Raw genomic sequence first — 128,843 nt, 5'->3', positions numbered from 1 at the left:
GGGAGAAACTATTTTTGATTGGCAGCAGAATTTTCACTTTTTCAGCAGGCTCTTTGCTTGATTTGTATCTAGGATAGTTCAGAAACTCTCAAAAAACAATGTGGTTAAGTAGAAGGACCTTTGGGCCTCCCGGCTCAGAGGTCACATAGCCTTCAGAAACAGACTTCTGTTGGCTTTTGGTCTTTTTTGTCCAAGATTTAGGAATTTCTGACTTGGTCAGGAGAGATAGAAATTTCCTAGTCAGGAATCCAGAAATAGGAATCTAGGCTGGGTTTTGTGGCCTGAGAAGCTTCAATTCTCCGAGGAGCAAGAAGCAAAATTTTGGAGTGACCCTAGTGAACTCTAGTCCAATAATAGCCAAAATATCTGGCTGTGATACCATAGTTAGATGTATAGTGGTGGGATCAATGCTATCTAGGAAAAAAGATAAATTTTGAACATACTTCTCTAGAGCTTAGGATGGTATGAAGCAGGGCTTCTTAAATTTTTTTCATTCATAATCCCTTTTTTCCCCAAGAAATTTTTATGTGACCCCAGGTATATAGGTATATAAAATAGGTAATCAAATAAAGCATTTTCTGATAATAAATCATAATTTCATGACCCCTACATTGAGTTACAAGACCCCACATGTGGTCATGAACCACAATTTGAGAATCTGGGCTATAGGGGATAATGTTCTCCAGAAGTATTGGGGAAATAATTTTATATTTCATCTTTCTATATCTTTGGAGTAAATGTTCCTTTGTAAAAACTCTTTGATGTTAAGTGGTAAAATAGAAATGTGGTCCTAGTCATAAACTTCTAACAAATATGAAGAACATAACCAGTGGTGGCTTGAGCTGACAGCAAAGGAAACAGAAATATTCCAGTCCTTCTTAGTACTCTCGTATCTTGGGGGAAATGGGGATGATAGTAACAATACAGCTTCTCTGGACCCTGGAAAAGGGATCAGAAAATACATGCTATATTTAATTTTTAAAAATATGATACTCATTGAGGTAGAAAATTTCAAAAGCAAATGAAACTCCATTCTTTTGCATCCTTCCCTCCCTCCTTCTCTTCCTCCCTCCCTCTCTCCCATACTTTCTCTCTCTCTCTCTCAAACTTTATTGGATTTAACATGTATTTTAACATATTTAACATGTATTGGATTACCTGTCAGCTAGGGGAGGGGGTGGGGAGAAGGAGGGGAAAATTTGGAAGGGTCAGTGTTGGAAAAATAACCCATGCATATGCTTTGCAAATTAAAAAACAAACAAACTTTGTGACAACTCTAATTGAACAAGTCTATTCATGACATTTTTCCTTTTTTTTTAAATTTTTTTTATTTTTTTTATTTAATAGCCTTTTATTTACAGGATATATACATGGGTAACTTTACAGCATTAACAATTGCCAAACCTCTTGTTCCAATTTTTCACCTCTTACCCCCCCACCCCCTCCCCTAAATGTCAGGATGACCAGTAGATGTTAAATATATTAAAATATAACTTAGATACACAATAAGTATACATGACCAAAACATTATTTTGCTGTACAAAAAGAATCAGACTCTGAATTATTGTACAATTAGCTTGTGAAGGAAATCAAAAATGCAGGTGTGCATAAATATAGGGATTGGGAATTCAATGTAATGGTTTTTAGTCATCTCCCAGAGTTCTTTTTCTGGGTATAGCTAGTTCAGTTCATTACTGCTCCATTAGAAATGATTTGGTTGATCTCGTTGCTGAGGATGGCCTGATCCATCAGAACTGGCATGACATTTTTCCAACAGCATATGTTCACATAGGTATCTTTGTGTCTCATTTTGGTAATTCTTGAAATATTTCAAATATGGGGTAGCTAAGTGGCACAGTAGATAGAACACCAGCCCTGGAGTCAAGAGGAGCTAAGTTCAAATTTGATCTCAGACACTTAACACTTCCTAATTGTGTGACTCTGGGCAAGTCACTTAACCCCAATTGCCTCAGGAAAAAAAAAAAGAAATGTTTCAAATATTTTCATGATTATTACAACTTCTATAGTGATCTATGACTATTATAATTATTATTACTATTATAATTCTATTATTATACTATTACCATTATAATTTCTTTGGGACACCACACAATGCCACATTGTACCCATATATGATGATGAACTTAGCTGATAAATGTTGTATGTATTCTGACTCTGCAGACATTCCCATTCTATCTCCCTCTCCTCAAGCGGCTCTATTTTCTGAGACATAACAACATTGAAATTAGGTCATTTAATAGCCCTACAATGGTCTTTAAGTGTGCAAGTTAAAAAAAAAGAGTCAATCAATAGGGCAAAATTCATAGTTGTTTTATTTTTAGAAATTTTCACAGCCACTTCAACCTTCAGTAACCACCACCCTAACCAACTGGCAGCCATCAACATTGAGGCAAGACTTTTCACCAACAAAAAGATAATAATTTGTTGAAGACTTATATAATGCTTCACATATTTTAGCATTTTTTTAAATTAAGGTATATAGATTTTTTAAGACATAATATTGCATACTTAGTGGGCTACAGTATAGTGTGAACAAAACCTTGTTATGGACTGAGAAATCAAAAATATTCACATGATTTGCTTTTGTGATATCTGTTTTATTTCAGTGGTCTAGAATGGAACCTGTAATAACTCCAAGGTATACAAGATTCCTTGAAAAATACAACAGGATGAGATGGAGCCAAGGTGGTGGAATAAAGGCAGGGGACTCCTTGAACGCTAATAAATTCTTCTTCAAACAACTTTAAAATAATAGGTCAAAGAGAATTCTGGAATGGCAAAACCAACAAATGGATGGGGTGAAACAAATTTTCAACTCAAGACAATTTAGGTCATCAGGAAAGATCTTTCTCACTGAAGTGAGAGCACAATACAGTCTAGTAGCAGCCCTTCTCACCAAACAAGCAGCAGACAATGGAGATAACTAAATTGAAAGTTGCAGTTTCTGGAATTCTCAGCTTCCAATCAGACAACTGGACAGAATTACAGGAGATCCTTGCTGGCATTGGATGAAAGATTCTTGTAGGTTTTGGGTCAGTCCCACAGTGAGAAGGAACACTAGCACACTAGCCACTAGTGCGGCTGCAGGGAAGTAGAAACCCTGGTAATAGTTCCAAGGCAGAAAAGAGTGCTTATAGTTACTCAAATTAGAGGGCAAATTAGAAATTATATTGACTGCACTTCTCCTTAGGCCATACCACCTTGGAAGAACTGAACATTTACAGACCTTCAAACTATCTCTGAAAACAGCAGCATGAAAAACCTGAAGCTTTGAACAATGCTTCCTACACCCTGGGAACAGAGGCCAAATTTAACATGAAGTTAGGAGCCAAGAAAAAAGCTGGGGAAATGAGTAAACAACAACAAAATAATTTGACTATAGGAAGTGGTAACAAGGAAAATCAAAACACAAATTCAGAAAAAGGTGATAGAACCAAAACAATTTTAGGCAAAACCTCAAAGAAAAATGTGAATTGCTCCCAGCTTCTTCCTCCCTCCAGCAAAAAAAAAAAAAAAGACCTAAAAAAGGATTTTAAAAAATCATATTAGAGAGGTTGGGGAAAGAAGTGAGAGTGCCTCAAGAAAATCATGAAAAGAGATTCAACATCTTGTTAAAGTACAAAAAACTATTGAAGAAAATAAAACCTTCAAAAACCAAATTGTCCAAATGGTAAAAGTAGGCACGATAATCTACTGAAGAGAATTTCTTTAAAGCAGAGTTGGCCAAATGGAATAAAGAGTTATAAAAACACAATGAAGAGAGGAACTCTTCAGGTACAAAAGTTCACTGAATAAAATAATTAATTAAAAATTAGAATTGGACAAATGGAAACTGATTACTCCATAAGACATCAAGAAACAAAAAACAAAATCAAAAGAATGAAAAATAGAAGAAAATATGAAATAATTGTTACAATTAACCTGGAAAATAGATTGAGGAGAAAGAATTTAAGAATTATGTGACTACCTGAAAGCCATGATCAAAAAAAAGAGTCTAGCTAGATATCATATTTCAAGAAATTATTTAGGAGGATAAGGTAGATTAGAAGTTAAAAGAATACACTGACTACTTCATGGAAAAGATCCCAAAATGAAAACTCCCAGTAATATTACAGCCAAATTCCTTCCCAGATCAAGGAGAAAATATTGCAAGCAGACAAAAAAGATACAATTCAAATATTATGGAGCCATAGTCACGATAACATAAGATTTAGCAGCTTCTACATTAGATAAAAAGATTTGGAATATGCTATTATAGAAGGCAAAGGAGCTAGAATTACAACTAAGAATCACCTACACAACAAAACTAAGAGTATAATCTTTCAGGGGGAAATGAATATTTAATGAAATAGAGGGCTTTTGAGCATTCCTGATAATTTGAATAGAAAATATAACTTTCAAGTACAAGAATCAAGAGAAGCATAAAAAGGGAAATATGAAAGAGAAATAATAAGGGATTAAATAAGTTTAAACAGTTTATATTCCTCCACAGGAAGATATTTGTAATTCCTAAGAACTTTATCATTATTAGGGCATTATTGGAATCATGGGAGTAAGTTAATTATGGTGGAACACTATCTAAAAAAAATAAAATTAAAGTATGATAAAGAGGAATGAATGGCTAGAAGAGGAAATGGAGAGATAGAGTAGGGTAACTTATCTCACACCAAAAAGATATGAAAAAGCTTTTGTAGTAGAGGAGAAGATGGGGGTGGGATGAGTAAACCTAACTCTCACTGGAATTGGTCCAGAGGGAATAATCTACATACTTAAGATAGAAATCTGTCTTACCCAACTAGGAAATACTAGGGAAGGGAATAAGAAAAAAGGATAGGACTGGTAAAAGGGAAGGCAGATTGGGGAAGGGTGGGAGAGAGAGAGAGAGAGAGAGAGAGAGAGAGAGAGAGAGAGAAGGAAGGAGAGAGGGAGAGAGGGAAAGAGAGAGAAAGGGAAGGAGAGAGAGGGAAGGAGAGAGGAAAAAGGAGAAGGAGAAGGAAAGGAGAGGGAAAGGGAGAAGGAAGGATAAACAGGGCAAAAATAGGATGGAGAGAAATATTTTGTAATCATAACTATGAAAAAATGTTTACAGCACATTTCTTTGATATAGGCTTTATTTCTCCGCTATATAGAAAACTGAATCAATTTATAAGAAAATTATGTCATTCCCCAACTGATAAATGATCAAATGATATAACCAGGCACTTTTCAAATAAAGAAATCAAAGCTCTCTGTAGTCATATGAAAAAATGCTCTCAATCACTATTGATTAGAAAAATGCAAATTAAAACAATTTTGAGGTACCACCTTGTACCCATCATATTGGCTATTACAACAGAAAAGGAAAAAGACAAATGTTGGAGGGGATGTGGGAAAATTGGGAGACCAAATGCATTATTGATGAAGTTGTAAACCAATCCAACTATTCTGGAGAACAATTTGGAACTCTGCCCAAAGCCCTATAAAACTATGCATACTCTTTGGTCCAGCAATACCACTACTAGGTCTATATCCCAAAAAAGATCAAAGAAAAAGGGAAATGACCTATAACTACAAGAATATTTATAACAGCTTTTTTGTGATGTTGTGATGAAAATACTTAAAATAAAAAAGAAAGATACAACATAGAAATATTATGCAAGCAAACAACAACAGAGTAAGAATGCTATTTTGTGATCCAAACTCAGTTTCCACAGTCCTCTCTCTGGTTGTAGATGGCTCTCTTCACCACTGAAAAATTGGAACTGGTTTGAATCATCTCATTGTTGGAGACAGGTCCATCAGAATTGATCATCGTATAGTCTTGTTTCAATATCCACTTTTTTTGTTTACTCTTATTATTATTATAGCTTTTTATTTACAAAATACATGCATGGGTAATTTTTCAACACTGATCCTTGCAAAATCTTCTGTTCCCACTTTTCCCCTCCTTCCCCCCACCTTCTCCCCAAAATGGCAGGTAGTCCAATACATGTTAAATATGTTAAAGTATATGTTAAATACAATATATGTATACATATTTATACAGTTATCTTGATGCACAAGAGAAATCAGATCTAGAAAGAAGGTAAAAAAACCTGAGAAGAAAAACAAAAATGCAAGCAAACAACAGAAAGAGTGGAAATGCTATGTTGTGGTCCACACTCATTTCCCATATTTTTCTTTCTGGGGGTAGTTGATTTTCTTCATTACTGAACAATTGGAACTGGTTTGAATCATCTCATTTCAACATCCACTTTTATAAGACTTTTGAGTTACAAATTTTTTTTTCTCACTCTCTCAAGACAGCAAACAATTAGATCAAGGCTATACATGTATAATTACGTTAAACATATTTCCACATTAGTCATCTTGTAAAAGAAGAAATCAAAACAAAAGAGAAAAACCACAAGAAAGAAAAAACAATAAAAGTAAAAATAGTATGCTCTGATCTGCAATCATATTCCACGGTTCTTTCTCTAAATGTGAAGAACATTTTCCATCATGAGTCTTTTGGAATTGTCTTGGATCATTGTATTGCTGAGAAGAGCTGTCTCTCTCATAGTTGATCATCAAATAACGTTGCTGCTACTGTATATAATGGTCTCCTAGTTCTGCTCACTTCACTCAGCATCAGTTCATGTAACTTTTTCCAGGTTTTTCTGAAGTCTGCCTGTTCATCAGTTCTTATAGAAAGTAGTGTTCCATTACTTTCATAAACAGCTTATTCAACCATTCTCAGGGCCTTTCTCCTGACTGTCCTCCATGTCTTTAATTTTTTACCTTTTATTCCAAGTTGCCCTGACTTCCTTAAGACTGACCTTAAATTCCACTTCCTGTAATCAACAGTCAAATAACTTTAATTAAATGCTTATTATGTGCCAGGCACTATGTTAGGGGGTCATTCTCTGATTCCTATAATTGCTCATGCCCTTCCCATTTAGATTATCCTCTAGGTATTGTTTAGATCTTTTATGTATTAATTTGCATGTCTCCCCCATCAAAATATATGTGCTGTGCTCAAACAGGCTATTTTTATTGTTCTTTGTTTTTTTATTTTATTTTATTTTATTTTATTATTTAATAGCCTTTTATTTACAGGTTATATGCATGGGTAACTTTACAGCATTAACAATTGCTAAACCTCTTGTTCCATTTATTGTTCTTTGTATCCCTAAAACTCAGCACAATGGCTGGAACATAGTAAGTAGTTAATAAATGCTAGTCTCCTTTTCTACTAGCCTCTTGGGGGACTTGTGAAAGATTGCGTCTCATTAATGATGGAATTTTTTTTTCTTTTTGTTAACTTTACTGTTTAATTAAGTCAACAAGAAGAGTTTTGAGTAGGAGAGTACCACTTTAAAAAGTCAGCGTTAGAGGAATCTAATCAAGATGGACCATAGAACTTTCCCATTTTGATATCTTGTCCTTATTTCAAATGTAACATGCCCCAAACCAAATTCAACTTCCTTCAAAACAAATTTCCCTATTCCTGTAAATACCATCATTCTCCCAGTCTCAAAAGTTGAGTCACTATTGACTCATCCTCTCCTACTCTTTAACTCTCCTTTTCCAGGCAGCCACCAGCTCTTGACTAGTTTGCTTTTGAGATGTCTTAAGTTTTGTTCACAAATTCTCTGCAGCCATTCCCAAAGCCACCATCCTAGTTCTGGTTTTTCACTCCTAGATAAGAGTATACTGGTAAATGTTTAATAACCACCTCTTTGGGAAAAAATATACCAACAACACATAATTTTTTTCTTCACTATTAGGAAAGGTTTTCTATAGAAGGTGGAATTTTAGATGTGTCTTAAAGGAAGTCAGGGAGGTCCGAGGAGAAAGGAGAGCATTCTCAGGATAGAGGACTGTAAAAGAAAAAGTCCAGAGCCAAGAGATTAAGTGTCTGGTTTGTGGAACAGGTAAGAGGCCAATGTTGCTGTACCTAAGAATTCAAGGGAGAGAGAAAGATGTAAAAAGACTGGAAAAGTAGGAGGTGGCTAGATTATAAAAGGCTTTTAAAAATCAGAGTGTTTTATATTTGGTCTTGGACACAATAGGAAGCTAGTGGAGTTTATTAAGTAGGGGAATGATATGATCAGACCTTTGCTTTAGAAAAATTGTTTGACATGTACTGGTCAACCTGCCATCTGGGGGAGAGGGTGGAGGTGGGAGGGGAAAAATTGTAACAAAAGGTTTTGCAATTGTCAATGCTGAAAAATTACCCATGCATATATCTTGTAAATAAAAACCTATAATAAAAAAAAAAAAAAAGAAAAATTGTTTGAGGGGGTTGGAATGGGGAGAGACGAGATAGGTAAACTCACTAGCAGCTTTTGCAATAATCCAGATGTGAGATGATAAGAGTGAACCAGAGTAGTGGTTGTGACAGAAGAGAGGAGGTGCATTTGAGAGATTTTGTCCAGGTAAAATCAACAGGCCTTGGCAACAATATGAAGGGGGTGAGAGAGTGAAAAATGCAGGATGACTTCTGAGTTGTGAATCTGAGAGCCCCAAGAATTAAGAATAGTGTTGACCTCTTTAGTAATAGGAAAAGTAGGAAATGGGGAGGATTTAAGGCGAAAGATAATGAGTTGTGTTTTGGACATGTTGAGTTTAAGATATCTAGTGGACATCCAGCATAAGATGTCTGAAAGTAGTTTTCCATAAGAAATTAGAGGCCATTGGATTTGGCAACTAAGAGATCACTGGTAACTTTGGAGAGTGCATTTTTGTTAGAATAAGATTGCCAAAGAGATCTTAAAGAAGGGAAAGGGACCTACCTGTATGTGCAAGAATGTTTGTGGTGGCCCTCTTTGAAGTGGCCAGAAACTGGAAACTGAGTGGATGCCCATCAATTGGAGAATGGTTGGGTAAATTGTGGTATATGAATATTATGGAATATTATTCTTCTGTAAGAAATGACCAGCAGGATGATTTCAGAAAGGCCTGGAGAGACTTGCATGAACTGATACTGTGTGAAATGAGCAGGACTAGGAAATCATTATACATTTCAACAACAGTACTATATGATGATCAATTCTGATGGATGTGGCCCTATTCAACAATGAGATGAACCAAATTAGTTCCAATAGAGCAGTAATGAATTGAACCAGCTGCGCCCAGGGAAAGAACTCTGAGAGATGACGATGAACCACTACATGGAATTCCCAATCCCTCTATTTTTGTCCACTTGCATTTTTGATTTTCTTCACAGGTTAATTGCACACTATTTCAAAGTCCAATTCTTCTTGTGCAGCAAAATACCTGTATGGACATCTATACACATATTGTATTTAACATATACTTTAACATATTTAACATGTATTGGTCAACCTACCATCTGGGGGAGGCGGTGGGAGGAAGGAGGGGAAAAATTGGAACAAAAGATTTTGCAATTGTTAATGCTGAAAAATTACCCATGCATATAACTTGTAAATAAAAAGCTATAATAAAAAAATTTTTTTAAAGAATAATAAGATTGGAAGCTAGGCTGTAAGGAGTTAAGAAGGGAATAAGAGAAGAGAAAATGGAGGCACCTATTGCAAACAATCTTTTTGAGAAGTTTAGCTACAAAGTATATGGTTTAGAGAGAAGTGTTCCAGTCGAAGACATTTATCCAAATTTAGTACTCAAAGATCACTCATAGAAAGCAGAAAATTTATTAGAATCTCGAGAAGAGGATCATCCCATTTTGTGAGCCCAAAGGACAGTAAAGATGCTTACAGCAGGAGGGGCACTCCCTTGAGAGTGCTCACTGTTTTTATATATTTCAAAGAACCCCCAAAATCCCTCTCTATGTATTGTGATTGGTTACATAAGTCTCTATTCCCCTATTTGGTCAGTGGAATGCAGTAGGTAAGGTGATGCTACAGCTTCTCCAGCCATATATACTTTTTTAATCCCTTCTTTGGACAATGGAATATATAGTCAAGGCCTTTTCTAAAATCACGTGACTCCTGAGAAGTCAAAACTGAAGCCTTAAAGTTCAATTAATTTAGCTAACAGTCACTGATCAATAGGTGCTTGATCTGTAAGTTCTTCATTTTTTCCACACAGAAGGAAGGATCAAATGAGACTTTTTTCTAAGATAGTATGTTTGTAGGCATTAGGAAATAAGCCAGTAGAAAGGGAGAAATTAAAAATAAATATCATATTACTTGCCTTCTCAAGGGGTTAGAAGGGAGAAAATTTGGAACTCAAAGTTTTAAAAAATGAATGTTCAAAAATTTTAAAATATAATTAGAAAATATACAATGAAATAGAAATCTATTTAAAAAAAAAAAAGAATAAATACGACAGGGGGTAAAATATTGGAATCAAGATGGAACTAGATCACTTGAACAGGTAGGAGAGTCAGCCTTAGTAAAGAATTCAGCCATTTCATCATATGAGTTGGGCAAAAGAGAGGAAACTGGTAGTAATCACCAGAGTGATAGGATATGAGAAAGGAGTTCATGGTAAATGTACTTTTTTTTTTTTTTTTCTATAAAATATGGGCAAAGTTCTCTATTAAGAAAGATGGTAGAGGACAGCAATGGAGGGTCTGAGAGGAATGAATGGGTTTGGGAAACCTGCTGGGAAGAGTAGCAGAGTAAGTTGAGAGGGTATGCATAGTAAGATTACTTAGCAGCACTGAAGGCCCAGCTGAAATTGTGCAGCATAAATTTTCATTGGATTCAGTATTTAGAAACAATGGCAATAAATGCTGAGAATAATCTAGGGCTGCGTCTTGAATGGATATACTTAGTGATAAACACAACAGTTTACCTATCAAGTCCATTTTTTAGATACTACTGCCAGATTAGCTTTCCTAAAACACCTTCTTGGAAATCTCCAAACCCCATTTCTTTCTCTACCAGCCTTCCCAGACTGGATCCAGCCTCCAGAAATCTCTCTTTACTGAAATCTGTTAACACACTATCAGTATCTCTTGTTTAGGCACTTCCTTATCTACTCTTTCTCATCATTATTAATTTGTTGTTGTATAGTTGTTTTTCAGTTGTGTCTGTTTTTTTTTTTTTTTTAATGATTTCATTTGGGATTGTTGTTCAAGATGTTCCTGGCAAAGATACTGGAGTGGTTTGCCATTTTCTTTTCTGAGGTCAGAAAGATGAGTCTTCTTGACTATAGACTGAGCACTAAATCCTCTATTCTAACAATTTAGATTGTTTCCAATTTAGTTGTTTCCTTTGCTTATGAGTTTGAGGAAGGAACTATATTTTCTATTTATTTTAGACAATCCTTCATATCCCATCTAGCTGTCTGGATATAGCCATCTTTTTTTCTTTCTTTCTTTTTTTTATTGAAAAAAATATTTTTCAAAACATACGCAAGGAAAATTTTTCAATATTGATCCTTGAAAAACCTTGTGTTCCCATTTTCCTCCCCTTCCTTCCATCCCCTCACCTAGATGGCATGTAATCCAATATATGTTAAAAGTGGTAAAAATATATGTTAAATCCAATATAGGCATATATATTTATATAATTATCTTGCTGCACAAGAAAAATAAGATCAAAAATAAAAAAAATGAGAAAGAAATAAAATTCAAGCAAACTACAACAAAAAGAGTGAAATTGCTATCTTGTGCTCCACCTTCAGTTCCCACAGTCCTTTCTATGGATATAAATGGCTCTCTCCATCACAGGTCCATTGGAAATAGCCTGAATCATCTTATTGTTGAAAAGCCCCACGTCCATCAGAATTGATCTTCATATAATCTTGTTGTTGCTGTGTATAATGATCCCCTGGTTCTGCTCATTTCACTTAGCATCAGTTTATCTAAGTCTTTCCAATCCTCTCTGAGATCATCCTGCAGATCGTTTGTTATAGAACAATAATATTCCATAACATTCATATACTGTAATTTATTCAGCCATTCTCCAACTGATGGGCATCCACTAATTTTCCAATTTCTTGCCATTACAAAAAGGGCTGCCACAAACATTTTTGTGGGTCCCTTTGCCCCCTTACATCCATCTTTTTGTCATTATATTTGGCAATAAGCCTTTCTGAGCTCTTGTTTTGTCCTTTATTCTTGAAGAAATCCCAGCATCAAGAAAGCGATGTCATGACATGCATATGGATTGAATTTGAGTGAGGGAGGGCTGTGCAAAGTCACCTGCCTTCCTTTATCCTCCAGAACCATCTGGGTCCAGTAGCTAGATATAGATTAGGCTGGAGATGGCCCCGGGTACAGTGGGAAATTTTGGCCTTTTTAATCTAAACTCTTTAACAAGTATCAGTTAAGGTTATAGCCATATGGTGATAAGAGACCATATAGTGACTTCCGGGGGTGAGGGTAAAGCTTATACTTAGAGAAATTAATCCACTAAACTTTATAATCCCTATCCTAGAGTGGACCAGTCTTGATTATTGAATGATGAATATTGGCATGTGCTTCAGGCCAACCAAAACAGGTTTGCTTCCAATCTAGAAGTTTATTCCAGCAGTAATTTCCCCTCCTGGACTTCTCCCATTCCTCACCAATCAACAACATAATGGCTTTTGGAAAGGGTATGTCAATCAACTTTCCCAAGACTTCATTTAGATCAAAACACTATTGCCTGGCTACCATTTCCCTGTATGTGTTATTTCCCTTTATAAAATGTAAACTTTCTGAGGGCAGGTAGGTATTGTTTTGCTTTTGTAACATTATCTCTTCTCCTTTCCCCCACCCCCATTCAGATCAGTATTTGGCACCTGGTAATTAATAAATGTTTCTTTTCTGCTTTTTCTTTCTTCCTTTCTTCCTCTTTCTTTCCCTCTCTGTCCTATCCTTTTTTTCTTCTCTTCTTTTTTTCTTCCTTTCTCCCATTCTTCCTTTCTCTCTTTTTTCCTTCCTTCTTTTCTACTGTGTTTATAATCTTCCCAACACCTGGCCTAGAACTGACTTCACAAAAGGCATTGGACAAATATTTGACAGTGTTGAATTATTGCCACTACATCCTTATTTATGTTAAAAATGTATGGAATGCAACACCATTCAAAAAAAAAAAAAAAAAGGTAAGGTAGCTAGTATACGATCCAAGTGGGATAGTACCTAAAGATATATCTCTCTTTATAGAAAAGATGTGTGATGGGACACCAATGCATGCAATATAATTCTTCCTACTGTCTATCTATATGCAGGTTTGCAGAGCCTGCTTTCAGAAATGCATCATAGAAGGGTCTTTTTCCTCCCTGATTCAGAGTATGTGCAGATAGCTTGTTTTCTGTCAGCTTATTATTTGATTATGAAATGTCTTTTATTTGACTGCTGATCCAGAATTTAGCATATAATACAAAAGACTGGAATAATTTTGAGTTTTTTCTCTGTAGAAGAAATGCTTTGGGCCTCCAAGTCAGAGATATGGTATTTAATCAATCAAGCAAATGATCAACGAGCATTATTAATCTCCTTCTATATGCTAGTCTCAGTGCTAGATGTAGTGGAATGGATGCAAAAGTAAAACAATTCCTACTGTCAAGAAATGTACCTTCTAAATATTAGAATTTTAAATATGCTATTGAAAATTCCTTGTTTCGTAATCCTCCCCTTTTTTTGCACAAATTTATATTTTAATAGAAACTACCAGAGGTTTTCTTAAAGTGAGATACCCCTGTGCCAGTAAAACTATACCTCTAAAGTAAAAGTGCAGTCAATATGCATTTAAGCTACATTTTTCTAAGGGGGTGGGGAGGATGGGGAGAAGCCTCATGACTATTCATAATGATTAAAAACCCTTGACAATTCTGAAGGAAGGCACTTAAGTTGTAGGAGGAAAAGAGAGGAAAGCTAATTTGCTGTGAGAATTGCGTGTTTCTAAAAGAGTAGAGGCAGTGGAGTTGAAAGATGTGGATTCAGATCTCATCTCTGATACTACCTGTGTGATCTTGTGCAAATTTCATCATCTGCAGAATGTCTGGTTTGGACCAGATCGATGTGACAAGGGCCCTTTTAGCTTCAAATCTTTAAAAGAGCCTCTGACCTTGCATCCAGCAAAAGCTCTTTTCCACTGCCCTCTACTGTTTCATTAATGATAATAGCTGACCATCAAAGAGACCAAAATTGGGGAACTATCCTTTCCCAATTATGTTTGGCTCTGCAGTGATTAAATGTTGAGGCCCTATTCTGACAACGAATATTTTTTGATGACAGGTATTGGGAAATATTCTCCTTTTTACCAGTCAGTAATTAGTCATTATGACTTACCCCAGACCAAAGGGTATTATTATTAATACAGTTTGGGATTAGTCCCAAGAGACTGATTTCAAAATCATATTTCTTTGGCTTGTTTTTTTCTCAATTCAAGTTTTTCAGGAAACTTCTGAATGGAATTCTTGCCTAAGTCTACACAGGTGTAGTGTTCCCATGAAAAAACTCAAGCTTACAATGCATATTGGTTACAGGACAGCCTTTATTTCAATATACAGAATGGGTTGCAGGTGAGAACCCACAAAGAACTCACAGGAACTTGTAAAGCAATGAAAAAAATCTCTCCAATACAAACAAACATACAAACACAAAGAAGTTATAGAATTCCATAACAATCAAGATACTCTCCTTTCTCAACCTCAAGCCTTAAAAGGAAAAGAGGAATCTTATAGGTCTCTAGCTTTTTAGTCCTTTTTTAATGATTTGAATTTCTTTCACAGAAGAACTTGGATTTGCTGGAAGAGCAAGCTTTCACTTTATGGCTAGTCTGACTCTCTTACACCTACTAGTCTATACAAGCCTCCAGTCCTAAAATAACATCCTAAGGCAAAGTTTTCAAAGTAGGAGTCCAAAAAGGTCAAAACAATTTTCATAATACTAAAGATTCAATTTCTAATGTAGTAAATATCTAATGATATAATTACATAAAGAAAAGCTCTTTAGTTAATAAATAATTTTTGAAAGTGTAAGTGGGGTCCCTAAGTCTAAAAGTGTTGAGAACTACTGCTCTAAGAACTTGTAATCCTTGCAAACAAATTTTAGAGTTACTAAAAAAACAATCTTTTCCCCAGCAGATATGAACTAAATGATTATGTCATAGCTGCAGAAGGAAGAGTTCAGGTCTTGTGATTCTTGGCTTTTGGACTTCTAGGTCTGGAGTCACTTGCACAATTTTCAGTACTGGAACTCTTGATCTCTCTCCAGAAGGCAGGACCTCCTACCACTTGGCCATGTACTTCCCTTGTCTGCTGTCCACCATTATCTTTTGGACCTCTCCATTTGATCTAGAATTAACAATGACCTACATCAGAGGCATCAACTGGATGTCCACAGATAACAAGATAAAACTCCTAGAAATGTAATTGGGAAGTGTTTAAATAAATAAAACGACAGTACAATATATATAAAGTTAATCTGTAAGTTTCTAAGTCAATATGCCCAAATAGGGTTATGAAAACTCAGACAAGATTGAACCTACTGAACAAAAATAAAAATGTCAATAAACAGCTCCAACAAGGATAAGTTTCTATTTGAGTTTAGCACCACTATCCTGCATTTTTAATTTTATTAATCTTGTATCCCTTAACTTAAAATATAAAGGACTATGGGATCATGAGATTTAGACTCAAAAAAAAAAAAAAAAAAAAAAAAAACCTGAAACAAGGAAGGCCCACATCTCTTTCATAGATCTCTCTTGGGATGGAAATCTCAACTTAAGTCAACTTCTTCCTAAGTAGTTGACAACTCTTCAGCCTTTGAAAGGTGACATCTTCTATGGTGATGGCAAATTAAAACTGAATCTGAATCAGATTCCATTACTGGGTCTGTATCCCAAGGAAATCATAAAGGAGGGAAAAGGACTCACATATGCAAAAAAATGTGTGTGGCAGCTTTTTGTGGTAACAAAGAATTGGAAAATGAGTAGATGCCCATCAGTTGGGGAATGGCTGAATAAGTTGTAGTATATGAAGGTAAATGGAATATTATTTTTCTACAAAAAGTGATTGGCAGGGGGGGCAGCTAGGTGACACAATGGTTAAAGTACCAGCCCTGAAGTCAGGAAGACCTGAATTCAAATTTGATCTCAGACACTTAACACTTCCTAGCTATGTGACCCTGGGCAAGTCACTTAACCCCAATTGCTTAGCAAAAAAAAAATATATATATATATATATATATCAATCAGCAGGATGATTTCAGAAAAGCCTGAAAAGACTTACATGAACTGATGCTAAGAGAAGTAAGTAGAACCAAGGGAACATTGTGCACATCAACAAGATCTGATGATCAAATGTGAAGGCCTTTGTTCTTTCAACAATGAAGCAATTCAAGACAATTCCAATAGACTTGTGTTAGAAAGAGCCATCCACTTCCAGAGAGAACTATGGAGACTCAATGGGGATCAAAGCATAGTATTCTCACTTTTGATGTTATTTGTTTGCTTTTTTCCCTCATTTTTCTTTCACATTTTGATCTGATTTTTCTTGTGCAACATGACGAACAGAGAAATATGTTTAGAAGAATTACAGTGTTTAACCTGTATTGGACTACTTGCTCTTTATGGGAGGGAGAAAACTTGAAACACAAGGTTTTTCAAAGATGAATGTTAACTATCTTTGCATGTATTTGGAAAAATAAAAAGCTATTTAAAAATACACTCTCGAAAAAAAAATTTCATGTCAGGCAAAACCCCAACATACTTTATATAATTTTCTTACAGACCTAAAACAATTATTTGATTCATAGCTTGACTATTACCTTAAAAATATACAAATGTAAACGCGCTGATCAACCACAAAGCCATCTTTACATTTGGAAGTATTTTATTTTCAAACAGGTCTTTGTAGTACATTTATCTAAGAGATCCTTAGATCCTTATGACTGCTCTAGTATGTTTATTTGGTGCCTATGCTTTTTCTCAAATTAATTTTATCAGAGTTCCTTACATAAAATAATCATAAGATTAAGTTGAACATCAGAGGACTCTTGAAAGTTGAGCTCCCCTTTCTGAAAGTTGGAGGGTTGACTTCCAGCTTACTGAGTATAAGTTCCTCTTTTAGCCCTAGGGGTTAACTTCCCCTTTTCTTGAAGTAAGATCTATTTTTTAGTAGCTGAAAAACTGTTAGTCAATCTATTAGGTACCTTAAAGATACTTTTAATTGCAAATGCTACAGCTATAGGGCAAAATTTCTAAGGCAATCTCCCTTTATCAGTCAGGTTGAATAGATCAGACCTTACCCTAAAAGAATATCAGATTTAATAGTTGTCCTAACCTAAAAATGTCCCATTATGCTCCCAACATATCCATACTCTAAATGTTGGCAATAGCACTAATTTAGGTTAGGAAAGCCTTGAAAAAGTAAACTTAGATGACTTGTCCAATTGAAGTTTCCTAAGATTGTTGCAATTTTTTATTGCAATTTTAATTTATTTTATTAAATATTTACCAAATATATTTTTTCTGTTTTCAACATTTATCTTTGTAAGATTTTGAGTTCTAAATTTTTCTTCTTCCTCCCCTTCTCTATTCCTTCCTCAATACAGCAAGCAATCTAATGTAGGCTATACATGTACAATCATGTTAAAACATTTCCATATAAAAAATAAAATAAAATATTCCATATTATTCCATATTCCGCAATATTATCCATATTGTAAAAGAAGAATCAAAACAAAAAGAAAAAACCAGAAGAAGAAATAAACAACAATAAGAAATAAAAATACAATATTTTAAGAAATAAAACAACAAAATTTGTTCAGCCATTCTCCAATTGATAGGCATCCATTCAGTTTCCAGTTTCTAGCCACTACAAAAAGAGCTGCCACAAACATTTTTGCACAAAACATTTTCCTTTTTTTAGAATTAAAATCAACAGTGTTCATATGACTCAATTTTAAGTTCAATCTTCATTGTTACCATTTCTTTTTCAATTTCTCAAGTCTAGATCATCAACAATAAAATTCTTCAAAACTTTGTTCAAGCAACCCTTTCTACATAGTATTTTTTGATCTTCATCCCCCCAGCTAGTAGTTTCCTTCCCCAAAAAAATTTACATTGTATTCATTCTGGATATATTTGTATACATTATATGTGCACATATTGTCTCTCTGATGGAGAGAATGCAAGTCTCACGATAGAAGGTATGTTTTATATTCCTTTTTATTCTTAGGACCTAGTGTCCCAGAGCTACAAGATTTATCTAGGAGATAAAAGATGTTCAATAAATACTTGTTGATAGATGGATGGCCAACTTTTTTAGTATGTTGCTTGGATTTCTGGTCTACTTATCTTTGCTTATTCTATTTCTTATCCTAGCAAACCTTCTCTCTCTTCTCTCTTCCTATTTCCTCCTTTACCAGGTGAAATCCTACACATTAGGTCCTAATTTAAATATTACTCTTTTGAATTAATGAAAAAAATGCAAAGAAAACTGGACTAGCCATATTAGATCTAAAATTATATTATAGAGTATCAGTCATCAAAACGATTTGGTAGAGGCTAAGAAATAGAGTAGTGGATCAATGGAATAGGTTAGATACACAAGACACAATAATCTCCTATAATAATCTAGCATTTGATAAATCCAAAGACTCAGACTTCTGAGATAAGAACTATTTGACAAAAATTGCTGGGAAAATTAGAAAATAAGGCAGAAACTAGTCATTGACCAACATCTAATATTCTATACCAAGATAAAGTCGAAAGGGGTTCATGATTTAGATATAAAAGGTGCTACTATAAGCAAATTAGGAGAACAAGGGATAGTCTACCTATCAGATCTGTAGAGAAGGACAGAATTTATGGCCAAAGAAAAACTAGAGGACATTATGAAATACAAAACGGATTCTTTTGATTACATTAAATCAAAAAGTTTTTGCACTAACAAAATCAATGCAGCCAAGATAAAAAAGGAAGCAGAAAGCTGGCAAAAAAAAAAAAAAAAATCAGCTAGTGCTTCTGACAAAGGCCTTATTTCTGAAATATATAGAAAACTGACTCAAATTTATAATAACACAAACCATTCCCCAATTGATGAATGACAAAGGATATGGATAGACAATCTTCAGATGATGAACTAAACGCTATTTCTAATCATATGAAAAAATGCTCTAAATCATTATTGTTTAGAAAAATGCAAATTAAGATAACTCTGAAGTATTACTTCACACTTCTCAGATTGGCTGACAAGAAAAGATAATGATAAACGATGGAGGATATGTGGGAAAACTAGAATACTAATGCATCGTTGGTGGAGTTGTGAAATGATCCAACTATTCTGGAGAGCAATTTGGAACTATGCTTACAGGGCTATAAAACTGTGCATTCCTTTTTGATTCAACAGTGTCTCTACTGGGTCTGTATTCCAAAGAGATCATAAAAAAGGGAAAAGGACCTACATATGCAAAAATGTTTGTAGCAGTTTATAATTTACTAGATTAGCCTACAGGGGATGAGACTGTCAGAATGTTGAAAGTATCTCCCTGTGGATAGTGAGCACACTTTTGGAACCTTGAGAGAATTAATGACATTTCCTGATGCAAGACTTAGTATTACAATATTCCCCCCCACCTCCACACAGAATGAATGAGACATTGGTGTAACTTATCAATCTCATAGCATTTGAACATTTTGATATTCAGACTTTAATCTTGTCCTTGTGTGACTAATACTTTGGCAACCCTCTTCCAAAGCTAGGCCATCTCAATTTATCCTTAAGGGTCCTAGAGACACCTCTGAAGGGTTGGGGTATCTTTTTATAATACTATCAACTTCTCTCTTCTGGTGGATTTTGCCCCATCATTAATTACTAGTACCTGACATCTTAGTTCCATTTAACAATCAACATCAGTTAGCTATAAAAGAATATTAATACTTCAAAGATATAACCTAAATATAAATATTTATCTTGTCATTTTCCTTTATATCACTTCAAGAGGAGTGGGCTCAAACTTTGTTTCTACATAGCATTAGTTCCACCAAATCCATGACCCAGTGGGACATATTTCTCAATAAGCCATTGTTTTAGCTACCATTGAGCCAGATCCCAAAGGTCACTCTTAGGTGCCTCAAAGCTGGACCAACTAATTGACTATAAATTCTAGCATGAATTCCACCCCAGGACCTCTTGTTCTCCTGACTTTTTAAAATACACAAAGTTGTGGCCTCCAATCTCCTTCATCTTTAAGCAAAATAAAACAATCCAAAAAACACCCCAAAGATAGAGACCAAGAAGTGAGGCCCATATTCATAGGACTCATGTCAGTCTTGGATAGGAAGAGATTAAGATCTCTCCCCTTACAATACTTTCACTCACTGGAGTGCTACCAGAGTAGACGAGATGAAACCTAATAACTAGTACTTCTGGAATACATCCCTAATTCTGGCTACTTGGCCAAAGCTAATCAAAGAGACTTGTATTTGCTATTTTAATTAGATCAGTTATAGAATGTCTATGCGTTCTCCAAAATCCATTTGGCAACTGCAACATTGAGAATTCTGCATGGACATGTTTATAAAGACTGGCGCTTTGGCCAGTCCCCATCCTCACCATTTGCTCTTGGCTTCATTTCTTTCTTTTCTTTTTTTTTTAGTTTTTATTATAGGTTTTTATTTACAAGATATATGCATGGGTAATTTTTCAGCATTGACAATTGCAAAATTTTTTGTTCCAATTTTTCCCCTCCTTCCCCCTATTCCCCCAGATGGCAGGTAGACCAATACATGTTAAATAAGTTAAAGTATATGTTAAATAATATATATGTATGCATGTCTGTACAGTTATTTTGCTGCACAAAAAGAATCGGACTTTGAAATAATATACAATTAACCTGTGAAGGAAATCAAAAATGCAGGCGGACAAAAATAGAGGGATTGGGAATTCTACGTGGTGGTTCATACTCATTTCCCTGAGTTCTTTTGCTGGGTGTAGCTGGTTCAATTCATTACTGTTCAATTGGAACAGATGTGTTACATCTCATTGTTGAAGAGGGCCACGCCCATCAGAATTGATCATCATATAGTATTGTTGTTAAAGTATATATTGATCTCCTGGTCCTGCTCATTTCACTCAGCATCAGTTCGTGTAAGTCTCTCCAGGCCTTTCTGAAATCGTCCTGCTGGTCATTTCTTACAGAACAGTAATATTCCATAACATTCATATACCACAATTTATTCAGCCATTCTCCAATTGATGGGCATCCACTCTGTTTCCAGTTTCTGGCTACTACAAAGAGGGCTGTCTTGGCTTCATTTCAACTCAGAGTAAGAGGGGGCCAGTCCTGAAATACATATAAAAAGGAAATTTATCAAGTAGTATACCCTTTTGCAAGAGAACAAGATGTAGCCTTCAGTGCAGGGAGGAACAATAGCAAACGACTAAAGCCACAAAGTATGCGCTAAGAGATCTAGATTCTGCTTATCTGCTGGAAAGGAAATATATGAGTCTAACAATCCTAAATGTGTTTCCCCCTTCTTGGGGACTCTTAAGTCATAAAAGTTATATGATGTGGCTAAATGTATGGATTGGTTTCTGTGGGTAAAAGGACTTACATTGTTGGGGATGGCCAGTCTATTAGCACCAAATGCACTTCCTTTTCAGAACAGTCCAAAATTTCAAAGTATTACCATATAGTTAAATAGCCATGTGAATTTCTATGGAAAGATACTCAAAAATTATCAAGGTCTGGATTTCTTATCATCTCCAGGTATCTTTCCTTAGATGGGGTGTTTCTACAATTTTGTAGGACATTAGAGTCTTGGAGAAATGGGACTTACCAGTGACGGATCATACAGTCTTGGATTTAGAACTGCAAGTCTAAAAGCTTGGTTATCAAATCCAATTTCTCTTTACCCATAAAGTTGAAATATCAAATAACTTCACCAGGGTCTTATAGCTTGTAAATATCTAAGGCAGGCTCTTCCTGATTTCAAGTTCAGTCCTCTGACAGTCAATAAACATTTATTAAGCACCTGCACTGTGTATTAGGGAATATAAAAAGAGGCCAAAGACAGTTCCTGCCCTCAAGGAACTCATAATCCAATGGGGAAGAAAGAGAGAGAGAGAGAGACAGACAGACACATAGAGACAAGGGACAGAGAGAGACAAGAGACAGACACACAGATATGTACAAACAAACTAAATCCAGGATAAATAGGAAAAGGGCGGGGAAAGTATTAGGATAAAAAGAGTTGGAAAAACCTATTAAAAAATAGTATGTGGGACTTAAAAGAAGCCAGGGAAACCAGGAGGTGAAAATGAGAAGGAGGAGCATTCCAGGCATGATCTACAGCCAGAGAAAATACTTGGAAAGAAATATCTTGTTTGTCTGTCAATAAAAAGTTATTATAAAAAAAAAAAAAAAGAAATATCTTGTTTGTGAAACAGCAAGACCATTTCACTGGATCAAAGAGTACTGAGTGGGGAGTAAGATGTAAGAAGACTGAAAAGGTGAGGGAAGAGGTTCTAATAAAAAATATTTGACTGTTCTATAAAATTTTGTTTCCAGACTTCTCTTAAGTTGTTGAAGTGTTTTCTGAATATATTTATGAGCCCTATGAAATCTTTGTAGTTCTTGCGAAGAAAAAAGTTATTTAAAACCTGATCAATGCAATGTTACCTTAAATTCTTATACCAAAATTGGATGCACCCATTTGCCCACATCTGTGGAGACCTAAATGGAAACGATAGTAAGAGATTTCCCACAGTAAAGTAGAGAAAAGAGCAACGTGATCCTGATTTATTTTGGCGAGAACCTCCAAAACTAAATGAGACAGTACTTCAAGATAAATGTGTTTTCCCCTTCTCAACAGTATTTTATTTTTCCAAATACATGTAAAGACAGCTTTCAACATTAAATTTTTTAAGACTTTGTGTTCCAAATTTTTCTCCCTCTCCCCTCCCTAAGATAGCAAGCAATCTGAAATGTGCAGTCCTTTTAAAACATATTTTCATATTTGTCATATTATGCAAAAAAAAAAATCAGACCAAAGGAGGAAAAATCACGAGGAAGAAAACAACAACAAAAAGAGATGAAAATAGTATGCTTCCATCCAAATTCAGCCTCCATAGCTCTCTCTGAATTCAGATGGCCTTTTCCACTTGCAAGTCTGTTGGAATCATCTCGAGAAATAAATCTCGTTTAACTTTTTTAGTGTCTGACAGTCTGGGGAAGACTATGGATCTCTTCTCAGAATATTTTTAAATGTATAAAATACATAGGCTAGGGGCAGTGGTTAGAGCAAGCCGGGGTTCGGTTCAGATATGGCCTCACTTCCTTAACTTAACACTCCCCAGCTGTGTGACCCTGGGCAGGTCACTTAACCCCAATTGCCTCGGGAAAAAAATAAAATAAAGCGGATGGATGGTCCTGATTTTTTAAAGCTCACCAAAGAAGGGATTGGGAACGAAGGTCATCAGCTTCTGCCCACCCTCCCTCTTCTGGGAAAGTGAAGCTCCGGGACATTTTGCTCAGATTTTTAACTAGGGTAGGATGAGAGATCTTAGGGGGCCTGTCTCGCCCGCGTGTAGCACACAGTCCGGAAAAGAGCGTGGTCTGCTCTGCAGCTTGCTACCTATGTGACTTTGGGACATTTACAGCCTCCCTCCGGGCTCGGTTTCCCCGTTTACACACTCAAACGTTGGCCCGGAAGACCCGGAGGGTCCCTTCTGCCTCTAAGCTCTCTAACGTTCCGGGGCGAAGATTTTTAAGGACTGGAAGAGACTGGCCTCCAGGGCAGGAAGCAATCAGGGCGGTCTGCGGTCCGGTTTACAGCAGTGGGAACTAGGAAGGAGTCCGGCAGGAGCCCAAACAGCGCCGGCTTCTTTCCAACTCCGTTCCGGGGGTGGGGGTGGCCAAACACGGCCTCGAACTCTCGGCTGCGTAAGGTGGGGATCTCTGTCACCCTGACCCGGCCCGGAAGTGACGTAACGGCGACGGCCCATATCCGGCCCAGGCGTCGGCGACGTTTGCCGGAGGAAGGAGCCCGAGGGAGCCGCGTCGGTCTTGTCCCTTGCGCTGCCGGTCCCTTCCTCCTAGTCCCCCGTCCCGCCCCGGCCAGGCTTGGCCCGGCCCGGGGCACATCAGCCGCGGGGACCCCAGCGCCCGGGTGAGTGCGGGAGGAGGCGCGGGTGGGCGCGCGGGGCCTTGGCCTTGGCCTTGTTTACACCTGACGAGAACCAGAGCCAGAGCCGGACGGGAGCCAGAATGGGAGTCGGGGCGGCCTCACTGGTCCGGCCTTGAATCCGAGGACCCCCCCTTCCCCTCCGGTCTCTCCCAGGAGAGGCTGGAATCTCTCCTTGGCCCATCCCATGACGGCCAGCTCAGCATGATGCCCGCTCCCCATGCCCCTCGAGGGCCCCGGATCCGGCAGAGTTGCGAAAAGCAGTCTTCCCCGTCCGGGCCCCGCTCGTTCTCTCTTGGGGTAGTTAACTGCCGCCGCCTGGCCCTTCGTCCACGCTCAAAATCCTGGCCAGGCCTCGGAGGCTCTGGGGAGGGGGACCTGCGTGCGCTTGTGTGTGTTTCCCTTCTTCCCCGCTCCCTCTGCAACTCCTCTTTCTTTGATACAAAGTTTGCGGTTGTATGCTCTCCGTATTCCCTCTCGTTTCGGGAAGTTAGGCCCGTTCTCCTCTAACACCCCCTCCCTCTAACAACCACCACCCTTTTTGGGGGCTGGGAGAGAGTGTGCCTTGAACTGGCCTTTACTAGTCGGACTAGTAAGGAACTTAAACCCTAGGTATGAGACGTTTCTGTGTATTACACGGACTAAATTTCCAAGCCTGTAAATCAAACTTCAGTGAAAGTAACTAACTCCTAACAGGCTTGGCTCTCAGATTTTCCGGAAACCAAATGATACATTGTTAACTCCTTACGGTGAACTGTCATTTTAAACTATAGGTCGTATAAGCTATATAGGTCGTACAAGTTTCTTTCTATACTCATATTGGTGGGCTCTAATAAGTGATAATTTGTGCTTAGAAATGTATATTTGCTCTTCACTGCTCCTAACTCTCACCATTACCTTTATTACCATTTTGTATGTATGTATTCACGTCTCTCCATAGAATGTTTTATTGTTGACTTTTTATCTCCAGCGCATCGTAAGCACTTAAAATTCTTGTTAATTGACTAAATAAAATACCAAAAACCTTTGATGTTTTCAGTTCTGAAAAGTGAATAAAATAAGCTACTAAATGAACTAAAAAGCTAAAGATAATGGCTGAAGTGGTCACTGAGCAATTAGAGTATGAACTCTATTCCCAGTTGAGATTCATTTTTATCTAATTTGTATGTGTCAGGTGGGTCTGTTTTGGTCAAATGATAAGAAATGGCCTGGTTTTTCTATCAGTGCTAACTTGGGAAACTGTTGAATTATAAATTTTTTTTCTAAACGCTGGAAAATAGAAAAAAATAATCCTCCAGAAAACTGATCACTTTAGATATTGACGTTAGTAAACCTTTTTTAAAAAAAAACAACATACTTTTCTTAGGGTTGTGTTTTTTTTTGTTGTTGTTATTGTTGTTGTTTGTTTGTTGCCTTTTTTTGTGTTTTGTTTTTTGTTGTTGTTATTTGTTAGGCTTGGAACCATAAGCCAGATCTACAGATAGAATTCAAAAGTGGATATTAGGTCTCTGAAATTTGTATTGTGTTTCGGCATTTCCAGGTCTTTATTTTATTTCTTTATGTGAAATAGAATCAGCATATATTGACTGTCACTCACTAGGTTTGTGAAGCTGTTTCTAGTGAAACCCTGGGAGAAGAGGTAGTACATATTTGTAATCTTTGCTGTTGGGATTCTCAGCTGCTGTAGGGCTAGAACAGATCTGGAATCTACTAGAATCCAGTCATCAATACTGTCCTCCCAGGTTTAACGCTAATGGGATGTCTAAAGAGGGATGAACTGACCCAGATTTGAAAAGTGGAACCCTTAAAACTTACCGACCAATCAGTATTGGAATTAGTGTGGACATAGCCACTACTTTTTTAACCTGGACTACATAGGAAGAGCCAGTTTCTAAAAAAAGAAAGAAATCTAATGAGGAAACACAATAGAAATTTGAGGTATTATTACACATAATAATACTCAGCATTTCTGTTGTGCTCTCTGGTTCCTTAAGAAAAATTAAGGTATTTTCATAAGTGAAAAGTTCTTATATGACTGTATCTGCACAAATAATTTCATAGGTTTGATGAGATCCCTCAAAATTGATCATGTAATTGATTATGTCAAAACATTGTTTAGGGACTTTTTTTTTTTTTTTGACCTGGGATTTCATCAGTAGAGAGCTAGCAAACAACTGTATTTTTTATTGACAAGTTATATGCATGTATTCTTCCTTCTTAATTTACTCCCGTATTGCTCTGTTCAATTTTTGTGATCTCTGAGACCAAAACATAGTCACTACATACATATATAATTTTTTTTGTCTTTATTAAACTGTAAGCTTCCTAAGAATGACCGATGGAGTATTTGTATCCCAGTACATAGCATGATGCTTGATATGCAGTACTTTTCATTCATTTATTTCATTGATATTTGCATTTTCGTTTGGATTTGTGATCTCAATGAACCCCAAGGAAAATGGCTTTTGACCTGAAAGTGACAAAACAAAAATGATTAACAGGTGGTTAATACCCAAGATAAATATGGAGTTAGTGACACAGTAGATGGTGTTGGGCCTAGACTCAGGAAGTCTTCTTGAGTTCACATCTAGCCTCAGACACTGTCTGACCTGGGCAAGTCACTTGGGTTAAAGTGACAAGGACACGTCACAGAGTTCTATTTGCCTTCATTTCTTCATCTGTAAAATCAGTTGGAGAAGGCAAACCATTATAGTATCTTTGCCAAGAAAACTATACAAGGGGTCACAAAGAGTTGGACATGCCCTCTGCCACCACCTAGTTGCCTAGTAGCCTCTGGTACTGAACTTTATTTTTTATTTTATTTTTTTATTTATTTAATAGCTTTTTATTTACAGGATATATGCATGGGTAACTTTACAGCATTAACAATTGCCAAACCTCTTGTTCCAATTTTTCACCTCTTACCCCCCCACCCCCTCCCCTAGATGGCAGGATGACCAGTAGATGTTAAATATATTAAAATATAAATTAGATACACAATAAGTATACATGACCAAAACGTTATTTTGCTGTGGTACTGAACTTTAATTAGTTATTTAACCTCTCTCAGATTCAGTTTTCTCACCTGAAAATTAGTATATTAATAGCACTGACTTCCCAGAGTGAGTGTGAGGATCAAATGAGATAATATTTGTAAGATGCTTTACAAACCATAAAGTACATGTAAATGTTAAGCATACTTATGTGAGATTAACTTTTATTTCCTTTTTTTGACAGGATTACTTAAGTGGTAGATGAATACTGTGAATATATTTTACTTCTAGTTTAATAAAAAGTCTCATACCTTTTATTGTGGAGATGAAGAGATATAGATCTGAAAATGCAAAAAGATTGATTCAGAACTGGATGTATGGTTGAATTGAAAATAATTGTTAATGGTTCAGTGTCATCCAAGCAGGAGAGCTCCAGTGCACTGCTCTGTTCTTGGGTCTGTGCTATTTAACATTTTTATTATTGATTGGAATACAGGCATAGATAGAATATCATTTCAGATAGCACATAGCTGGGAGAAAGATAATACACTGTGTAAAAGGATATTGAAAAGATCTTGACAAGCTAAAACATTAAGATAAATATAGGAAGGTGAAATTCATTAGATGGGATTTAGACAATAGTTTTAGAAAAACATGGTTTTAGTAGACTGCAAACTCATTGTGAATTTGTGCAATTCAGGAGCCACGAGCACTAATGTGATCTTGGATTGCATTAAGCAAAACATGGTTTCTAGAAATAAGGAAGTGATAGTCCTGCTGTATCCTGACATAGTCAAATTTCATTGCATTCAATTCTGGTATGAACAAGGAGAACATTGACAAACTGTATGGCATACAGGATGGTGTTTTGGGGTACATGGCATATGAAGATCGTTGAAGGAATTGGGAATGTTTAGGCCTGAGAAAACTTAGCTGTGTTCTGATATTTGAGGAACTGTCATATGAAAAAGGGTTTAGACTAATTTTGTTTAACCCAAAAAAAGACAGAATGAGGAGTAGCAGGATGGGAAGTTGTAAAAAGTCAAAATTAGGCTCAGTGTCAGGAAAAACGTCCTGTCAATTGATTCAGTCTCAAAAGTATAATGCACTGCTTTAAGAAGTGGTAGGTTTTTTCTCCTTGGAGGTCTTTAAGGAAAGACTCCATTACCATTGTCATATAGATTGTAGGCCATTTGCAAATAATCTTATACAGGTGAGAGAACATTCTATCAATGTAGGTTATTCTGCAGTTTATAGTCTTAAAATGTATAGTCTTGGAATACTAGGAGACCAAGTTACTTATCTAGGGTCCTACAACCAGCATGTGTCAGAGGCAAGACTTAAACTCAGGTCTTCCTGATTTGAGGGCCACTCAAATCCACTATCATACTGTCTTTTTGGTCAAGTGCCCTTATCCTTTATGTATCCCTGGTTTGGGCCTGCTACTAAATAGAAATATAGCATGTCATATTTAGAACTAATTGGATTTTTTAAAAATTAAAATGAACCATTAACAAAGAAATAGATGTGGATTGACTTTGTAAGACCTTTCATACATGTATATTTAGAGGTTCTTGAATTAGAATTTGAAATTATAAAGGTCTTTCGTTATCTTCCCCCCCTTTACTTCTTCACCTTTCCCTCTTTCCTTCCATCTTTCTTTGCAGTACTTGAATGATTTATTAAAAGTATATCAAAAATCTTTTGTATTTGATTCAGAAGAACATTCAGATTTGGGATGTATCACCTTTGGGTGTATGTCTCTTAGAAGATTCTTTTGTGAAGTTTAAAGGTAGATTCAGAAAAGCAGGATTGTTTTGAGACTAATTGTGATGTTCTTTTTGTATATAGAAATATTTGATTATTGATATTGGTCAAATTCAGAACAATAACAAAAAAAATCAAAATCTTTTAAAAAGGGGGGGAAGCTCTAAAAATTCCTTCTCTCTTGATATAGTGAGGAAAAAGAAATAGTTAAGCTTTTTAGAAAGGTATAAATCTTCCTTTACTACTTAGTTTTGTGGGGGATAACATTAAATTTGTATATCATGTTCCATCAATTTCATAGTAAAAGTGACAAATGGAAAGTTGCAATAAAATTAGTTTATTTTCTGTTGTTTGAAAATATGACCTTTCAAGTCATTGTCAGGATTTGGATCATGGTTTTCCTTTGGTTCAGATTTACTATTTTTTCTTTAAAAAGGTTTTATTTACAAGGAAGTTGTGAAAGTTAAGCTGGAGAAGTAAACATTTTTCATGAATAATTAATGCTTGTTCAGTTTAATTGGATCACATGAAGCATAATTATGAAGTCCTGGTTGATTTGTCTGGAAAAGATTTAGATTCTTTTTAGTGGTGGTAATGTGCCATAGAGGAGTGGGCATATGTTTGTTTTGTAGTGTATATTGCTACCATAAATGAAAATTCTTGTAAAAAGTTTCTGATGTAGAATGCTTCATATTTTAAAATGAAATTTTGTCATGACTAGAAAGTTGTTCAGTTATAGAAACAGTGAAAGTGTCGGGCTTTGACGGAGGAAATCATTTTTCAGTGAGAGCCTCTATTTTAAGTTAGTCACAATTTAATTTGAAAAATTCAGTGCCTTGTTATGTAATTTTGTTCTCATCCTCAAAAGGATTGTTTGAATTGGTGTCTAGTTTTAGAAGTCTGAGCAATGTTAATAAGAAAGGGAAATGATAGCGAATTGGGCAGTTATTTTCCTTGGGTTTGTGCTCAGCTTAGCTCCTTGTAGTTTACTTTTCTGTCTTCTTTTTTGAGTATGTCATAGAACTATTGAGAGGTCACGGGACAGAGTGGGTAAGTCAGATGGCTTCTGAGCCAATAAGACTTTTGTTTTATTTCTGACACATTGTGACATTGTGACCCCAAGTCACTTAACTTTATAAGTAGTTTAGGCAACTCTTTAAGACTATTGTTGCAGTGAAGGCAACAACCTGTGTTTTCTTTAAGAAGTTTCACATTACATGTACTTTGGACAGTGGAAATCTAGTTCCAATGCAATTATTAATTGCTATCCTCTCTTTTCAGGAACTAGTGACTTAATAAGCATTTTGCTAAGTACTAGATTTTCTAATTACTTAGTACTGAGTTTTCACAAAGAAGGGTGAAAATGTGTCCTACCCTCAAGGAGTTCACATCCTAATGGAAGAAAAGACTATGCTCAAAACTATGTACATGCAAAATGCAGTATAAATGGACAATAATCAATCTCAGAGGACCAGGAAAGGTCCTTTTTAGAAGATAGAATTTTAGCTGCCTTAAAGGAAGTCAGGTGTCAGAAACAGTGAAGGAGAGCATTCCAGGTATCAGGTTCAGCTAGGAAAAGGTATAGAGTTAGGATGTAGAGATGTTGTATGTGAGGAACAATAAGAAGGCCACTGTTCTTGGATCATAGAAATATAAAGAGGAGAGTAAAATGTAAGACTGGAAAAGTAGGAAGTGACCAGGTCATGAGCAGCTTTAAAAATCAGAGGATTTTATATTTGATTCTGAATGTGATAGAGAGCCACTAGAGTTTTAGTAGAGGTGTCATTTCAGATATGTGCTTTAGGAAAATTACTGGAATCTGAATTGGGAGATGGATTTGAGTAGGGAGAGGCTTAAAGCAGGCAGAAGAACTAATAGACTCTTTCAGTAGTCTCTGTGGAAAGTGATGAGGGCCTGTACCAGGAGGGTGACTTTGTGAGCAGAAAGGAGATGTATAAGATGTGAAGGTAGAAAAGACAAAGACTTAGTGAAAGGGTATTTGGGATGAATAAGAATGAAGAGTTAAGGAGACCTAAGTGTTGAGTATGGTTAAATGGGGGAATTATGGTTCGGTCCACAGTAATAGGGAAGGTAAGAACAGGGAAACATTTGGGATTGCCAGGGGGAGAGGAAGAAGGTAGTCAATTTTCAGTAGATTGAGGTTTGAGATACCCAGTGGGCTAGAAATGTGAAATTAGAGGTTATCAGAGGTGTTAAGGCTGGATAAATAAATATGAGAATTATCTGTATAGAGAATAAAATTGAACTATGGCTACAGATGAGATCACCAAACAAGATAGTACAGTGCAAGGGTTCTTAACTTGTTGTGTATCATGGACCTTTTGGCAGTCTGAAGCCTATGGATCTTTTCTTAGAATATTTTTAAATGCATAAAATAAAATACATAGGATAACAAAGGAAATCAGTTTTATTGAAATAAAAATGTAATTTTTTTCCCATCCAAGTTTATGGACCCCTTGAAATCTATCCAGGGACCCTTTGAGCATTCATGGACCCCAGGTTAAGAACTCTTGGTATAGAGGGCGAAGAGAAGAGGACCCAGGACAAACCCTTGGGGGCATGACTTGGAGGAAGATCCAGCAAAGGAAACTGAGTTAGACAGGTAGGAGAAGACCCAGGAGAGAGCAGTGTCTTGAAAACTTAGAGAAGAGTGTCCAGGAGAAAATTATCATTCATAATGTATGGTCTCTCTCTGTTCCATTTTTAGATGACCCTTTTTGTTTCTGGAATTAAACATCAGTATACTGGCACCTTTTCAAAAAAACTGTATTGATATAATCCTTTTTTCTCTTCTGATTTTAGATGGAAATCATATGGTATAGAGTATTTGGGTGACACCAAGTTGGCAGATCTTCAAGAAACTCTGGTACCTGGTTTATTTATTTTTTTTTTCCATGATACTTAACTGTGATGAACATTGGTAACTTGAACTGCCCTTTTATCATGAGTCCATTAAAAATTAAATATAAATATTGTTTAGTTACTATGATTTTATGAGCTATAAAACTGTGCACTTGTTACATAGCAAAGTCAGCTGATCAGTTTACATTATATAAGGTTTTCTGAAAGACTTAGTGCCTTTTTAAGCTATTAAAGCTTGAAACTTTAAGCTATAATAGCTTTAAATGAGTCAATCCATAATCTTTTAGTCAAGCTGTATTTGAAATTTTGCTTCAAGTTCATTTTTCATCATTTCACATGATGTTTGATGACGTGTTCTTTCCAGGAAATTGAAGTGTAGCATGGAGTAGAGGGTAGTAGACTTTGAATCTAGGATGGCAGCAAAGTACTGCCTTTGCTGTGTGACCCTAGGCAAGTTATGTAATGTCTCGGTGTTCTAAGCAACTCTCTTAAGACCATAAGTTGTGGAGAAGTATTGATCTGCATTGATAGAGGAAGTTTTCTCACCAAGAGATCATGATATAAATGAAATCACATGTCTGGTTGGGGAAACAAACAAATTGGTGATTCCCAGGATAATTCATTAGAAAGGAGAGAGTTAGATGAACTGATGGAACATTTTCTAGTGAAATCCCAGGCTTAGTCCTCATCCTCACCATTAGTGGGTGTTCTTTGTGATTTTGTATCTATACCAGTTCGGAGTTTGTTAATTCCTTCTAGTGCTGAAATAAGAAAGCTTGGGTTTTAGACTCCTAATGATTAAAGTTAGAGGCATTATGTAATTATTAATTGAGTGTGATGATTTCCTTAATTCAAATGATCACTAACAATAGAATATTTGTAGAGAAATAAATCACTGAAAATTTGTTGGACTCTGCCAACATAGACTTAAAATTAGACTATTTGCTATATTTACAACTTTTTGTTTTTCTAGCTTAATTGACACTTGCTTTCATATATAATTAGCATTCAGTTCTATGAGAAGTGTGAAAAGTGATTTTTTTTTTTTTTTGGCTTTACACCTTTTGAATTATGAAAGCAGCATATATTATGTCCTCTCTTGCTCATAATAACTAAATCGATTATTCAGTAGATGAATATACAACTAGTGGATTATCTATATCTTTTTCCTGATAGTCCATAAGCCCTTAAATTTAAAAAAAGAGAAGAGAAAGAGAACCCTCATTATAGTCATTTTAACATTTATGGTGGAAGATGCTTATTAGAAACCTATTTTTCATTTATTCATGCTAAACTTGTAACTCCACAGATGTCAAATGTAGTGCATTTAATAACAATAAGAATGTTTGATGATCAGCATGAAAGAGTTGGTTCTTTTCAGTAGTTCAGTATCCAAAGCAATCCTAATAGACGTTGGATAAAAAAGGCCATCTGCATCCAGAAAAAGAACTAAAGAGAATAAATGTAAATCAACACAAGCTATGTTCACTTCTTTTTATTTTTTATTTTTGTCTCTCCCATGCTTTTTCCCTTTTGCTCTGATTTTTCTCTCCCAACATGATTCATAAAGTAATGTGTATTAAAAAATAAATTTACTAGGGAAAAAGCCAGTGCATTCTCTTTTTTTCTGGATGTAGTTTTGGGCAGGAATTCTAATCCTTAAAAATGCCCCCTCTATTAATATCATATGAGGAAGCAGTCATAATGGGTATGGGGAGAATGTTTGGCAGCCCCTCATTTACGATCTCTGTGGGCAGCCTATTGTAAAGAATAAGACCTTCTTTTATACCTATAGGTCCTATATTTTCATTTAGTAGCCCTCAGGAGTACGGACATTCTGTGAGAATTTGTTGTCTTGAGAAATTTTTAGATCATTTTATTTTCCTGTGCTTTCCCTTTAATTTTAAATGGACAAAAGCCTATCATCCAAGAAATGTACCGACTAAATCTAGCCTTTACTAATCTAGGAAAAGAGCATTTTACTGTAAGTATGATATAGAACTAGTTAAATTCTTATTGCTAGGCTTTAATGCTTCTCCTGAAGCCAGAGGACATGCTCATAGCTTTTTGGTTTCAAAATTTTCATTTCAATAAATATTCATTGAGTTGAACCAGAGCCTTCTGATATGACAGATAGCTTCCCAGAGAGATGACATTATACTGTTGGGTTGGGGATATGAAAGATGTTTTTGCTGTGATTCTTTGTGAAAAAAATTAATTTTTTTTTCTTTTCCTTTTTCTCCCTTAGAAGACAGAAGTACCTAATGCATTTGAGACAGAAGTAAAATCGGGGGGGAGGGGGTAAACGTCAACTGCTTTCCTGATCTGCAGCTTGGCAGGACACTAAAATGTCTGTGGACATGAATAGCCAGGGATCTGACAGCAATGAAGAGGACTATGACCCAAATTGTGAGGAGGAAGACGAAGAAGAGGATGAGGACCCTGGGGACATAGAAGATTATTATGAGGGGGTAGCAAATGATGTCGAACAACAGGGAGCTGATGCCTTTGATCCAGAGGAATACCAGTTTACCTGCCTGACTTACAAGGAGTCAGAGGGCACCTTGAATGAGCACATGGCCAATTTGGCTACTATGTTAAAGGTGAGCAAAATTGCTGATTTCAGGAGTTCCATGTTTCCAAAATGCAAAAGGGGCCAGGGATGATCAGAGGCTACTTAAAATAAAATAAACCTGAATCTTAGTGAGACTCTCAAGGATAAAGGAAATTCCACGTGTTTGTAGGCTTCTTTGTTCTTGTCACAAATGGAGAAAGCTAAGTCTCAACATAGTTTAAACATCTTTTGGAATATGTATTTGGCGTGCTTTATTAAGTAAATACCCTCAGTCTCTCAAATCACCATGAAATTTTGGTTCAGATTTAGAGAAGGAAAATAATAGAGAAGACATAACAGAAATGTACAGTATTATAAGAATTGAATGTATTGCCATTTGTTTCAGAAAGTTAGTCATATTAACTCTCAAGAGCTAAGAAATGATGACTTCAATATAACTCCTCTGCCCCATTGTTTATGAGTGACTAATAATAGATTCTGATAGCTCTCATTGCCTTGAAAAATTACAGATACTAAACTGATGATCTCACTTCTTTCATGTAATGGTGATTCATATTTATTATTAGGAGAGATTTTCACTTCTGTTAAAGCAGTCTTAACAATAACTCTCAAGAGGAGACTTCAAAGGAAATGAATTCTCCTAACCCTTTATACTACATTTGGTATCTTAGAGTAGATAATTATTAAGGAGTAAAATGTTTCATATTATTAGTACTCTGATTTATGAAGGCTCTTGCTGATATTTAGAGCTTTGGAGTGATTTAGAAAAGTTCCCAGCTTGCTACTTCCTATACCCCTACAAATGTGGTCAGTTCTTTGAAAGTGAAGGAATCTCTCTATCTTGCCTTCTTCATTTCCATAATTGAAGCATCACATTGGTTTCCTGGTATATTCAACTTAAGACAAAGGTTCAGAGTTTTTGAAAGAAATGCTCCCAGTGAAAAACAATTGTCACTAACAAGTTGAAAATTATTATAGTCTATTGTAAGCACTTGGTGTGGTGAATAGAGTACTGGCCAAGGAATGAGAAAGTTCTGCCTCTGATAAAAATAAGAGGTATGATATCCTGGGTCACTCACAAACCCTCAGTATTCTAGGCATATCTCTCTCTCTCTCTCTCTCTCTCTCTCTTTCTCTCTCTCTCTCTCTCTCTCTCTCTCTCTCTCTCTCTCTGTGTGTGTGTGTGTGTGTGTGTGTGTGTGTGTGTGATGTGCAGAAAGGGTGCCACGAAAGCTTTGGGTTCTGTGGTATATAATAACTTGTGAATTCGTATCTGAAGTTCATACTTTTGTGTTTAAAAAAAAAAAAAAAAAAAAAAAAAAAAAAGGTCTTTCTCCAGCCAGCCCTCTCCAAATAATTAAAAGCTATTTCAACTCTCTTTACTTTTAGATTAGTGCCAGGATGAGGCATAATGTAAAGATCTATAAGGGAAGGAAAGCAGCTGATGTGCTAAAATTTTCTGATCTTAGTTTATAAATCCCCTGTTCCTGACTCTTGACAGCTCAGTGGCTCAGAGTAAATCTCATTTTAGCTAAGCAGACTTGGTATGTTAGTTCCTTTGGTACTTTATATGTACTTTACTCTCTACTCTTCTTTGTGCTTTTTGAAATCTGATCCACTCTCATTGTTTAGCTCAAGCTCCTCTTTCAAACCTTGTTCGAATCCAGGCCTAACTCATACCAGTCTAGGGAATCATTCTGCTCGTGAAAAATGCCATGAAGCCTTTGCAAACCATAAAATGGAATAAAAATAAGTGGATTGATAATGAAAAGAAAGAGGATACAATTTTTGGCTAAATTCAAATAACACATTATGCTCCCCCTTGCCTCCAAGTTCCTTACAGCATTGTGCAATGGATGACTTCCCTGCTCTCTAGGAAAAGGAAATGAGCTCAGTCATTTACTCCTTGACTATTTCAGCATAAAGCATGATCTCCTTCCTCCAGAATCATTGCATGCAGCGTCAGTCACCATTTTTTGAAGACTTACGTGTGTTGCTTTGTCCCTTTTTAGCATTGCTCTTTTATTGACTAAAGATGTGCTTTATCTCTCCAACTAGATAACTTATTTCTGGCATTCTCCATAGAGATAGCATAGGATTGGACATGTGAGCATCCACCCATTGTTTGTGGGGTACAATAGAGAGAAAATTGGAATCAAAAGACCTGATTTTGAAGCGTAAGCCTAACTGTTCCTTACCTGTGTTCTCTTGGGCAAGTCACTTAATCTTCTTGGACTTTAGTTTCCTCATCTATATTATACAATATTGCTTCTCTAGAGCTTATTGTTAATTGCTGTTATTTCTCTAGTTAGTCACCTCAATTATTTACATACTCCTGTCCAAGGTTGCTGTTCAAATTGGGGCTTGATGAAGCTTGGAAATTATGTTAGATTTGGAAGATGCCACCTAATCCAACCTCCTCCTTTTAGAGATGAAGAAAATGAACTATGAGGAAAGTTAGGTGACTTTTGCGAGATTATCTAGGTTGTAACTACAAGAAATGGGACTCGGACACAGGTCCTTTGATCTGGAGATCTAAACAGTTAAAATCATTCATTCACAAAAGATTGCAGATTAGTTTTAGGAGAAACCTCACAAATCTTTTAATCTGACCCTTTGAGATAGTACGGTGATATGTGGTATAACTAGGATTTGAACCCACTTTCACAGTCAAGTTCAAGGTTGTTTTACATTATACCAAGGTAAACCTTTCTTGGCATCACTGACATCTGGTGAACTTGGTAGTCCCTGCCCTCTTTGATCCTTCATTGCAAGTTTTATATTACAGAAATCTAGTGTCCTGCCCCCTTTGTTTAAATATGAGGAATAGGAGGTGGGCCACCAAAAGGAGGATTAAAGAATCTTGACAAAGGGAAGACAGAAGAGTGAAAACTAAAAATAGGTGGAAGAAAGAGGAATAAATAAGGTAAAAAGAGAAATAAACTTGTTGTCAATGAGGGAAACCTGTTAAATATCTGCTCTCAGATGAACTCAGATGAGCCAGGAAGGGAGTGATAAATATAGGTTCCCTATATTTAAGGGGCCTATGCTGTAGTGGTGAGCTTAGATAGTGCTTGTCTTCTTCTAACCTAGAGGCATTTTTAGGAACAGTTAGGAGGATTAGGCAAGATCAGCTTTTTGAAGGAGAAAGAACCAGAGAGCATAATGTGAAGTGAAGGATTTGAGAGGTGAAGATTGGTTAAAGCCTGTTGGTCTGAGGAGATAGGCCATTTAGAAACTTGGCCTAATAGTGAGTATTGTATGGATCTTTTTCAAGCTTTGCATGGGTGTGTTTCATTGTGTGTGAATACATGAATCTTCTCTTTAATATGCTTTTTTTTTTCAGAGTATATTTGGAATCAAGGACCAATAGCGGGAACTGTTTAAATCACTATATATTAAAAGAATTTTCTTAAGGGCTGAGAACTTAGCTAGTATTTGGTATGTGAGATGGTATGTTTAGGGAGGGATAAAGCATTCTGTTGTGTAACCATATAGGAGCCTCTAAAGACAATTTAATCAAGTTTTATTGCACAAAATGTAATAATTCTTTCATGAATGTAGCATTTACTTTGCCAATAGTATATATACTATAGTTTATGAGAACAGAGAGACCCATTCAGTAAGAGCTGACTGATACCTCTGACATTTATCTCAAGTTTACAGTAATAACTTTTGGAGGAATTTCAGGTGATTAATATGGAAATATGTTTTACGTGATAGCACATTATAAACAATAGCAAAATGCCTACCATCTTCAGAGAAACAGAGGGAGAAAAATTTGAAACTTAGAATCTTGTAAAAAAACAAATGCTAAAAATTTTCTTGATATGTAATTAAGGAAAAAGACAAAATATTATTTAAATAAAGGTGGGGGGAGAGAAATTTCAAAATTATCTAGTGAGACCATGAATGTAGTCATATACTTTTGAAGTCTATTCATGCATAATTGGAAGACCCCTTTCTCAAGGGTGTATATTGCAATAAAATTATGTGGAGCATAGGGCATTTAGTTTAGAAATAGCCCAGTTTTTATTCAAGAAATATTTAAGTTCAATTGTGTATCCTCTGCACATCTAAGAGTCAGAAGACACAGTTCTTGTCCTCAAACTCCTTATGACTGAATTGAAAAGATGTGAGAACCAGAGAATAGTTTAAGGCAATTATAGGATTTCATATAAGGGAAAGATCACTCTCTGTGGGATTATACTAGGGTTATTCTGGTAAATGGCTATGGATTAGTTAGAGTATAAACTGAACCCAAAAAAGTCAGAGAAAATCATAGGAAGAGAGCACCATGAACAAAAGCACATCAGTGGAAAAGAACATGCTATTTATGAGGGATGGGGGAGAGCAGAGTGGCACACAGGTAATGTATTTAGAAAGAATGAGCTGATGGTTAAATTGAGGTCAGATTTGGAGGTCCTTAAATACTTAATTGTATCTATTAATATTCTACATTATAGCACATAAAAGCAAATTAATGTAGATTTCTGAATAAGATGGTAGTAGAGTTGGAAGGGATTCTAGAGGTCATCTAGCTCACCTCTCATTTGACAAATGAAGAAATGGATTACTCACCCTTTTTCCATTTTCTTTTTCAATAATGAATGCCTAGTTTCATTCCTGACTACTTTCTGTAGTACTAGGGACTCCTTGTCTAAACTGTTCTTTTGCTACTATCAGCCACATCTCCTCCTTTTAGATTGTTCCTTCTGTTTATTTTGACCAGTACAAATTCTTGTTTATATTGTATAATTATTTACTGGTCTCCAGGAACATTTTCCATTTTTCTTTAAAGAATTTAGTACCTGGCACAGTCTTTTCATCAACCTCTTTGCCACAACTATTCTGGCCTTCTATTTTATCCACCTTCTTTATTGCTTTCATCCTTATCTTCCTTCTATCTTAGCCATCCACAGGAATGGTTGTATTCTTAGATCTGTCTTTTGCCCATAACTGTGAGTAAAAGACCTTAAATTCTGAGATTTCTGCTTTGATCCTAATATCTTCCTGTCTCTCTCTTTTACTGCTCTTGAATTTATTTTTTATTTTTTTTTTTATCCATCTGTCCCTTCCCTAATCTCACAATTTATTACCCTTGCCCTTCACAGTCTTGATCCCGTTGTTGAAATATAGTTCAAATATACTGCATTTTCTGTCCTTGAATCCCTTGTTCCTTCTAATAATTTGTCTAATTTTGTGGATTCTACATTCACAGTATCTTGTATCTCATTCCCTCATCACCTCTTGCCTTAATTATTGAAATAGCTTTCTAATAATTTATTCTAGTTTCTTCAATCAACCCTTTTTCTAAAATTTATTCCTTAATTTTGCTAAATTGCTAAAATAATATTCCTAAGACACAGGTCTGAGCATGTTTCTCTTTTGAGAAATCTTCAATGACTCCCTACTGTATCTACAGTAAAACAAAATGTTTTCATCTTGCTGTTTCCTCTATAAGCTGATTCTCATTTGCCTTTCAAGACTGATTTCCTGTTACTTCTTTTCACATATGTTGTCCTAGTTTCAGTGGGATATATTGGGTATTCCCTCAACAAGGCATTCCATCTCCTTGCATTAACTAAGATTTAACTAAGATGTCTCCCTGTGCCTAAAATGTGCTCTATTGTTATTTTCATCTCTTAGCCTTAAGCCTCTTCCTTGAAAACCTTGTTTGGCTGTTTACATTTTTGTTCTTCTTCCCAGGTTATTTATATCTTCTAAATCCAATTCTCCCTGAGCAACAAGAGAACTGTTCGGTTCTGCACACATATATTGTATCCAAGATCTACTGTAACCTATTTAACATGTATAGGACTGCTTGCCATCTGCGGGAGGGGGTGGAGGGAGGGAGGGGAAAAATCGAAACAGAAGTGAGTGCAAGGGATAATGTTGTTAAAAAAAAAAAAAAAAAAAAAAATTACCCTGGCATGGGTTCTGTCAATAAAAAGTTATTAAAAGAAAAGAAAACTTTGTTTGGGAACTGCAGCTACCTATATAAAATCTTTCCTAATCTCCTGAATTGTTAGTTTTTTCTCCTTCATTTTAATTTCTTTTTCTGTACTTGTATGCATGTAGAATATAAAGCCTTTGAAAGTAGGGACTGCTTTTGCTATTTCTGCCTTGCACTGAATAGGTGCTTACTTGAGTGTTTGTTGAATGGTAAAGTATCTTAAGTTCACACAAATTTTAAGCAGCAAAGCCAGTATTTCAATTATTCTGCTATCTCTTCTTTTGCATTTTTATATACATTTTACTTAAAATATCTACTTATATCTGAACTGAGGTTACAGTCTCAGTTCATGTCCAGAATTGGAGACAAATATAAAACAGAATCTTGAAAATATTAAAAATTTCATTGGGTTTCTTTTTTCTAGCATGAGTTTTGCTACCTAACAAGGTATGGAAGCAAATTTTATAAGAACTCATTTCCATGGTGATTTCTGACTAAACTGTGGTAGAATGGAAAAATTATTCTCTAGAATGCCTTGCCTTGCCACATTCATTTCATAAGATTTGTTTTCAACTCTACTCTAGTTGGGAAAATCACAATTCCCATTTTTTCCTTCCCACTAAACATTTTTACACTCATGGACCAATTGCAATGATGATTACTTCTGGCCATGATTTTATTTTATTTATTTATTTTTTATTTAATAGCCTTTTATTTACAGGTTATATGTATGGGTAACTTTATCTCATTGACAATTGCCAAACCTCTTGTTCCAATTTTTCCCCTCTTACCCCCCACCCCCTCCCCCAGATGCCAGGATGACCAGTAGATGTTAAATATATTAAAATATAAATTAGATACACAATAAGTATTCATGACCAAACTGTTATTTTGCTGTACAAATAGAATCAGACTCTGAAATAGCTTGTGAAGGAAATCAAAAATGCAGGTGGGCAAAAAATATAGGGATTGGGAATTCAATGTAATGGTTTTTAGTCATCTCCCAGAGTTCTTTCACTAGGCATAGCTGCTTCAGTTCATTACTGCTGCATTGGAAATGATTTGGTTGATCTCATTGCTGAGGATGGCCAGATCCATCAGAACTGGTCATCATCTAGTATTATCGTTGAAATATCTAATGATCTCTTGGCCCTGCTCATTTCACTCAGCATCAGTTCATGTAAGTCTCTGCAGGCCTTTCTGAAATCATCCTGTTGGTCATTTCTAACAGAACAATAATATTCCATAATATTCATATACCACAATTTACCCAACCATTCTCCAATTGATGGGCATCCACTCAGTTTCCAGTTTCTAGCCACTACAAAAAGGGCTGCCACAAACATTCGTGCACATACAGGTCCCTTTCCGTTCTTTATGATTTCTTTGGGATATAAGCCCAGTAGTAACACTGCTGGATCAAAGGATATGCACAGTTTGATAACTTTTTGAGCATAGTTCCAAATTGCTCTCCAGAATGGTTGGATGTATTCACAGTTCCACCAACAATGTATTAGTGTCCCTGTTTTCCCACATCCCTCCAACATTCCGCATTATCTTTCCCTGTCATTCTAGCCAATCTGACAGGTGTGTAGTGGTATCTGAGTTGTCTTAATTTGCATTTCTCTAATTAATAATGACTTGGAGCATCTTTTCATATGGTTAGAAATAGTTTCAATTTCTTCATCTGAGAATTGTCTGTTCATATCCTTTGACCATTTATCAATTGGAGAATGACTTGATTTTTTATAAATTAGAGTCAATTCTCTATATATTTTGGAAATGAGCTGGCCATGATTTTAAGAGAGAAAATCTAGCATTCTGAGTGCAAGCAGAATGACTTATAGGAATGGACAGGGTAGTAGTAATCCCAAGTTCAGAGCCATCTGGTTTTTGTTCTCTTGTCAATTGGTCTATGAAGCAATAAGAAGCTTTAACATATACCACCTTTTATGTATGTGGTTCCTTTCTTTGAGTAACTCAAAGAATGAGTTATTTTGTTTTGTTTTTACTTTTTTATTAAAGCTTTTTTATTTTCAAAACATGCATAGATAATTTTCATTATTCACCCTTGCAAAACCTGTGTTACAAATTTATTCCCTTTCCCTCTACCCTTTCCCCTAGATGGGAATTAATCCAGATATGTTAAACATGTGTAATTCTTCTATGCATACCTCCACAAATAACATACTGTACAAGAAAAATCAGATCAAAAAGGGGAAAAATGAGAAAGAAAACAAAATACAAGCAAACGACAACAAAAAGTGTGAAAATACTATATTGTGAACCACACTCAGTTCTCATAGTTCTCTCTCTGATTGCAGGTGGCTCTCTTCAACATCTTCCAATGTTGTTGATGTGCAGGTTAATTTTGTTGAACTGATTTTCAGAAAATCAATCTTTTCTGATTCTTTGCTACAAAATATGGATCATTGGGTATGACAAAGGATGTATTCAGACATAAAAGTATTGTAAAAATAAAGGCTACGAATAAAAATTATATTTATAGTTCAATACGTGTGGATTGACTAGTATGGTGTTTGGAGGTGCTCCTCAAGTTCATTTTCTTTACAAACCTGCTCATAATAATACTGCAGTGTATCACAAGACCATTGGAACTGACTTGAATCAGAAGGATGAGTGTTTTAAAAAATGGCCTGGTTAGCTTGTTCTAGGTGAATTTTCACTACTGCTTGGATTATCTTATTTCAGATATAAGTTTATATTCAGGTTTCTATGAAGTCACACTATTGTAACTTCTTGTGAGTGAACCACTGAATTGGCTAAGTTTCAGATACTTTTCAGGTAGAGGTTGAATTCCTATGATTTAGAAATGTTTGCCTCTTGTCATGTGTTGGGCCTGTCTGAACTGTCCTTATCCCAAGTATAAGGACGGGCAGTACGTTGTTGCGGGGGGGGGGGGAGAGGGGTGAGAGTCAGAAATGTTGGCTCAGACTTTGAAGCCATCTGCAGTGCTGGAATTTCCCTGCTCTTGCCAGCTTCAAAAGGTCATCATCGAGAACAACTTTTAAGTGTCCACCACCGCCATATCCATGTCTATGTATTTGATATATTTATTGCTTTCCAGAGAAGATATTTTTACTTAATTGCAAATTTGAATCCTGAGAGATTCCTATGTTTACCAGTTGCTCAACAGGCTAGGAATGCAAAATTTGTTTTTCAAAATTACTTTTGCTTTATTACTATATTTTGTTTTGATATAATAGAGACTTATACACACACACTAACTTACCCTCTCTCTCTCACTCATTGCCTCTCAGTTTTGACTTTGACATCATTATAGGTCATTGTGTATGTTCTTTTGTCTTTGCTTTTTTTGTTTTGCATCATTTTTATGCATTTTTGTGTTTTTCTGAATTTATCACATTTATAATTATATATTGTAGTAAAACTCATTCAGTCATCCCTTAATTTTGGGGTATATATTTTATTTCTAGCTTTTAAAATATCTAAAAAGGGTCCCTTTGAAACTTTTATTATTTTTGTTCCATTCCTCATTTAGGAACCATGTGGATATGGTCTCTTTATTTTTTGTGTAATGGTTCTGCTTTCCTTTTTCCAGTACTTCAAAATGGTCAGCTAGGTGGCATAGTAGATAGAAATGGGGGTGTAGAGTTAGGAAGACTTGAGTTCAAATCCAGCCTTGGACATGTACTGGCTATGTGACTTTGGATAAGTTAATTGACCTCTGTCTATTTCAGTTTCCTCATCTGTAAAATGGGGCTAATTACATCATCTATCTCCTCCAGGTGGTTGTAAAGATCAAATGAGATTATAATTGTAAAGCATTTAGCATAGTGCCTCGCACATAGTAAATGCTATAAAAATGTTAGCTGTTATTATTGTTATTTAGAATAATCATAAGTAAGTTCATTATTGCTTGTCATCTTTTTTTTTTTTTTTTTTCTCCTTACCACAACGAACAAAAGGGCAAGGGAAGAAACAGGTAAAATGTGATGTTAGGTAAAGAAATTTCAGCAAAGAAACATTCTGATTTTTATCTTTAGTAAATCCTGGCCTGAATTATACTAACATCTAAACTTTGAGATATTTGGTTGCCTTCTGCTATATAGCTAATTTACTTAATGGCTATTTGTTGGCAGGCCAACTGCTTTTGTTAAATGTAGAATAAGCCTTTTCACATTCAGACCCTTAGTCCCCTTTGCTTTACCAGGAAAGGTTTGAGAATGTGGAATTTATCTCATTCTCAAAGGCATCTGTGACTGGGGAAAGTTGTAAGGAGAAGTTGAGAGTAAGCAAAGTAGGATGGAATGAAGTGCAGGGCAGCGTTTTTACTTCTCTCGTTAGGGTGGAATGAAGTGGAGGGCAACATCTTAACTTCTCTTGTTAAGATCTCACCGAACATCAAAGACTCTCATGTTAAAAAGTAAGTACAACAATTTAAATTTGAAATTGTTAAATTCAATTTGGTTGGTAGTCAAAGAAAAGAATAAAGGGTGTGCATGGGAATTCTGCCTTTTTTAGTGTGCTTGAAATGGGCATTTATTGACTTGACAATATGCTGTATATTTTGCTAGCATTTGAGAAGTTTAAACCAAAGAAAATCACAATAAAACTAGAATGTTTATTTTCTTTGCATCAATAGATTTGACTCAATCGGAGGAAGGCTATAGAAAGTAATAGAAAGAATGTTTGGATTCATAGTTCCTTGTTTCCTACTTACTACCTAGGAGTCAGTTTCTCTTCTTTAAAATGAGAGGATTGGACTAAGATCTCTTCTGACTCTTAAATCTATGAATTTTCTATGCCCAGAACAAAATTTAGTTGTTTTCATTTTTGATAGTGAATAGCTAACAAAAAAAAAAAACTTGAGTGGCAGTATCTCTACTTGTAAAAGTAGTAAGATGTGTTGATTCTTTATGACTGAATTTTACTTCACTTTATAAGAAGTAGTCCTCTAGTATTTCAGCATTGGTTAAAAGAGTTATAATTTGTCAGACTCCATTATTTTATTGATGTGAATATGTCTTCTATTGCTGTAGATTGCAGCTCTTACATGGATACATTTGTCGCTGGTCTTATGAGTTGCAATGGCTAAAAAAATTTAATCACCCGGTGGCCAATCTGCTAAGGATACTTTTCAAATTTAGGTGGGAAAAGCTACTGATACCTTATTGAGATATGAAAGTGACTTTGAGTTACCATATTGGAAAGACTTATGGCTTAGAAATAGACTCTATTGGAAATCAGTTAATCAAGTCAGCAAATATTTCTTGCATGCCTGTGCCTAATACAAGCTTTGGGGGATACAAAAAAAAGTTTTTAGGGATCTCTACCATAAGTTTCATGGTCTCCTAACCTTCAGATTTCTCCCTAATCCACCTCTTAGAACTGTGGTTTCCCATGCTATCTACTTCCTGACATAGAGGTGATATAATTAGGGTATAGTACATATTGAGACATTTTGTTTGCACTTTAACTATGCATATTTGTTACAAGGATTTTGTTTTTATTTGCCTTTTGTTTTATTGGGGGAGAAAGGAGGAGGACTGAAGTTGGGAGAGAGAGAAAATAGATTTGTTGCTTGAAAAAAATTACAATTAAACTTACCTCCAGTAATTAGAAATGCTTAATAAATGCTTGTTTATTAATTGAACCATTCATCCTTCAAACTGTGGTTAGGTTAACTTTTCTAAAGTAACTGTTTTAGTCATACTTCTCTTACTGATCAAAATTGCATATTCCATAACCTTAGATTCAGGATATTCTGAATATCTTGCAATATCACTTTCACTTTACTTTCCATTCCCCAAATGCACCTTGTGTCTTCCTCCTTCTATGCCTTTTTTTCATGCCCTTTTCCTCCCTCACTTTAAATATCTCAGAATTTCTGCTTGTCCATCCAGAAGCAGTTAAAATGTCACATCTACTAGGAAAACTTCATTCTGAAATTCTTGGTTTAGAACAGAGTGCTTTTTTCTGCCAGGGGCCATTTAGATATCTATAACATTCTCTAATCATAACCAAATTGTTAGCTTATAGAACTCAAGCAATGAAAAGTTATTGTGCCTAGCTTTCAGCTCTTCATTGCCTGAAATTGCCTTAACAAATGATTTTAAGGGCCTTTTACATTCCCCACCCCTGGTTTTAGAGCATATTTGACACCAAACCTAAGGAGTTGTCTTTTCTCTCTCACTAGATGATTATTTTCCCATGGGCAGAGAATCCTCTTTTATATATTTCTATCCAGACCCTTTTTCATAGGACCTTACATGGAAATATTGTTCATTGAACTATAATCTTGTTGGAGAGACTAAAATACCCACAAGTAAGAACAGTGCAGAACAGTTTTTCATTCTTTGCTAGATTGTATAACACAAAAGTGTCCTAAAGAGTCAAAGGCCACAGTGTGAGCTAGAGTAGTCCTGTTACTGCTAAATTATGACTGAGGTACTAAAAAGTAGAAAGGTCAGTAGAGTTGTAAAGCTTTCTTGCAGATGGAAAGACCAAAGAAAAAAAGGACTTATCAGCCAGCCTCTAATTAACTCTTTGGTATACTCCGGCTTAAGATATTTGAGATGATAGACATATAAATGTATATTAAATAGATTTATGTTTGTCTTTAGAAAGGTATGATAAGAATGACACGTAAGGAATGGAAATCCTTTCTTTAACTTCATTCCTTCTCTCTTGAAAATGTAAAAATACCTGAGATCTCATTCTCTCATCAGCTGTTTTCAGATATGCCAAGTACACTTTTCACATACTCTTCCCTTGATTCCTGTGATCAGTTTTTCTATAACTCCCCCTCTAACTGGAAGGAATCTTAATTGGAGAACATCTGTTGGGATTTAATTGCATTTATTTTTCTTTGATGTTATCCAGCTCATATTTTTAAATCTTAGCATTTAAAAGGGAAAATGATAGAATTATTTTTTGAAAATTTCTTCTGAATTGCTTTAAATTTTTAGATAAAAGATAGTGTATATATAAGAATATCTTCTGGATAGAAAAAGTTTTTAGGTTCTAGCACTGCTATTTGCCGTTTCATGAGGAAACTTGAGTTCCATTTTTCTTAATAGTGGTAGGTACAAATGGAGTGAATCTGTTAACTTGTGGGTAAACCAGTTTAAAGGAAGAAGCTGGCTTTCTCCATCTCTCCTATGGACCCCAGATTTTTAAGTAAATCATGTGAATTTCCATAGGGTTAATACATAGGGGAAAGGTTTAATCAAAATATTTCTTCTCAATCCTGGTATTGCTTCCTGTAACCATTTAAAAATGAATGTGTACATGGTTAGCAAGTTTGGCCTTAGCCTTTTGAAAGTGAGTGGGCCTTTGTGGCTCTATTTCTTCTCTTAAAATAATGATATTTTAAAGTTAACTTTAACTATGTGTACAAGTTAGTTTGGTACTGAAATTAATAATATTTAATAAATTTTAAAATGCTATTGAAATTTTCAAATAAATTTCAGTACTAATTTGTACATTGTAGAAAGAATGCAAATATCTTTAATGTGACACAAAACTTTTCCAGAAAGAGCCTTTTTACTTAAGTAAAAAAAAAAAAAAAAAAATCTCTTCCTTCCCCTATCCTAAAGGATTGAAAAAGCCATCAACCTGTTTTTCTAGAATGCCTTGTTGGAATTTGAAAAGGGGCTCAAAAGAGACCTTTTGGGCTAGGGATTTCCCAAAGGGAACTAGAATGGTAACGCATCAGTAAAATATTTTGATCTTTGGGAGATGATCCCATTTATAGCTAAGGAAAGATGATTTAAAAAAAAAAATCTCATATTTCACTCTGGATAACCTTTTGTTGAGTGTTATGTTTTGTGCTGACTTAATAGAATAATGTCACAGCTGTTGTCAGGATTGAGTAGAGATAGGATTCTTTGGAAATGTTCACATTCTTTTTTGATATCTATAGTATATAAAAAATACATATATGGTAGTGGATTCTTCAGCCATGTTTCACAGCAAGTATGAATTCCATCCAACATTTTCCCATTCTTTCTTACACTGGTATTAAAAAGGAAGAAGAGACAGAGTTGCGATTAGTTCAATTTGTTTCTTTATCCAAGATTTGAATGAACTATATTTAGATAAATAGTTTCCTGATTCTTTCTAATGATAATTTTTTCCTAAATTATAGTTCTTCCTAATTATAAAACCTTATATATAAAACTCCTCATAAAACCTTCTTCAAGTCAAAGTCAGTTTTAATTGATATGGAAGAGCACCAGTAGCTCATCACCCTTTACACCTTTTTATCATTTTCCTATCTTCCAATCACTTTTATCTGTGTCTTAAAATTTACCATGTCCTTTTTTATCCCATCCCCATTCTTGTTATTTCTCTATTTCTTCCACTGTAAAACAACTCTCTTGCCTTCCCCAATCCTCAGTTCTCTCAATTTTGATCCAGTAAAGCATTGTTTTTTCATCCTTGTTCCCTCAATCCAAATCTTTGTTCTATTTGTGGGATTATAATGTTAGAGCTGGAAGGGAACTTAGAAGCCATATTAGTGTAACTTCTTCATTTTACAAACAAGGAACTTATTTAGAATCTTTGGTTTAACCTTGTCTTCCAGTTCTTTTCTTTATCTTAGACTCCAGCCCAACATAGCTGGATCACAATTATAAGTTGACCTCTGATTACTAGTTAAGACAAGAAGCTGTTATATAGCATTTCTGTTATGTAGCAATAACACAGAACATGGGCTGAAAAAAAAAAAGTAGATTTAAAATAACTCAGGCAGTTAGCAAGTAAGAATTTTTAATAAAAATTGAAACTACAACCTGTATTTTTTCAGGCCACTGATGCTCACTGCCATCAGATGTATCATCACTATGACATTGGTAAGTGTGGGAAGGGCTGGTGAAAAGTTTGGTGGGCAGATACGTTTAAAAAAAAAATCAATTTGTAAGGCTGTGATCAGTTCTTTTTCCTGAAAAATATGACAGGTTGACTAAAATTAATTTAATAGACTAATAGACATAATAGAAGCAGCTCATTTTTAGCATCTTTAATAAAAAATTCTTATTATTGATTAAAATAAACTATATTCTTTGAGCTTTACCCCCCAAAAAAGTACATTAGTACATCATTTGTGAATAATTGATAAAGATACCTATCTTCCAATTGCCTTTTTACAATTAATAGCAACTGAAGTTACCTTTCAGTTTTAAACCATGAAAGGTTAAGTAGATGAAAGCGTGTTCTATCCTGTATAGTGGCATATAGTAGGAACTTAATAAATGCTTGTTGACTGATTGGGTATATAAGAAGAGTGATTTAAGTGGTAAGCTTCAAGGATTTTTTCCATTGTTCTCTGTTAACACCTAACATCGAATCTTACATATATAAATGTTTGAATGATTTAAGTGAATAAAAAAAACAAATGGATAAACTGTAAAATCCAACATGATTGTCTTTGCCTTTAACTGGAAAAAGCAAAACAAAATTTCTCCTTCAGTTTATGTGAATCAGAAAATCTTGCCCCTAAGCCTTAAGTGAAGTTAGAATCTTACAGTTTGAAAATCATTTGATTGACATATTGTATATAGTCTGCTTAGAAATGTAGAAATAGTTCCAGAAAGGCTAATTCAGGAAATGTTAACTTTTGAAAAGGGAAGAAAAAATATTAACTAAAAATTCTAGAGACAGTATAGCACAACAGGTCACACATTTATTCAGGTTATAAATCTAACCCTAGATTTTTGGGAATGCTTCATTAGAAACAATAGAGCAGCATCATTGTAATGTCTGACAAAGGTCTATCCTAATCAAATCAATCAACTTGTAACAACTAAGTGCTTACATTCAAAGTCACTGCTTCATGCAGAGGGGTGTGTGTGTGTGTGTGTGTGTGTGTGTGTGGGTGTGTGTGTGTAAAGAGCTATTTCATGTGAAATATATCTTATCTCTAGACAAATCTGTAGATAGGAGATAGATATGATTTTTGTAGGAAGAAAGATATATTGATATCTCTGCATGAAGCAATGCCTTAGTAAAGATTGACTGAATTGATTAGGATAGATCTTTGCCACACACATACACAAACACACATATATACACCTTGAAGTAATAGTGGCATTGGGAAATATTGATATGCTAAGGTCCAGGAAAAGTGCTGTGAGAAAAAAATTTTAAGAGGGAGAGAGATTGAGATGATTTTGTACTTGGTGGAAGTCAGAAAAAGTTTCACAGTTAAGGTGACCTTGAAGAAAGAGAGGGATTTTAACAGATGAATGTAGGGACAGTCTGAGCAAAGACTTAGTGATGAAATGGGGGAAAAGAGAATGGGCAATAGAGTTCACTCTGACCAGAATATAGAGTAGTGAAAATGAAAACTGGACATTGAGGTCAAAGGCTCACTGGAAGCTTTGAAATGACAGTAGTTTAAACTTTATTTGCTCGTTACTTTGTTGTATGTGCTAAGGTCAGAGAACTTACTATCTAACCTGTACGAGTAAGTTTATTCCATTCCAAAGTATTTGTGTGGATACAGCCTTAAATATGGTTTTTTTGTTTAGAAAGTGATGTGATTGCCACACATTGACACTTATGTGGGCAATCTGGATTACATTAAAAACAAATTTCTGCTCTTTCTGTATCTGTACAAGAGATAAAGTCTATTACTTTATAGAAGTGTGATTATGTAACGTCTGGCATATTTTAACATAGACAGGAAGAATTAAAATCTTCCTTCACATACATATGCCTACAACATTTGTTGTTATAATTAATGTATATTGTGATTATTATGTAGTAGATTCTATTCTAGAGAAGCTGCTTTTCACCTGGGAAGAATTCAGTTCAGTTTGTTGTCCAACAACATGCAAAATGCTGTGCCAGGCCCTGGGGAAAAGTATAATTTGGAAATTCGTGGTTCTGTGATTACTTCAAATTGCTATAACATGTTTGGTTGTAGAATTTTATAGGAAAGTAACTTTTCTTGACTAAGGTAGATAGAGAACAATCTACATTTTTACATTTCTTAGGTTATGTCATGTACAATAACAGAATTTATTTTGTAGTACTTTCTCATATTTATCAATTGGACCCTAAAATAGGATACATTCAGTTATTGAATGGCCTCATAGACAAAGAACTTAAAATTCCCACCAATGTAGCAGATAAAGCAGATATCAGTATCTTCCATAGTTATTGAAATACAGTTTGTGAATCCAATAAATTTTTTGGAAAATATAGCTTTTTTGCATTGTTTTTATATAGCAGTTGTGAAGTTAGCCCCATGGTCTTTTTGAAGTTTGAAGCCTTTTCATTTATCCAGAGCATCCTAAAGGACTTGGAGGAAATGGTTGTAGATTCAGGAAATTCACTGTCCTAAATGAATGTCAAAACCTGTTCAGATATTTTATGACCTTCAGAATCATAACTTTATTGTGGATTCAGTTAGGGAAGAATGATTTACATACATATTGGACCTAGTCTAGTAACACCTTTATTCTTGTAATGGTTCAACACACATTTTCTAAACTATTCCACGTAAGATGATATGCTGAGCACTGTTGGAGAGATGGAAAAAGTATAAGACAAAGTCCTTGATTGTAAGGAATCTAGTGGGGGAGACAGCACATATAGAAGAAGTAAAACAATAGTATAAGATTACTGTGTCAATTATATACAAGCCAAAACATGTATAATGACCAAGAAAGATGCAAAATGAAGTTAGACTGGACATGCTAATTTGGGAGAAAACTACATAGAGATTTTATGTGTATATGTGGGAAGATAAGGTGTAGGGATACGGTGCGCTTTCAACCTAATGAATAAAATACATAACCATCTGATTCAGTCGTGTAAAGATAGCTCCTTTACATGCTGTGATTTTCATTTTTATAATTACTGGTACATGCTTAGTACTTTTATTCTAAGAACAGAAAAGTTTTAAATATATCCATTGCTAGATTTTGCCCCACAAGGGGAAAAAAATTTAATACAGAGAGAACTGTCTTATAAGAAGTCACGAAGCATGTTTGAATTAGAGCCAAAAATAGAGCTGTGCTTTTGATTCTTGATTCACTACTTCTGTCACTAAGGCTTTAAATTGATAGAAAGAAATTATTTTTAACAATAGATAGGCTACAGACAAATAAAATTTGAGAATTTTTTTTTGTAGGCCAAAGAAGGCATTTGTCATGTTACTCTCTGAGATCCAGAATTATGTGAGTCCAGAAATAATACAGAAATTTTGTTCTTCCTGATGATAATTGTTAGTCCTCTGGTTCTTTCTTTAAATTATGTTTTATCTCTTTGTGTATATATTTTGTAATTATTTTTCCCCTTGTCTAGTTTATATCTCCATTATAATGTAAGTTCTTAAAGGGCAGGGATTTCTTTGTATCTGTGTTTCTAGCAGAATCCTTACATATAATAAAGCTTTAAATACTGGTTGGATTGTACTAAAGATTTAAAAATATTCATTTATTAGGTTTCTGGGATACTTAAAGATCTTTGTATCTGTTTACTGTAGTTAAAAAAAAAAAAAAAAAGCTGGTTTTTAATACCTAGTGTTGTTCACTATTGAACTTTGTGTAGGAATTATGTCTTAATTAGCAACAAAATCAAGGAGGATGTTGAAATCAATTTTTATCTGCTTAGGGATTTGGTGCTTGGCAGTGAAGTAGGTTGACAGATCCTAAGGAAAGGAGAAAACTACTAAGGCATTTTATATACTGAAAGAGAGAATCATGATGGCTTCAGGTCATTTCTTGCATGAGAGCTAGCTTTTTGTATTTATTTCAACTCTAGGCATTATGTTTGTGAATAACATGAGTTGTAAATAATATTTTGTCTAGGTGGAAATTTGTTATTTCTAGGGTTAAAATCTCATCAGTTTTGATGATAGCGGTTTTATAATGAGCCAGATATTAATTATTGTTCAGCATTAATGACATTTTAGAATTTTTTTTTTCACTGTGCTAAATTTTTTTTTTATTTTGATAATAGCTTTTTACTTTCAAAATGCATGCTGCAGAGCTAGTTTTCACCATTCACCCTTGCAAAACCTTGTGTCCCATATTTTTCTCCCTCCCCTAGACAGCAAGTAATCTGATAGGTTAAACAGGTACAATTCTTCTAAACGTATTTCTACATTTATCATGCGGTACAAGAAAAATCAGATCAGAAAGGAAAAAAAATGAGGGGGGAAAAAAAGCAAGCCAACAACAAAAAGGCTTGAAAAAACTACATTGTGATGCACATTCAGTCCCCATAGTCCTCTTTCTGGATGCAAATGGCTCTTTCCATCACAAATCTATTGGAATTGGCCTGAATCATCTTATTGTTGAAAAGAGCCATGTTCATCAGGATTGATCATCACATAATCTTCTTGTTGCCATGTACAAGGTACTCTTGGTTCTACTCACTTCATTTAGCTTCAGTTCATGTAAATCTCTCCAGGCCTTCCTGAAATCATCCTTCTGATCACTTCTTATAGAATATTCTATTACATTCCTATACTTTAACTTATTCATCCATTTCCCAACTGATGGGCATAGGATCTATTTTTTGTAGTGTCAGAATCAATAAAAAGATAATGTGAGTTACCTGTCAGACTTGAGGATTAAATAGTTATACCTGAAAATTAAAATTTGAGTCTTGGTTTTGAGTGATGTTAATGCATGTCTTAACACTTAACACAGAATTCCAAAATTGGAAAAGACTTTAAGTATCATCTAATCTATCCAGAAGTATGAATTGCTGTTGTTTTTGTTCTTGTTCTTGATAAGTGGTCTTTAAAGTTCTTTAGTGGCATAGACTTGACTACCTACCTGAAGCAGAATATTCTATTTATAGACAACTCCATTTATTTGGAAAAGGTTTACCTTACCTTGAGTCAAAATTGGCCTCTCTGTGACTTTCACTTGATCCTTTTCTGCTTGTTGAGTCCAAAGAGGAAAAAAATCTAATTCTCTTTAATAAAGATCCCTTGGATATGAAAACATCTGTCTTGTTAACTCAGTTCACTTCTCTGCTTAGAAATCCCCAGCATTTCAAGCAGTCTTCAGATGGCGTGACTTTATCTCCTTGCTATCTTGATGTGGTTCAGCATGTCAATATCCAATTTAAAGTGTGGTACCTATAATATAACACAATACCCCAGATATGATTTGACTAGGACAAAAAACAATAGGATTATTACCTCATTTATTCAGAACATTATGCTTCTGTTAATTCTAAGATTGTTTTGTCATAGCACATTGTTCAATCAAATTATGAGTCCACTTAGACATTTTTCCGTAAAAGTTGAATTTTTTTTAGATGACTCCAACATTTTATTAAGGTTTCAATAAATTTATATAATATGTAAATGGAAAAAAATTTACACTGGCTTCATGATCACAATCCTAAGCCATTAGAATAATTTACTAACAATAATTAGCAAAAGTAACTCAGGAAAATAAGCAAAGTAATGAAAACATAGTTAGTAGTATTAACTGTATCTCTTATTTCAGGAAACAAGGCATGTTATGAAATGAGTATATAGTAATGCACAAGATAAGACCAAAAATAATACTGAACTTAATTTCCTATTCATTGAATTATGTATATTCTTTTTTTTTTTTTTTTTTTTTAATATGGCAAAGCTCTCCTAAACTGTAAAAGTCAGAATTTTTAAGAGCCTTCTCTCTCCCATATGGATTAAGGAATTGGAGTGAGGCAAGAGTAGGAAATGGATGGGGAGGGTAATCCCATTTAAAGATAAAAGGTGCAGTTTCTTTAAAAAGAAGTAAATGTGAATATTTCCATCTAGTACATACTTTTGCATAGACTAATGGCTTTTACTGTTCATTTCTATACATGAATTTTTTTGTAAAGTAAAATTTTATTGATTTTTTTTTTTTTTTTTTTTACATCTTCTAATTTTTGTCATCTTTCCTCTCTCAAAGAGCTACCCCATATAACGCAGAATATTTTCTTTAAATAGAGGACAAAAGGGAAAAAATTAGCAAAATCAAATGCCCTGGGAGAAAAAAAATCTGAAAATCTATGCAGTTATAGAACTGTGGGACACTTAACTTTGCAAAAGAGTCTGGAGACATTTCTTCTAATATCCCTTCTTTGGGGCCAACTTTCTTCTTTTTAATTTTATAAAATTCAATTTTGATTATTTTTGGTTCTACCACTGACATTTTTATAGACATCATGTATATTGTTTCTTAGCTCTGCTTAATTTTACTTTGTATCAGTTCATATAGATCTTTTCATATTTGTCTGTATTCATATTCATAATTTCTTATAGCACAGTTAATATTTCATTATATTTATGTAACAGAAGGTTTTTTTTTTTGTTTTTTTTGTTTTTAGCTATTATCCAATCAATGAGTTTCTACTTTTTAGCACTTTGATATTTAGCACTTATAAACATATTGGTGGGCATTTGTGGGAGTGTACAACTAATGGAGTTGTATTTTAAAATCTACCATAAACTTAGTTGCATATTCTCTGGATCAAAGGGTACGGACATTTTAGTTAATTTTTTTTTTTTTTTTTTGCATAATTCCAAATTATTTTTTGTATGGTATTAACTAAATTACAGTTCTACTAACAATGTGTTCTTACCTTCTTACAAACCCCTCAGACATTGATTACTCCCATTTTTTGTCATCTTCACCTGTTTCAATGATAAAGTCTCAGTATTGTTTTGATTTGCATCTTATCAATGATTTGGGGCATTCTTTTACATGATTGTTAATAGTTCACAACTAGATAGCTCAGCAGATAAGTGTTGGATGTAGAGTCAGAAAGACTTATTTTCTTGAATTCAAATCTGACCTTATAGAAACTTTATTAGCTGTGTGATGCTGGGCAAGTCACCCAACCCTGTTTGCCTCAGTTTCCTCATCTATGAAATGATCTGAAGAAGAATATCACAAACTATTCTTGTATTTTTGCCAAGAAAACCCCAAATAGGGTCACAAAAAGTTAAACACAACTGAACCACTAATTCTTTTTTTTTTTTTTTTTTTAACCTAATTGTTCATATCGTTTGATTTCTTATGTATTGAAGCATGATTTTGGTCTTATCTGTATGTGTTAGGTACATCTATTAGAAACCAAACCTTTGCATAGAAATTTGACAAAGATTTTTTTGTAGTTCAACTGCCACCTTTCTTGGCCTACATGCTTTTTGTGTTTACAGAAGCTTTTTAGTTTCCGGTGGTCGAAGTAGCCTACTTGTTAATTTATAATTGCACTCATCCTTTCTTTGTTTAAGAAGTTGCCCCTATATCTCTAGGGGCAACTAGATGGCACAATGGATAGAGCACCAGCCCTGAAGTCAGGAGAACCTGAGTTCAAATCTGGTCTCAGACCCTGTGCAAATCACTTAACCCCATTTGCCTAAGCAAAAAAAAAAAATACATCTCTATGGGAACTGAGTGTGGATCACAGCATAGTATTTTCACTTTTTTTGTTGCTTGCTTGCATTTTGTTTTCTTTCTCATTTTTTTCCTTTTTGATCTGATTTTTCTTGTGGAGCATGATGTAAATTTAATTTCTGCTAGAATGCTTTCCAGTTTTCCCAGAGTTCCTTATCAAATAGTTAATTCTTTCCTAAGTAATTTGGTTTTCTTCAGATTTGTCAAATTCTGGTTGAGTTCCAATTATTTTTGATTCTGCCTTGTTTAATCTGGTCCATTGAGCCACTTCTCTATTTTTTAACCAGTGCTAAATGATTTGGATGAGTGCTGGTTTATAATATAGTTTGAGGTCTGGAATTGCTATTATTAAACCTTTATCCCTAGTTCTTTTCATTATTTCTCTTATAGTCTACGTCTTTATTTATTTAAATGAATTCATTATTATTTTATCAACTTCCACAGTGTTTCTGTAAAACATTAAAACTTTAAACAGATGAATGGATTTCTATCCATGCGTCTTGTGTAGTTTACTTTTGTTAACCTAAATTTCATCATGTAGGTCCTTTCAAATGTTCCAGTGTGTAAGATTTTTATAGATCCTGATTAGCTCTCTACCTGAACATTGAGTCATCTGAATTTGATAACATGCCATCTATGTCTTCATCTATTATCATTAAGAAACCATTGATAAAGATGCTGATCATAGCCTAGTTGAGGACAGAGTTACTATCCTTCCTTCAGGCTAACATCATTCAGGTTTCCAGATTCACTCACTTTACAAATTTCAGAATGGTTGGATCATTTCATAACTTCACCTGTAATGCTTTAATGTTATGAGTTGTATTTAAAATTTTTTAAATGAAGTATCCAGATTCCTAATTTGTGTTCTTGCTGTACAATTGAGTTACTTTCTTAGCCCCCATTTAGTTTCTAGGAGAGGTAAGGATTTTTTTGTTTGTTTGTTTTTTAAGATTCCCCCCCTCCCCCCAATTACATATAAAAAAATTTTTTTAACATTGATTTTTTAAAAATTTGAGTTCCAAATTCCTTCCCTTCCTCCTTCATTTCCCCCTCACAGAGAAGGCAAGCAGTTTCATATGTTGGACATGTGCAGTCATATAAAATATATTTGCATATTAGTCATGTTGTGAAAGAAAACACTGACCAAAAAAAAATCCCAAACTCCAAGAAAAATAAAGGTTTAAAGAAAATATTCTTTGATCTGCATTCCATCCAACTTTCTCTGGAGATGGATTGCATTTTTTTTAAATCATAAGTTCTTTGGAATTGTCTTCGATCATTATATTATGTTTCTGAGAATAACTAAATCATTCACACTTGATCATAGTATAACATTACTGTTAACTACGTAAAACGTTCCGCTGATTGTGCTCACTTTACTTCACCATAGATTCATGTAAGTCTTTCCAGGTTTTTCTGAAATCATCCAAATAATCTTGTTATGAGATATGTGAAATGTGATATGTAAACATACAACAATTAAAACAGAACTTGAAGAAGAATTGAGGAGACTTTAAATAGCAAAGGCCAGAACTCTTGAATGACCCTGTAGTCATTTATTATGCTGCATCATTTAAGTTTCTTAAATCAGTGTTTCCTTAAAGTTCTTGTATCTGTGTTGATACTTCTCAAATGTACAGTTATAGAAAAAATTTTTGATTAAGTCATACTGTCTTCTTGCAAGATAAGTTTCCTGATCTATAAAATGGTTTGGAAGTTCTTCCCAGATTCTGAGTTTCTATGAGTTAGTCTATGATTTTATAAAAATCAGCCATCTTATTATCTGTGAGGTAACTTATCTGATCTTCTGTGTGTAAATATCCCATCAGAAGTTGTCCACACTGAAACATCTAATATATCTAATGATTAAAGAATGGTATATTAATGTAGTAACACCTAATAATATTAAAGGTGGTAGGAAATGAGCCTAGGATTGAACCTACCAGATGAGGAAATGTAGCACCTTCTCTGCAATTTAAACCTTTTCTAGAGTTGCCTGAAATACCTTGACTTGCTCAGTGTCATTCAGCAGGGGGAATCTCTCAGGTAGTTATGCCTTCTTGTCTCCAGTCAGCAAGACCAGACAGAGTTCAACTCCAGCCTTAGGGGCTTTGGCTTTGTGACACTGGGGCAAGTCACTTAACTTCTTTCTGCTTAATATTCTTTATCTGTAAAATGGGGATGATTATTTTACCTACATCCCACAAGAGTTTAGGGGGTGAAGTGAAATAATCTTTGTTAATGACTTTACAAACCTTAAAGTGCTAATTAGATGCTGGTTGTTTAAAAAAAATTTCTTTAAACTATACATAATAATAATGCAAGGAAATATAGACCTATATGAAGTAATGTACAGGAAGATTAGCCGACTGGAAATGATAGATACATTTGAGTTCATATGAATGTATCTATGGTATACATATGTGGATGTATATATACACATATGCACACATACATTTTTATACAAGTATTTGTATGTATGTGTGTATGTATGTATATATAGAAAAAGGTAACAGGAATCATGATCTTGTAGATGGCTACAAAGTAAGCACAACTTTTTTGTTTGGTTATTTTATTTGCTTAAGATGCTGAACATTTTCCCCAACTTATTTTTGTATGTTTATTTTCTTTTTTGGTTATTGTTTGTAATAAAAACTTTTAGTGTTATCCAATGTTGGATAGGTTTTCTTTTTTTTTTTTTTTTTTTTTTTTTATTTAATAGCCTTTTATTTACAGGATATATACATGGGTAACTTTACAGCATTAACAATTGCCAAACCTCTTGAGTTGGATAGGTTTTCTAAGAGAGATTCCATCAGACTTCAGTCATCAGATTACAAAATTTTAAGGAGTATAAGAGAAGGAAAGTGATTTGCTCAAAATAAGAATTAGTCACAATCAGAGCCAACTAAAATGCTTTGTACATAAGAAACTCTTATTAAACAATTGTTTAATTTTCATGAGGATTAGAATCTGTTTTTTTTATTCTTTATTATACCTTCTTTTCTTCCTATGCTGCTGAGAGAGCTGTGACAGTCATTTAACATTGTCCATATTGCAAATATGATTTCTTGATTCAAGAAGTTAATTTGTATCCATATAGGAATATTCACTACTCTTAAAAAGATATGGTCCTAGTTTGACTCCTTTTCTTTTTTCTTTCTAGGTGTCTCATTCAGTGGCTAAACTTGTATTAGTTAATTTTCACTGGCAAGTCTCAGAGATACTAGAAAGGTAAGTGTTTGGGTGAAGGAATGATTTTTTTACAGTCATAAAGCAAAGTATCAAACACTTGGCATTCTTCTAATAACACCCTAAAAAATAACTATAGGAATGGTGTTTATTTTTAAATGGCAGAGTTTAGAATTGTTATTGGAAATGCCATTTTACTTTTCTAGCTGTGCTTTTGTGAGAGCAGAGTCCATCCTGTGACTGGCAAGATTAATAGGCCTGTTTTATTAGAAAGTATCTAGAGATGTTGAAAACTATCTTCACATGTATTTGGAAAAATAAAATACTATTGAGAAAAAATAAAGTTTGGATTAGAGGTTTAAAAAAATTACTATACCATCCATATGGGATCCAAGGATAGCAGTTGAGTGTAATAATGTGGAATGAAGACTTCAGTGCTTCTCTCCAGAATTACTATTCAAAAGATCTGCTTTGTCACATTTAAAATGACTGTGATTTTGTCCCTAGTTTTGAGCCACCACTGTGTCACTGTTATTGATACATTAAATATATAAGCTTTCTTGTCACAAATAATGATATTTGAAATTGTCTCCTTCAGCCAACCGTAAAGTTACTTAGCAAAATAGAAGTGTGATTCTGTAACGTGCTTCTTAGGCTATTTGTTTTGACCACAACATTCATTTACAGATATATACTATTATTATCTCTCTAAACTGGGGATAGCATTACCCTTCAAGCCTAAAAGCCCAAGTGATATTTATTCATTTACAGGGGCTTTGGTACTGTTAATCCTATTTCCTTCAGGATCCAATATAAAGCCCTTTGTGTGGCATTTCAACCTCTTTATGACCTGACCTGTTTCTGCCTTTCCAGGCTTCTCCTACTTGACTCTATACTTCCTCTACTTTGCAGTAGCCATTTGCTGTTCTTGCACATATTGCACCATTTCCTGATTCCATTCATTTTCATAGCTTGACTTTTATACTAAGAATACCCTCTTTTTTTTACCTCTGCCTTCTGGCTTTAAGACTCAATTCATAGTTCACCATCTGCAAGAGACCTTTCTCAGTCCCTCCATCTCCACCCTTCTACCCTCATCCCTTACTATTACCTGCCTTCTCTAGGGGATGGCCTCCCTTTTACACTATATATATCTTGTATGAACAGAAATGTTTGCATGCAATTTCCTCCATTAGACTGAGATCTTTGAGAGCATGGACCATGTTTTTATCTTTATATACTCAGCACTTATATAATGTCTGACACATCATATGCCCTGAATAAATACTTGTTGACTTGTGGTGCTTACTCTGTTGAATGCTAGGTGTAATAGCCTCCTGTGAGAATTTTTCAAATGAAGACATTTAGAATTGTAGAATTTAAAGTTGGAAAGGGTTTTAAACCATATGTCAATCAGTAAGATATCGTTGTCAGCTGGTCTTCTGGTCCCTACTTAAGTGCCTCTGATAAAGAGAAATGTTATTGTTTTAAAAAAAGAGAACTAAATTTGGGATCAAAGAACCAAAATTTAAGTCTCTACTGTACCCTTTTGTACTTGTTTATTATTATTTTCATCTACAAAATGAAAAAGAAGCTGTGGACCAGAAGCCCCCCCATTCTTTTCTCCCTAAATCAGGGATGTTTTGATCTCTGAATTGCCTCTTCTGCTGTAGGACAGCTCCACTTAACATTGGTGGAAATTCTTCCCCATATTTGGACAGAATCTGTCCGTTCATCCCTTATTGGTTCTTGTGTCTTGTCTGGCACACAAAATAAATTTTGTTTTGTTTTGTTTTTAATCTACTTGACCACTTCACAAATACAAATTTACAAATTGGGTCTTTGGAGTTACCATTTCCTTTGATCAGGACACCATACTATGTACTTTTTTTTTTTTTTTTTTTTTTTTTTAAGCATGCACAATCACACTCACATTATATGATGAATTACTAAAACTAGAAATACAACCAGTAACTCTGTAAATATAGTTATCAGTTTTCTATTTGAAAGAATGCATCTTCATGTAAATTAAATTGCTAAAATGATACATGTTAGCATGTTAGCTAAAATGATAATATTTCTACCTTGGATTCATAATATTAAATATAGTGACTAACTTTCTATTGGGTTTTTTACCTCAGAATGCTTAAAGTCCTTCACAAAGAATATCCCATTACAGGTTAGTATAAAGAGAGGCAAAGCTTGTTATACCAATTGAAAGCACAGTAGATTCAGATTGGGTGGAAAATTTTCTCTTTCTAGGAATAGTTTAGAAACCAGAAGCAAAAACATATAAGATTCTTCTCTGTAGTCCCAGTATAGTTTATTTAGGTTTTTTAGCCCATCGTTCCTTTGTTTAAAGAGAAAGAGAATTTATTTATGTTTAAATTCCTACTTTTTTCTAAAAGGGTTTAAAAAAAATCCCATTTTTTGTCTTTTAGACACAAGTCCAATTCTGCTCAGCTGTTAGTTGAGGCCCGAGTTCAGCCCAGTCCATCGAAACATGTGAGTACAGACAGTTCTCACTTTACGTAAGTGGACCCTTCCGCAGACCTCTACATAAAGTGATTTTTATGTAATGCAAACTTGCCCAAGATTGTGGGGAAGGGAGGGAAGGAAACAGGAAGGGGACCACATGCTTTTGGGGGAGAGGGGACTGGCATATAGTTCAAGGACATGTGGGTTCTGGGACAGAGATGCAAGAATGGAAGAGGAACATGTTGGTACTAGGGCTGGCTACATGGGAGCCTTTCTAGAACTGAAAGGAAGAACAAGTGGAGATGGAGAAGACATATGGGGGCTGAACACATAGACTGGAGAGAAAAGATACACAGGGGACAGATGTGTGATACTTAAGAGTAGATAAGACATTTGAAGATTGGACACAGGTGGGTGGGAGGAGTGGGGCAAAGGTCTCTTCTCTCAGCATTGGGAGTCTCAAGCCAAGCCCCCAATCTGGTGACAGTGGGTCTTTTTGTATATCTGTTCTTCTGCTTTCACTTGGAAGGTTTTTTGAAAGGGGATTTATTTGTTTTGGTTGGGTTTTTGTTATTGGATTTTTTTCTTTTTGTTTTTTTGTTGGAAGGGGTAGAAGGCTATGGAATGCCCGAGCAGAGGGGCATAGGATTAGGAGTGGTGGGAGTGAGCAAGCGCAGTACTTCACAGTAAAGTTATAGGTTTTGGAATGCGGATTTCTTTCAGAATTCTTTACGTGAAGTTGAATTTGCGTAATGTGAATTTATGTAAAACGAGAACTGTCTGTATCTCCTTCCTTCAGGACCACAGCTCTTTCTTCTACATTGGTATTGCTGTTTGGAGATTTTCCTAATATCATTAATGTAATTAGGGCTTTGTTTAGAGTCAGATGTGCCAAAAATGTTTCCTCTTTCAAATACGGACCTTAATCTTTTATTACAAAGATATTTTTCATACAAATAGAGAATAAATTACTGCCAAACTTTGAGATGTTTATCTTCCTCTGTCATTTTCATTCTTTATGTATGTATACCTTGTCCTTCAGCCAGGTCAGATCACTTATCATTCCCTAGGCTCGCTTCATGCTATTCCATCTTTGCTCATGTTGTCCTCTCTAATTAGGTTTCTTCATTCCTTCTTCCATTTTTGCTCACATCCATCATACCCATATTTCAGAATCTGTATCAGAAGAAACAAAAGCTTCCCTGATTCTTTCCCTTCTCTTAGTCAGTAGTGATTTTTGTTGTCCTCTTAATTTCTATAGCACATTGCATTTAGCTACAGTTTTAGCACTTTTCTGTGTTGCCTTGCATTGTGAGTGTTTGTGCCTCTGTCTTCTGTTCCTAACTATACTGTGTGCTTTCTGAGAGCAAGTCCTATTTCTTGCCTATTTTTGTATTCTCTGTAGTGCCTAGATATTCACTAAGTATGTATTGTATATATGAATTAAAGCCAGGGTATACAAGACTTCAGGAGAAAGAGGTAGTCAGAAGTCCTACCTGACTCTCTTCAACAATGAGATGATTCAAACCAGTTCCACTTGTGCAGTGATGAAGAGAGCGATCTACACCCAGAGAGAGAACCATGGGAACAGAGTATGGAACACAACATAGCATTCTCACTCTCTGTTATTTGCTTGCATTTTGTTTTCTTTCTCAGTTTTCCTTTTTATTCCTTCTTGATCTGATTTTTCTTATGCAACAAGATAACTGTATAAATATGTATATATATATATATTGGATCTAACATGTATTTCAACATATTTAACATGTATTGGACTACCTTTCAGCTAGGGGAGGGGGTGGGGGAAAGGAGGAGAAAATATGCAACAAAAGCATATTTGTTGGAATGTCAATGTTGGAAAAATTACCTATGCATATCCTTTGTAAATAAAAAACTTTAATAAAAAATATTAATAATAAAAAAGTCTTACGAAATTTAGCAGTTAGCACTGAACCAAATATATAATTCCTTCTGTCATCCCAAGAAATAAGCAACTTTATAGACATAAAAGAAAAGTGTGTGTGCGTCTCTATTTGTGTGTTATTTAGTGAAAAGACAGGAGCTTCACATGAAGGTCATGGATTCTCTTTCTCTGTTTGGGTCATTGTTGAGACTAGTATCAGGAAGAATGCTACTAGTGTCAGATAATTTGTGAATGTAGAATTAAAAGTTTTATATTACAGTTTACTCAAGATCCTAGAAAGAGCTCCTTAAACAAGGGGAGCTTCCCTCTGTCTTCGAGTTTTAAGTAGGTCATCTCCCAGCCATGTAAGAATAAATCATGTAATGAAACAAGCAAAAAGTGGTACATTTGGGGGTATCTGGATAGCGCAGTGGATAGGGCACTGGCCCTGAAGTCAGGAGGACCTGAGTTCAAATTTGACCTCAGGCACTTAACTCTTCCTAGCTTGTGACCCTAGGCAAGTCAACCCCAAATTGCCTCCCTTCCTCTTCCCCCCAATCCATATACACACAAAGAATTAAAACAACTAAACAAAAAAAAAGTGGCACATCCTATAAAAAGGTGTGCCATAATTTCTCCACGTAACACTTTTTACCTCTGTTAGAAAAGGAAGAAGTAGGAGCAAGTTTGTGTTAATTGCTAACTCTTCTACATACCTTGGAATGGGCATGACTACTTTTTGCTAAAAGGTGATCAGCCTCATCAGGATCTTATGTGAAGAAACTGAGGGTAAAATAGGTTAAATAACAAACTCCAATTTTCTGATTCCTTATCTTTATATTTCTTATGCTACGTGATATTGTCGTAAATTACTGTATATGTGAACCAAGGCTTAGAGGAAAGCATTAGCTCCTGACTTTGGGGAATGAGGAAGAAGATTGGTTTTAAAAGTTGTATCTTTGTATGTTCAACAAATGTAAGATCATAGGACTGGACTAGAGGGCATCTCAAAGGACATTTAGTCTGCTTACTTTCCCCCACCCTATTAGAAAACTGAGACTTCAAGAAGTAAGATGACTTGCCCAGGGTTCCACAGCTGAAGAGATAGGGAATGGCCACATCCAAGAGAGAAACATGTCAAGAGGAATCTGGAAAACGGAAATAGTAATTTTTTTCAAGTCTTGTTCTCTGCTATGAACCTTACCTTATGCCTCCAGCTCTAATGCTGTTGATGCATAAAAGGCCTTACATCAAGTTACAACTTTGAATTGGGAGATATTTACAGATTTGACCCCTATTTTGTATAGGATCTGGAAGGAAATGATGATGCTTACTTTGAAGTTAGGGACCAAGACCACCCGCAGTTCTCCTTATAGGTATTCTGGTAGACACAAAAAGAATAATTTGTTTATCTTGATTTGCCCCTAAAATAATTCTCTGTCTTTACTTCCAAAGGTGACAGGAGTGAAGTTTGTGATCATATGATAATGAATTTCAAGGCTCTGTTAACATTTAATCATGCATCTTTAGTAAGAAATTTCTGTAGCTGTCTTTTAGACTAATTAGTTTATTGCCTGTTCCTAGGTAATGGTACATTCCTCCCATCACTGTGCAGTGTGCATGCAGTTTGTTCGAAAGGAAAATTTACTCTCTTTGGCTTGTCAGCACCAGTTTTGCCGAAGCTGTTGGGAGCAGCATTGTACAGTGCTGGTGAAAGATGGTGTGGGAGTTGGTGAGTTGTCATTTGGACTAAGTTTAAGAATTTACTCTGGTAGTATAAACACTGGAAAGCATAGTAGGTAGTAGGTTGAATTTTCTTTCATAAAAGTTGTTTAAAAGATTTTTATCATACAGGTGAATGTTTCTGCTACTCTTAAGTGGCATATAAATTAAACTTAACTTTATAATTGCTTCTTGCTCTTCTAATGTGACTTGTATGTTACTGAAACCAAATTAATAGTACTGTCAAAATTTCATTCTGCTAATGATTAACCAGTTCAACTAAATGGAACCAAATACAGCCCAGTTTTCCCCAACCAAATCTGGCTGCTTTAAAACGTGTGTTTTGCCTGTAATTGTTTTATTTTCCTTGTACACTTATTATTTTCCCTTTCAGAGAGTTCTCATTTTGATGTGTAGGCTGTAGTTGGGGCAATACTTTTTATTTTATAACACCTGCAGAACTTTTAGCATTAGTGCTTATTGCTGTATATATAATGATGGAGGACTTTGTATTTGCACAGTTATGGCAGTGTTAATTTCTTGTTTCCTTTTGGTTTTTGTTGTGGACTTGAGAAAGTTCTTAGGTTGGTAACAAATGAATACGTTGTCCTTCATGACTCATCTTTTATTCCCCATGAAAACTGATTAATCCTCTCATACAAACTCCAAGAGAAAAGATACATTTGATTTTCATGTGTATGCCTGTGTCGGTATTTACTAGGGGTCTCCTGTATGGCTCAGGACTGCCTTCTGAGAACACCAGAGGATTTTGTGTTTCCTTTGCTGCCTAGTGAGGAGTTGAAAGACAAATACAGGCGCTACCTCTTCAGGGACTACGTGGAGGTATTATTTTCACAGCCTTGGCATTTTTTGCCTTCCCTTTGCCACTTCTCTAAAGCTTTGACCATGGGGCTAGAACAACAGATACTACAAGAGTAGACAAGCTGTATCAGCGGGCAGTAAACTCAAAGGTTTTGTCACTCCTGTGTCTCTCAGAAGAATAATTGTTCTTTCTCATTACTATTTATTGTTAATATTGTTTCTCTGTACCCATAAATTTGAGAGACCTCTTCCATAACAATTGTTAACAGTTTGAAGGGACGTTTGTGCCTTTTGTGAACTGAGAGCAAGGAGACCTGCGCTTAAGTTCTCACTGTCATTTGTTGTGTATTGAGTGACTCGGGCCAAATTACTCATGTCTTTGAGCCTTGTGATTTTTTTTTTTTTCTCCTCAGGTAAAGGCAAATTACAGTTATTTTTGTGCTCAAAGTTCTTTATGTAAAATCAGGTGGCACCATTTAAAAAAAAAAAAAAAAAACTAATGAAAAAATAAACCCCAAGAGGCTCACAGGCATACATCTAGAATAAAAGTCATGCCTGTTGTGCCTTTTTCACTAAAACATGCCCAGTAAACTTGTTTTTTACCTTCAGTGATTTGCCTTAAGTTTGCTCTTCATCTTGGTGTTTCATCTGCTTAAGCTTTGAATAATGGGATTGCTTTAGTTAATTTTCTGGCTTTCAGTTAGAATACCCTTTTCTTTCAACCTTTGTTTTTTTGGCACCTATTTAACAAGTACTTAATGAACAGAGAGTACTATAGCAGTGAAGCTACAAAGATAAAAGCAAAACTTGTTCTTGCTTTTCTTTTACAGAGTGTATATGTACATATACACCCACAAATATGTGTGTATATGTACATAGTATGCATATATGTATATGATTGACAGCTATGCCAGAATATAATACTATTCAATAATTGTATTGCAGTATAGAATTTAATTACCTAAATGAGCTACAAAATAGGGATGTCTTGCAGGCCAGGTAGTTTCCAGAATAAAGAAAGGCAGTCTTATTTCCCATCCATCTCCTTGAGCAAAAATTTAATAATTGAGCCATTCCTAGAAAATTCTAGAAATCCAATGAGACAAAAAGAAACTGAAGGGATAAGCATGGACAAAGAGGAAGCAAAAGTATTCCTTTTTTGCAAATCATTTGATGATTTACTCAGAGAACCCCAGTTGTTTTTGTTGTGTTGTTTTAGTCATGTCTGATTCTTCATGACCCCATTTGGGGTTTTCTTGGCAAAGATTCTGGAGTAATTTGTCATTTTCTTCTCCAGCACATTTTACAGATGAGGAAACTGAGGCAAACAGGGTTAAGTGATTAATATCTCACACTGCACACCAAGATAAACTCCAAATAGGTACATGATTTAGACATCAAGGGTGATATTATAAGCAAATTGCTGGGGTGTGGGGGAAAAATTGCTTTCACATCTGTGGCTAGGAGAGGAGTTCATGATCAAACAAGAAATTAGAAAACTGAAGGTAAAATTGATGGTTTTGATTACATAAAATGTTAAAGTTTTTGTACAAACCAATGCAATTAAAATTAGAAACTGGGAAAAAAAAATCTTTGCAGAAGTTTCTTTGATAAAGAGCTTGTTTCTAAACTATTAGGAAACTAAGTCACATTTACAAGAAAAAGAGTCATTTTGGTCGAAGGATATGAATGGGCAGTTTTCAAAGGAAAAAACCCAAGCTAACAATAGTCATGAAAAAATGCTCTAAATCACTAACAAGTAGGGAAATATTGATTAAAACAATTTTGATTTACTATCTCATATTTATAAGATTGGCTAAGATAACAAAAAAAGGAAAATAGATTAATTAATACACTGTTCATGGCACTGCGAATTAGTCCAGTTATTCTGAAAAGCAGTTTGGAAATATGCCTCCAAAACTGTTATTCAATGCATACTTTTTGACCCTGGCAATTCCCTACTAGATTTATATGTCAAAAATATTTTAAATAATAAAGGTAAAAGGATCCATATATCTCCAAAATTGTATAGCATTTTGCAAGGAATTATAAATTGAGGCAATATCTATTAATTGAGGGATGACTAACAAGTTATGGTATAGGAGTATAATGAAATATTATTGTACAAAAAGAAGTGATGGAGGTTTCAGAAAATCCTGAAAAGACTTCTATGAATTGATGCAAAATGAAGTGAACAGAACCAAAACAATATTGTACACAATAATAGCAATATTGTAACAACATTCGCCTCTGAAAGAGCAACTCAGACCAACACATTAACCAGTCACAGTTTCAAAGGACTCATGATAACACATAGTAACCACCACCAGGCTAAAAGCTTAGAGTGCAGATTGAAACATATTTTCTTCTCTCTCTCTCTCTCTCTCTCTCTCTCTCTTTTTTTTTTTTTTTTTTTTTCTTGGCTATGGCTCATGCAGAAATTTATTTTACATTACTATGTATTTGTAATAGGTTGTGTATTTCTTGCTTTCTCAGTGAGTGGGGGTGAGGAAAAAGGGAGTGAGATAATTTGGACCTGAAAATAAAATGAATTTAAAATTAAAACAAGAAAAAAGAAGGAAGCAGGACTTCTCTTATTCAGGGCCCTCGGAAGCTATATTGATGTTTTCATTATGAAAAGTGAAACAGATAGGAAGAAGTAGAGCAGTGGATAGAAAACTGACCTTGGAGCCTGGAAGATCTTGGGGTTCATATCCTTTATCTAACACATCCTGGCTCTTTGACTCAAAGAAAATCACTTTACCTCTGAGACAGGTCTCTAAGACTTGAAGTTGCAGTCAGACTGCATGGTGATTGGTTTATCCTCATTTGGGATCTGCCTACATATTTCTATTCTTATTTTTTCATATTAATATGCCTTAGCTAAAAGAGAAAGTTTTAAAAAACACATGCAAGAAAATTTTATTTTACATAATGGTCTCATTTTCTTCCCCATAATCTAACAAAAGAAAGTATATGGGTATATGTTGTCCTCCCAACTTCCTCAGATCTTCTTGACTCTTTGCCTTTCTCTTGCTATTTTCCCAGAGCCATTATCAGCTCCAGCTGTGTCCCGGTGCAGACTGCCCAATGGTTATCCAGGTACAGGAGCCCAGAGCTCGACGAGTGCAGTGCAATCGATGTAACGAGGTATTCTGGTAAGACGTGTGTTTCTGGTTCTCTCCAGAGCCTCTCCCTTCCCTGTCTGGTATAGTTTTTATCCTTTCTAATTTGGGATAATGCTACCCCCAAGTTTGAGGTAGGTAGTTAATAAAAGAATAAAATTGTGGTCAAAGAAGACCAAAAGTTGTATTTCCCATGGAGTATGTGAAAAATTCTTATATTTTCTTTTTAAAAATGGTTTTGATCCTTGAGGTGTGTACTAAACCCTAGGCAGTAGTTTCCAAAGACTGTGGTAGTGGACTACTGGCACAAGAGACAGGATGTCAATATAGGTCTAATGGTGAATTATATGAATTGCATGCCTTGTATGAAGAACTCTAAAAAGCTTTTCCCTTTCTGAGCAAATTTCCTCGAAATTTCCAAAATAGAACATAGTAATAGTGTTTGGGATTCAGAGTATGCACTTTCATAATAATTTGCAAACTGATACATTTGAAAAATCTAAATTATCTATAGATCTATTCATTGTATATATTAGCAACAATTATTGGCTTAAAAACTTTTAGAAGCTATATGATTTTTTTTTTTTAATTTTTAATGAAAGAAAAAAAGAAAAATCTAAGTACAGTGCCTTTTTAATTTTTCCCCCTAGGCAATTAGGGTTAAGTGATTCACATAGCTAGAAACTATTAAGTACCTGAGGCTAGATTTGAACTCAGGTCCTCCTGACTTTAGGGCCAGTGCTTTATCCACTGTGCTATCTAGCTGCCCTGAAGTACAGTGCTTTTGAAGTATTTTATGTCAGTTATGAAATCCCCATTTCACAGATTTGCTACTTTGTGACTATTAAAGGAAATTGGTAACCACTTTAATATCTTTCAACTTCAAAAAATTGCTGATGGACCAATTCCAAAGATCTTGTGATGAAGAGAGCCAACTATACCCAGAGGGAGGACTGTGGGAACTGAATGTGGATCAAACATAACAGTCTCACTCTTTTTATTATTATTTGCATTTTATTTTCTTTTTCATTTTTTATTCCTTTTTGATTTGATTTTTCTTGTGCAGCAAGACAATTGTATAAATATGTATTCATATATTGGTTTTAACACATTTTTTACCATATTTAACATATATTGGATTACTAGCTATCTGGGGAGGAATAGGGAGAAGCAGGGAGAATTGGAATACAAGGTTTTACAAGGGTTAATATTGAAAATTTATCAATATATATCTTTTGGAAATTAAAAAGCTTTAAAAATAAATTGCTCATGGTTGGACATGTTAGCTTTTCCCCAAAGATATCGATTTCTTTTTGAAAGATATGTTACGTAAGTATTATAAGATTAGGAGTCAAGACAAATTAAGACTTTTATTTTTATTTCATTTGATAAGGATTTCTATATTTATGTTTATAATTCAAATTTATATATCTTTATCTGTGGTGGGGAACAGGAATGACTGAATTAGGGATATACCTTTGAGGGGTTTTGAGTTGAGTGGAGTAGTGGACCGCTTCTATGGGGCTTCTCTTAGAATTCTAAATTTGTATACATAAGAGTTGGTAATTGTAGAGAGCTGGCCTGAGTATAAAATCTTTCAGGATTCCTTTTGTACTTCTTTCTAGTCATTGTAATGTATTAATTTGTTTAACTTAATTGTGTTAGTGTTTTAGTATAGTTTATCCAAATAATTTATTGTGTATCCTAGAAAAAATTAAGTAGCTTGGCCCTTTAGAATGAGCCTAAAATAGCCTGGGGAATCATTTTCTAGGTAGTAAACAGTTTTAGATTTTTCTCCTCTCTTTGTAATGCATCACAGATATTACTGGTTACCAGCAAAGCTGATTTTAATATGTTTGGTTTCTTAATAGTTAAAATGAAGGTTTGGGGATAATTGTTTTAATACCTGTGCTATTATACTTTCTTGAATTATGTCTTTGAAGTAGATTTATAACTTTCCATAGTGTGTAAAATTATGTTGCATTAGTTCTTTCTCTAGATTCTAAATCCTGAAGCCATAAAGTACCTGAACTCACAGGGACCTTTTGAAGGTCATCTAATCCACCAACTCATTTTATTAATGTCTACATACTTTTCTTATATGCCATTCATTCTTCAAACACATGTTTAAAGATTCTTGTTCATAGCAAGAAATGAAAAGGGAGCCAAAGTCAACATGAGTCTAAAATATATCAAGATGTGTTTATTTAGGGAGTGAGAGGACTGAGTTGGCTTGAAGTTTAGCCATTTTTTTATATGAAGTGAATTGCTACAATTGGGACATTTTTGGAAGATTTCCAAATGGTCATTGTTAAGGATGGTTAAATTCTGAATTGTAAAGGGGATTGAGACTAAGTTGAATATTTTTTAAGAGAAGGTAACCTTATTAGGGACTTGAGGATTTGTGTTAGCATGATTTAAAAAATGATGCATGATTGAGGGAGAATTTGAGAAATGTTTAAATAAATTACTGAATAAGGAAGGGTTTCAAAGACTCTGAAATGGCTGACCTTTGGGAAAAACTCAAATGCTACTGATGTGGGTAAGAGGGAGATTTAAAATTTCAGTACAGACTGAATTTGTTGAAATTTGAATCCCTTTCTTTTCTGATTTTTAAGTTTCAAGTGTCGTCAGATGTATCACGCCCCTACAGACTGCGCCACAATCCGGAAATGGCTCACAAAGTGTGCAGACGACTCTGAAACGGCAAACTACATTAGTGCTCACACTAAAGATGTAAGGAATGTTTAGACTGCCAGCTTCCTGGGGATGTTTTTGGTATCTTATCACCAACCTTGTCGTTGGTGATTATCAGAAAAGATCCCTCCTTTGTCTTGTTATGTTACAGCTTTCATTGGGTGTGCTGAGAAGAGAGGGGGACTTCTTTGTCAGGTCTAACAATGATATTCTTTACATGGTAGTGACTTGGGATACTCTTTGAGAGTTAAATTGTTAAAACTGAATATGTCGTACTTGTCAATATACCCTGTAGGCAATTCTGGCTTGACAATGAAGAATTGGGTTATTTAGGACCCTCTCTTCTCAGACTAGCCACCAACTATATAAATGATCCTTACAGTGCCACAAAGATACCATCAAAAAACATTTCAGAGAAGGGGACTCCTAAGCAAAATGAAATAGCTAGGGGAGAAGTTTAGGGTGCTCTTAGTGTTTTTCTCCAAGATAGTGCTATTCCCAGAAATGCTTGATGGGAAATTTGCATTTTTGTCACTCTTCCTGTGGATTGGTCACTAACCTAGTGCTATTCATTTATCTACGAGTTCATTCACATGGTATATACAAGTGAAATTTTAATTTGGAACTCAATAACTTTACTTTCTTTAGATGGTAAGCTGAGATCTGACATGATTTTTATGTAATGAATTACAGTGATAATTGCTGGGTCTATTCAAGAAAGAGCATTGATATATATTCCATTGGACAATGCTGGAAGTGGGATTCTGGGCAGGTTGATAGGATTGATAGATTCTGAGACAACTCTTACATTTCCTTTGGGAACTTATTGCCTTTCTGCTGACTCAGTCCTGAGCTTAATCTGAGCAGTTTAACTGGCATATTGCACAATTTCAGGAGATCAACTGGTGCTTGAGGGAGGGGGTCAGAGCCAAGAATACTAATCTCATTTCCTTGGAATTATTGTTCCAGAACCAGTGACCTCCTGTTGAGCCACTGAACCACCACGTTAAAGTGAGATTTTCCTCCCCTGAAGTCTTGCACAATTAGCCACTGGGCATGGGTGCCAAGAGTTTTGTGTTATTTGTCTTAAAACCAGCATAAGTAGCGAATGAACCTAATGGAACGATTCTGTTTTCTCAGTGTCCCAAGTGCAATATCTGTATTGAGAAGAATGGAGGCTGCAATCACATGGTGAGCAGAAACTCTCATATTTCACTTATCATTGATGATGTAAAACGTTTTGGTCAATATGCATGTTAATATCTCCCCTTTTCTTTCTTTTTCAGCAATGTTCTAAGTGTAAACATGGTAAGTCCTGGCTTTAGGTCACATTCTGGGCCCTGTGGCGGTGTCTGTTGTTTCTGGTATTTGTGTTTATTTTCATGTTTGCCAACATGAAGCATTTTTATATTTAAATCAATAAACTATGGTTATATCAGTAACATGAATTCTTGCACAGAGTTAATTATTCTCTGAAGCTCTCACTTTATCCATGTGGTCCTACATCAGTTTCTCCTATTCATTGCTTCTCTTTTCATAGAGCTCATCCAAAATAACTGGCAGGTACTTTCTCAGTGGTTTGTATCAGAAAAGTAATGACCAATACTGGCTTCATTTTGCTTCTAAGTAATATCTTAAAATGTGGTATGATGGGAAAAATCAAGAGGTCCTATGTTTATATTCTAACTATGCCATTTTCTGTGTGATCATAGGCAAGTCACTTCCTTGTTATGGACCTATACTTGAGAGGTTGGGTAGTCTGTCCCAGCTCTAAAAATATTTTAAGCCCAGACACTTGTCTGGAGAAGAGGACACCTATGTGCTAGCAGTGTGTCTATTCCTGACATCAGGAGACATTCTTAGAGTAACTTTGTTGAAGTCATAGGGGCCTTCCTATGAGTTCTAGCCAGGAATCTCATTACCTGCTGAATAGATAAGGTACCTCTGCCATCTTTCCTGATTGAAAATAGATTTCTACTTTCTTCTTTGGCTATTTTTATTGTACAGTACCACCGATTTGTGAAGAAGTGTGACATAATAGGATTGCCAAAGTCACCGAGGTTGGTTCAGATCATACTTCTGCAACTTTTAGTATCTCTGTGACCTTGGGAAATCAGGTCACCATTCTGGGCCTTTTATTGTTCATCAATAAAATTTGAAAGTTAGGCTAGATCTCCTAGAAGGTCATTTCTAAATCCAGTTTAAAGGCAGTCTTGTCCTAAGCTAATCATTTTGCTGTCAAATGCCTAATTACAAAAGAGTCTTTGCTTAAGATTGAACTTATTAAATTTCTTTATAGCTTTGATAAAATTTCTTCTTTTAAAAGGGGATTTTTTTTTAATGTGATTCGAATTGGGAAATGGTTACTCCTTCTATTAAGAACAATTCTGTAGAACAGACTTTTTTGATGTGCTCTTCTTCCTGTCAGAAGTAAAATTCCTTCTGAGGAATATGGCCAAATGGGATCTGTTTTGCCCCTTTGTTTTACTCCTCCAAAATGTCATTTTGTTTCTAGTGTTTATTGGGAAAGGGGAAGGCAGCAGATTATTTTATTGATTGCCACTTATCCTGTTTTGACCTGAAATTCATGGGTTAAAAAAAATTTCTAAGGGCTTCTGAATTTTCCTTCTTGGTTCTTTCCCAAAATAGAAATAGATTCCAGCTTAATCATGATGTTGTCCATTGGGTTACTTATTTTTTTTAAAGACGCTCTTTTTTTCATTTCTTGGTTTTTCCTACTTCTGAGCTTCCTGTCCATATGTAATTTAATGATTTTACATTTTAAAAATACCTAGTAGTGTGTCAGGCACTGGCTGTGCTAGGATTGTACTAGATAATCTTGATTGTATGTGGAAAGGAAGAAAAAGGCCTAATGGTTTCTTTGGAAAGGGTATTGTTAAAGTGATATCCAGGCAGTTCTCAAACAAATTTTTAGGTCTCCTGATGATCTTGTCTCTATTGTAAGCCAGTCACTGATGTCTCTTTGTGTTGATGATATGCAGGCTACTTAGTGCCTTTAATCTCTGTAGATAATCTATCTGTAGCAGAAGTGAATCTCTTTGGCCATTTTGCTCTTTCACCAATTCTCTGTAATAAGTGAATAGTAAGTCTAAGCAGAGTGATGTTGACCACCAGACAGCATCCTGGGGTGTGTTGAGACTGCTCATTGGGCAAAGGGAGTGCCCAGAAATCTACCCAACACAGAGTGACTTTTCCTTAACTTTGCTTCCCAAGTCATAGGCCTTTGCCATGGGTATTACAGGAGGGAGCACTTTCCTTGCTGCTGTACTTGACTTGTTTTTTGCTGTTCTGTGCAGATTTCTGCTGGATGTGTCTAGGAGACTGGAAGACCCATGGCAGCGAGTACTACGAGTGCAGTCGGTACAAAGAAAATCCTGATATTGTAAACCAGAGTCAACAGGCCCAGGCGAGGGAGGCCCTTAAGAAGTACTTGTTCTACTTCGAGAGGGTAGGAGACCTCTCCCTAACCCACAGCCATGAATTGAATTTCATTTGGTTTGGCAGCAGTAAAAAATTTATAGAGATGTATGAGCCTCTGGAACCCCAATTTAGGTGATGAAGAATTAAAGTCAACTGTTGGGCTTCAGAAGGCTCTTCAAAAATTGCCTTGTCTCTGGTTTGTAAGGCAGCTAGAGTATTATATCTTATAATAGACATTGCCTTCTGTTGTGCTATAGTGATATGAATTAATGCTGCTGCTGCTCAGGTTGAATGCTCTGGAAAGCACATGATGCTGGTGTACATACAGATCCTAGAGAATTTTGCCCAGAAATATTTTGGGTCAACTAGGATGCTGATTTTCAGGAAATATTATTATAATAGTAATACTCATAATATCTCCTATCTCATGTCTTGATAGTTTGCTCCTTTCATCTTTATCTTTTGTCTCTTAGGCCATGATTTAAAAAAAAAAACAAACAAAAACCCAGCAACATTAGGGAAGGGGGTTGGGGTTTATGACATCACTTGCCTGTGTCATGTCGAAGTTGAAAAAATGCTCAATTTGTAGCCACAGTCCCTGAATTCACAATGCCAAGTCCTTGTGTGATATTGGGCATGTATTCTCTATACATCTCTATAAATTCTTTACTGCCAATTGGGCCAGATACAAGTAAATCATACTATCTATGTCCATTTAGGCAAATACTTAACCTTTCAGAATCTAGATGATTCTTGAGTCCCTTTTGCTTCTGAATCCTGTTCTCTTATGACCTCAGTTTTATCCTCAGGAAACTGAAGGAGGAGAACAATGTGACCGCTGAGGCTCCTTCCAGCTTGAACATTTCCCAAATGTCCTTCTACAGACCACAGATTTTGTTCCTTTCTCACGTATAGCTACTTTCAACATGAATAAGAATTCAGCTAATGCTTACTGCATACTGGCACTGGACTTATTTCCATAATTAATGCCAAAAATTTCTATGTTTGTAGTCCAGAAATTACTATTTTGTAGTGGCTATACAAAATGAATTCTTTTCCCTTTCCTAAAGCCTTTACACTGAATGATCACATATAGCAAGATTATTAATTATCTTTTTGAATGCCTTCCCAACACATGATTTCGACTTGAGAATTAAGTATTTTCGTGGAATTTCTCTTGATATTTCAACACTAGCCTCCCTTTCAACCTGGGAATGGAAGTACTTTTTTGTTCTAGTACGTGAGAAATTGAAATTCCTTATGTGTTTCATAAAGTGAATCCTCATTGCTTTCCAGCAATAACCTCCCCTTCTCACAAGCACATAAAGCCCCTGCTGCCTCCAGTAGGCATGCAGGTGGGGCAATCTTATTTCAGTGTGGCAGTGCCTTATTCCAGCTGTCTGCTGATTGCCACTTCAACATTCCTTGCCTACTTTGACATTTATTTGCCCCTTTTCCCATAGTCCATCTGTTCTCCTCCCTTCCCCCCAAAACTCCTCCATTCCTCCTCTTCCCTCTATCCCTGTGACAGTGGGAAAATCACAATAAGAGCTTACAGCTGGAGGCACAGACATACCAGCGAATTCACGAGAAGATCCAGGAAAGAGTGATGAATAATCTGGGGACTTGGATCGACTGGCAGTACCTACAGAATGCTGCTAAGCTCCTAGCCAAGGTGAGGATGCTGCTCTCTTGCCTGACCTCAGTAGCAGAGAGAAAGAATTCTGCATAAAAGCTTCCTGAAGAGGCTCTGAAATTTTGTGTTACTTTCTTAAAATGCTACCAGTTCCTTCCACACACAAGAATGCCATTAAGAGAAAGATACAATATTCAGAAAATGCCCTACAAATCATAAATGTTTGTTGAACTGAATGCTTGCATTTAATAAGCTTGAGGTATTTAAAGAGACAATTTGTGTAAAATGATTGGAGAGCTTATATTCAGCATACCTGTCCATCAGTGAATAAATTAGGACATAATGATTGTATGGTACACACTCCTTTGTAGTAGCAGGGAATTTTAGGTACACTCATTCCCCACCTGGAAACTCTTCCCTGCTCCCAATTCCTTTTTTTTTTCTTTTTAGTAATAGTTACTTCACGATATGTAAATTCTATCCTTTAGCTCAGTTAACCAACTGAGTTGGTCCATTTGGAAGTTACATAGTACAAATGCACTTTGTTTAAATTTTTTTCAGATGTTTTACGTTCCTTTGAATTTCCTCCAGTGGTGGAGGAGTCTTATTGTGGTTTGGAGGAGAATCCTGGGTTCTTAAAAAGCTTTGCCAACAGAATGTAACCTCTGGTAGTCCCTGCCAAGCTAGACTCTGGGTTCCATCTGTAGTCATCTATGTGTTGGTTATTTAAGAGCCAACTAAGAGTTAGAGAAGCTCTTTACCATCTATTGAGCTGGCTCTGGTGTTGCCAATGACTTCTTTAATCAGTGTGTGGACTGCTTCAGTGTAGGGAATGGATTGTGATCTGCACTATTGGTGGGACTATTGGTACCAAAGAAATAAGCGACTCATTCTGTTGTTGTTTTGTTTTAGTTTTTTTTTTTTTTTAAATTTGTTCATTTCTTTAAGACCTTGTCCTTTTTTTTTTTTTTTTTTTTTAAACAGTGTCGTTATACCCTGCAGTACACATATCCATATGCATACTACATGGAGTCTGGACCTAGGAAGAAGCTGGTAAGGGAACTCTGTCCTATTCTCGTTCTGGTAGTAGTGATCTAATTTCCATGTTTTCTGAAGATTTAATGTTTATTCTTAAGTAAGGAAACTGATTATTGTTTGGTGTTTTTTGTTTGTTTTTTTCCCTTTTGGGATTTAATCAAAACCTTTGGGTTTTAATTGAGTCTTTTTTGTGATTCAGTAATGACTCTTGTAATATACTAAGCCTAGTTTGTTGAAGAGTGTGAGCTTTAACCAGGACAACCTTTTTAGCTTCCTGATTAATAAGGACTTAGGTTATAGAAAAACATCTAATTAACTTGACCCTAAAGCACAAGTGATTCTTGATTCCTTTTGAATCCTTTTCCCAACATCCTTACTAGGTCATCCCAACATGACCTTACTAGGATGTAGTGTAATGGGATCACAAAGGGTTTTGAGCTCTTATTGTTCTAAGTAAAATTAGTATATCCTACAAGAACCTTTCCTCCTTATCTCACTCCTTTATACAAATAGTATTATTGAGGGTTGGCTCTTTATATTTATTCTGGGAAAGATTGAGCTTGAACGCTTGTTCAACTATGTTATCTTTGAGGGTTGACTTCCAGAGCCTCTTCCTTTTTGTGTGTACCTACTCACAAAGGACTTTCCTAAATTAGACTTGAGAAGTCCCAGTTGATTTGGGAAAGGCTGTAGTGCTGAGGTCCTCAAACTACAGCCATGGGCCAGATGCAGCAGCTGAGGATGTTTATTCCCCTCACGCAGGGCTATGAAGTTTCTTTATTTAAAGGCCCACAAAACAAAGATTTTATTTTTACTATAGTCTGGCCCTCCAACAGTCTGAGGAACAGTGAACTGGTGCCCTGTTTAAAAAGTTTGAGGACCCCTGCATATCCCTTATTTTTAAAATGAGGAAGAAAAATAATAGCAAAAGCTCACATGATTGTGACACTAGTCCTAATGTTAAAGCACCAACTTCTTCCTACTGAGATCAGGAGGATTTGATTCTTATCTTTAAAGAGTTTGTATTCTTTTGAGTAATAACATTGTCTTTCTTGAATTTTTCTGCTAAGAATATACTTTGAAGTTGCATTTAAATATATATAGATGTCATCTGTAGATAACATTGAAGGGGAAATTATAATATTCCTAATGAAATTTTTTGTACTTCAAAATTATTAATTATTTGGACAGATCAGTAAAACTCACAATAGCATATTGGGCTCTAAAGTATATGCTGTGTGTTATTACATTTGCTACTCACTCACAATTGCTACTCACATTGCTACTCACAGATCCTTGTTCTAGATTTTCTTTCCTGCTCAACCTTTTGTGTTGTTGCTATAGTTTGAGTATCAGCAGGCCCAGCTGGAGGCAGAAATTGAGAACCTTTCATGGAAGGTGGAGCGAGCAGATAGCTATGACAGAGGGGTAAGTTACTCTTCTTCCTGTTAAATACCTTGCTCTCATTGATTAAATGGAGCAGAAGCCCAATAAGAGGTAGCCAATAGCAGTAGAAACCACCAAATTCTGGTTTAGGACAATGAGGTCCTAATCAATGAAGATGAAAATTACAGAACTGGGCTATGTGAGTAGAGTGAGAAAGATTTGGGCATTTTAGGGTTCTGCAAGCTGAGTAAGCCCACACCATGACCTAGATGTCTGAAAAAGTAACTCTATCAGAAACCTCCCTTAGGACAAGCATATTATCCAGGCCCTTGGCCCTGAAGCATTCAGGGCACTATACTGGATAAGGATTGAACTGCTTTGATTTCAGAGGATAGAGTATGATATAGCTTCTTGAGGCCAAAGATGAAATTGTTTTTGCCTTTGTGTTACATCCAGCCTTTCTCACAGAATGAATCAATGGCTTTTAAATTTTTATTGCATTGAATGTTTAGCCCAGAGAAGAGAAAACTCAGGAGGAAACGTGATTGCTGATGTCAAGTATTTGAAGAGCCTTGGTGTAGGCCTCCCTTCTGTTTGTGTCTGACCCCATAAGAATAGGATTGGGAACAAGTGGGTAGCAATTACAGCAACAGATTTTGACTCAGTGTAAAGAACTTCTCACAGTTAGAATTGTCCTGAACCTTGAGTTCAGATTAGAGCAGTTTTTGATTTATGGAACATGGCTAATATGGATATGTTTTCCATGACTTCATATGTATAATGGATATCGTCATTTGCCTTTCTCAATGAAAGGAGAAGAAGAGAGAATTGAAATTGAATATTTTAAAAAAGAATTTTTCTTAATAAAAAAAAAATTTAGGGCTGCCAATAATAGAATTAGCTATTTCATAAGGGAGAGATCTCTCAAAACTGGTGGTCCTCAAGCGGATCCTGGCTGGCAACTTGGCTCTGCAATGTGATACAGGGGATGTTCTTCCTTGGATAGCATCTGGGATCCTTTCCTAGTGATGTGACCTTAATCCTATCTTGGTGAAAAGAGAGTAAGCTGCTGTGATCTTATTTTTCAGGACTTGGAGAATCAGATGCACATAGCTGAACAGCGGAGGAGGACTCTGCTAAAGGATTTCCATGACACTTAAGTCAGGTCACAGAAGGATACGAGATGAGAGGGGAGAGAGCATTGAGAAACAAGGCGTCCAGCAGCATCATTGCATGGAATGGGCACTGCCACTGGAGAGCACAGACCAAGAACAACGCCCTGGCCCCTCAGAGCTCTCCCATTTTAGTCACTTTCAGTTTTCTTCTCATCTTTCCGCTTTTGTTTGTACCAGGGTAGCGGCCATATTGAATTGGCGTCTTTATGGGACTTTTAAAATTTCCCCTGGATTGTTGTTGGGAGGGAGGGAAAGTTTTTCTGAATGGCTGTTAATAGTATTAGATCATTACAACTTCTGTAATTTTCAAGGTTGTAAAATTATACAAACAAAACAAAACAAACAAACAAAAAAAAAACCAAACCCTAGAATAACACAGAACCCTTTTAAAAAAAATAAATTGGCATTGGAGTGTTTTTTCCTCTAGATGATCTGCTTAGAAAGTAACATTTGCTCCCCATCCACCTGCTTTTGTGTTGAAATGCCACATTGGCCTTCTTGGGGTTGCCTCCCCTTTTTCTGCTCAAATATGCTTGGCAGCGGCTGTGATTGCCCAAGGAAGAGCACAACCAACCTCTTCCAGGAGCTTCTGCTGGGGAGGAGCCTGGAAACACTGTAAGCTGGACTATGTCATCTGCTCATTCAGCAGCTCTTCTTTCTACACTAGGTGCTAGGGGAATCTCACCAAATTCTGAATCCAAAAAAAAATGGGCTAGGTTGAGGTACAGTTTAATTGCCCTAATCCTGAGGTATTTGACCAAAATTGGATTTTTTTGATATGCCCCATTAATGCCTCATTATGCTTCTTATAGGAGTAGCTTTTAATCCATCTTTTCAGCTGGATTACTAAGCGTTTTCAGTCTAAGATAATTTTTTTTTTTCCTGTGCTTACATCCTTTGTTGTATTGGTATATTTGGGCATGTTTGTGAACTGGTGCCTGGGGCATGTGAGGACCTCTCCCAGTGGAGAACCACTCTGATGGTTTCTCACCAGGATGCCTTGATATAGATTCTGAGTGCCTGGATTGTTCCCTCTTTGCCCTTCTGAGAAAGTGATGGTAAATTGAATCCTGAGAAAAGATATGACTGGGTCAGCAAGGAAAATCTAAAAATTACGACTCTCAGGAGAGCAGTAATGAAAATATAAATGACCCATTGATAGCCCCCTCAGACTGTTTCAGACTCCTGAGTATGTCCCCCAAGTTGGAGCCCTTTGAAAGAAAATACTTGCTGCCTCCCTTCATATGAAAATGGAGAGCCTATCAAGCAAACAGTATTAATCTTAAATATGGGTATATTTTTGGTGGCCCTCCTGTTGTGCAGATAAAAATAGAGAAAATACTATATTGGAGTCACAGTGGACTGACTGAATGTGGTCTTTGCCCACTTGCTCCCTCTCTCCAGGTAGAGCTTTCCCATCCTAGCATTGATGTTAATCAAGAAGTCCCTTTTTGTCTTAGTGCACAGCAAGAGGCTCAAATTCATTCTCATGTGTAACCTCCATTAATTCTGGGACTATTTTGAGATTCTCTTTGAGTGGATACAGCTCACCATTATTTGGCCACTTCCCATTGACTTTGATCTGAACTTTTTACTTCTGTTCACTATTTTTCTTTCAGAGAGATTTCTTTAAATATCAGGCATCTCTGACACTCTGGAGGGCATTTGATGCCTACTTTAGGGTTATTCCCAGTCTCAAACTGCACAAAAGTTGTAGGCTGATGGTCCTACAATACCTTTGAACTTATATTTGGAAGCCTTTGAGAAGGCTGATTTGAGATGACAAGATTCCTGTGAAAGCTTCTGCTGTCTTTTATCTCCAAAGGATAATGTGTTCAGCTGTTCTCAGGGCTTGGTACAGGGCTTTCCTCTGGGAGAGCTTGCAGAGCTTTGATCTCTGCAGTTATCCTCAGCACCTAAGAGTTTAAGAATGAATTCTTCTGTTCTCTTCTTGGCCATCTGAAGTTTTAGGGAGATTATAAAGGAGTTGGGATATTCCTTTGGACCTTACATCTATCACTTCTAACACCCAGTTATACATTAACTTCCTGGGTGCTTTGTAAACTGTGAAACTCACTCCACCCGAGAGTCAGCTGTGACAGTTATTGTTGAATGGGGTTGACTTATAAACCCCTTCCTCCATTCCTCTCCTTTAAAACAAAGCCCTACTTTCTGGGAAGAGGACAGGCAGTTATAGAAGAGGAAAGGGCAGTGAGGAATCATTCTGAAATACCACATTCATAAGCTAATTGTAAATAAGAAGAGCGTTCCTTCTGAGAACAGGAAGGGGGTGGGTGCCTCATTTTCCTCACATTGAGGATTCCGGTGTTTGGAACCTTCTTTTTGTGATGTCTTTTTTGCAGCACCAGAAGGGCCGAATGGGTCCCAGCTTTGCTTCTAGAGCTTTTGGTTGTAGCTTTGCTCATGTAATTCATTGGCTGTCACATACCCTTGACATCCTATCCTAGGCAGCACCAAGGAGTTTCTCAAAACTGCATGACTGCTGCTCTTGGTGCACGAAATCGTGCACATACATGTGGTGTGCATGCGCACACACAAATATACACAAATTGCTTTTGCACTGATGCTGGAGCCACAAAGGGTTTCTGTACCATAATTACAGCTTTGAGCCCTTATGACTTTGAATCAAGTGCTTGACAGAATGTATTTTCTTTTCAATGAGGCTTTTTCTAGACCGTAGCTGGCTGTCACCTTTTAAGTTTTCCAGCAGTCTAGAAAGCTGGGAGAATCTGACTCTGCTTTGCATGGGGTAGAAAAGGAGGAAGAGCAGGACGTTTTCTCAAAATGGCCCCATCTCTTGGTTTTCCTTTAGAGAGGAAAGATGAATTGGGGTAATGTACTCTGCTCTTAAACATTTCCCAGAATTCTAGTGGTTTATTCAAAATAAATTGTAAATTTCTAATTTTAAAAAGCTTGTGTGTGGAGTCATTTTTTTTTTTTTTTTTAAGCGGTGTCTGAAAGATCCTGTATTTCAATAGTCCTTGGTGTATATAAGCAGCTCATGTTCTAGAATTCCTAATAGCTCACTGCGTGTCCGGGCAAGAAGTGTCATTGCTCCAGCTGTATACATAACATTCTCCCTGTCTCCCCATTTAGGATTTAGTGTGAATCAAGAGTAGCTCCCACTTGATTACCTACTGTATTTTGCCACTTTGAACAAAGGTTTCCTCAGTATCTGTTTCCTCTAGAGAACAGCATAAGGATTACAAAGCACTGTTCGGATGATAACACTAAAAGACAAATGTGTCAGTACTTGTAAGGAGTAATGATTTCACCAGAATGAATATTTTCTCTACCCAGTCATAATTGCAGTTCCTCTGAGCCATAGTGAATGGTGTTTGTAGGTTGCTATGGTCAAAAATGTAATCACCCCACGGCGAAATTGATGAGTCTGTCCTAATTTAACTGCATGGCTTCTTGGGACAAAAAGGCTCTGTAGAAAGACTCATACCTACAGGCTTTTAGCTTACCAATAACGTGATAAGTATGATAATATTTTTAGAAGAATTGTACGTTTAACTTATATTGGATTGCTTGCTGTCTAAGGGACCGGGGGTTGGGGGAAGAGAGCAAAATTTAGAAGACAAGGTTTTGCAAGGGTGAATATAGAAAACTATCTTTGGGTGTATTTTGAAAATAAAAAGCTATATTATTTTTAAAAAAATTTTTAAATGAGAGAACCTGCCAAAATTCTATACTCCACTGACATCCCAAGATCAATGTCTGTGCTTGATAAAACATTAGAGGTCAGTTTATCATTCAGCATTTAAGAATCCCCCTACTATATGCCAAGAATTGTGCTAAATAAAGCACTTAGATATAGGGCAATGAAGATAGTGCAAGTTGCTAAGCAAATGACTAGAAACAAATGAAATACATCTAAGACGTATACTGTGAATTAGAACTGTAATAAGAACATTGTGTAAATGTGATATTTACTCCTCTATTATCTCCATTTTATAAGGAAGTCGAAGCTTAGGTTAAATGCCTTGACTCTGTTTACACAACTATTTAAGCAACTGAGCCTTGGAATCCAGTTTTCCTGACTCCCAAATCCAATATCCTGCTTCACCAACTGTATATGAGTCAAAAAAAGATTTGTTTTATCCTTTGCCATGATGGTAAAGTTTCTTATGAAAGTCTGTATTTCAATGTACCAAATTATTTTGGAAACTCGAGCTTATATTGTGATTGCCATTTTTAAAATCCAGTGGATCATCTGGTATGAATCCCACAATTTTGGGGGAAATTATTGTGCTATGTAAACAACTCATGGCTTGTTTTCTGGGTTTTCTTAAGTTGGGTAGGTAAGGATATGAGATATGATGGTATATCCTGAAAGAACATTTTCTAAGGATATAATTTAAAAGTGGATGGAGCTCTGTCATGCATATATTTCCTTTGTGTCAGTCTAGTCTGTATCAGGACTTCTAATTGCCAGGGGAGATGTTAATTGATATCATAATTGTGCTACAGAAAGCTGCATTTGACAATTCATGTATGCAGAAGACTGCTAGTTGCCAGAAAAGCTGTAAGATCTAGGCCTGAGATTAAGATACTGTATAATCTAACCAATGCATGAAGGATCTGTGATTTCATCAATATAGAAACTACACCGATGCAAATCAAAAGTAGTTTTAAGGCATTGCCCAAGGCTCAGAGTTACACAGTTCCAAGACAATACCAGACAATATTTAAATTCAAGTGTTCCTGATCCCAAGAGTAGCACCCTGGCCAGAGCTGCTCTGCCCTTGCCCCAGCCACCATATCCACTGGATATATATCGGTCCGTGCCATCTTGTAATAGTATTATCAACATAATCCCATTTAGGATTCAGCTCAGCTCCTGAACCAAATCATCCCACATTTCCTTACCCTTATGTCTATCCCGACCTCTGATCCCCTCAGCTATGGGTACCAGTACATTTCCCTAGTATCCCCATAATCCTCATTTCAGGTTTTAGAAAGTGCTCTCAAATCTCAAATGCTTTTGGCTAGCAGTCACATCTTGCCATCTTAACATTTTGTTCCAGCCAAGTAACTGCCTGCTATAGTCTTTTTTTTTATAGTCTTCCATCTAGTTTGACCTTCCCCTTCCATTGTCCCTTCTGGAACCTCTCATCTATTTTTAACTAGCACTTTTATCTTAGTGTTTTTTTCGCAGTCTTTCCATTTTACATTCTCAGAAACCTGGATCTTCAAGTACCCCATTCTTATTCACACCAATGCTGGTTGTGTATTTCCTCATGTCCTTCATACACAAAACTGGAGAAAATGACATATTCTTAGATCTAAACTCAGAGCAGCTAGGTAGCACATAGAGCACTGGGCCTAAAGTCAGAAAGAGTTGAGTTCAAATCAGCTTCTGATACTAACTATGTGACCCTGAGCAAGTCAACTAAGCTTGTTTGTCTCAGTTCTTCATCAGTAAAATGAGCTGGAGAAGGAAATGGCAAATCACCTAAGTATCTTTGCCAAGAAAACCCCAAATGCAATTATGAAGAGTCAGATTTGATTGAAACCACTGAACAACAAGGTCTTCATTGACCACTTGTATACATTCCCTCCACCAGGAAATAAACAGTAAAAGTATACTTAGGAGGAACCTCAACTTTTCTTTTTCAGAGCTAGATAAATCTAAACAAATACAAAATGTCAAGATGACATTCGTGCTTTTGTGCTCAGATGTGCTTCTGAGGCCAAATTTGAACTGAGCTTCTCCTGACTCCATGGCCGATGCGCAATCCACTTCACCATCTAGGTACCCCAAGATGGATAGAATTTTAGAGTTAGATATGATAGTCTTCTGAAGAAAATTGAATAAGAGCTCTGGGACTAGAGATGGGAAAACCCGAATTCAAATTCAGCCTTAGACACTAGCTAATTATTTTATTTTTTTTCTGGTTATATATGATTATTTTTTACTTTTTATTTTATTTTTGCTGAGGCAATTTGGGTTATGTGATTATAAATATACACATTACTTTAATACACATTTCTTTATGAATCATGTTGTAGTCAGTTTCTTAAACTGTAAAATGGGGTAATCACACCTATTTCAGGATTGTTGTGTAGATCAAATGAGAGAATATTTATAAAGCTATCCATAGTGAATATTTTAATACATTTTTATTTCCTTTCTTCCTTCTTCAACTCCCTTGACTCCTGTGGCTGTGTGCCACATTTATGACCTTAACTTTGAAATTCCACTTTCCAGTCATAATTAGCTTTCACTAAATCTTCCCATCTGCTTCAACTCTCTGAAATTTATCCTTCACTTTTACTGAAATTTTCAGTCCCTCACACTATTCCTGTTCTCCCAATCCACTATTTCCACTTTGTCCTCACACCTCTCTTGATAGTTAAAATATTTACTGTCCTTCATATATAACTCCACTGCCTCTTACTTGGATGTTAATACCCTATCAATGACCCCATAGTTTACCTTTCTTCATTCTTATTCCCAGGATTCTGAATGTCATTGAATAGTCATGTGACTAACTGGGTCCACTACAGTTTCATGTTAGCCAGTGTCAAATGGGCATTGAGTGTCGAACAAGTTTTCTTTCCTAATTGACGTTATCACACTCCATTGTCTGTTATGAACCTTTTCTTCCTTCCAGCTTTGCCACACTCATTTTTGTGTTCTCTTCACAGGTAGCTTTGCATCTTGCAGGTGGGTCCAGCACTAAGCCTGCTGTCAGAAAGATCTGAGTTCAAATATAATTGCTGACTCTAGCTGTGTGACCCTGGACAAGCTACTTAACTACTGCCACAAAGAATATTTATATATATATATATATATATATATATATATAGTATAGTATAGTATTTATATATATAGTCTACAAATAGTGATTAGGGTTTTTCAAAGAATGCAATGCTTGTGTGTGGCTCACCAAAGCCTAGGAGCTGAAACTGTAGGGATAAAGAACCAGTTTCAAGGAGTACAATTCAATTTAACCATGATTAAACATTTATTGTGTCCAAGGTCCTATAAGCAGTGTTAACCATGCAAAGGTAAACATCGAAAACATAGTCTATTGGGCTGATAGGACAGTTATAAAAATAACATTTAGGAAGCATGATTAAGTACAAAAAGGGACAGGCAACTTGTGTGGGAGATTGAGGGAAGGCTTTTAATGAAGAAAATAGCAGAATTGGAAGAAAAAAAGTAGGACATCAGCAAAGAGTATTTCAGGCTTTTAATGTAAAATAGCACAATTGGGTGTTGGAGGAAGAAAGGAAGAGCAGGACATCGGCAGAGAGTCTATTCCAAGTGTGTGTGAAGAACTAGGAATAAATGGAAAAAGTATTAAGGGTTTACAATGGATAAAAACGTAATGAATCTTCCTCAAAGCCAGAAAATTTTGCCGTTTGACCCCGAGCAACTTTTTAAATACTATATATATCCTGAACAATGCTGAGCTGGATTAGGAGAGGGAATTTTCTCAGCCAGGAAGTTCCCGAAGGCTTGGGGAGACAATACCCATTTATTAGGCACTCACTATTATCTCCTTCCCTATTATTTGTTCCCTAAGCCAATGAAATCATAGGTCCAGTCCCTATTCCCTACTATGTACTAAGTATTGGGGATGCAAATAGAAACAAGCCTGTCTCCGCCCCACAGCCTTCTCCCAGCGCGCTTTTGCCTGCGCATTCTGGGCCCCATCGTATCTCTCCTAGGAATTATTTCGAAGGTGGGGCGAAGGGCATGAAGGGGGGGCGGGGCGGGCGTCCATTGTAGCAACCTCGGGGCTGCTCTATCTCCTAGCAACCATGGGCGGGGGAAGGCCAATGCAGCATCCTCAGTCTTGTCCCGTCTCTTAGCAACCATCGCGAGGGGGGAGAGGGCAAGGGAGGCCGGCGCGTGCCCGCAGCTCAGCGCCACTTCCGCTTCTCTACTCAAGTAGGTTACTAGGGGCGACCGAGACCGAGGCCGGGGCCGGGGCCGGGGCTTGGTGCCCCCGGGCGCCCCCGCCGGCCTCCTCGGCCTAGCGGTGCATCCTCATTCGTTCGGGGCTGGAGTGGGTGTGATGGCGGCAGTGGCAGCTCCGCGGCCAGAGGCTGAGGAGGCCGCGGAGCCCCCCTGGGCGCTGCTGGGCCCGCGGACGGACGGGGAGGTCACGGCCAAGGCCCCGCTGGCCCCTCCGGGCCTGGCCGGGGGCAAGCCCCGCGGCATCTGCTCGCGCTCCTACTTCCTGGTGCTAATGGTGTTCGTGCACCTGTACCTGGGCAACGTGCTGGCGCTGCTCTTCTTCGTGCACTACAGCAACGGCGACTCGTCCGGGCCCGGGCCGGGGGCCGGCCAAGCGGCGTCTCCAGACCCGAGCCCCGCGGCCGCCGCCGCCCCCGCAGCCGCCCCAGCCGCGCGAACCCCGGTCGGCCCCCCGGCCCCCGACCTCTTTGGAGCACCCCTCCTCCGTCTGGAGGGCATCAAGGTAAGCGCCCGGGACCCCTCTGAGGACTTAGAGAAAGGGCCCCGAGCTCAGCCCCTCCCTCATCTCTTAGAGAAACCAAAGCCAAACGAGCCAGAGCGACCTGTTCAAGGTCACGGCCGGAATTTAAATTTGGGTCCTTCGACTCCGGATGCAGTGATGGGCAGTTTGGTCTCCTCTGGATGTGGGGATGAGATTGGGGAGGGGGAAGCGGATGACAGCTACATCAGGCCTCCGCCTCTTCCCCCTCCTCTTCCTCCTCTTCTCCCCCCCTTCAACAACTGCAACGTCAGAATTGTATTAGGCCTGAAAGATAAAGGATGTGTGTATCCATTCCCATATATACCATACACAAATTACATATATATGCATATATATATTTATACACACACTTATAAGCATATAGTACATGGATACATATACATCTGTAGTGATAGCATAGAAAAATAGGATCTATCCGTCTAAAATAAAACTGAAGAAGTGGGGACTAGTTATTTGGGATGGTTGTGTCCTGATTCTCCACTTTTTCAAAGCTTCTGATTCTCTGATCCTTTCCAAGGAAGGAATGTGTCCCTAAAAAGAGGAATTACCTTGTAAATGAAATGACTTAGTTCCCAGGAAATCTCAATCTTATTATCTGGTCCTAGAGAAATTAGATTATTCGTGAAACTATTTCTGCAGTAGAAACTTAAATTGTTTCCTATGGCCTTTTGCTTTATGTGCTGTGAGTGAGCCCCATTTTGTGACTTTCAATTAAATTCAACAAACATTTGTTAAAAGTATAACATACGGATTTTGCAAACCTTAAAAGTCCAATATGTGCACAAAGCACTGTGACAAAAGTATTCATTTGATCCCAATGTGCTGTTATCCAGGTTGGTTATAAACAGAAGGTGGAGCTGATCCCCAACAAAGTACACGATGTGAAGACCCTCAGCTTGAAGCCTCTTCTCTTTGGTAAGTGGTAAGGACATACCCACAAAACTTTCTATAGAAATAGAACTGTCATGGTTATTTGTGAAATTACCTCTAGAGTAAATTTTAATCCAAAAGTTCTGAAAATTCATGTTTATAATAAACAACTTGATTTCCCCTTTCCTCCTTTACATATATATAGACCAAAAAAATCACAAAAGTAAATTCCTTGTGCAAAGAAAATGAAAGCAACTGTTTGGAAGCAGAAGGTGTTAGTTGGACTTCCTTCCTCAAGCCATTTAGATTCTTGCAAAAAAATTTTCCATCTTTAGTCATTACTTTTTTACAAAGTGACTCTTGGAACATTGTAGCTCTTAAGAGCTAAAATAAAAAACTTCATTAAAACTATTCTCCATCCCAGTACCTAAGTATAAAATGGAAGGAAAAAAAAAAAGTGATTTCTGTGGACTTTTAAAATGAGTTAATGGATAAACCTTGAATTGAACCTGCCCTTTTAGTGTGATTGTGGTCTTTTGTTTCTTCTATCTTCTTGGATGATGTTACGCCAGTGAACTGATAGTGGCTGTTGGATAGTCTGTGCCTGACAAGAAACAGGATGGTAAAGTGATAAACTCCAGGACCAGAATGTTAGCTTATCATCCTAGGATCCTTCTAAATGACTGTTACTGCTGGATAATTCCAGTTAAGGACTGAAGCTGGTTGTCTCATTTAATTTCCAGTGCTCCTGAGAAACTTTTTTAAGGACACTGCTTTCAAAATACATATTTTTAGCATTTGTGGTGCAGTGCACTACAAATAACTTGAGTATTATTAGACTTAAATAAAATAGAATAGAATGGCATTAAAGAAAGGAACCGACATTTGCATTTTTATCAGAAATAACTAAAATTAATTTTTTAAAAAGAACTAAATGAATATCTGTCCCCTCCTTCTCCCTATCCTGACCTCATTAGAAACTCAAATCCTAGCTGTCCTGGTGCTTTTCCAAAACCTTACACTTGGTGGATCTAATGGTGAGGGGAAAGCTCCGTTGCCTTTGTACCTGAGATCCTCAGATCCACTCTTCCTACAGCTAGGGCTTATAAGCAAGTTCTGGTAGAGAGTCTTAGCTTTTTGCAACCAGGGACTTCAAGAAAATTGTTAGGATAGACAGCTGGCAAGGGCCCATGGGTCTGAACACATCCTTTATACCACTGGATTTGGGGGATCTACTTGGATTCATGTCATCTGAATCTCTGTTTTGAGAAATAACGTCAATGTTTTGGTTGAAACATTTTTTGGAGTATTTTTGGTCTTCCTGTCATGGGTTGAGTCCCATAAGATTTTGTCTTAAGATGTAGGTAGGGAGAAGAGCCCCCTGCAGAAGTTCCTTTGAAAGGATCTAAGCAAAGGATGAACAAGCACCATGAGAACTCCCAACCCATGGTCTCTGTGGGTTAACCATGTTGAAAATCTTTTGGTTTAACTCTCTGATATTAAAGTGTAACTTCCTGGAACATCTTCTATTAAGGTAGTTGTTCTAGAAACCCAGCTATAGCTTCTACTCCATTGGGACCTCTAGAATTGAGAATAAACACAGGGTCAGGAAATGGGGCTTCTTCAGCCTTTAAAAGTCTAAATGGTGATTTCTTGTCTGCAGCTAAGTTAGACTAAAAACCTGAACCTGGTATCAGGAGGAATTTGGTTCCATCTTTTATTATCCATTTTTATTATACTTTTTCAGCAGTAAAAAGAGACAGGAGGAGAGACTGAGCCAGAACTATATAGTCAGTGCCCCTTTGGTGGCAGTGATGTGGTAGGACTTGCCAATTTTTCCCCTTCCTGTTACTCTCAAATCTCCCAAAGTACTAAGCTTCTAGACTCTTCTTTCTACAGATGCTGAGGTAACATGGACAGTAAGTATATTGTCCAGTAAATTAGAGAGCTATGGCAATCCCAAAGAGAAAACAAGATGGAGTTTCGGATAGCTCTCTTGGAATGTTTCCAGCACCTCACCTTTCCATTTGGAAGGAATGGTATAAAAATCAGCAATTATATAGCATTAAAGGTTCAGCTGTGCTTTGCATACATTATCTTATTTGCTTTCCACAGCAACCTTGTAATATGAATAGTGTAAATAATAAAATTCTTGTTTTGCAAATAAGGAAAGTGAGTCAGAGCAGTAAAATGATTTGTCCCAGGTCACAGAGCTACTAAAGGGCTCAAACTGGTACTTTAATCCAGGACATGTGATTCCAAATCTAACCCTTTTCACTGTGCCCCAATTCTGCTACCACTTCTCTGAGAAGAGATTATATAATCTAATTATTCTCACTATATTTTGTTTTAGCTCCCAGATCTTCCTTTTCCGTCTCACACAATTATCAGAGCCTGGACACCAGTATACCTTGGCCAAATCTTCTCTCTTCCTGCTTAAAGTGACTAGTTCTTTTGAGCAAGGACTGTATCTTATGATTTATAGACCCTGTGGCATTGATAAGCACTCAACAAATACTGGGTTAATATTTTATTTACAATTTCCTATTGTTGAAGAGTTGCTTTTTTTTCCTTTTAGATGTTTCAGAAATAAGGGTAAAATTAATCATGAGTGGCCCTCTTAAATTTTTGTTTTAAAGATATAGATCTTTTTCTCTGAGCAGCAGCTTAATATTTGTCAATCTGGTACACATATACTATCTCATATACTCTGGCTGGGTTTCTTATAGTTTGTCATACTTCTTTACATGTTCTTCCTGTTCCAGTATCCTTTGAATATTAAGAGCCCTTAACCAAATTTTGTATATATACATATGTATATATGGGGTATGTTGAATGCCTTTCTCATTGGGTTGTGCTTTTATTTTTTATTTTCCTAAAAATAAATTTGTGCTAATGTACAAAAGTATTTATTTTAAAATGCATTATTTGGTTTATTATCAGAATGCTAAATCTTTCCTTCAGTCTGTCTCTCTTTCTCTATATTTTAAACAAAGACAGTTTGACAAATATCATGAGAAGAATGTGTTCATAATAAATCCTGGAGACTTGACAATAACAGACAGATTTTAAGTGTGAATATTAGTATAGGTTTTAAGCAGCTTATCTTAGAGTGTACATAGGAAGTCTCACTGACTATCCCAGAGGTCTTTTTTAGTGTTTCCAATAAGAACTTTAGGCTCAGCAAAGTTCAAGAAGAAGCTATCTTGATTTGTTGAGCCTGGCATATTGATTCTGGCTTCAGAAAGATGTACCAAGTGAATCTCTGGGGCCCTTTCTGAACTGTTAGTAATATGTGCAGATTACAAAGCATTAAGTGGGATAGACATGGAGATATCTTCATGATGCTCTCAGATGTCAAGGAAATGCATATCTAGCTGACCGCATTCCCTTTAGCGTCATCCTTGAGTGTCAAAGGGATCACACCCATCTGCCTTTTACTGAATTTCCCTCTACCTCATTTGAAATGTCCATTTGTCTTGTGTCAGTTGGAGGACCAGCCTGCTTTGTCCTATTTAACCAGTCACTTAGTGTATCTCTGTGTGTTTCTGTCTGGGTAGAGTCTGCCTTCTATCACACCTGCGTGTCCTTTATCACATCTCTTAGCATACATTATGGACAAGAGCTGGATCAACAAGTCCCTTTTTTACTTGGATAACCAGTTACTAGGGGTCTGAGTAAGATAACCTCCCTGCCAGAGTTTTGGCTTTCCAGTCAGTGTCCTTAGATAGAAAGGGAATGATTTCTTCCCAGGATGAGGGAGGGATCTGACTTTGCATCTTTCTTCTGCTGGGGAGGCTGCCCTAGTGTCGGCACCAGTGGGGCTTCCACTTTCTGACTGCAAGCTGCAGGTTCCGGTTCCTCTTGTTCCAGGCATAAGCCTTGTTAACCACCAGACGGCTGCCCTGGACCTCCCCGCTGATTATGTAGGCCCCCGCATGAGTGCCCCGCATAAGGTTGTGTACGCAGGTAGCATCCCACTCCAGCCACTGCTGCAGTCTGGGCTGGATCTCTGCTGGCAGCAGGGGCCCACGCTTTATCACCTCCAACCGCGAGTCCATGTTGTAGCCAGAGATGCTGGATGAGGTCTGGTTCCTCCGGGAGATCTGGATCTTCATGGCTAGGAGAGGTAAAACAAGAGTCACAGGATGCCTTGATCTCCTGGCCCACCAGGCATGTGGCTGTGGAGTCTTCACAGCTTTGGGCTCCTCTCCCATGTTCCCTGTTAGCCACTTCTGTGGGCCCTCCCTACCATTCTTATCAAATTCCCAGGACTTCTCTCCAAGTCATTTATCTTTCAAATGGAAGTATCTCAGGAGTCAGACTGAAAACTGGGAAAGGACTAGAATCATTAACCCAAGATCCTTTTCTTCTGCCTCCTCTAACTTAAAACATGAGATAGGAAAAAGGCTGAAGCATCTTATCACTGTTAGCTTGTTTATGAGAACTGGTGTGAAAAATGGATGGCTTCAAGGACCTACAGGACTGAAAGAGGAGGGAGCAGCTCACATGGCAAAGGGTTGCATTGGTACCTGCCAGAGCCCCCCATCCAGGTGCAATGGATGATGGATCCTTGGCGCAATATTGGAGGGCACAAGCAACACTGGGTAGAGTCGTTACAGAGGTACAAGAAATGTGTGTCTCTTGGGATAGATTCTCTCACCATCATCACAAGAACTCAATTGTGTTCTTACCTACCAGAAGCCTTTCCTGATGCCCTTAGTAATAGGAACTCTTAGGAGAGAGCTGCTCAAGTTAACATGAATATTTTTAACTGTTTTTTTTTCTTGAGGCAATTGGGGTTAAATGACTGCCCAGGGTCACACAGCTAGGAAGGGTTAAGGGTCTGAGACTGAATTTGAACTCAGGTTCTCCTGACTTCAGGGCTGGTGCTCTACCCACTGTGCCACCTAGCTGCCCCAGTTCTTAACTGTTTATGGTTTGCATCCTTTTAATAGGATGTAAATTTTTGGGGCTCACGTTTTCTTCCTTTTTTTTCATATACTCAGTTGGCCCCCTTCTTCTATTGGTGAGTTCCTCTTGTAGGTACTTTTTGTTTTAGGGATGGTTCATTTCCCTCCAGGCTTTGCTTCTCCACTCTCCCAAATCCCCCAGTTCTTTTCAGCTACCTTTGAAATGTTGTCTTTCCTCATTTAGAATGTAAACTTCTTGAGGGCCAGGATTTTTTTTTTTTTTTTCTGCTTGTATTGATATCCTCAGGACACTGCACCTGGTACTTACTGTTGCCTGCCAGCCCAGTGTTTCTTACACTATTTTGTATAGAGTAGGCAATTAATGAATGAATGTTTACTGGCTTAGATTAGCTTGAACTTTTCCCTCCCAAGATTTTGAGTGTGAATTAAAAACCTTTTAGTCTGACTCACTTTGAGTAAGCTGTCAGGCTCTTTGGAAATCCCAAATCCTATGAGAAAACTTTACTTCTGTTGTTACTTAACAGCAGAAGGATCATTGTCCTTTTATGTAGGACATGACTTTTTTGTATCATTGGCCTTTAACCCAAAGAACATCTTCTGTCTTGTGATCTCTCATTTGGCATTTAAACATCTTCAAATGAATTGCCCTAATCCTTATACTGGCATTTAGCACAGCACTAAGAGCACAGAAGGCGTATGTTGACCTTTGTTTGCTGGACAGAGTGAGGGTTGTGGAAGCTGAGGGTGTTGGGGAATGCTACTGCAGTCCTAAATCATACTTACCAAAATCATTGGTACAGAAGGTATCCAGAACCTCCTTTAGGGAGCTTGCCTCTTCCAACTCACAGTCCTGGCAGCTGGCTCGAGGAACTGGTGGGGGAAGGGGAAAATGTCACTGTAAGCTATTGTTTTTAACAGTAAGGGAGCTGTGTGCCAAAGTGGTGAACTTGAGAGCCATCGTTCTCTCTGTGCCCAGCAACTTAGCCATTTACCTCCTACCCGGCTGTGGAAGGGGGGGCTACCCAAAACTCACACCCACGGTTCTCACTTCCCAGTTCCAGAGCTTGATAAAGATTGAACCTTCTTCTTTTTGTTTCTTTTTGTGATAACAGGAAGATATCTCAGACTTAGCTAATGAAGAAATGCAAGCTATCCACAGCCAGCCAAAAAAAATAAATGCTCCAAATCACAAGAGATAGGAAAATTAAAACAAGTCTGGAGTTCCTCTTCATGTGTCAAATAGGACAAAAGAGAAAAGTGACAGTTGGGGGAAGGGCTCTGAAAGGACCGGTACAACAGTACCACTACTGGTGGAACTGGGAATTGATTTGGCCATTCTGGCAAACATTTTAGAAGGACCCCCAGACAGTTACTGCCCTGGTTGTCGCCTTTGGCCCCACAATGAAATTGTCTATTAGGCAACTTCCCCAAGCATGTTAAGGATTCAGGGAAAAGACCCCTATTCAGGACTTTTTGTTGTAAGAAGAATTAGAAAGAAAATAGATGGCTACAAATTGGGGACCGATCAAACAAATTGTGGCATGTAAATAAAATGGAACTTTATTGTGTCATAAGAAATGATGGGAGTGATGTATTCAAAGAAATACAGCGTCATTTGCATAAATTGGCACAGTGAAAGGAGCCAAAGCACAATTGACATGAGGGCCAAACCCAAAAAAAAAAAAAAAAAAAAAAGGAGCACTTTGAATAGTTGATGCTGAAAATAGCTTCCATCTCTTTGAAGTGGATCAGTTACAGAATTAGACCAGCTTTCCCAAGACAGAGTCACTGGAGTGTTAGTTATAAAGGAGGTAGAAGGCAGTCGTGATCGCCACAGAAAAAAAGAGTGTCTAATCTTTTAATGCACACACAAAAAAACAACAACAAAAAGGGGGTATCACTTATGGGATACTCTCTCTGTATATATATATATATACACACATACAAACATATACACACACACACGTATTACACTTTTTTGTTGTTTTTTGAAGAACTTTGGGGAGTTGGATCAGGTTTCTGACTGAAATAATTCTCATCTATGTGACCTTAGTCACAACACTGAACTTGTTTGAACCTCAGTTTCTTTTTCATAGGGGATAGAATGAATCATTTAAGCTCTGGGGTTCCTCCTAGCTCTAAATCTTATGATCATAAAAGTTATTAAAGCAAGTCTATGGGCTTGAATCCCCCACCCATTTGAACATGGGAAGAACATTTAGCCTTTGTTAACATGACTGGCTCTGTGTGGGTGTGGTGTAGTGGTAGCCCTAGTAGTGTCAGTAGCAGTAAGAGTAGTGGGAGTAGCAGGAGCAGGACTAGGGGCAGGAGTGGGAGTAGTGACATAGTAGGACTAAGTAATAGCAGCAGCAGCAGCAGCAAACTAAAAAAGGCTGACTTACTTCTCCTGCTTGTACTCATCTCATCAGTGATTGCAGAGATACATAGACTGTGATCCATGGGAAAGTTATCGCAGTGGAGGATCTGGGGCCAGGGGTATCCATAACAAGCCATGATGGGGGCGCAGCTGTCCCGAACACTTTCACAGAGACTTCGGCAAGGGTAGATGATCCTATAAAGGAGATCAAGAATACTTCTTAATGAGGGGCAGCAAAAACAGCCAGGAGACTTCTAGGGTCTTTATCTTCAGCAGGAGGCGGGCCATGGGCTGAGGAATTTTTTTTGGCTACAGCAAGATCAGGGAGGGCTTTCCGTCTTCATCATTGATGGAATTTTAGATCTTGGCAGTAGTGAAACAGTAGCTCATATTTATCATGCTTTCAGGTTCTCATAGCATTTCCTATGAACAAGAATCATTCCAATTTATAGAAGAAGAAACAGAATGAGAGATGTTCTCAGAGGTCAGTCACACAGCTAGTAAGTGGTAGAGTCAGGATCTAAAGTCACATCTCGGACTTTAGAACCAGCACTCTGACTAACACCCCATACTATTTCTGTGGATGTTCTTTGTCTTCCTAAGTCGGCAAGTTCAGTGAGGCTAAGGGAAATGTCTTGATTGCCAGTATCTTTCACAGCTCAACTCAGCACAGTACTCTGTACATTATTGGTGAAAGGAAGGAAGGAAATATTTCTTAAGCACCTACCTACTCTGTGCCAGGCAGTGTGCTAAGCACTTTACAGAGATTATTTCATGTAATCCTCACAACATTCCTGGAAGGTTGGTGCTGCTATTATCTCCCTTTTACAGTTGAGGAAGCATAGGCAGTCAGAGGCTAACTGACTTGCCAGGTCACACAGCTATATTGATTGCCTAAGGTCACATTTGAACTCAGGTCCTGACTCCACATCCAACTCTTGGCTCATCATGCTGCCTGGTGTTTGTCAGTCAGAGAGGCCCTCCAAACCACGGGAATAGAGTAAGCACTCATCTCCTAAGTGCTGAAGTTTCAGTCACCCGCCGCCTCTCACGAGGTATGGCCACTACGTTTCCTCAGGTTTCAAATGGCCTTCCAACCTGGCACATGTGGCGTTAGCCTGGAAGCACGGGGAATATAAAATACTGAGTCAGGGTCTTCTCTGGACGGAGGCGCTCAGGAATGCCTGAAGCAAGGAGCGTCTCTTCCTGCCCCTCTAGATCTTCTAGAAAAGTGCATCAAGAGCTCTGCTCTTCATTTCAGTCTTTAGTATTTCCACTGTCAAATGCTATCACTATGAAGCCAGGAAGGCTTGTTTTACACACCTTCATCAAGAATGCCTGCCCCCTCCCCTTCCTTGGGTTTGCACCTTTCTGGGTAATGGATTTCTTTTCCTTATCTCACTTATTTTGAATTATTGTATGTTAAATTGTCCCACTGGACTTTAAGCTCCATGTAGGTGTGGACATTATCTTAGCTAAACTTCAGACAATTCTCCAGTTCCTAGCACAGCTTGGATTTGCTGTCAAACTGTCAAATTACAGTGAATATGTGGTTTGTCAATTGGGAAAACACTCTTCTCTGAGGAGTTGCTTTTCCCCCTCCCTCTATTGCCAGGGGACCTGGGGGTTAACCTGATATATCTTTAGCTGTGAGGAGCTCTTTGGTGTTTCTATATCTATCCCTAAATCCCAGCTATGGAAAAAGGAGGAAAATGGGGATCTCCACATGGCACCATCTGTATAATTAGTGTGAAGTTCTTGTTGGCACCAAAGGATTATGTTTTTATGCCCTTTCTGGACAGAGGGGTAATTTAAAAAGCCTTTTGGGGTATAGATCCATTTATTTCCTGAAAAGGAGGCTGTCATGTGAGTAGTGTGAATGCAATTCCTTATAACAGAAGAGTAAAAAGGAGAAGATCAAACCTTGGACTCCTGTCCAGCTCTGGTGAAAGAGCAGTATGTAAGGAACCATTTACAACAACAGATGACTTAAAATGAACAGCAGGGCAAAAAGAGATCTACTTTAGGAAAGGGAAAATGTGAATAGCAAAATGGGAATCTGGCTGTTGAATCAGTTAAGTGGTTCCTCATTTCAAAGTGGGATGTTACCAGCTAGCAGAAGTGGGAAAGAGGAGGCTTTTTTCTCTTGGTTGGGGGTAGGATTCAGTCCTTTTCCTAGAGGGATTTCCTCCTCATCTAAAGTGGGGCAGGAGCATTCTCCACAGTCAGGATTTCTATGCTGGAAGCTCATAATCTGAAATGCTATGTTTCTAGAATACCCTCAATAAGTATCAGTAACACAGAAAGACAGCAGCCCCAGCTGTTCCATCCCTCTCAAGAGAGAACCAAAGGACATGAGTGATATAGTGCCACATATTCATTAGCTGCCCTGTGGGGAACTTTCCCCTGGAAATAGAAGATTTAGTCTTACCTGTCCAGGCAAATCGGTGCGAAGAGTGAGCAAAGAAAGACCCGGGCATCAGGATGACATTCCCTGGCCAGCAGTGGCAGCCAGCTGGAGGACTGCTGAATCACTTCAGCCATGGTTTCATGTTCCAGCAAGTTGGGGATTCGCATTTCAGAATAGCCAATATCATAGCATAGAGCCATGTTCCTTGGAATAAATGTGCACCGTGAGGAGCTTCTGGGGAAAGCTGCCCCAGCCCTTTGAAAAGAGACACACAGACCGACCAAGGCAAGTAACAGCCTCTCCATGGACCCTCTGGTCTCCATTCTGCACCTTTAAGTTAGCCTCTTAGATGGACAAATGTTCCAGAGGATCAGAGAGAGCTGCTTCCTGGAGCTGAATGTGCTTCGGGAGGCTTTTTTATACGTGATCCTCTCTCTAGGCTTACTGGCTAGTTGTAACAAAAACAAAACACAATTAACTGTTTTCCTAGAGTCTTTAGATTTCTAATTGAGGCCCTTGGCTCAGCTCAGCAGGTATGTTAATGAGGGCATCTCAGGGCTTGGTTATTCCAGCTCCGATAGTCTGTAAACCTAGACTTGTTTGCTTTCGATTAGGTCACTACTGGATGCCATTATTCAAATGCTGCCTCTTTAAGGAGGCCCCTGGATTAGGCATCTGTTAATAAACTCTACCAGTTAGTTTTCTTCTTTCTTTTTTTTTTTTCTTTTTTATTTTTTTTTGTGGAAAAGCAATCAAGTGTTTGACCAAGTCAATTAGTTCCTATTGATTTAACTTTGCTACTAGTTAAGCAGGCTTCCAGCCGGTAACTCCCGGTAAACCTTTCAGGCATTCTGCATAGGCTTAGACTGGAGATGTATTTTCAGGCTGGGAGGTTGTTTACACAAAGAATTTGACTGTTTCTTTTGGGTTGTGCCAGGTGTGGATATGCATCCTGTCTCTTCTTGACCCTGTGTTATAACCATATACAGTATAAACAATATGCAACTTTTCTATCCTTTTTCTTGTTTTTCCTGCTAAAAGTGATAGATGTAATTAGGAGTAGCTTGCTTAGTGGAGAGAGAGACAGGGTAAGTGGAAGACAGGTTTGAGGAGACATATTGAAAGGAGTTGGACAAGTTGTCTACATAACCCAGAAAAATATATTTGTTTATTTAGTTTGACGACATGTGTTAAGATAACTTTATTTTGTGATTGATGGTTATATTAATCTAGTCACATCAACTCAGTTGTCTGCTCTGATTCATTATAGATACCACTTTTTGCACATACATCAAAGCCACAGACACAGACTGGTACTTCTATTTCTTCTTGGCTTGTGCGGTGCCAATAATACCCTGGTTTATCTTGGAGGCAATTCACAATGAGCTGAGGGACTCTGAGAATTTTTCTTCCAGTGGGGAGATAGTCACAAACATCAGCATTTCGGCATTGCCCTCCAGAGATTTCTGTAGTAGGCATGTGAACTTGTTGTTCTGGTATGGACACAAGACCCAAAGTAGAGAAGCTCTTGTTGATAGCCATTCTTCAGCCATTCTCTATCTGCAAGGCCAGGGGACAAGCCAGGGGCCAGTCCTTCACTCCCAACCAGGTCTGCTGAATTGAGACAGACTGCACAGTACAAGTTCTGCCCCGCGTGCCTCTGAAATCTGCAGCTGGAACACACTATGGCTTTGTGATGCCTGTTGTTTTGGTTCAAGCCACTGCCCAATTCTGGCAAGTCAAATGGAGAGCCTCTTCTTTGGAAGAAATGGTCATATTGGCCATTGGTGCCAATTAGCTCTCTACTGCCAACCAGTCGAGTCTCACGCTCACCCCACTGGCACTTTGAATCCCACATGCTAACAGGTCCCGGATGGTTTCATTGTGGATTGCCACAGAAGTATCCACAAAGGCGTAGCTCCAGCCTTGGGCCTCTGGTTCTCTGGCTCCTGAAAAAAGCTGCCTTATAAATCATGGGGTCAGCCTTCCATTGGGAATGTCTTGGCCGCTGCCTATCTGACCTTAGGCAAAGATGCACAGGGTAACCATCCAGGGCTGACTGCCCAAGCAAGGAGGCTTCTTCAAACCCCTCATTTTCTCTGCTCCCCGTGGGAACTCTTGGTCAGAGCGGTCACAGAGGACAGAGGGACCTGGGAGCCCTCCTGTGATTCTGCACTGATGATCAGGTGGCAGAGGGAGGCTTGGAGGCTTCAGCAGGCCCAGAGGAATGAAGATCTGGCTCTGCAGGTGGGGCAGGGCGGAACAATCCTTACCCTCGAGCTCCTTCCCCGGCTGTACCGGGCAGACGCCAACAAGGCCGCTCTAGGCTGGGATCTCTCCCTGACTCTTGTGTCTCTGGCTCAGCCGCCCAGTAAGTCCCTTGCCCCTCTTGCACTGATTGAACCAGGCCTTCCTGATATATGGAAGTTCCTCCTATGGCTGACCTAAAGGCTGCAGTGGGGACCCTTGAATGAAGATGGCTGTGCTGTTCCAGGAGCTCGGATCTGCTGCTTCTCAGGCTCAGAGGCACTCGTTATCTAGTCTTCTCTTTGTGCCAAGGCCTAGGACAGGCAGTTGAGGAGATGAAGCCTTGCCTAGAAGCATCTTCAATTCCATGTTCCCGTTTTCCATCAGGGATAACTTCAGCTATATCTTATGTAACATGGAAGGGCAGCCAGGTGTCAGAGTGCATAGCACACTGAGCCTGGAACAAGGAAGACTTGTCCTCCTGAGTTAAAATCTGGTGTCAGATAATGTGTGACCCTGGGCATGTTACTGAGCTCTGTTTGCCTTAGTTTCTTCATCTATAAAATGAGCTGGAGAAGGAAATGGCAAGTCACCGTAGTATCTTGTCTAAGAAAAGCCCAAATGGAGTCACACAAAGTTGGACACAACTGAACTGCAACAAATGTAATATGAACTGGTGTCCATAGTTGATCCCCATTGGACTTCTCTAGAAGACTAGAACATTCATCACAGATGGGATAGAGCTGGGCACTGAGCAAATGGAACCCTTGTATTGAGACCACTTCCCCCATAGGCTCATGACCAGATTTCTTCTATGAAGTATTTAAATTAAAAGAAAAAAAAGTAGGGGCAACATTTCCAGGCATTGGCACCAATGCTGACTGCCAGAAACCTAAGTGATCATCCACACCAATGTCCCAAGTTCAAAGTCCTAAACAAAACTGTTCCTGGCAACAGCAAAAGCCCAGTTGCCCAATGGGTGATTCCAGCCTAGATTCAAAATGACTAGATAGATGGACTTAATATTTGTTTTTTGTTTTTTTTAATAATTACAACTTTTTATTAACAGAGCCCATGCCTGGATGATTTTTTACAACATTATCCCTTGCACTCACTTCTGTGCGATTTTTCCCCTCCCTCCCTTCACCCCCTCCCCCAGATGGCAAGCAGTCCTATATATGTTAAATATGTTACAGTATATCCTAGATACAATATATGTGTGCAGAATCAAACAGTTCTATTGTTGCACAGGGAGAATTGGATTCAGAAGGTAAAAATAACCTGGGTAAAAAATGCAAACAGTTTACACTCATTTCCCAGTGTTCCTTCTCTGGGTTCCTTCTCAGCCCTATGATCAAAAAAAAAGTCTCCTTGAGATCCACTTAATATTAACTTCTTCATCATACTTTTTGGTGAGGAAAGGGAAGAGTTAGAAATGAATCCATTTATAATTGCAATAATAATTTACATTTCAAAAAACTTCAGCTTTCTAGGCTTTCCTCCCTCTTTCTCCAGTTAGCACTGCCAGATAGGTCAGCTTTGGTTTTTCTCTCAGGTGGCACAGATGGGTGCTTTACTTTTAATTAGTAAGTTGACCATGAGCCCTTTCTTCTTCCTTGCAGAAATTCCCAACTTTCTGACTGAGGAAGAATGCAAGCTGATTATTCACTTGGCCCAGCTGAAAGGGCTGCAGAAGAGCCAGACGCTACCCACAGATGACTATGAAGAAGCCATGGAAATGATTGAAGTCAGCCCGATGGACGTCTTCAATCTGCTGGACCATAACCAGGATGGGCAGCTACAACTCAAGGAGGTAGAAGAAGATGGCAGACTGGGGAGCTTGGTTTGGGCCTTGCTCCTCTCCTGAACTCAGGGCAAGGTGCCTGTATGTCCTCCTGTGCAGCCCAAGGTCAGGGAGTAGTAGCCTTACTACAAAGGCTACCCTGCTTCCTACATACCCTTTTTAGAAAAGCCTTTCAGAAGGTACAATGCTCTCCCTGTGCTTAGGCTCAGAAACTCTTCATGGCCCAGATCCCAGTAGGAATCCCCCTCTCTCCAGTACTTGGTCCTTCCTTTGTCCTTCAGCATTGGAGGACCTGAGCTCTAGGTTTCCCTGCCTGGTTTTTCCCCTCCCAGTCTCCCCCTTGTAGCGCCTAGGTCTTCCTTTATGTCTTCCCTAGGAATCCTTTTGTTTTCCCTGGTCTGGCTGGTTCTGCTGGCCTCTCAGAAAGAGGCGCTGGGCCCAGGACACTGGCTCCCACCAGGAACAACTAATGGGAGTGGAGAGAAATGAGAGGCTCCCGCTAGGTCAGGCTGAAGATCTGGCCACTGTTAGATACTCTACTTGGATTCCCGGCACGGGGATTATCCACTTTTGTTTGTGAACTAAACTATAGTATTGTAATGCCAGGCTGGCTTATGTGTAAGAAGAGCTCTGACTTTGGAGAATGGCCCCAAGTGTGGTTTGCTACTAACTAACCTGGTGACCTTGAGCCTGTCACTTCACCTCCAGAATTTCAGGTGTTTTAGCTGTAAGATAAATAGGCTGCTCTGGGGTGAGCCCTTGAGCTCCTAACACTAGATCTTAGGATCCTTTTTTATATATAATCATAGCTTTTTATTTTCAAAATACATGTGAGGATCATTTTGAACACATTCTTGTGAATTCAAAACTTTGTGTTCCAAATTTTTCTCCTTCCCTTCCCTCCTTTCCATCGCCTCTCCAGACAGCAAGCAATCCAATATAGATTAAACATGTGCAATTCTTCCAAACATATTTCCACATTTGTCATGCTGCACAAGAAAAATCAGATAGGATCCTGTTCTCTACAAAGGATTTCCTTAAGATTCCTTTAAATGGCCACCTTTCCATTGAATATCTACAATGCAAATGACAAAACAGCCTTACATATTTCAACAATGTATCTACAGTGTAACAGGAGGGCCCACCTTTAGAGCATATTTGTGGGGTAATGTGGCAAGAAGATCTTCAAGTTGTGAGGAGCTGGAGTCAGGAGACATGTGTTCAAATTCTGCTTCACACTTAATCGTGCTGTGGGAAAGTTGCTTCTCCCCATGCCTAATTTTCTTATCTATAAAGTGGGGATAATAGTAGCACTGGGTTGTTTGGGTCCAGTGAGAATGCCTGCAAAGCACTTTGCAAACTTTAAGGCACACCCAAATGCTAGCTATTATTCAGAACATAAATATAAATTTTCTTAGGGATATCATATTTTCACTTCACTTAACAAATTTCAATTCAATAAATATTTCTTAGGCTCTGACTGTAGAAGGCCCCGGCTGGGAGATAAAAGATGATGGTCCTGGTGTAAGGAACTGTAGGCTCTAAAGTAGAGTGTGATCTGCTTTGTAAAGAGGTCCGGACAAGAGGCTTTCAGCTGGTGGGGATGGAGGGGGCACGTCCGAGAAGTGCCTGGAGGAGGTGGGGCCGAGCTGGTGAGGCAGAGAAGGGTCTGCCCTGGGCACGGGAGACTGTAACTGAGAACCAGGACAAAATCGATGCTGGGGCTGGGCTCCCTCCCCGGTGAGACAAGCCCATGTCGGTCATTTCAGGTGCTGACCCACACCCGTTTGGGCAATGGGAGGTGGATGACGCCTGAGAACATCCGGGAGATGTATGCTGCTGTCAAGGCTGATCCTGATGGTGACGGTGAGTGCAGGGAGGTGGGAAGGCGTGGCTCCTCACAGGAGTTTGTGCTTAATCCCGTTGTCCAAGGGGGACCCCCACCAGAGCGCCAGCCTCAGCCATCTGGGACATGTTCTGTGGAGGTCTCCAGAGGGATGGGGCTCTTCTGGCTCGCCTTTCCCCTTCATCAAGCTTCCAGCCTGGGGTCTTCAGTGTCAGACAAGGAGGACTGGAGGCCAAAATTTGTTTCGGGGTATGGGCCCGATAGCTTTTTAGCTGACCTTACTAGGATGTGGTGTAGTGGGAGCACAAAGGGTTTTGAGCTCTTTGGTATGGGTTCGAGTCCTGTTGTCCTAGAAATAAGGGGGTTGCACCCCTATTTTTTATCCTATCAAGATAATTCTTTTGTGAGACAGATTGGGAAACTTTAGGAGGTTTTAAGTGTAAAAGGTACTGTTGCTTAGAGATGAGTAAGAGGACCAACCTCTATTGAGCATGAACTCTGTGCCAGGCTTTGTGCCTCAGCCTTCTCATCAAAGTGTGTTTATTCATAAAAGTTGGGGGTTTGATCGGCATATAGAAGTGTGAGACAACAGAACGGATAGAGGGAGGATTCAAATGAAAAAGAAAATGGAGAGATTGGCATGAAGCCTGGGCCGCAGGAGGGATATTCTCTGGGCCACCCTTATGCTCCATGATCACCAAGTATTGCACCTGGAGAGTTCCTTGAAAGAAATGGGCTTTTGAGTCCTGGGCAGTCATTTTAGGTGGCAGTGGGGCTTGTGTTGCTCAGTTGTCCCCATGTTCACAGCCATTCCCTCTTTGGGAGCAACTACAAATCCAGGCAACTATTTCCTAAAAATCCATAGCCAGGGCTGTGGAGAGGATGTCACCTTTAGTCCTCTCCATAGAGGGCTCCAATTTATTCCAGTATATGCCAAGCCCTTTGGAGTTGTGGTCTCTCATTTTTTCTTCTTCAACTTTCTCCTGTCCTTATGTGTGGAAAAGCCTGAATATATAGTGGTCCATTTCCTAATCTTTCTGATAGATTAAGTATGTATTTGGAGCTTTCAAAATGAATTATAAATAACTGTAACATTCACTGTTTCATGATAAATATTTTTGGTAGTAGTAAAGTGAGGTCTGAGAGGAAATGCTATTCTCAGTGGAGAAAAGAAGAGAAGATCAAGGAATCCCTACTCCTGAAGGAGGGGCATGCTGGGGTTTTAAGGATGAATAGTAGGTAATTCATCAGGTAAAGAGGGAAGGGGAAAATATACCAAGCACAGAGATCATGGAAGCACAAGGACTGTTTGAGGAAGTGAGAGTAGTGTGGGGTCATAAAGGCAATTGGATGAGGAAGGCTGGAAAGATAAAGTAATGGCAGATTGTGGAGGGGCTTGAGTCGTTTGGAATAAGGATGCTATCATTTCTGATTTCTGGGGGAGAACCAGACAAAGCCCCGGGGCAGGGAGATCCAAGAGAAAAGTCACTGGAGGAAAGATGGAAGTCTGCATCCTAGCACAAGAAAGCCCCTGAGCCTCCATCCTGTCTGCCCATCCCAGGCTGCTGAAGGGCTAGCCAGGCTTTCTGTGGTGGGGTCCTGGCACTCAGAAATAACCAAAAGAGGAGCTTTAGTGACATTTTCATCACTGGACTTGGTCTCACCTCACTTTAGATAAAACTTGCCACCTACTGTTCTCAGTTTGTGAGCAAGACAGGTCATTTTCAACAACTGAGACACTCTGGGCAGGGCTCAGATGACAGTGGTCTGTAAGCTCTGACACCTAAGTAAGATGGGAAGACTTAATATGACCTGCTGATAAGCAATGGTGCCTGTCCCTGGGGGAGACAGAGGCTCAGCCAGGATATGGGCCTCTAAAGATCTCCCTCGACCTGCAGGTTTTCACTTCCTTTATAGCCTCAGGTAATCAAGACCCAAGAAACTCAGGGAAATGTCTCAGTAGATTTTCACAAGCTAATCTAATTATGGAAAAGTGGTTTTATTTCTTTGGGCTCTTGGGGGTTTTTTGTCTCTACCTTGGAGTCAAGGAAGATGGAGTTGTGGCAGAAATACTAAACTCAGACATTTACATTAGTCTCAGATGCGTTTGCAATCTGTTTAATTTCTGCTAAAAAAAAAAAAAAAAAAAAAAAGCACACAAGTGAGAAACCTCGGAAAAACATCTTATTTAGATGGTTCCCACATACACACAAGAAAACCTGCTCTTTAGAAGGGCTACATTGCACTTGAAAGTATAGAAATAAATGGAGTTTTCCTTAGAATGATCAGTAGCATCTATTTAAAATAATCAACAAGCATTATAAGTAATGGGGATAAACTAGAACCATTCCCAGTAAGATCAGGAGTGAAGCAAGGTTGCCCCACTATCACCATTACTATTCAATATTGTATTAGAAATGTTAGCTTTAGCAATAAGAGAAGAAAAAGAAATTAAAGGAATTAGAGTAGGTAATGAGGAAACCAAATTATCACTCTAGAGTGATAATTCTAGAGAATCAACTAAACCACTAGAAATAATTCACAACTTTAGCAAAGTTGCTGGGTACAAAATAAGTCCACATAAATCATCAGCATTTCTATATGTTATCAACAAAGTCCAGCAGCAAGAGTTAAAAAAAAATTCCATTTAAAATACAGTAAATCATATAAAATCTTTGGAAATCTGCCTGCCAAGATAGTCAGGAACTATATGAACACAATTAGAAGGGCTGCATTGAACAGGCAGTACCAAGATGGGATTTCTAGTAGGTACTAACACTTGTGGATTCCTTTTTGGCCCCTGAGAGAGGTGAAAGCCTGGGGCGAGCAGCCCTAATAGTCTGTGACATCTGGAAGTCTTTGTTTGAATGCTCAGCTGTCACACTTTGCCCTTAGAAAACATGTTGGACTTTTCTTTCAGCTCATTCTGGGTATTAAAAACCCAGATTCCTTCCCTGAAAAGGTCATTCTGAGAGGAATGGATGTTTTACCCAGCAGCCTGCCCTTATACACTAGTACAAGGCTGTAATCGTCTCTTCTCATTGGGATCATTTTGGGAACTTTTTTTTTTTTTTTTTTTTTAGGATTTAGGCCATAGATTCAGAGGGGCTTATACTCAGTACTAGCATGCTGTTAGAGCAGAGGGAGGTTTACAAATCATAGAATTTTAAAGCTGGAAGGAACCTCACAGGTCATTTGGTAGTCTATCCTCAGTGCAAAAATTCCTCCTGTATTTTTCATTCCTTTTTTGACAGGTGGTCATTCAGCTTCTATTTAAACTCTTTCATTGCTGAGGAGTAGGCTGCTCCATCACTGGCCAACTTTGTGGGAAAGTTGTTATATTCAGGAAGACATGTGTTATTCATTCCTTATGTTAAACCAAAATCTTCTTCAATGTACATTTATTCCTTTTCCTAGTTCTGCTCTCTGGAGCCACAAAGAATGTTTCCTCTCACCTCCATGGGACAGCCCTTTCAACACTTGAAGACCAAGACCATGAGTCCCCGGACATTGCCTGTTTGGCATGTTCTCCTGAAGATGCTCTATCACTCCTAAAACCATGTTCCAGCTGTAGTTTAATCCCAGTCAGGCACCCGGTCCGTATTAAGGACTTACTGACTTACAGCGGCTACAAAGAACTAAGGTCGTGTTGGACCCAAGGGATCACCAGTGTGTGCGAGGGTAAACCCAGCATCCAGCGGTACCAACAAAGGTCTCTTCTCTTTGCTCTCCACAGGTGTGCTCAGTTTGGAGGAGTTTAAGCAGTTAAACCTCAGGGACTTCCACAAGTACATGGGGAGTCAGAAGGTGAAGGTGAGCGACCTGGTGCGCAATAGCCAGCACACTTGGCTGTACCAGGGCGAGGGCGCCCATCAGGTCATGAGATCCATCCGGCAGAGGTGAGGCCTTAGGACAGCTGTGTGCTCCTGGCACACTGGTTTCCATCTAGCAAGCAGAGGGGGAGAGGAAGCATTGTACATGGCAGAGAAAAGAAAGATACCAGTGTAGGCTACAGGACTTGGCTTAGCTTTTCGCTGCTCCAGATGGCTGGCTTTTCCGGTGCCCAAAGTGGGGCTAGGAGCAAAGTCACGCATGGTGGCTGTCCTGGGTGTGGTAGCCCTGAGCTGCCAGCCACTGTCAGCTTCGGACAAGGATAAAATTGTGAATGATGTGGCGTGGCTTTTACTGCTGTAGGAGAAGGGAATCAGAAAGGCTATCTGCCAGCATAGGTCCTTCAAAAGAAAAAGGTTGTTGCTTTCTAAAGTTCTGTGGTGACTCTTCCCCCAGGAGACACACTTAGAAATGTAGCTCTAGGATACAATGTGAATGTTTAATGGAAAGATGCCTGGCTTTGAAAATTATAAAAACAGATTTTTTTATATGGTACAAAAGTACCAAAACATGTATCATGTAACAAGTATGCAAACATCTTGGTTGAGCAAAGAATTTTAACTTTATGACAGGTAAAACAAATATTTATATACCTCTTTTATAGGTGAGAAAACTGAGTCTCAGGGAGGGTGAATGGTCACCTAGCTAGGCTAGAACTTGGTTCCTAAGCTTTCTGAATGAGGCCTTTTGTGGAGAGACAAATTAGAAACCCAGGGACTATCCATTTAAAAGGGGAAACTGCCAAGCTGCCCTCTCAAACCCTGGGCCAGAGGTTTCTCAGAATAGGGTCCAGGGGGAGTGACTTAGAGCATTCAGAGCTGCCTCCCAGGAAGAATTCCTTCTTTAGCAGCCTGGAAAGAAGTGCCATCCACATCTAGACTGTGGAATGGGCTGGGAAACTGGAGTTGGACAGTTGGTCCTGTTTTTCACAGCTCTGGAACTGAAAATTTTGGGTCAATATGGGTATAAACCCAAGCACAAGACCAGACCAGTCCAGTTACTAGGAGCAGCCCCTTCAGTACATGGCGGGGTAGGAGTGAGGCTGGCTTAAGTTTTGTGTCCCTGGGGACCTAACTTTGTATTGTATAAAGTGGAGGCAGACTAGGAAGTTTGGGGGAAAGTGTGGAATGTATTAAATTGATTTAGCAAACTCTAGTTAATGAGACATTAAATAGGACATTTGTTAAAAATTGGGTTGTAATGAATTGAAAGGCAGGTGGTGTTTAATTAAAACAAATATACTCTAATTAGGGGTTAACTAGATACAATTAGAATTTTAAAAGGTTTGGTTGTTTGTTTTCAGTTAATTATCAGTAAGGATCTCTTGTGGTGAATTGTCCCCATCTTCAGTCAGCCCTTCTCCCTAGGTCCTTTCCTGGTGTGACTGTATAGTTTAGGAATGGAAGGATGTTCAAGCTTGCTTCCTTAGCTCTGTGGAGAAGTTCTCCAGATGAACTGATTAGCTCCAGCTCTCAGACCAATCTTAATGGAAATCTAATCTCACTCCTTCCCACTGAGCTGTCTTCTCTGTTTAGATGGGATTTGGAATGTAATTCACTGAGGGAACTGCCATTAACTCAAGTTCATTTTGGAGTTGTTGGGGTGAGGGAGGGTATAAGTCCAAAGAGATTTCCTAACTCGTGGAGTTCTGATTATTTTGAGGATCTTCCATCTCCCAATATATTTCCTACTGGGGGCAAGAATGACCCAGGATTGGAGACTGCCTGGGGCTGCAGTCCCACCAGATACATTGGGAGTGGCTTCTCAATCATATGAATAAATCTCTTCTGCTGGATATTTTCCTGGGGAGCATGGGGAGAGGGGGTATGATATCCAGATCTTGGGGTCCCTAGAATATGTATGTCAGAGTAATTTGCCTGGCTCCCAAGGATGGCTGACCTGGCTCAAAGGTTGCTCTAGATTTAGAGCTGGAAGGGTCCTCCCAGGACTAACTCATTTCACACGTGAGAGGTGCGGAGACTCGCCACGGTCACCTCAGTGTCATTTCCATGGCTCCTCAGAGGGCACCACTTTGGAAAGGCATGGCTGAGGAGGATAAGAAGCCCATCTAGAAATGTTGCTGTTGAAGGAGGTCAGGATTCCACGTTCGGAAGCAGCAGGAACCCTCAGGACCTCTTCTCTGCTGTGCTTTCTCTGCCAGGGTGCTCCGTCTCACTCGTCTGCCCAGACAGATTGTGGAACACAGTGAGCCCATGCAGGTGGTCCGCTATGACCAGGGTGGCCATTACCATGCCCACATGGACAGTGGGCCGGTGTTCCCAGAAACAGCTTGCAGCCACACAAAACTCATCGCTAATGAAACGTCCCCTTTTGAAACTTCCTGTCGGTAAGGGTCTCCCCTTAACCCTGCAATGTAATGGAAAGATGGGAGGAAAAAGAAGAAAAATCACCCCATCTGGGTTTCAGTGTCCTCCTCTGCAAAATGGGGGAACTGGATTTGTGGACCCCCTAAGATTCCGTCTAGTTCCAAACTATTGGAATCTCTGTGACTGTTAGAGAATAAGGCTAGTGAGCTTGCCAGAGGAGGAATTCAGATGTGGTCTGTATAAGTTATCAGAACCTTTAACTGTAAAGATGTTATTCCCAGTTTATTGCTTCCCCGAGAAGAGTCTTTAAAGTTAAAAGTTCACTTACTTTAATCCTCCAGAGTAGAACTCCCTGAAAAAAGGACATCTGACCTCAGCTAGAATTCCAGGAGAGGGGATTCTATCTAATGCCAATCAATAACTGTTAAGCAATTTATTTCAGATCATTGCAAAATGATGTGACTTAGCCCAGAATCATCCTTCTGACTTGTGGTGGAACTTGAACCTGAACCTGAACGATCTTTACACTCTGGCCAATTCTCTATCCAATGTGCCCAGTATGTCTTGCTAGGCTTTGTATAGATTGACCCTTCAACATACTCTGGTTAAGGGGATATTTACCTTTTGACTGCTTTGAATTGTAAGGAAGTTCTTACCAAGATGAGATCTGACCCTTTGCAACTTCTACCTACTTTTTGCTCTCCCAGGCCAAGCAAAACAAATCTAACCTTTTTTCCCCACATGATCGCCTTTTAGAAACTGAAAGGTAGAAATTATGTTCCTGCCTCTACCTCTGCCCCATTATCCATAGCTTTTTTCCCCCTTTATGAGGTTCAGCCTTTCCAGTTCTTCATGTAACATGGCTTCTGTATCCTTCACCATCCCAGTTGCCCTTGTTCACCCTCCAGGTGGTTAATGTCCTCTTAAAATGTAGCACCTGGAACTGATTATCAAACTCTGGATGTGATTTTTCCTGGATCAGCAGGACTTGAATCTCTCTTGCCAAGAGACAAGACATCCTGTGTCTTGATTAAAAAATTAATCAGACAGAAGACATAGTTTGAGAAGGGGACTAACAATTTTCCACCTTCATTTTTCTCCCTTTCTTGCATATCATGAGGCTTCAATTTTGGGGGTTTTTGTATTTGATTTTTATTTTCCCCAGTTACATATTGAAACAACATTTTTTGTTATACATTCATTTTTTAAAAAATATTTCCTTATGTGTCATGTTGGGAGAAAAAAAACAAATCAAGAGAGGAAAAAAAAAACAAGAAAAAGGAAAAAAGTGAACACAGCATGTTCAATCTCCATAGTTCTCTCTCTTTTTTCCATCCAAAGTATATTGGAAAGTGGATCCAAGTGGAACTTGGATCATTGCATTACTGAGAACTAAGTCTATCATAGTTGATTGTCACATAATTTTGTTGTTACTGTGTACAAGGTTCTTTTGGATCTGCTCACTTCACTTAGCATAAATTTATGTAAGTCTCTTCAGGCTTTTTTGAAGTCAACCTCTTAATATTTTTATAGAACAAAAATATTCCATTACCTTCATATATTATAACTAATTTGGCCATTTCCCCAATTGATGAACATCCATTCAGTTTCTAATTCCTTTTCACCATAAAAAGAGGTGCTGTAAACATTTTTGTACCTATGTGTCCTTTTCCCTCTTTTACAATCTCTCTGGGATATAGATCCAGTAGTGAGACTACTGAATCAAACGGTATGCACAGTTTTGCAGCTCTTTGGCCATAGCTCCAAACTGCTCTCCAGAATGGTTAGTTCCACCAACGATGTACCAGTGTCCCAGTTTTCCCATATACCCTCCAACATTTGTCATTATCTTTTTCTGTCATCTTAGCCAATCTGAAATGTGTGAAGTAGTACCTCAGAATTGTTGTAATTTGCTTTTCTCTAATCAATAGTGATTTAGAGCATTTTTTCATATGAGCATATATGGTTTCCATTTCTATATCTGAAAATTGCCCGTTCATATCCTTTGGCCATTTATCAATTGGAGAATGATTTGTATTCTTATAAATTTGACTCAGTTCTTTATATATTTTAGAAATGAAAAGACCTTCAATTTTGATTCCGAGATCCTAATTGTTATCTTTCCTCTTTCTGCCTTACAGCTATGTAACTGTGCTGTTTTACCTGAACAATGTCACTGGTGGTGGGGAGACAACCTTTCCAGTGGCAGATAACAGAACCTATGATGAACTGGTAAGAGAACAAGTATTGTAGCCTAAATGGCTTACCTTATACGCACTTCTGCCACCATAGCCCTTTCTGAAAGTGACTAGATGATCTCCAGAAAAAAGTGAAAGATTGGGTTAACTTGACCTGCAGAATCTGAAGAAGAGGAATGAAGATTGACCCAGGTAGAAGCCATTTTACAGTATGACCTGGGTCAGGGCTTCAGCTGAGAAATCTTTTTCTTCCTGTGTAGCTTCCTGAGATGACAGGAACTGGCTTTTTCTGATGACTTGGGAGAAAGGAAAGAGTCCCTTTGCTTTTAGTGAAAATTTTTTCCTGTCCTGATTCTTCAGGCTCTAACATTAGGTGGAAACAGCTCACAACCTGCCTTGGGGACTAAAGCAGGTGGTTGGGGGCTCTATCTCACCTGGCTTTCTGGTAGCCCCAGATATGGGCAGTTTGGCAAGAGGTGGGAATCAGAAATACCTACCCACCCCTTGCCTCTCTCTTAGGCTCTTCCTGTGTTGGCAGCACAAACACTTACTACTTGCTGTGCCACTTGCAGTCTCTGATCCAGAACGATGTCGATCTCCGAGATACCCGCAAACACTGTGACAAGGGAAACCTGAGAGTGAAGCCCCGGCAAGGGACTGCTGTCTTCTGGTACAACTACCTGTCTGATGGACAAGGTACAGCGCCCGACTCTCTGCCCTCCATGAGGGAGCCGGCAGGTTTCCCCTCTTGTCAGGACCCCAGCATTCCTGAGAGTCACTTTCACCAGCTCTGTCCCACCTCATCGTCGGTCACTTCGTCCCCTGGCCTGGATGTGAGGGGTTGGACAGAACGATCCCCTGACATTCTGGGTTCAAAGCATCAGTGTCTCCTCACCTTAACAGAAACGGGTCTGAATTGTACAATCCCTTTTTGACATTCCCTCCCCTTACCCTCTTTTCTTCTTCACCAACATCCTTCTTTTTGAACTTTCCATTTCCATGAAAGATTCACTTGACACTTTCCAAAGTGCCCTTTGTCACCTAACAGATGTGTGGCCTGGGGATTGACACAAGAGGGGCTGAGGCAACATTAACTGTGGTGAATAAAAGCACCCCAATTTTGTTCTGACCCTTGTGCTATGAAAGGGAAGTCAGTCTCTACTTTCAAAAAACTATTGAGGCAGCTGGTTGTGCCCCAGAACACTGGCCCAGGAGTCAGGAGGACCTGAGTTCCAAACCAACCTGAGACTCTTAACAAAGACTACCGGGGTGATCCTGGGCAAGTCAGTGAACCCCAACTCAATGAAGACAAAAAAAGAAAGCTTATAGTATAGATGGCCAAACAGGATACACACATAAGTGGAGATATTAGGTGATAGTACAGTGAATAAGAAGAACAAAAGTGAATTGGAAAACTCCTTCCACCTGTGGGACTTTGAAAAAGTCCTTTCTCTGAGGCTCCTCTTTCCCCAGTATCATGAGTTAGTTGAATTAGATGATCTAAATCCATACTAGCTCTGTACATCATGAGTGGTAGAGTTGAGTGCAAGCAGATCTTAAAGGAAGGAAAGATTAGTTTGGGCTGATGTAATCCCAGGAAGTTTTTTGAAAAAGATAGGATAGGAGGTGGGCCTTGAAGGATTGGCAAAGTTTGGACAAGGAGAAAGGTGGTGGTGAAGGCATCTGAAAAAGAATAAATATCTTCACAATGAACATCATCTTAAATGCCTATCGTGTATAGAACACTATGTCTGGTACTGAGAAGAAATTTAGAAGTATAATGCCAGAAGTGGTAGAGTTGGCAAGCTATAATCCCTGTTCTTTGAGGGGGCTAAGACCGGTGGATTCCTTAAGTTCAGGGTTTTTAAGACACAGTGGGGCTAACAGCTGCTGTATCAGTCTGGGGATCAAGCCCACGAATGGCTGCTGTACTTGGATATGTGGCCCTTTGCCTTTGTAACTCATGGGGAGAAGATGATAGAAAGACAAATTCTTGTAATGCACACTATTGGAAATTGTTTCTCAAACGTTTTCATGGGACTAGGATCCTTCAGTTTTTAACTGAAACAAAACTTTGGCAGCCTTGGAGTAAATTCCTCTAAAATGATTGTTTTTAATGCCTCTTAACAAAAGATATATTTGCTTAAGGAAAAAGTTAGAATATTTTAGGGTCCTTTTTGGCACAGTTCGAGAAATACTAAAGATCGGGGCAAGCTTTATGGAGGTGGTAGCCTCAGACACCAGTTGTGCGATCCTGCTCAAGTCGCTTAAAATTCTGTTTGCCTTAATCCCTTGGAGAAGGAAATAACAAACCACTGCACTCCCTTTGCCAAGAAAACCCCATGAACAGTGTTGGTGTGATGTGGTCCATGGGGTCACATAGAGCCATCACCGAACAACAGCAAGACCCTGTGCTCATATAGGCAACTAATCAACAAGCATTAAAGAACTTAGCACTCAACAGGCACTTTGCTAAGTACTGCAGGTGAAAAGACAAAAGAAAAAAAAAGCAAATCTTACTTTCAAGTAGTTTACAGATGGGGAAAGACAGATGATAAAAAATGCAATAGAATGGAGTTAAGGAATGTTGTAGAATGTAATAGATTAACTGACTGAATATGGAGAGAGCAGGGGAAAGGAAAGAAGTTATGAATATGAGAGGTTCCTTAGGTAGTTCAAGGTGGTATTTTAAGGGAAAAGATGTAGAGCATACCCAGATAAGGCTGTCCTATGAGGAAGTTGGGGATGTGGAGCTCAGAAGAGAGACTGGGGCCGGAGAAAAAAATTTTATATTTGGAAAGACAGGAAACTGTGACTCCCTTCCCCTCCCCCCCCATAATTTGTGAATCCTGGTCCTTTCAGACAGGTAAGTGAGCTCTTCCCTAGCCATACTGTTTTCTGCTGGGTGGCTTATGCTGCTTTCTTCTTCTTCCTCCAGGTTGGGTAGGAGAATTGGATGAATATTCGCTGCACGGTGGCTGTCTGGTCACCCAGGGAACCAAATGGATAGCGAACAACTGGATCAATGTAGACCCCAGCAAGAGTCGCCAGATCCAGTTCCATCAGGAGATGGCTCGTTATGCCCAGGAGGAGCTCGGGGCCCAGACGGAGTGGACAGTGGACAAGTCTTACAAGAATGTGCATGTAGAGCTCTGACGGTGCCGGGGGAGTCAGAGCCAGCCAGCCAGCCCGGGAGCAGCAGCTTCTGGGACAGCCGGGGGAGCCTTGGCACAGTTGGCTTTGGCTGGAGACGGATAGTTTTGCCTTTTCTACCAGGAAGGCCCCCAAGCCTGGGGGGGTCCAACCTTCCCTCATTTTGGAGGCTCTAGGATGAGAGCCGAGGTATCAGGCTTGGGGTGGTCAGAAGGCTGACTTAGGGAGGAGTGTGGCGTGATGGCAGCAGGCAACCATGCACGCTCAGAGAAGCCCTCTTGCCCTGGGTCCATGGAATTTCTCCTGGGGGAAAAAAGGCCTGAAAGGATTTTTAAAAAAGGAATTTACTTGGAGCCCAAGAGAGTTCACCTGGGTACTACTGAGTTGTACCTGGGCTTCCCATATTTCCCTAGCACTCCTCCCTTAGTCAGTAGCTTCCAGGTACAGGCCCAGGCTACGGCTGGAGAAGAGAGAGGTTTGTTTTGAGGGCAGCAGCCTGCGGGAGGAGAGGAGGAAAGCAGGCTTTTAAGAGGTGTGTGTGTGTCTGCAAGGAGGGAAATTGGCCAGTCTTGATTCTCGCTTTACACCCTGTAGTTGAGAATTTCAGCCCTTGAGTTATTTGTAGAAATGTCGCTGTCACCTGGCGGGGATGCCGCTTTGGTGCTTTTAGAGTTGCAGGAGAGTGGGGGAGGAGCGGGCCAGGGTGGTAGCCTTCTGGCTAACGGCTGGGTCTCTCTGGGAACCGGGACCCCGGAGGGACGGGCTCCTTTTTGTTGTTGTTGTTGCACTGTCCCGGAGTGGCCCGGGGTCAGCTCACGGATTCTGTAATCACGGACTGCTGCCGCCCTCGGAGCTTCCCGCCTCGGCTTTGGGAGCGGCCCGTCAGAGCGGAGCGGGGCCTCGGGGTCAGGTGGTCCGCCCTCTCATTTCACCGAGGACCCTCAGACTTAGGAAGCAGTGACTTGTCCAGGGCCCGGGCTTTGATGACAGAGCCAGGACCAGGAGCCTTAGCCGCAGCAACGAGAAGCGCGGCCCGCCAATGGCTTCTTCTCAGGGGAAAACAGGCTTTGATCATGCCGAAGTACAGGTTATTAGGAAAAAAGGGAAACTTAAAGTGCAATAGTCACACTTGTAGGGCGGGAAGCGGTGGTTTGGGGGCTGTTTATTTTCTCATTTAAAGTCAGGTGCCCGTTAGGGGCGAGACTAACGGGAAGGCCAGGCCCGGGGGCTGCTTGCCGCGGGCTAGAGGAGTTCCTCACGAGGCCGGCTCCCTCCCGTCGCGGGGCCCTCGCCGCGTCCGGCGGCCCCGCGGCCCCTGGGGGCAGCTTTCCCTTTGCTTCTCCCCGCTTCACACACTCTCACGGGCGCCTGACGGGAGACCCGCCAAAGGGGCCCCAAGCGCGAGAAGCTAAGGGCGACCCCGGCCCTTGCCCCTCACTGGCCCCCGCGCTCGCAGCACGGGAAGGACGGCCGGAAGCTCTCGGGGAGCCTCGGGAAGTCGGTCGGCGCCACGCGGAGGAGACACGGCCGGGGATAGTCCCAGGCCTCTCGGGGGTCCCGGCCGGGCAGAGACAGCCCCTTCCCTTGTGTGTATGTGTGTGCCCCGCGTGCGCACCCGAAGCCCTTCTAAAAAGGCCAAATAAAAAAATCAAAACAAATGGCTCGGACTCTGTGGGACTCTCGGGGCAAAGGTCGCGGCGAGGCTTAGTTGCGGAAGGGGCCCAGAGCAGACGGGGACGGGCTTTGAATCACGTGGGTTGTGGGGAACAGTCCATTGGCGGCTTGGTAGGGCGAAGGGGCGGTCTTGAAATGAAGCTGGCCAATGATTGCCGACTTCGGAAGGCGCCGCTCGGGACGCCGGTCCGCAATGGGCCGCTCATTGGCTGCGGTGCCGCCTTGGGCTTGTGCGCGCGAGTCGGGCGCCTGTCAGGACCCTGCGTGCGCGCGCCTCGGCCCGTCTGTGCGCCGGTCATGGAATCTCCCAGAGGGAAGGCAGATTCCCTGCTGCTGCTGGCGCCCATCACCGCCCTGGAGTGTGTGGGGGACCGAGTGGTGGCAGGTAAGGGGGACCGGCCGCGGCTCCGGAGACGTGTGAGGCCCCTCTGCCCGCGGCCCGGGGCGGGCGGGGCCTGCTGTGGGCGGGGCCCGGGGGCGGGCGGGGCCTGCGGTGGGCGGGGCCCGGGGCGGGCGGGGCCTGCGGTGGGCGGGGCCCGGGCGCGCGGATCCCGGTTTTCGCGTCCTCGGCCGAGGCGTTCCCCCGCTAGGGCGGACCCTTTGTCCCGCCAGGCTGCAGCAGCCGATTGGAGCGGGGCTTGGCGAGGACTCTCGGGAGTCGGGCTGAGGGAGCGTATCTGCAGGGCGGGAAACTGAGGCAGCTTTTACCCGGAGTCAGGCAGAGGCGGGCTGACCAAGCTGCGGCCGCAGGCCTGAGTGGGACCTTGCACAGGCAAGCCCCTCCTGTGGTACTCGGCCTGGGTCGGCTTCCAGCGGCAGGGTGCGGTCGAACGGGCTCCCCTGCGGCGGGGCGGCCCCGGGCCACGCCCGGCCGAGGGAGCGTTTAGGGGCCTTTTGCTGCGGGAGGCCAGAGGAGACCCGGCGGGAGCAGCCGAGCCGGAGGTTGTGAGCCACAAGTCGGGTGCTTTCCCCGACAGCCGCAGGGAATGGTATTTGGGACCGTGTAAGTGGTAAAGCAGATGAGGTAAACAGTGTAGATTGGCTTCCTTAAGGTGCTGAATTAGAAGCAGCTCTGTCTGTGTAGGTTTCTTGAATAAAATGCAAATGCCGCCCTCCCCAGCCCTACCAAAATACCTCGAAGGGGTGCAGGGAGGGGCGAGCCAGAAATCCGCATGCTCAGGTGCGAGCTGCCCTGGAACCGCGTTGGACCCCCAAAGTTTGAGCTGACCTCATGCCCTTTCCAGCTTTCGGGAGCCCCTAGGCCAGTCCCCTGTGCTCACCCCTTCAGAGTTCTTTGGCCACCTGAGTGACTGCCACAACCCCAGAATCCAGCTGTCCCAGGGCCAGCTTGTCGTTACAAAATGCTTCATACGCCTCAAAGCCGGCAGGGCATAACCCGCATCTCTAATGTCCTTGGCTCCGAAAAATGTTGCATTCTCGCTGCCAGAGACGTGGATATCTGTGGCCTCTAGCAACTATTTGGTTGTTATCTGCAGCTTCAGACTTCAACTGGAAGGGAAAAAAAGTTGATGAATTTAAGAAATAAAATATCTTACCAAGAGCTACTGACCTACATCAAGAAATATTTATTTTACATTCTTGCAGAAATGGGTGTACCCCATTTGTTAGACTGGGAATACACTTACAGAGGCCAAGTTAAGCTTTTGGGGGGTTTAGTTAGCCCTACTTCATCCTTCAGCATCCTTTCCAGGTTACCATCCTCCCTTATGAGATATATATTACACCCAATTTTAAGCATAATGTAACCAAAGCATTTCTTCCTTTGGTTCTTTGAGCTGTCCTGTGAGGCTGTGAGTCACTTCTCAGCTCTCCCAATCCTTCCTTGTCCAAGAGGCAAACTCCCATAGCCAATCCCTGCCCTCAAGGAGCTTAGGTTCTTAAATTCTTTTGGGGGGAAGATGACCTTAAAAGGGAGAGGGGCAAAAGTCTATAAGGCTCCTGTTCAAATCTAATCTATCCATCCCTGATAATTCTTTGATATCCTTGTGGGTTTCATCTTTTTGATTTTCATTTCTCCATTTTAATTTTAATAATTTCCCATCCTTTCACACATGATTGAATTTATTTATTTATAAAGATTATTTAAATTGATTCCACACACTTACAGAAATAAGTAGGTTAGTGGAACAAATTAGAGATAGAGCAACCAAATAGTTAATCACCAAGCATTTCTGTATCTTGTCAAATCCTTGGAATGCAAAGAAAGGCAAAAAAAACCCCCAAAAACCCTGTCTTAAAGGAGTTTACATTTTAAAGAAGATTGTGCATAACTTACTAGGTACATATAAGATAAGCAGTCTCCTACAAGCATCTAGGAAGAGTAGAAAGGTGAGATTTAGAATCTTCCAAGTGTGGGAGAAAACCAGTGAATGTAAAGGCACAAAGGTCCAGGGTGCCATAATCTAGGAACTACAAGTAGACCAATGTAGCTGAATATCAAAATAGAGTCCAGATTTTAGAGAGATTTAAATGACATTTGGAGTTTATTTTTGATCCTGGTGGTAATAGGGATGAATTGAGGTTCATTGAGCAAAGAAGCCATTAAATTGTGAGCTCCTTAAAGACAGGGGCTGTCTTGACTTTTTTTATGTCCTGCCTGGCGCACAGTAGATGCTTAAAAATGCTTTATTGATTGTGAGGTGATGTGGTTAGATGGATCATTTTGGCAGCTGAGAAAAAGCTTTTAAATTTGGTATTCAAGAGAGCATTAGTAACTATAGAGAAGGTAGTTGCTGAGGCCAGAAGTCATTTTTACAGAAGAGAGAATAGGAGCACTGATTGTAAGCTCCTTTCCCAAGTTCATCCACGATAAGAAAGCATGTAAAATGATAGAGGGGATAACTGGATCAAGTATTCTTTTAAAGACGAAGGAGATGTGTCCACATGTGCAGGCAGCAGAAAGAGAATCAGTAGATATGGGAAGTAAGGATGACTGAAAAAGATGGTAGGGACCATTCACAGGGAGGGGTAGACCACCTCGTCACCTGAGGCCGGAATAAATGGAGATGTCTTCATTTATAGTGGAAGAATAGGAAGATGAGGAAGGGAGAAGGGAAATGCATTTATGTGAATGTCTGTTTTTTGAGGGGAGGGGAGAAGGTTTCTTGGAATAGCAATGGATTGTCTTACTTGGTGAGGAGGAGCCCATTAAGATTAGAGAACTTTGTGACTTTGTAGTGGGCCTCATCAGCACGGTTTTGTGATTTTCATTCAGTTCTGTTCAGAAGCACATGAATAGGCACGAAGGAGGCAGGTGGTGAAAGTCATCCAGGCACGAGGCAGCAGTGTGGAATGGTGGGTTTGGAGACACAGGCGCAGCTTTCAAACTCTGGGTCACTCACTGCTTTACTTACCTTTGTGACCCTGGGCAAAGCAGTCTGACTGGGTTTCTATAAAATGAGGAGATGGCACTGAATGACCTCTGACATCCTTTCTGACTCTTAATCTATTATTCTGTAGGAGGGCTCGATGAACCCCATATTTCTTCTCAAGTCACATTGTAGGGATTTCGTCTTCATAATGTACGTATTGATAATCTTGACTTTATTTTGTTATTTTGCTATCCAGGTGAAGGGCCCAACCTGCTAATCTATTGTTTGAAAACTGGTGGGCAGCTTATAGTGACCCAATTTGTGCCAAGTGTCCTCCATCATTATTACATCCATGGTATCAGGGAACTTCAGAGCCCAGCATCTGCGCAGGCGTCAGAGACGACCTTGGCTGTCTTTGGAAGCAAAGGCCTCCGTGTGCTGACATTGAGCTGGGGAGAGGAGGCAGTGAAGCTGACATGGCTGTCCCAGCTTTGTGAGCTTCATGACTGGATCTGGGATCTTCATTGGATCCAGGTTCCTGGAAAAGCCTCTCCTGCCCTGGTCCTGGCCCTGGGACACAACTCAGTGGTCCTTTATGACCACCTCCATCAGCAGGCCTTGCAGGAGGTACACTGTGATGAGGTGTGTATGATCTATTCTGCTTGCTTGGTAGGGAAGGACTGGCAAGAGCTAGTGCTAGTCGCTGGTACTGTCTTTAATCAGCTGGTGATTTGGCACCCAGCTGATAGCACCAGTGAGAAAAGAAGAGTCGGAGTAGAAAGAAGAATAAGTGGTCACGCCGGGGTCATCTTCAGCATCTGCTACCTAGAGAACAAAGGCCTTCTAGCCTCAGCCTCTGATGACCGGAGTGTCCGAGTCTGGAATGTAGGGGACCTGAGGAACCCTCACAGCTTAGTCCAGTGTGTCCTGGTATGTTATGGTCACCAGTCCAGGGTGTGGTCTGTCAAGCTCCTGGACAACTCTATCATTAGTATCGGAGAGGATTCAGCTTGCATTGTATGGAACTACGTGGGTGAAATCATTCAGAACTTTAAAGGACACAAAGGTCGGAGCATCAGGGCTGTGGCCATCCACAAGACACAGGCCTGGGTGGTCACAGGCGGAGCTGATTCGGGCATTCGGCTTTGGCCCCTTAAAGGGAAGAGGCTTCTGGACAACAGTCTCTTACCGCTGGACTTTAGCGCGTTCACAAAGAAGGGGTCTCCAAAAGCCGTGACTTTAGTCAGTCCTTCCTGGCTTCTTGTGATGACTGATCTTGGAGCCGTTTATCTTTATGACTTGACAGTTAAACAATGGAAGTTCATTTTGGACGATGTCAATTATCAGTCCTACAGTTTGCTGACAGCCGTTGAGCTCCCTGGTGGCGGTGTGGTGTGTGCCCTGGGAAACCTGGAGGGTCACGTTAAAATATTCTCCCTCGGCTACCCTCAAGAGGCGAGGGACCTGAAGCTGTATAAGGGGAAAGTTCATAGTTTGAGCTGGGTCCCACGCCAGCCCCAGGATGCAGGAAGGAATGCTCTGTGCTGCGCCCTGTTTGCTTCTGGCCCAGAGGGTGTCGTCTTGTGGCTGGACGTTTCGCTGGGTCCTTCGGGGAGACTGGACAAGGTGGAGGAGCGACGGCGCTACGTCCTGCCCCTCTGCAAGCACAGGTGGCATACCTGCCTCACCTTCTTACCCCAGGGGGACTTGCTTGTGTGTGGTGACCGCCGGGGCTCTTTGCTCTTGTTTCCTTGTGGAGCGGCCACCACTGAGCCAAGTGGGGAAGAGCGAGGAGGCCGGGAGAGCGGCAGTGATACCGACAGCGAGGAGGATCGGAGGGTATCTGGGGAAGGCGCCCCGATCGACCTTCTGTTTGGGATTCACGGGAAGCAGGGAGTCACCTCGGTGACCTTCCACAGGGGTTACATCTACAGCACGGGCAGAGACGGCTCCTTCCAGCAGTTGTGTGTGCAGGGCCGACGGCTGCGGCCGCTGTGGAAACGCAAACCTTGCAAAGGCCTGGACTGGCTGGCCGGGCTCAGCTTCACTCCTGATGGCAACCTCCTGGTCCTTGGGTTCCATTCCACTGACTTTGTGGTCTGGAGCCCAAGCACTCACGAGAAGCTGCACGTGGTACCCTGTGGCGGAGGCCACCGCTCCTGGGGCTATGCCCACTCTCCGGCCACCATGGTCTTCGCCTACATCAAGGCTGGGGACGTCCTGGTGTATGAGGTCCACGAGGAGCGCAGCTGCTGCCCAGCGGTCCTGAAGGAGTCCCTGCATGGCCGGGAGCTCACCTGTGTCAGGCACGTTGGGGCCGTGCGGACGCAGAAAGGGGGCCACACGATCGACATCCTGGCCACAAGTAGTGAAGACACAACCGTGAACATCTTGGCTTTTGGAGCTGCTTCCTCTGGCGCCTTTTTGCTTGCCACCATCAATAACCACATCTCCAGCGTGCGGACCCTGGCGCTGGGTGGGCCGCATCCTGATGGGGGAGAGCCTCAGGCAAGACTCCAAACCCTCCTTTTCTCTGCTGGTAGTAGGGCTGAGATGCAGTGCTACCAACTGCTGGTCACGCCAGACCCCAGCACCCAGGCAGGGCTCGCCTGCCAGCTTACCCATCTGGTCTCTCACCGCTTAGATGAGCACTGGGACCGCCAGAAGAACAAGCACAAAGTTATCAAGATGGACCCTGAAACCAGGTGACTTTATAAACTATGTTGACTCATGCATGGGAAGCTTGATAGGAAGCAGGGTTACTAGCAGTAAGAAAATGGCCTGGGCTCTCCTTCCCACATCAGATGGTGGAAAGCTGGCCCTTGGTCTTTTGGAGGAAGCCCTGGTCTAATGAGGTCTTCTATTTGTTCAACACTTACTGCATGCATGGCCCTGGCCTCGGGTCTGGGTGGAAATGGGGAACGGGATAAAAGAGAAGAAAAGATATGGATGTTTAATACTAGTAAAAAGTAAAATGTTGTAATTGCCATTGGTGTTGATCACAGTGCTCTGAGGATGGCAAGAGTGAGGAAAGCTTTATGGAGAAGGTGATAAATTCTAAATGGAGGGCCAGAGACTTTTTTTCCCTATGAAACAAGGGTGGTTTTTCTGTTTATGGGAGGGTGTAAGGAACTTTGTTTGAATTATTGATGTCTAAAGCTCTACACGTGAGGTAGTAAGGATGTTAGCTAGGAAGGTGGCAGTGAGAGGGAAAGGGAAAAGAGGAGGGATGAATGAGAAATTGAAGAAGTAAAATGATTCAATCAACAGGGTTTGGCAATTGTCAGGAAACAGAAAGTAGGCTGGAGAATGAGAGAAGCATATCCACAGGGATCCCTCCCTGGGAACCCTTGATCTTGTGAGGAGAGTCGCTAACTTTAGGAGATAAATTTGGATAGAGGGGAAACAGATCTAACATTTAACATAGTTATTTTTGAGCAGCAACTGTAGGGCTAATGTGTCTGAGCTGGATCACTGCCCTGTTGAGTCACACTAAAGCTACTGCTGTACTTTACTAACTAGAGAGGAATTTAGTACAGCTGGTGGTGATTATTCCTTCACCAGGATTAGTAAGCTCTGTCTGATCTCAGGTACATGTCCATCGTGGTGGTGACCAGTCCATGGCAGAGTCCTGGCCTTGTCCTGGCTGCAGCCTGCAGTGATGGGTCTGTCAGGTGAGTAGCACGTTCGATTTTGGTGACAGCTTCCTTTGGAGTCGCTGGTTCTTTGTGGGAATATGAGGGAAGATGGAGACAGAGGTGGAAAGAAGGACAGGGAAAGAAAAAGCAGGCCATATAAATGACAGACCTTTCACAGTCTGGTCCTGCACACTCTTGGATGAGACCATAGTCCAGTCACCGTTCGTTCTCAATTCTCTTCACGTAGGTCATGATTTAGGCAGATGTGAAATATGAGACTGGTTTCTCCATACTGCCCAGTGAGGATAGTTCATAACAGTGTCACATTATACTCCGCAGAACACAAGAAGGAAAGAGTAAAAACCCTGGCAAGTGCTGTTGTAGGGGTGGCAAGATTCAGTGGCCTGCCTGTGTCACCTAGCCAAATGAAGTGCCAGATACCTAGATGCACAGGGAAATTGCCACTCCCCTGGGAGATAACTGTATGATCTTGCTTTCCTCCTCTTCTTTTCTGCAAGACTCTTTCTGGTGGATGAATTAGCTCGGAAAGCACAGCTTTTTGCAGAGTCCTTTTACCATCAGCGCTGTGTCCTGAAGATCCAGACATTGACATACGAGGCAGGAGCTGGAACAAGGTGAGTTGGGCCTAGGCCTTGTAGGAAATTGCTTCAGCGCCCTGTGCCATACAACATCCTGAACATTTGGCTCAACCAGCCAGAGTCTCTTAGCCCACTGGAAGCATCATTATCCAACAAAGACAGATACGGGGTTGAGAGGGAGAGAAGGTGAGGAAGGACGCCCCGGACTTGGAGGTGTGCAGATGTGTACCTGTGTGGGAGTCATCAGTTCACTGAGCTGGGTTTGAAAGTTCTGTTTCTGGTTGGACAGGATTTGGGCCAGGCAAGAACAGCAGTAGCTCTAGGAAACCCTAGTGGGCTGCCTTGTCTTGGCTCATGAAACTCAACCAGAAAAGCTTGGGCTAAAAATGGTGGGTGAAAGGACCGGTTCCCTTCCTGATGCCCTGGCAGGCCTCAGAGGGGGTGGCTGGACCATCTGTAACCAGCAGCTTCTGAAACTTTCCCCTTCACAGAGGCGTGGTCCTGTGTAGCGCTGCCACGGATGGGAGCATTGCTTTCTGGGACATCACTGCCATCTTAGACCGTGCACCTCAGGTCCTAGAGTCGCCAGGGAGAATGCAGCCCCCTTGTGGTGAGTCTAGCCCCATTGACCTCCCTGGGAGCGTCTCACCTCGAGCTCGCTCTCCTTTCCTGATGAGAGGGCTTTGTCTTTGACGGGCTTTTGCTTTCTAGATCTGGGACGCCCCTGCCTGACCGTCCAGGCGCACAGCTGTGGAGTGAACAGTCTTCACATCAGGGAGACGCGCGCAGGGCAGTATCTTGTGGCCAGCGGCAGTGACGACGGCTCCATCCACGTCTGCCTGGTTGCTGTTAAAATGCCCCTGATTCCACAGGGCCCATCACAAGAGGACGGGAAGTTCATCCCAGAGTCCCGCGTACATGTGGTGCAGAAGTTTTCCGTGGTTTCGGCTCACGCTGCCCATGTGACCGGACTGAGGGTCCTGAGACCGGACCTCCTGGTCTCTGCCTCTGTTGACCAGCGCCTGACATTCTGGAGCCTGGGTCCTACTGGCCTGACTTTTGTGAGCAGCAGAGTCTGCCATGTGGCTGATGTGGCTGAAATGGACTGCTGGACCAGCGGACCGTGCCAGAGCTATCGCTGCATCCTCTCTGGACAGGGCTTGGAGATCATCCAGTGGACAGGGTGAACGGTGCCCTGAGAACAGCCAAGAAATCCAGTCTAGGGCCAAGCTTCATGAAGAAAGCTTTGGCCCTGGTGATCCCAGCCCTGGTTCTGTCCCTATCCTGGGTAACAAATCAAACACTTGATCCCATTCAGTGAAGGAATAAAGAAGCTATAAGTGACCCAGGCACCTGAGAAACCTTATTTCACAGAGAAAACAAAGGACTTTGAGGATGTTGGAACCTGAGGTAAGGAAGAGTGGCTCTGAGAGGACATAGCCTCCATGGCTGCCAGGGTAGTGAACAGTATCTTCCTCTGGTCCTGAGGCTTCTGGGCAGCTGAGCCAGGAAACATTAACGTGGAGGATCTGGGAGGTGCTCTGCAACGTTTCAGCCTCTCCAGGCACAGGTTGGGTAGCCCTAGGGGACGTACTGAGGAAGGGGGAGTTTCAAAATTGATTTCCTCTGAGGAAGGGGGAGTTTCAAAATTGATTTCCTCTGAGGAAGGGGGAGTGAAGGTGTTTTATCCAGTGAGAAAGTTTTCTGAATCACAGAACTATACTTCAGAAAAGAGGTTTGTGTTTCTGTTACCCTTTTTGTCTAAGGATTTTCCCCAAGCAACTGGTGAACTGGGACGTCCAAGGAGCACGGCTCTCATTTTTA

General features: G+C 39.0%; 4 protein-coding genes across 6 annotated transcripts; 3 read left to right on the top strand and 1 right to left on the bottom strand.

Moving 5' to 3' along the window:
- Window positions 1-23,865: 23,865 nt before the first annotated feature.
- Window positions 23,866-81,644, top strand: ARIH2 (ariadne RBR E3 ubiquitin protein ligase 2). Of its 2 annotated transcripts, none has more exons than XM_003762242.4 (16): window positions 23,866-24,020; window positions 31,619-31,682; window positions 33,927-34,281; window positions 59,770-59,837; window positions 62,237-62,300; window positions 65,761-65,908; window positions 66,620-66,741; window positions 69,769-69,878; window positions 72,464-72,581; window positions 73,683-73,733; window positions 73,829-73,850; window positions 75,860-76,011; window positions 77,515-77,658; window positions 78,604-78,672; window positions 80,002-80,085; window positions 81,132-81,644. In XM_003762242.4, exons 3-16 carry the CDS (start codon window positions 34,027-34,029, stop codon window positions 81,201-81,203), a joined length of 1,479 nt encoding a protein of 492 aa, XP_003762290.1. In that variant the 5' UTR covers window positions 23,866-24,020; window positions 31,619-31,682; window positions 33,927-34,026; the 3' UTR covers window positions 81,204-81,644. The 2 variants fall into 2 exon arrangements, with proteins under 2 accessions (XP_003762290.1, XP_031815467.1); XM_031959607.1 differs by lacking the exon at window positions 23,866-24,020 and adding an exon at window positions 31,321-31,418.
- A 7,410-nt stretch (window positions 81,645-89,054) lies between these two features.
- On the top strand, window positions 89,055-118,075 carry P4HTM (prolyl 4-hydroxylase, transmembrane). Of its 2 annotated transcripts, XM_031959574.1 has the most exons (9): window positions 89,061-89,680; window positions 90,553-90,634; window positions 104,180-104,370; window positions 106,131-106,227; window positions 109,944-110,106; window positions 112,260-112,445; window positions 114,567-114,657; window positions 115,196-115,319; window positions 117,562-118,075. In XM_031959574.1, the coding sequence occupies exons 1-9, from the start codon at window positions 89,276-89,278 to the stop codon at window positions 117,777-117,779; spliced, it is 1,557 nt and encodes a 518-aa protein (XP_031815434.1). In that variant the 5' UTR covers window positions 89,061-89,275; the 3' UTR covers window positions 117,780-118,075. The 2 variants fall into 2 exon arrangements, with proteins under 2 accessions (XP_031815443.1, XP_031815434.1); XM_031959583.1 differs by lacking the exon at window positions 117,562-118,075 and having other exon boundaries at window positions 89,055-89,680; window positions 115,143-115,228.
- Window positions 94,135-100,736, bottom strand: LOC111719423 (secreted frizzled-related protein 5-like). Its single transcript, XM_023498046.2, has 4 exons — window positions 100,332-100,736; window positions 97,926-98,095; window positions 96,307-96,393; window positions 94,135-94,709 (listed from the first exon to the last, which is right to left on the bottom strand). Exons 1-4 carry the CDS (start codon window positions 100,631-100,633, stop codon window positions 94,393-94,395), a joined length of 876 nt encoding a protein of 291 aa, XP_023353814.1. The 5' UTR covers window positions 100,634-100,736; the 3' UTR covers window positions 94,135-94,392.
- A 111-nt stretch (window positions 118,076-118,186) lies between the features above and the next one.
- WDR6 (WD repeat domain 6) lies at window positions 118,187-128,388 on the top strand. Its single transcript, XM_031959517.1, has 6 exons — window positions 118,187-119,835; window positions 123,039-125,487; window positions 126,373-126,456; window positions 126,939-127,055; window positions 127,511-127,629; window positions 127,731-128,388. Exons 1-6 carry the CDS (start codon window positions 119,586-119,588, stop codon window positions 128,204-128,206), a joined length of 3,495 nt encoding a protein of 1,164 aa, XP_031815377.1. The 5' UTR covers window positions 118,187-119,585; the 3' UTR covers window positions 128,207-128,388.
- The last annotated feature ends 455 nt before the right edge of the window (window positions 128,389-128,843 follow it).

The sequence above is a fragment of the Sarcophilus harrisii genome, chromosome 1 (genome assembly GCF_902635505.1).
Source record: "Sarcophilus harrisii chromosome 1, mSarHar1.11, whole genome shotgun sequence".
Lineage (NCBI taxonomy): Eukaryota > Metazoa > Chordata > Mammalia > Dasyuromorphia > Dasyuridae > Sarcophilus > Sarcophilus harrisii.
Note: the sequence above shows the minus strand (reverse complement) of the source record. Positions and strands in the feature narration are given on the sequence as shown.

Bases quoted from the DNA above. Each gene is read 5' to 3' on its own strand.
- ARIH2 (XM_003762242.4), top strand. From the start codon at position 34,027: ATGTCTGTGGACATGAATAGCCAGGGATCTGACAGCAATGAAGAGGAC. The intron at 72,582-73,682 runs GTAAGGAATGTT...CTGTTTTCTCAG, and splicing joins TTAGTGCTCACACTAAAGAT to TGTCCCAAGTGCAATATCTG. The intron at 76,012-77,514 runs GTAGGAGACCTC...TCCCTGTGACAG, and splicing joins ACTTGTTCTACTTCGAGAGG to TGGGAAAATCACAATAAGAG.
- P4HTM (XM_031959574.1), top strand. From the start codon at position 89,276: ATGGCGGCAGTGGCAGCTCCGCGGCCAGAGGCTGAGGAGGCCGCGGAG. The intron at 90,635-104,179 runs GTAAGTGGTAAG...TCTTCCTTGCAG, and splicing joins CTTGAAGCCTCTTCTCTTTG to AAATTCCCAACTTTCTGACT. The intron at 104,371-106,130 runs GTAGAAGAAGAT...CGGTCATTTCAG, and splicing joins GGCAGCTACAACTCAAGGAG to GTGCTGACCCACACCCGTTT.
- LOC111719423 (XM_023498046.2), bottom strand. From the start codon at position 100,633: ATGGAGACCAGAGGGTCCATGGAGAGGCTGTTACTTGCCTTGGTCGGT. The intron at 96,394-97,925 runs GTAAGTCAGCCT...TTCCCCCACCAG, and splicing joins GATGAGTACAAGCAGGAGAA to TTCCTCGAGCCAGCTGCCAG. The intron at 94,710-96,306 runs GTAAGTATGATT...TACCTCTCCTAG, and splicing joins CTTCTGTACCAATGATTTTG to CCATGAAGATCCAGATCTCC.
- WDR6 (XM_031959517.1), top strand. From the start codon at position 119,586: ATGAAGCTGGCCAATGATTGCCGACTTCGGAAGGCGCCGCTCGGGACG. The intron at 125,488-126,372 runs GTGACTTTATAA...GTCTGATCTCAG, and splicing joins AAGATGGACCCTGAAACCAG to GTACATGTCCATCGTGGTGG. The intron at 127,056-127,510 runs GTGAGTTGGGCC...TCCCCTTCACAG, and splicing joins GAGGCAGGAGCTGGAACAAG to AGGCGTGGTCCTGTGTAGCG.